Source organism: Uranotaenia lowii, chromosome 2 (genome assembly GCF_029784155.1).
Source record: "Uranotaenia lowii strain MFRU-FL chromosome 2, ASM2978415v1, whole genome shotgun sequence".
Lineage (NCBI taxonomy): Eukaryota > Metazoa > Arthropoda > Insecta > Diptera > Culicidae > Uranotaenia > Uranotaenia lowii.
Window position 1 is genome coordinate 81577183 of NC_073692.1, and position 144179 is coordinate 81721361.

Consider the following 144179-nt stretch of genomic DNA (forward strand, 5'->3'; position numbering starts at 1 on the left):
CACTTCTTAAGCTAGGTAATTATATAGCTACACTCTACACTAGCGATTGCTAGTTACACCAGCGATCGTCAATACGCGAATGGCCAATTGTGAGTTGAAATTATAGCTTTCACCGCAAGTTTCAGTGGAATAGAGTTAACTTTTTATTCACTACTTTAGTAAGGTCCTTACATAGCTACATTCCGCACTAGCGATTGCTAGATACCCCAGCGATTGTCAATAAGCGAATCGTCATTCGTGAGTTGAAATCAAAGATTTCACCGCATGTTTCTGTGGTTTTTTTTTTTATTTATTATAGAGACAGGACATGTTTCTGTGGTGGAATAACGTAATAGTAACGTACTTACATAACTACATTCTACACTAGCGATTGTTAGCTCCACCAGCGATCGCCGATATGCAAATTGTTAATCGTGAGTTGAAATTAAAGTTTCCACCGGAGGTCCCAGTGGAGGAATAGAGTTAATGCTTTATTCACTATTTTAGTAAGGTTCCATCAGCGATCGTCAATACGCGAGTTGTCAATCATGAGTTGAAATCAAAGATTTCACCGCAGGTTTCAGTGGTGGAATACAGAATCAATACTTTAGTAAGGTACACTACACAGCTACACTCTACACTAGCGATTGCTAGTGACACCAGCGATCGTCAATACGCAGATTGTCAATCGTGAGTTGAAATTATAGATATCTTCGCATGTTTCAGTGTTTGGAATAGGGTGAACTCTTTATTCACTACTTTAGTAAAGTCCTTACATAGCTTCACTCTACACCAGCGATTGTTAGTTCCACCAGCGATTGTTAGTTCCACCAGCGATCGCCAATACGCGAATTGTCAATCGTGAGTTGAAATCACAGATTTTACCGTAGGACCCAGTGGTGGAATCGAGTGAATTCTTTATTCAATACTTCAGTAAGGTCCTTACATAGTTACATTCTACACTAGCGATTACTAGTTCCATTAGCGATCATCAATACCCGAATTGTCAATCGTGAGTTGAAATTATAGATTCACCGCAGGTTTCAGTGTTTCGAATAGAGTGAAAATTGTATTCACTACTGAAGTAAGGTCCTTACAAAGCTACTTTCTACACTAGTGATTGATAGTAACACCAACTATCGTCAAGACGCGAATTGTCAATCTTGGGTTGAAATCAAAGACTTCATCGCAGGTTTCAGTGATGGAATAGAGTGAACTGTTTATTAGCTACACTCTACACTCTACACTAGCGATAGCTAGTTATACTAGCTATCGCCAATAGGCGAATTACCCAATCTTGGTTTTCAACAAATGTCAAATCCACGAAGTATCGTTTCTTTCAGAATTCGGTTTTGAAATTGTTTTTTTTTTCGATGAAAAATACTTGAAAATCGTTCGAGTTGTGTCGTAACCTTTTTCGAGTTTGTATTTAACCTAAAAAAAAACATTTTAACATAATAACTTTATCACTGTGTCCTGTCCGCAGAACTCTCCAATACACTTGAAGCAACCCCTTATTCTCACTCAGCAAAACAAAAAGCCGACAAATAAGCCCTTCTAACCGCGAATTTTATCCGCGATTATCCAACCTCTGCTTCGATGTCATAACAAGAGAACGGCGCTGTCTCGGCGCCATCCACAAGAGAGCTCTAGGGGGAGAAAAATTTCAACCCGCAACAGCAACCCATGCATGGGGTAGTCGGACCGGAACCCCGATGGGTTTTCTCCAAAAAAAAGTTACCGAACTCGGCTGACACATCGATGGTTGAACCATCACGGGACCACGTGAAAGCTTTTCGCAAATGGGCTACCAAAGAAGAGAGTGCCTTTAATTTACTCAACGTTTTTCGCGGAGAAAGTTTTCCACTTCACAACCGAAACGAGAGAGCCATTTGCGGGAGCAATTTTGGGGTGGCCAGCCAGCCTTTTCTTGCTCGAGGTCATTCGAAACGTCAGTCAGTCAGACTAAACGGGAGGCTCGCGCGAGACTAGTTAGTGGTTCTTCATCAGAAGGATTTCGCGAATTTGCGTTGGGACCCAACATTTCCGGCCCTTTCCGGTCATGTGTGCGTGTGTCCCTTCTGGTTCCTAAGATCCGTGGATGAATCGGTCATCGATTGCATAAATTCGGGAGTCGGAAGTCAATTTTTTCGGTCGCTCGAAACGTCTGTGGTGAAGTGGAAAAATCAGTCCCTTTAGTTTTTGTGTGTTGCCTAGTGCCCTTCTTTAAGTGGATATAGTGTTTTTTGATGGAGTGATGCACTGAAAGCCTGTTTTTTCTTTATTTTTCAAGCGGAACAACCCAGCAGTGGATTAACTGCGAGCTTCCAAGGCTGAAAAGTTTTGTCCTTCCTCAAGGCGAATCCTGCTAGGAGAAAAGAAAATTTCAATGTCGTATTTTTGGAGTAGATTGTATAGATTTTTCTTTGCTGGTTGAAATTGGAGAAAAATAAACCCATTACATTTCACTTCCAATCTTTTTTCCCTTCTCTTCTGCTTCTTCTCCTGCCGTTCTTTGGTTGTTCTTTTCTCTCGTTATTCTTCTAGTTAATTTAAAATTGCAGCTGTATGGGTGTTCGTGTGATTGTAGGTGTTTAAATGTGCATTTACCGTGGCCCTTTTTCACGGTCTCGAAATGATTTGTAAAGGTGAAAAATCGTATTTGCAGCGCCGTAATGACGAACGCTGCTAGAGTTGGAATGTCATCGGAAGTTCTGACCCAGATCAAGGATTTTCAATGTCTTCGAGGGACCGTCCGGAAGATATGGAGCGAAAAAATCTGTCTCGAAACAGCTGCTTCAGCGTCGCGACGATTCTGGCACTAGACGCCTCAAGCTAGGCAAAACCCGTCGAGATTTCATTGGTATAAAGTCATTAAAAAGCCTGTGTAGTGCTGTGAAAACGTGCGTGATCTAGTTTAATAGGCACATATAAATAGCTTTAAAAATATAATAAAAATATAGCAATCGATCGAGCAGTTGAACTGAAAACATGATAACCACAGCGATAACCACAACATTCCAGGAGGTAGGTGCCAATAGTCCCTGGGACTGAAAATTCCACATAACCAGATATATCACTTCCACGAGCATTGCTCATTTTGCGATACTCCGCCATAAAAAGGAACCTCCCCAACAAAGAACATAAAAAAAAGAACAGATCCCATTTTTAATGTGAAAACTTAGCTCTTATCCCCCTTTTCCAACGTTCAGCTGCCCAGAGGCTTTCCAGATTACAAATGATTGTTGGTTTTTCCACATCTTCTTCTTCAAAAAAAAAAGTACCACCATTCCTAGGTTCTGTTTGGATACCGGCCACCCATCTACATCTTCCCCTTCCCTGATGAACTCTCCTCTTTGTAACAACTGAAATAAAAAAAAATACCGTAATAACAAAAAAAAAACATACAAAACGGAAGGATGAAGTTTTATGCAATCGCTCGGGCTGCTCCTGTGAATTACATAACGAGCAGTTCGGTGGGAATAACTGTTGTGTAGTGCACTTCCGTTGCATTTCGTACCCGTTCAGCACTTCCAAATGGCGACCGTAAAACACAGAGAGAAAAAAAATACGGAAGAAAACAATTGGGACAACACATAACTCCCGGAATAGAGAACAAGAAACAGAAGAAAAAAATAATGGTAGCATAAGTGGTGCATTATGTTGTGGAGAGTTGTCATTCCGGAAGGGTGACACCAGGACGACGACGACGACGCCATACTGCACTCACACGGGCTGTCACTAAACGTTGCACGTTGCACTAGAGGAGCCTGCCCGTGTGTGTTAACATGCTGGTTCCGGTCTTCTAGGGTGATAGAATGCTTTTTTGCTATATGTTTCATTATTTCCTGGTTCCGGGTTGGGAAAGTCCTTTCGCGATGCGAAGATAACCGCAGAAGTTCGGTTTATTTATAGTAATACCTACATAAGAGTGACCCAAATGAACCGAGTTTTGAAACAGTTTTGCGCTGCAAAATTAAATTAATCTTAAGACTAGTACAAGGTTCCATGCCAAATTTGGGCCAGATCGGACCACTGGAAGAGGTCGCTCAACGAGCCTGAAATTTGCATGGGGTTTTGAAACATTTTGTACGGAAGTAGCATGGCCCCTTCAGTGGATTTCTTCTGAATACAGTTTTTTTCTAAAAGCTTAAATTATGACCAATATTTCATCCGAAGGCCTCAGTCCAATTTGATTTAAGATAAAAAAAAAGTTATAAGGCTTAAAAATAGGCTTACATTTTCATGAATGCTATTCATCACTGCACATTGGTGCAGAACATCAATCTAGCTGTACGAAATAAATGGTTTGCTATCTTCGAAACAAATTTGTAGCAAGCCAAGATCTACAATTATATCATACACTAAAATGATTTTAGAAGTTGCTGAAGCTCTATAGATAAGTAGCATTTAGTGTATTTTATTGGCGATTTTGTCCATAAAAAAGTGCTCATTTTCGCAACACCAACATTTTTGTGATTATTCTTGATGATAAGCGGTACCATTCCCTATTGAAATTAGCGGGGAAATCGGTGGAATTAGCAGAGTTTTGAATGATTAAAAATACTCTTTGTCTTGAAAAGTTACCTTTTTTACTTAAAGAAAAACTGTTTAAAAAAGAGCCTCAGTAACATCTAAAACCAGGTTAATGCATTAGATAATTGTAGGTCTTGGCTTGTTACAACTTTGTTTCGATGACAGCAAACCATTTTATACAATCCACAATGTGTCAGATTAAAAAAAAACTGTTTTTCAATGGATTTTTTTACTTTTAATGTAACTCCTGGGGGTGAAACTTTGATCTATTCGACAAATTTATGTATTTTGCCAGGTGAACAACTTTGCTGAAAACATTTAACCTCTAATTTGTATAACACAAAAGTTATCATTTTCATCTTTCTATCGGTGGACCTCGCGGCAATTTTGTTTATACCAGAATATACTCCATGTTAAATTAAACAAACGATAGACATCAAATGTCTATCTTTTCATTCTTGGGCGCAATTAATTTTCGTATAGCAAGATTGATGTTCTGCTTTACTGTGTGCACTGGTAATGATGCGTCAAAATGTTCGACCGACCCGCCAAAATACTAAATTTGAAATGCATGAAATAATTACAGATTTCGACCATTTTTGTTTTGTTCAAAGGTGAACTTCATAAACTCAGCAATGGATTCGCAAATTTTCTTTAAAGAAACTACTCTTCGGTTCTACGCCGTGAACTCGTGCGATGCATTGAACCACGTTCCAAATATTCTAAATGGTGTGACGGAATGTGGTGGACCGCTTAAAAAAGGACAAAATGCATACGATTTTCTTCAATAATAGGTCTGCCGTCTATTCAAGACTTCATGAGTTCAATTTAATTTCAGAAAGTTCGAATTAATTCCAAAATATTAGGGAAAGTCTGGTAAGACGGACACCCTAAGGTTGAATCGTAATAAAATATCAGATATTGCTTTTTTCATCACAGTTTTCGTGCAGAGGAGCAGTTCAGGTTGTTTGCTACCGCATTAACCATTAAAATTAACGAATTTCCTTCATCAAGACTGTTTTTATAGCAATCAAAAAAATACTTGCAAATCAAACTTTCCAGAAACGATTGGATAAAACGGACACTGCGTAGAAAAGGTACATTTTTCCGGAAAAAACTGCTGTTGAATTACATGTTTTTGTGAAAAAAAGTATTTAAGAACGTTGTTTGCGCCAAAATCAAGTAGCGCAACGCAACGCAATATCTATTTTTATATTGAATCATCTCCCAGCGACAACCAACCGCAATTGCCAAATTACACTGAGGTTTTTTTTTACGCGGTTTTTTTTTACACGGTTTTTTTTACGCGGCTTTTTTTACGCGGATTTTCGAATTAACGCGGTTTTTTTTTACGCGGATTTTCGAATTAACGCGGTTTTTGAGAGAAAATATTCTAAGACTTTTTCAAAGGAAAACACTTAGAATCTTTTTGTAGTTGGGAAATTCTTAGCTCTGAGACTAAGAACGTGATACATGATATCTGATACATGATATCTGAGACCTGAGACCTGAGACCTGAGACATGAGACATGAGACATGAGACATGAGACATGAGACCTGAGACATGAGACATGAGACCTGAGATATGAGACCTGATACATGGGACCTGAGACATGAGATATGAGACCTGAGACCTGAGACCTGAGACATGAGACATGAGACCTGAGACTTGAGACATGAGACATGAGACCTGAGATATGAGACATGAGACATGAGACCTGAGACCTGAGACATGAGACTTGAGACCTAAGACATGAGACCTGAGACATGATACATGAGACATGAGACATGAGACCTGAGACCTGAGACATGAGACATGAAACCTGAGACATGAGACATGAGACATGAGACATGAGACCTGAGATATGAGACCTGAGACATGAGACATGAGACATGAGACCTAAGACATGAGACCTGAGACAAAAGACATGAGACATGAGACCTGAGATATGAGACCTGAGACATGAGACATGAGACCTAAGATATGAGACCTGAGACATGAGACATGAGACCAGAGACATGAAACATGAGACCTGAGACCTGAGACATGAGACATGAGACATGAGACATGAGACCTGAGACATGAGACATGAGACCTGGGATATGAGACCTAAGACATGAGACATGAGACCTGAGACATGGAACATGAGACCTGAGACATGAGACATCAGACGATCTAATTGATTTTGTTTTTTATCTTAAAAATAAACTATCATTGTACGCAAATTTTTAAATAATCATGGTTCTTTCGTATTTTTTAGTAACGTGCTTTTTTGCTCGAATTTTTTAATTAAAATGGTTTTTTTACGTGGATTTTCGAAATTCGGGGGTTTTTTTACGCGGATTGTCGAATTAACGAGGTTTTTTTTTACGCGGATTTTCGAATTAACGCGGTTTTTTTTTACGCGGGTTTTTTTTTACGCGGGACGAAATACCGCGTAAAAAAAAACCTGAGTGTACTGCCTCACGCTTTTCTTTAACAACGACGAACAATGCGTGTGTGCAGCAGTATACCCAAAACGAATGACCAATATAGCCGATCGACTATCACAGGCTGCGCCTAATTGCCTGGTAGCGAAACAAAGGAGAAGTAATAAACCCGCCGTGTTGATCAGTCGCAGAAGAATATACAGTCCATTTGTTCGTTGCCATTGGTTGTATCGTTCGGTGTATCAATTAAATGATTTCCTTGTGAACATATCACTTGATTTAAGTGTTTTCAATATAAGTTCGAACCTCCAAACGTCTGGGAACTTCGCGGGAATTCCGAACCAGCGATATATTTGGGAATTGGCCCCAACAAACGTGTTTAAGCCAAAATGGAACCAATTGGTCCAAGCCCAGAAGCGAAACAGTGTGGTTTTCGGAAATCAGTATTTCAAAAGCACTGTCTTCACCAGGGATCCAGTTTTTACAGTTTATATGGCCTATTTTAAAACGCTGAGTGCTTTTCGACCGATAATTGCTCTTGTCGTGTGGTTTTTGCTGACCTCAGCAACTGTTTTTTAAACGGTTTTTGCCTCAGCCCTACAACTGAAATTCGCTGGTTTTCTTTCCAGATGGTTAAAGAGAAGCCTAATAAACACTCCATTTGAAAAAGGTTGAAATTTTCGAAAATGTGCGAGTTTTGAACTGTTTCCTGAGGCGAGAAAATTAATTCACATAGTGAGTCCTCAACTTTTTGTGTGTATCGTTTTTATCGTTGCTTGCTTGATGTAAATCAACAAAGGATCACTTTATTAAAAAAAAATACATAAAATTCATTCGACAGCTTTTCGGATGAATTTTTTCGAACTTTTTTTGTGATTCCACCCATCATTTTCTGCACAGTACTGCTGGTAGCCTCATTCGCCATCTTGTTCCACCATTTTTCCATTTGAGCGGGTGTTTTCATGGTTTTGCCTCATTTCTTCAGTTTGCTCTTCGCTATTGCCTAATATTTATCGATGGGACGAAAATCTGGACAGTTTGGTGGATTGACACTTTTTTCAACAAAATCGATCTTGTTCTCCTTATACCACTTAACGACATCCCGGCTGCCGTTAAGTGGTATAAGCCGGACCTTTGTGGGACCGAATGAATGGCAAAACCCTCTTCTGGAGACATTCTTCTTTGTAAACATTTCCATTCATTGTGTCCCCAGTGATGAAAATCTTAGTCTTCTTCCCACAACTACAGATCCCTCGCCAATTCATCAACTTACGATCAAATTTATCTGCGAAAACAAACTTGAATCTACTCGCAACATTCCCTTTACACTTCGCAAGGTAAAATTTGTTACCGGATATTTGTCTAAAATCCATTTTGACGTAAGTTTCGTCGTCCATCAAAATGCATCCGTTGTTCTTGGTCAACACTTTCTCGTACAACTTCCTTGCCCTGGATTTGGCAACCAGGTTTTCGCAGCTCCCGGTCATATGTTTCACCTTTACGCCTGGATTATTTTGCTTGATCCACCGTAAGGGTCTCCCGGTAACGTTGCAGCACCGAATTTACAGTCGATTTGGGATATTTCAGGAATTTCGCGATCTTTGCCCCTGACCACGTCGGTTTCTTTACGTGAGTGTGCAAAATTTTCTCTCGCCTTTCGCGTTCCATCGTCGATAACTTTTGACTGACTGCTTCAATCTTGATGAAATTTTCACCACTAAGTAAACAAACCATCCGAATCAAAACACTGTCAATAGATTTGACGATGTGACAACTAGGGGCGCTGCAGTAAATGAAAAGATGCGACCAGATTCTATGTGAAACAGACTTTATACCTACCAAAAGTGGAGGCGATATACGTACATGTTTTGATTATTTTCTGATTTACGACTTCGACAGCACCATATAGGATCGTATTACGATGTTTGATATACTTTGGTACTTTATGTTGCAATGATCGTTTGTTATACGTCACTTTAAACGAGTCGATCGCTACACATTTACGACTCCGAGCGGTTTGACATTGAAAATCACTGATTATACGATGTACCCTTGTACGATTTAAATCAATCCGACCAGATGCGACCAGATTCTATGTGAAACAGACTTTATACCTACCAAAAGTGGAGGCGATATACGTACATGTTTTGATTATTTTCTGATTTACGACTTCGACAGCACCATATAGGATCGTATTACGATGTTTGATATACTTTGGTACTTTATGTTGCAATGATCGTTTGTTATACGTCACTTTAAACGAGTCGATCGCTACACATTTACGACTCCGAGCGGTTTGACATTGAAAATCACTGATTATACGATGTACCCTTGTACGATTTAAATCAATCCGACGATCGATTGGCGATTTATATCACCCTTTATGCAAGGTGTATTGCAATCTTTTACGATGTTCAGAGATTTGAACATCGATTGACAACATAAGTCACAATTTATACGAGGTGTGTTGTCCTCTAGAACGATATGAAGTAATTTGACATTCGATAGACTTTTAAAGCGACACTTTATGCGAGCTGTTATGCAGTTTAATGCGATGTGAACCACGAAACGATTTTATGAACCTCTGTATGTAGCATTTTAAGCGTAATATCGTGATAGAGATGCGATCCTAATAAAAAACAAAAAATATTTTTATGATTTATATTCTCACAAATATTTTGATACACTGAAATGTGCCTTGTATGATTTACGATATAATTGGGCCATTTGAAACTCGTGTCGGAACCTGATCTTGTCCCGTTGGCCGTCATCACCACCACCTCCATTAGGGCTTCCTTCACCGTGTGCTTAACATGTTTTATGTCTTCTTCGTTGGATGCAGACCAATTAAAATTTTCATTTTTGTGCTGGGAAAACTATTTCCGGAGAGAAGCGAGTGCAGGGATCTCTACTTAACGATTGCCCAACTAACCATAAGCATTAAGCCATAACCCTTAATCAGCATAAAATCAACATTTCTAATGCAAGTTAGCATTATATCAACATTCAAAATGCTTTTTAGTTTTATATAAGCATTGTTAATGCAGAGAAGCAATAACAAAAATTCACACTAATGGTAGCACTATATGCACATATAGAGCTACTATATAAAGTTAACAAGCATTAAGACTGTAGCACTAGAACTTCCTGTAAATGCTTATATAAAGCTTTTATAAAGCGTAGAAACGTCAAACCCGCAAATGTAAACAAGAGTGATTTTCTCATTTGCTGCGTGTGAGTAAGCAAGACAGCAAACGAAAATAAACAGAGCGGGCAGTTGCAGTTGTCTTCTCCCAAAATTTTCCAATACATTTCCAAACCTTCTCATGCATAAATTGTCTATGAAATTGTGTGACCCGAACAGTACTTGAAGTACGGGTTTTTTCACCTACCTTATCAGCATCAAGAGTGGTCGAAATGATAAAGGTGCAAGGGAAGATAAAGGCTGCTGCGGGATCCTCGGTTCGAGACTCATCAAAAGTAATTCATAATTCAATTATAATCACTTCTCATTTCAAAGAACACTTCATTAAGCAAGCATAATCCTTCATTCAGCAGGTTGATTGATGTTTTAGATTATGATTTTATTTTTTAATTTTTGTTCATTTTAATCAATCATAGAATAATTTCCTATTTTAAATTTCAGTTTCACATCAATCATAATCAATCGAATAAAAAATTAAAAGGTGTTCTAAGTATGCATTTTTAATGCTTTTACACGGCTGGCGAAAAATGATGTTTTGATGGTGCTCTAATTCAGCATTTGTAATGCTTATTAAAGGCTATGTCGTGATAGCATTTATTCAGCCCGCTATTTCGCCTTTTTAGCATTAAATCTGCATTATATACGCATATAGTGCAACACAAGCATTAATTCAGAGTTATATATGGGAATATAGTGTTGATTAAGGGCTATGTTTTAGTGCTTACGGTTACTTAGGTGGTGCTTTTTAATAATTCCTGATGGTTGAAAGAAAATAGAAAAAAAGTTAGTTACATATATTCTCAACCATCAAAAAATGACAATTAATCAACAGCTAAACTGCTTGGGGACAAGCTGTCTGAAATGATCGTCGTTATAAGTATATTTTTTATAAAGTTAACTATTAAAACTGAACCAAGCATTCGTTTGAGTTGTCTAATTTCTTTTTAAACTTACCTTGACTTACACAGTTGTAAATTAAGATTTAGGCCGCGTAGAACGTATGGTTGAGCAGCAATCATTTGCGACTTCCGTTTGTTGAATTCGACCGAACCCTTCTTAGAGCTTTTGATGAGATTCCTCCGCTCTTCTCTGCCGCATTATCTTCCCTGAGCTTATCGAATTTTGCATGGAACTGCGAAGAAGTAGAAACATTTGAATTATGACAAGAACATCAATAGATGCTTCCATTAACTCACCTTTTTTTTCATTTTCCTTCAGCTCCACTTCCTTTTTCTAAACGCGGACCACAAGCAATTCCCTAATTTCGTCATCCTTAACTGCCATCTAATCTTGAAGTCGGTATAAATAGTCATGTGTAGGTAGGGGCGGATCAACATCTACCGCAACTTGACAAAATTGCAGCAATCAGCGGCCGTCATCATAATCACCAATGTCACTTCCTCTTTACTGACGTCCAGGGATTCCTCTGCCTCCATCATCAATCACTTTAACTAAAAAATAAATAAAATTCTGGGATTTGTGATAGGTAGTTGGTTTTTTCTTCAACCAACCAGATCAAATCCTTTTGAAAAACGCAATCCAAGCCCCAAGCAGGCAAATGAAATTCAAGTTTCGGAGAAGGTACGAATCCGACGTGCATCTTATATCAGGTTACTTTTTCACAAGCTGGGCACAAGTAGCTCGATTCTGGCAGTACCTATGAGAACAAATTTGGTTTTGGTATTGAGTTAAATCATTTAATTTGATTAACTCACCTGTTTCAATTTACTTCGTGGGAATTCAAAAATGAAGAATCTCCGGGAAAAACAAACCAACGTCGACATCCTAACCAACTGAATTGCTGGATTTCGTTTCAGCTCCCACCGATAAATCTGACCGGACTGATAGAACCTATTGGATGAAAATGAATTGTAAATCGGTGCAAATCATCGATCCACCGCCGCATAAACAAACGCCCGAAAAATAACAAACAAATTGTAATACGACGATGATTACACGGTCAAACGCTACTACTGATTATGATACACTGAATTATCCCTTTATGTGATGATCGTTTGCAGTGCACAAAAGTGATGATGCACGATGTTTATGTGAGATTCTTTACGATTCTGTCTGCTAGCAATTACAATTTCGTCACAAAACTTATTAATGTTCGAATAAAATGCGTCTTGAGAAATTTTATGCAATTGATATAAGATTTCATTTGACATCGGGAGTGCTAAATACGACTTCATGCAACACATCGTAATTAAGACATATTAGATTTGGTTTCAACATCTTCTACGATGAATATACGATGTGATCGTATGTTAAGTGTACACATTCACGATTCCGATTTGAGTTGCATCCATATACGAGTTTGGCGATGATTTCTTTTACGATACGATTTCATGTTGGCTGGGTACCTGGATACCGAGCAATTTAAAAATGTTTATTTGACTTTGAAGTGGATGGAGGCCGATTTGGAACACGATATATCAATGCTAATTATACCTTAAACCAGTTGTTTTAAAACTTTTTCGCTCACCACTCCCTGTCTCGATTTTGAAGAGCTTACCGCCCCCCTTGTGGTATTTAAGAACTAATTTGTTCCAAAATGCAACAAAAATTGGCCATTTAACTCTTCCACCACCCAATTGCAGGCTCTCAACGCCCCTCTGAGGGTGAAAGTGATCAATTTGAAATCCACTGTCTTAAATCATACTTTCTTTTGCACGTATCAGCACAACCGAGAATTTGTTAAATCTGTTTTAAAACTATGCAAATCTGAACCAATCAAAACATAATACAGGAAAGTTTTATAAAATTACTTGAAATTTTAATTTTACGTCAGGGGCGTTTAAATCGTATCTTTGGATTAAAAGACAATTGATATTCATTTTTAAACTACTCAAAGAGAACGTAAAAATTAAAACTTGTCAAAGAGAAATTAAGTTTTTTGTTTGATTTAGCAAATAATGTGTATTAACTCGGGTAAAGTTCAGGAAAGTTTTCAAAATATTTCAGCATCTTGTCCAGGGTTGATTTGTCTCGAATCAATTATGGACCCTATGGGCAGGTCCGGATATATCCAGATAATTCGGAATAAACGATGATCAAATTATAAAACGGTGATTGGTTATTGTGTATGTAGTTTTCCAACAATACTTGTGGATATTTTATAAATTTTTCACCATCATCCCAACATCCTAACTTAGCTCAACTGTCCGGTGAGCCGAATAATCCTAGGCTTCAGCCCTTTATCTTATTCTAGAGTATAATTAATATTACGAGCTATATGAATAATGAATATTTAAATTAAATTAACACTTACACACTCATTTTTTTTTTAAACGAACACACACATATAGGATCTCAGTGAAACTTCATGTTTCTTTCAAGAGATCTGAATTCTACTTAAGACTAAAGCGTACATCTTTCAAGGATATAATGGCTAGCATCTTACTAATGCTAACACCACCAGCCCACAGAAAGAGTACTATGTATGCCGTGACCGAGACTCGATCTCATGACCTCTGGCACTTCCTACTTCTAATATTTATTAGATCTCTGGCCATATTTAATTTGATAATATCATCGTTTGCATTATAAAGTGTCATTATTTGATACATCGGCTCATTTCTAGCATAATTTTGAATCCGATTAGCTATGGCCTTCCATCACCCATTGTGAGACTCTTGAGACAAACTCGAAAAATGAAAGTGTTAGAAAGCTGAAAAAATACATGAATTTTTAAGTCGTAAAAATGAATCAATTTTTCAATTTTGGAGAAGATCTGAAGACCCCCGGCGCAAATTGTCAGATAAAAAAAATCATCACATCTAAGTATATTTATTATTTCGATTTAGCAGTGGAACTCTATAAAAAGAATGTGATTTTTTCATATTCAGAATTCAAGAGGATGCAACTGAAATTCAACACTGTATGTTACTGTTACACTAAAAATTTGGGTATGGTTAAAGAATCTCGACGTAAGAGTTTTAATAATTGGTTCACGTTTCATCTGATAAATAGTGATAAATCTGCCTCCCTGCTTACCTTCAACGAGTTACGAATGTTTAACAAATGTCTACATTGATGCTGAATTGCATCGTGAACAATGTATAATACCGTCAGTGGGCGAACAACTCAATATCCTTATCATTAGCTCGTTAAACTCGTGGTGAACAACATTATGTTGGTAATTATTGTGTTTTAAGATACCTAATACCAAAGCATCGTCGTCTCGGTGAGTGTTTTTCCCAACGCAACTGGGTAGCTAAATACTAAATTGGCGAGGGGGTATGATTTATTAATTACACGCTCCATTGCTTCGGGCGGGCAAATTGTTACGGACCCTCCGCTGGCGATGGGAATTTTGAGAAGCTGTCTCCAGCAGCAGTAGCAACAAAGGTTGTAAAAGTTATGCTCAAATTGACAGCATAAACCCTAACAATGGTTGGAAATTAAGTCCTACCCTTGTTGTTTTGATTGTTTTTGTCATTTTTACCATGTGACCGGGGCAATTCCGGCTGTTGGCCTTTTTTTAGTTGAACGTGGTTTTATGTTCAGGTTATGTTAACAACGACTTCTAGGTTTCATAAGCATGATTGCACCAATTGTAAGACTCAGAAGGTTGTCGATATCATCAAGAAAGCAAGAGCAGAATATACTTCATCAGAGGAAAATCCTTCGAGGAAAACTTTTTCATTTCCTCAGAACATACAGATTGCAATAAATTATTCTTGCTCGGTTCAACGAACCTATCCCAATCTTGCGAAGAATAAATGTTTGACATAATTCCAATCCTCGCGTCTGGGAGCAAATCTGAACCTTCCGCACCGTTTACCGAATTGGCAAACGAAAAAAAACATCCCAAGAAAGCTCGCTTTGGAAGCGGACCAAACCCACACGAAACAATGACCGAAAACATAAGCTGAATAATTTATTCAGCAGGCTTGATGTGTTTTCGGTTTTGTTGTTGTTTTCGGGTCCAATTCGTTCGGATTGCCGGAAAAGTGGACCAAAAGTTAGCTTTGGCAGCAGCAAGCGCGTCAGACTGTCTGGACCAGCCTCCGTGCCAAGGGGAAGAATCGATCCACCCGACTGCCGCCACACCCTGTCTGGGCTCCTCCAGAAAATCCGGGATAACCGAAAACCGGTTCAAAGGGTTTGGAAGCTGGAAAAATTTGCGCTTTTGCTTTCTTGGTGTTGCTGTCAAATATTTGCGAAGGTCATGGAATAGTTTGGCGTCGTTATTCGTTCTTTTAAAGTCTACTTTGGATGTGCTCGATAAGATTTCAAAATCAGATTTAGGTCGATAAGTTTAACGTCACCTACCTGTAGGGGAGGAGCGGGCTATATGCGCCTATTAAGGAGAATACTGATTTTCTCAAATATTGCATCGAATATGTGTACAAAAACTATATACACATAAGCAAGCATCTGTTTTCTATACATTGGAGTAATTTTTATGTAGAAATTTCCTTCATTTTTTGAGAAATCGATTTTATCATGACTGTTGTCAAAATTGCCGAACCTCAAACCGTGCGGGCTAAATGCGCCTAATTATGTTTTAAGCAAAATTTCTGTTTTTTTTGGCAATATTTCCTTATAATTCCATTGGAAATGCTAGAAAATGTCAACTTTCATACGAAAAAGCTAAAGTTTTATAAAAATCTATTTTTTCTTATATTTTATAGAATAAAACAGAAGCTAGGGTTTCCATACTATGGAGGCAATGCATCCATAATAAAAACTTTATCAAATCTGTTTTGAGATCTTCAATTCTCTCTGAAGGTGTTAATAAGAGATTGAATTCGAAGTTTTAATGATAAAAATCATATGTTTATTCTATTTAATCTGTTATTTAAGGGTAGTGACATTTTACAAACATGATGGGGGCAACCACAAACACTCTCTTATTCCACTTAACAATCATTATGAAACCAGTATAATAGCTTAAATTCGTTTTATTTCTATGGTTCATTTGAATAAGAAACAAAAACAACCCAACTTTTAGTTTTGAGCTTCTTTACGTATAATTTTTAAAAGTAAATATGTTACATCAAAAGGTATCAAAACTTTGTATGAATTTTTAAATTTTTTTGAGTTGGTTTATTCATAAAATTCTTTCTTGCCTTATGTTCTAAGCGTATTACCCTCAAAATACATTGATTAGATATGTTGTCTTGTAAGCCATTTCGTCAAACGGCCGTAGGGTCATTTAACCCGATAGGCCCATTTAAGAAACCTTTCCCCTACCTATGCGAAATATTTCTATCGGACGAGTAAAAAGAGTTAAAAGGTGTTTTGCCCATGAATTGGTTAACTTGACCGATAGAGTGTAGCTAAGTAGAGGTTGAAATGAATTTAAAATCTTTATTTTTTATTAGATTGTTTATTTTATAAATTCAGCGCGATGTTCGCGAAAGCCGACAGCAGAGGGACACGGGTCAGTTGCGTTCGCGTTCGAGTTTTGCTATCCAACTCTAGTTAACCCCAATGATATGGTCCAGCGACGAGTAGTGATCAAATGTGACAGTTTTTTGTTGTTGTTGTTGCAATTTTCTATCGTTCCAACGAGCAAAATCACAAGCGTGAGAATTTTGACACATGACCACAGCTGCAAGTTCAATCACCCACACCGAGTTGCATCTCAAATGCAATGAATGACTTGATTATGCAACTAACATACATATCACTTCTTTGAGCTAATCTAAATGAGATCGGACGCTTCTAATCAGTGTTTAATTTCCTGTCCGAAGAATCCGCGCTGCTTAACAGACTGCATGAAAGTCGATCAACGATGTTGAATAAATTGTAAAAAAGGCTAGCGTCAGCACAGATTCCAAGCAAATTTTATCAGAAGGTCTCATTTCAACACAAAAAAAAATTGTTTTACTCGATTTTAAGGAAAACTGACACTCTCTGGTTGAGGAAATTTAATCAGCACATAGAGCTGACACCTTTGTATATCTACTCCCGGATGATTGCTTAATCGAATCTGTAGCAGTTTAAAAATTACCGGGAGCCGTTTCGCACATCAACGCCATCATCGTCATCGTCAACAACATCGGGGAGCTGCGCTGTAATCCAATTAGCGATGGTTTGCAGTTGTTATATGTAGGTATCATGTGCTGAAATCTTCAACCGTTAGCGATGATTTAGTGGGGCTCGCAGAGTGGCTTAACTTTGAGGTAACTTTGTGGAAAGGACAATTTTATGACGAAATATAAAGGGTTTTCGGATCAAAAAGTGGTCAATGTATAAAAGATAAAATAAATTTCAGTTAATATTCCAGTAGACCCACTCCAAATTGTCGAGTCTTTCACATTTCATGCCTGCCACAAGATTTTGTGCAGTCAGCTTCAGGAGAGTTCTTATACTTGGACTCAACCTGAATATTGTTAGCGGCATACCACTGCAATGCCTTTTTTCCATAATGTCAGGATGCCAAATCCGGCCAAAACAGCTCAGACAAGTCATGTTTCTTGAGGAAAGGCAGAAAACGCTTTTGATGACACTTTTTCACGTATATCTCCTGGCTAACGGTCCCGGTTGCAACGTAAATGTTGCTTTTCAAGTACAGAAAACTTGACAAATGAGGTATTTCTTGGCAACTTTGACAGTTTATTATTCTTGAAAATGGCTGCCATCTTCCCCCTCCCGGTTACTTTTACTATTACTTTTGTCCAGGAAGCTGCTTGAAATCTGCCTTGGCGTAGGTTTCGTAGGCACCACGCAATCAAACTTTTTTAACGATTTGAGTCACCACCTTCTTATAAGTCGATAGTCAGGATCGTTTTTTAGCTTCATGCACGATTGTAGACGATAATCCCAACTTATTTGCGACAGGAGAGGTTGTGGTTGCGCTTTAAAGCGCTAGCTTCTCTTCTGTTTTTCACTGTGGCTCCCGGCTTTCGATTTTCCTTTGATCCAGGCTTTCTAGTTGTCGGCTAACGTTCCCCGAACACTTCTATTACTTTGGTGATGGTTGATTTGGCTAAATTCAACGATTTAGCTATTTCTGCGAGCGTGTACTTTGGATTTTTACCACGCATGTACAAAATTTCGATTCGTTGCCCCTCTTGCTTGGACGCCACTGGAAAACTAAAGATCTCATGTCACAATCAGGTGGAATAAAGGACCGCTGCAAGCTTTGTAGGGAAATTTCAAATTCCTAAATTTTTTCACCTCCCATAACTTTTTTGTGTTGCCAGAAATACCAATAAAAGCGATCCAGCCCGTCCTGAATAAGCGAAACGAGTTTTCATTTTGTATGGGAAAACAAAAATTTTTGCCAAACAAATCGCCAGAGATATACTGAAAGTTCGAGAAAATGTAAAAAATGGATGAAAACTATTCCTTGAATCTTGCAGTACAATTCATGTGAACAAAGCACAAACCTATCTTGTAGGACTCCAGAAAAGATATTCGATGCTATACAATTTTTTTTTTCATAATAATTTTTTTCATTTTTTCTTTTTTGACTACTTATTTAAAAGCTGTGTAACAGTAGGAAGAAAATAAAAAGTCTTTAAAAACTGCTTTGCATTGCTAGAAAATTTATTGATTTATAAAACCTTTGCAAAAACATTTTATGAATTTATTAAAAGCTCTAGCGAGCAAAGTCTGCCATTTTCAAATACTTTTCAATGGATTCAGAATTTTTATTTTAAATTGTTATTACTTTTTTCATGAAATGCTTAGCTACTTGTCATATTCGCAAAAAGTGTAGCTTAAGAAAAGTCAAAACCAAAAATCAAAGACCAACTTCATTTCAAGTATATTTTAATTTTCTTTTTGATTTAATATGCAAAAAAAATTTCTATCATACAAATTTCCATACAACATTGAAACGCGTTGCGCAGACACAGGAATCAACCAAATCATCTCAAATTTTACACTAATGCTTGATGACCCAAAAGGCATTGCAAAAACATATGGGAGCAAACAGTCATTTTTTGATTCGGTCTACGGTATATCCTTTAATTTAACAAAAAATTTCACTCCATGGGATATTTTATCCAACAAAAGCAGGATTTCTATTGGCAGTCTAACTTTCTTATTTTTCTTTTAACATTTGTGACCGTTCTTTTATGCTAATCCTTAAAAAATCCAAATTTTTTCTTCAAAAAATTTTAGTTATTACAGATTAGTTTAGTTTAGTGATTACATACTATTTTCTACCTAATCTACGATCATTTCAATAGGTCCATTTCCAGTTTTCTCATATTTTTCTTAGATGTAGCTTTTGACAATTGCTCAAACAGTCAAACAGTGGCCATTAAAAAAAACGAACACACACATATAGGATCTCAGTGAAACTTCATGTTTCTTTGAAGAGATCTAAATTCTACTTAAGACTAAGCGTACATCTTTCAAGGATATAATGGCTAGCATTTTACTAATGCTAACACCATCAACCCACAGAAAGAGTACTGAAAACATTTTAATTTATTTAATACCTTCGTGGAAGACTGTAATTATCATTCCGGTTTGAAATATCTTTGAAATTCAATCAAATTACCGAACTTTCGTAAAACTGTAAAAAATCTAAAAGACTAATGTAATTTTTTCTTAGAAGTCAAAATTACTCGCAATCATCGAGAAAGTTGACCATTGATTTAAACGTTTTTAATCAAAATATTTGTAACATTTTACAGTTTTTTTTTATCTATAAAGTGTACTTATTTATTAAATGGGTTTTTACCTTCTTTCAAATGTTAGCCTTGAATCTCAAAAACGAGAGCTGAGATAATGAAATTTAATGCATATTTGAGTCAGTCAGTCAAAATAAGTTCTTAATTTTTTTGCGACTCAGAAAAATGTTATTTTTTTGCCTTGTGTTATCAAAAATTGATCCTTCATTTGATGTTTTTTTCTAATTTCACAAGGCAAAAAACTTTGCATTTTCGAAGGTGCAAAGAATATAAGAGCCAATTAAGAATAATTTTGGGGCACTCTGATTCCAAATATTAATTTTTTTCTATAAACTCATGTTTGTAACCAACTTTCGAATACAAGTATGATATATTCAAACAAATTTCGGCACTTTTTTCGGCAAAGTTGTTAAACATCACAAATATTTTGGAATCAATTTCTCCGACTGCGAGAGATTTTCTTTTGAAAAAATAAATTGTTGAAAGTTTTTTTTTGTTTTTTTTTTTACAGTCGTCAACCAAGCTGTTGATTGAATTTAAATCTTTAATATCAAATACTTGAGGGATTTCCTAAATGATATTAGAAAAAGTTGTTACCTAATATTTTCAAATTTCTGAAAATTTTAGAATATAATTTTTTTAATCAAGGTATCTCTGAAACAAAACTAACTAACTAACAAAACTAAAGATCTGAATACTTGATTGGATGATGCACAGTAAATTGATTTGAAATCAGCTTTCAGTTTTGCTAGAGGTGATAAGCAAAATCTGAACAATGTTTTGAATTCAGGGAAACCAAATCTTCCAAAATCAGTTTTTAAAGCCTAGATACAAAAATGTGATTCCTCTGTGTTATTTCTAAAAAATCGGGAGTAATGTATCCTTTAAAGAATAAAAAAAAATTTCTTTTAAACATTTTTTGTTGCAAATCTGTAACTTTTCGAAAAGAAAGGTTTTAAATTTCATTTAATTCGTTTCAGATTGAAAAAAAAGGGTTCAAAATCTAGAATGAGAGCTCGATATTCAAGAGCAAATCAAGCCTTAGAGTTCCCAAAGGGTCCAGAGTTTAGAATTCCAATTTCATAACTTTATTTAAGAATTCAACTTAGATTTACGAAATGTGCTAGACTTAAGTAATTCATTGTATAAAAAAAATCAAAAAGAGTGTGGCTCCTTCAAGCTTAAACGTATGAGCCGTTTCAAATAAAATAGTTTTTTATTATATTTCCGATTCACTATTCGGAAAAACATAACAGAATAGTCAAAAAATCATAATTTTAAAATCAGTTTCGAATTTATAGCAATTATTTGGTCAATAAGTTATCTCAAATCCAGAGACGAACCAGCCAAAGGCTGAAAGTCTCTTAAAATAAAGAAAAAAAATATCTCAAATATTTGGTTTTTCGAACGCAAATTGAAATAATCAAATTTCTTTGTGGTTACCTTACGGTACGCTGAAAAAATCTAGAAAAGAAATAGTTAAAACATTTCTTGAAATTTTCTGCTATCCCACAACAAGTGTGCTATTTTCGTTTTATCAATGAAATTTTAAACAAAAAGTTTTTTGAATGAGGTAATAGATCCATATTTTTTAACTCCTTGATATCGAAAATATGACAATCATCGTTTTATCAACATTGTTTCGCATAAAAAATATTATAGATTCGTAGATTGAAATTGTATCAAACGATATCGAAAAAAGTTTACGTAAAAAATCGGTTGAAAAAGTTTTAACTTCATCTTTTGATTTAGTTCAATGAGATTTAATTGGGAGAGAAGAAGCAGTTCTTTGTGGATTGTTAAATTTTGACAATTTTGGTTTATTTAGTATGGGAGCCTCGCCCCCTTTCTGGATTAGCAATGGTTTAAAAGAATCATAGGGACTATTTCAAATTATTAAATTTTAGAAACAGCGGCACACCAAATTTCATGTTGATCGGTTCAGCAATTTCCAAAAATTATTCGAATTCTGTCAAATTTTTCATTATTTTGTATGGGAGCCCCTTCTTTTTAAATTCAGAAATGTTTGTTGAAATGTTTTCTCGAAAATTGTTCAAATTGTGTCATAGTTTTATTGATTTTGTATGGGAGCCCCTCCTTTAAGTTGGAGTTTGGAGGTTTGAACGTGTCATAGAAACCATCTCCGACGCTTAAAACTCTTACATACCAAAATCGATTGGTTTAGTAGTTTTCGAAAATATATGGAACTGAGAGACGGACAAACAATCATTTTTATTGATATAGAGTGCCCTCATTATTTAAATGGAAAAAGTCTTTCAATACAACATATCATATACTTAGATCAAAACCTGTTTGCCAAATCAATAAATCATCTCATCGTGTGAAAACGTTTATGTTTATCAATTTTTGACAGTATTTGTTTGAAAACTGCTCGAATTTAGTAATATTTTTAGAATTTCGTATTGGAGCCCACTTTACAAAAACGGTAGACGTTTAGAAATCTTCAAATAATCTCATTAAATCAAGAATTTTATTATGTACCAAATTTGATCAAAATCGTTTGAAAATTAATAGAGTTCTGATATATTTTTTAATCAATATGTAATAAGCCCCCCTACCTCCCCCCCTTTCCGACAAAAATATTTGTAAGTATAATTTTTGGTACATATACATCAAAATCTGTCCACCACCATAATAAATTATTTAATTATGTCAATATGCGTTTGTGTGGAAAATTTGATGAAAATTACTAACAAATTGTATATAATATTTCATATTTTATGTAAATTTTGTATGGAAGCCCCCCCCCGCCCCATTAAGTTTGATGGTTTTGTAACTTTTGTAATTCGAAACATTCTTTCGACAATTTTGGAGAAAAAATTCAACAGTGTTTAAAGTCGCTACTATTACTATTACTTGAAATTCAAATTGGTTGATTGGCTTTTTATTAAAATTTATGTGAGAGTGTTTTCTTCTCGATCGGTTGCAAAATCTAGACATTATGGCAGAAACATGTACTATTTGTTTGTGTGCACGACTCTTTTGCTTGACCTTCACACTTAAATTGGTATCAATTAACTGCCTCCAACAAAATTATTGCACAAAAAACTGAACTTTCAATGAAACCCTCTTTTTCTGTCCCATGGCCCGAAATTCGATAATTGAAACCAATTTTACGTTCCTCAAAACTCCCTTGTGTCATTTTTTTCTTTTCAAATTATATGTAAAATTACGTCAGGAACTTGAAAACAGTGATCAGTGAATATAGACGCCCCTTTCGCCGACCCTTGACACGGAACATGCTACCTGGAGTCAATTGCTCATAATTTATAACCCTCATCTGAACATTTTCATCTCAATCCGATGCATGATCACGACAATATCGCAAAAACAGTGAGCAACTAACATGGACGGCCTTTTTTTTACCACGATTCAAAACTTGACACCTGAAATCAATTATCTTTTCTGTTAAACTCTCATGTGCCAATTTTCATTACAATTCTATGCTCCATCAAGAGAATATCGTAAAAACAGTGAACAGATAATAATCCCTTTTGCCGACCCCTGCGTCAAGATTTGAAACCTGAAAGCAAAAGAGCGTCCCTCAAATCCCTTTTGCCGACCCCTGAGTCAAGATTTGAAACCTGAAAGCAAAAGAGCGTCCCTCCTATTCGGAAATTTTCATCTCAATTCAATGTAGAATAACGTCAAAATCGCAAAAACATTAAAGTTGGGTATGGACGACTGATCCGCAATTCGAAACTTGAAATCGATTGCTCGTCTTTCAAAACACTCATGTGCAAATTTTCATTACAATCCAGTGTATAATAACACCAATATCGCAAAAACATTAATCAGTGAATATGGACGACCCCTTTGGCCGACCCCTGACCCTAAATTTGATAACTGTAATCGATTGCTCGTCTCTCAAAACACTCTTGTGCAAACTTTCATCACAATCCGGTGTATAATAACGCCAATATCGCAAAAACATTAATCAGTTGATATGGACGACCCCTTTGGCCGACCCCTGACCCTACATTTGATAACTGTAATCGTTTGCTCGTCTCTCAAAACACTCATGTGCAAATTTTCATCACAATCCGACGGAAAATAACGTCAATAACGTGAAAACAATATATGTTTTGTATGGACGACCCCCTTCAGAAGGGGTCGTCCAAAAATCTAAAAACATTTTTCATCATTCCTGGTCCTAATGAGCATCCATGCCAAATTTCAGATCTCTAGCTCTTAAGACGGCTGAGTCTATAGAGGACAAACAAACAAACAAACAAACAAACAAACAAACAAACATACAATTATCTGTATATATATAGATTATCATTTTTTAGAAAACGTGTCATATTAACGCTCTTTAAAGTCCGTTATAAAATCTGCGCTTATCAAATTAAATTATGAAATGCCCAAAATGCTGTTTAGTGTCAGAACGAACATTGCGTAACATATACCATTCAACAGTTGATTCCACTATCCATTCATTCTGAATCTGGCTGTCTTCCCTTTGATATGCTAGTTATTCAGCGAATAGCTCAGCTTGTAATCCGATTAAGCGAAAAATTGAACGAAGCAAATTTTATGTCTTTTGCCAGAATTTCAACATTGTACTATGACACAACTGGCTGTACAATCCCTACAATATCAAAACTAAGGCGATGCATAGACCGCGAATGGAATTTTAAAGAACCTCAAATAGATGACAGAATCAAACAACGTCTGAAAGCTGGGACATGCAGACACAAAGTTGTTCCGACTTTCAAAGCGTTTATATATGATAAATACCACGATTATAATATCATTTATACTGATGGATCTAAGACTAACGATGGAACAGGAGCAGCTCTGGTTGATGGAGAAACTGTAATGGAATTTCCACTTCCGGGTAGTTGTAGAATATTTTCGGCTGAAACATACGCACTTAAAAAGGCTGTAGCAGAAAGTTTACCAGATGGGAAAAATTTGATATTGAGCGACTCAGCAAGTTGCCTTGACGCTCTGAAAAGAGGGCGCTCCAAACACCCATGGATTCAGGAAATCGAAAAATTGATCCAGACCCGAAATGTGGTGTTCGCGTGGATACCAGGACACTCAGGAATATTTGGGAATGATAAAGCAGACTTCCATGCAAATGAGGCTCGTAAAATTCCTCCTCAAAATATCCCATTACTGTAGTATCGTAACTTATGTTCATATGGCATTTCATACCATATTGCCCTTTCTTATGTACATGCATGAGAATGTGTAGACAAGTATGCCATACAATCTTATGTAGCATGAGTCAGGAAGAAACATTCGTTGCTGGACAACCAACAGTAGTAGACGTCATGTGCATTAGCTCCGTGTACAACACTATATTGGCGACGAGGTTCCAAAATGGCGTTTGGTAAGTTAATTGAAATAAGATGAAAGAAATATCGCTTAAATGCGGATTGAATAGATTGTTGCTTAAATGCGGAAAAGGTTGTTCAGGACCTTAAATACTGATAGCTTAAATGCTGAGAGCTTAAATGCTGAGAGCTTAAATGCTGGTAGCTTAAATGCTGATAGTTTTAATCTTGAATGTAAAGCTGACGAGCTTGAAAAATGAAATTTTTAGGAACCAATTGCTCGAATGTGGTTCATGTGTATGTATTTTGCAAAATGGTGGAGATTGTAAGCTTCAATGCTGAGCGTTGAAGTAAAGTACAATCTAGTTGGTAAAGATGGAGGTAGCATAAAATTGACTTGGAGGAATTGTAGTGACTGAATGTTGAAGAAGATGACAAAGCGGATGACTAGCCTAGGATGGCAGGTGGAACTATGGGTGGTAGATAGACCGGAAATTGTGTTTAGTAATGTGTTTTTAGTGACGGATTTTTCTTCGGAATACTGTGGGAGTGGCGCTGATAGTTGAATGTTTTCGGTGCTAAGCTGAGGAGTGCTGGTGTGGGAGGAATAGGTGAGGAATGGAAGGTGCACACACGTAGATGTGCGGCTATACGCCTGCTTAGGTCTTTGAGACTGCTTTTTAATGTGGTGAGCGTTTGTACCAGAGAGCGCTGCATCCTAAAAGTATGGAATTGCAATGAATGTTTGGATGGAGATGATTTAGTTAGTATGCAGGTGAATTGTTCGGATATGGCTGAGCCTGGTGTGTCTAGTTCCAAGAGATTCAGTCGATTCCAGGTACAGTGGTTATGAAGCGTTTATGACGACGACGGCCACAAAGATGAGAAGTATTTATTTGGCACCAGAGATGGAATGTGAGATTTAAGGTGTTGTGTTTTCCTGGGGATCTGGGTGTAGCAAGGTGGCGAATCAACTAAGTACCGGTTGAAGGCCCACAGGATGCAAGTTGCTGGAATGGCAGCCAAAGATAACTCGATCTTTTGACTATGGTGGTTGACAATTTTTGTTGGTCGGAATGTGTGCTGCCGCCTTGACGTGTGATGTTTTATCAATAGGGTTATGCGGATGAAGTGGTTCGATCGAGGTCTAGAATGTTAGAAGTTGAACTTGTGATGTAATTTAGTCACTGTTTTTGTTCGTACCCGGTTTGTTTGTGAGAAATATTTTTGCATTGGATTAGTATATATTTAAACAGGCAACGTAAAAACATTGAATTGGCACACGCGTTTATATCATGTTAAGAATGTCCGTGAAAAAGTAAGATAGTGGAATGGAAGATTCTGAGAAAAACTAGGAATTTAAATGTTATCTTATCCGGAAGTAAAAATAGCGTTTGGGTTTTACCGATAAGATGTGCTCATAAGAACATCCACTTGAATATTTAAGGATGGATGGCTAAGAAAAGAGGATGTTTGGCAATGTTAAATTGAAAATTTAAGTCATATTTCTCATTGGAGTTGTTGAATATTATCTCTAAATTGAAGTTGTTGTGATACACGGAAGGAATACTCATGGGAAACGATTGAGTGATCGGAGTCGGTTTTTCTTGGTTTTGCTGTCAATTTTCATACCTGTGAAAGGTAATACAAAGTTTGTTCGGAAAAGGTTTGAACGATGCGATTCCCTAATGAAGCAGTAGAATGAAGGAATTAAATGGGAAAAATGTTCATTTCAGAGGAGACTGTCTGTAAGTCAGGCAACTTGAACAAGTTGGGAAACAGAGCTGCTATAAGTGCCGATATTCTCGAGAATTTAAGAAATTTAAGCAAACATGAAATGTTAGCTGATAGAAATGAAAAAAGGGAAAGGTGAAAAAAAAACGGATGTATTACGATGAGAAACTGTGCCAAACAGTAAACCATCAGAAGAGAAAATGCTTATAGTCTTATCACAAGAAAAAGAAGTTTTATTGGAAAAGAGGAACAAGCCTATACCAATTGATAAGGCCCTGAGATGTTCGAAATAAGAGGACAAGGGTGTGTTGATGCTCTGTGCATTAAAGAGACCGAGCCTTGGGCTGGAGCCTTCGGAAAACCCTCTTTGTTGTCGACAAAAAACCGAGAATTTGGCGAGCATGACAGCCGTTAATGCGCGCAGCATCACCATGTTGCTACTGAGTGTTTTTCCTCATTAGGGTGGTTCATGACCCTTTCGTTCCAGAACACTACGCTCTATGATTCAAACATGGTTGTGATATCCGTGGACAACCCATCAAGGAGTGGATGTGTAACCATGTAGAATAAATATAAAATAAGTTGAATGAAAAAAAAGGAAAGTAAATGTAGTATCGTAACTTATGTTCATATGGCATTTCATACCATATTGCCCTTTCTTATGTACATGCATGAGAATGTGTAGACAAGTATGCCATACAATCTTATGTAGCATGAGTCAGGAAGAAACATTCGTTGCTGGACAACCAACAGTAGTAGACGTCATGTGCATTAGCTCCGTGTACAACACTATAATTACCATCTCAGGATGCAGTCTTCGAAATAAGACGACAAATTTGGAATAAATGGACAACAACCTGGTGGCAATCGAGATGTTTTTTACGCATCAACAAACCTTACCCAACCAAATATGTTGATCGTAAATGCGCTTCCGAACAACGTGTTTTAACCAGGTTGCGTATTGGACACACTAGATTCACACATTCATATTTATTCGAACGCAACAGCCCGCCAACATGTTCTTTTTGCGGCGTCATAAGAACAGTTGAACACATCCTCATCGACTGTAAAGGCTACGAAGAACCCCGAAAAAAGTACAACATAACAGGGACGATCTTTGAGGTTTTGGCGAATGATGCAGACAAGGAAAACAATCTCATCAAATTTCTGAAAGAGGGTAAACTATTCGAACTTATTTAAGTAGGTTAAAATTAATTATAATTAGCAGTAGTTTAGTAGTTGTATTTTTTTAGTTTTTAATATTAATGTAATTTTTTAAAAGACACGAATACCCACACGAATAAAATGTCTATAATAAACCATAATAATAATAATAAAGTTGATTCCACTTATTCAAATCTAAAGCGGCAAATGACATGCGAAAAAAATTTGAGGAACCGTTGACAATGTTAATGTTGAATATGACTCTTCATCGGGAACCAGACCAACTCAGGATAAAAGGGACCCGGTGAAAAGTCGTTTCCTCGCGATTGTTGAACGACACGTTAGTGGAAAAGCTAATATTGATTTTGCTTCAACATTTTTCTCCATTTTCCATTTCATGTCAGGCTGTTTGGCCAAATGAGGAACATGGTCGCGTTTTGCTCTCGTCTGTGTTCGTACTCCCTGCTGAAAAGACTTTTAATCGAACACGGCGATTGTGCCATTTTTCTAGGGCATTGTAGCTTGGGCCGATCGGGTTTTTTTTGGGAATCCACTGTCATCAGTTGGTTTCGAATGACCCGAATCGTCACTGGATCGATTGCAACAACAAAGAAGTCCCATCTGGGAAATGCGAGTCCCCCGTGAGGCTGAAAATAAAACTATATGGAGCCCATTCGTGAATATATAATGTGACATAATTTAAAAGTGATATAAAAGAGCCGTACTCTCACTTTCGTTCAAACTTTGGCTCCGGTTCCAAAAAGGGCAGCAATTCAGTCTGTTTTTATATTGTCTTCTGTATTCTGCTAATAAGCAATGCAGAAGGTAACCTTTCACCTTTGAGTTTTGGCTGATGGGGCAACAACAACAAAAAAAATGCTACCAGCAACTGGGCAAATTGGCATCATAAAACGTCACCGACGAAATGTCTTTGTTATTCCAGTTGCGCTCCCTGAGCCGATTCGATTGTAGTAAGTGGTTTCGTTGAGGTAGAATTTTGCCCGAAATATAAAAACGAAATGGAAATAAATGGAGGTAGTTTTTTTCTTCTGCCAGTACCAACGAATTTTTAGGATCTTCCTGTGTCGTCTGGTGTCTGTCATTTGAGGTGCGACAACGAAAAGAAAAAGGCTTTCTCGAGGTTTGATGGAGCCTGTAATGTGCGCCATCTCCAGTAACGAACAGGCAAGATGCGTACAAGCCCTCGAAAGATGGAGGTAGTATAAGTACAAGAAATGATGCGTTAGACATTGAAGGTGCCATGATGTGTAGCTCTCTTTGGCAGAATATTGTTTCTTTTTTACAGTATTTGAGCAACTAACGAGGTGTGCTACCCGTGATTTATGCTAATAGGCACAATCAGCTAAGATGCTCAGTACTCAGTACAGATAAGATGAAATCCAAATTTTATGAAACCCCAAATAGCTGACTTAGAGAACACCTGTTTAGCTATTGCGTATCGCATTGTAACATTTTTAGTATTATTCTAAAAATAAAAATAAAAACTTAAAAAAATAGCGATTCTTTTAAGGAATTCCTGAGGGAAGTTATTTGAGACCAATGTCCGTCAGTATATACATCAATATTTTAGAACATTTTTTCCTGAAATGTTCAACAACCCATTGGCTCTTTTTTCGCGATCCCGTAATATTTTGTAATGCTCACGCCACTCAATAATTGCAAACCCTTCGAGCCGGCCTTAATCCTTCCAGAAAAAATAGGTCCAACTAGCCGGTCTCTTCACTCATGGTGTATCATCTTCCTGCAATCTCGACCACGTTTACCTGACCTCGTTTCGGCTTACAGCTTAATTTTCTTCAATCTAAAAACGTCTTTTCAATCGCCGTCCAAAGCCCCAGCATCTTGACCTGCTGCACAAATTTCCCATCACAAGCCATCATCGGCTCTGGATGAGGGTAGTTAAAATTACCTGTCTGCCTTCTTCACCTCTCGCACCGTCTCAAGAAGATGAAACACAGAATTTTGCGGCAGCAAAATTTATATCCCTCTCTCCTTCTGAGGAGGTAATCCTGGAAAAGTATTCCGGGCCGGGTACTGTACGTGTGTACTTACTTATGTTCTTGTTTACGTTGAATCTCGATCAAGGGATGATGCAGGGGGAAACTGTGCCGCAGGCTGTCAATATTCACCGAACCGAAAGGCTTATTTTGTCGAATTGGATTCGAGTTTCGCTCGGAAGGAATTTGGCCCGGTTTACCAGGAAAAAATATGGGAGATGCCCTATTTTAAGATATTTTCTGCCATGGTATTTTGAGAAAACGTGATTCAGATTCAATATTGATCCACGAGAAATGTAGGGTTTTGTACGCAAAAATGATCTTGAACAATTTTCTGCTTAAATATGGGAAATCATCAGAACCTTTTTAATTTATCTATCATCAGAATGGGGGTAGGCTTAATAGCGGCGTTATCCAAACATACGGGAAAATTGTGCCATGATTTTTATCTTCAAGATTCTCTCAAAGGATGTTAAAAAACTGCCTCACGCTGGAATAAATTTGAAACCCTTGTTTGTCACTATTGAAGCATAAAGGGGTGGGAGGGGTACGATAATAGTTCCACAAAAATATAAATTGGATTAGTTTGAACAAAACATTGTTATTGTATACAATCTGCATGGTAAAAAATCGAAAAAATCAGTTTTTAAAGATCGAGAATTTATTTTCATCTGGAATAAAAAAGAAGAGCTTCATATTTAAACATAATACCAATTTTTTTTAAACCAGGAGCGGGATTATGGAACTCGAAACAATCGAGTTTCGTTCGATTCGACCGATTTTGGCATTACCGATCTTGAACGAGCTCGATTCGAATGGAACGTTTCGAGATGATCTACTACCCGGTTTACTCGAAATGTAGTACGTTAAAATTAAGAACTCGAACGAGATACGTAATTCCGATTCTAACTCGATTCGAGTTAAACTCGAAACAAGTATCTCGAATCGAATAGGATTCATAATTTCACCCCAGGTGTATTTGTCTGAGGTAGTCCTATTTTCTATTGATAGTGTTCGTGGCATTATTCGGAGTTTTACTAAAACTTTTCTTTTTTGAGGAAAACAACCTCAAAATCGACCGTGTTATTTTCTCCAGTCTCATCCATATACGCCAAGCAATCGTTCGGAAGCAATGATAAAAATTATTGTATAAGTGTTTCTACAATGTTGATTTTTCCACTTAACACTAGAAGGACCGGCAAATTGAATATACCTACTTATTCGAACCCTGAACAGTTAAAATGACTGGTAAAGGGGAAATTTTTGATAACATAATATTTTTAACTTTTTCTTTTGATATTATTTTGTTACTTATTCGATAACATTTTTGTAAAATTTAAATATTTTTTCACCATGGGTGCACGGACTTACCTCATTTAGGTATAGTTGACGATTGCGTGTGTATTTAATATTTCAAATAAGGCCGGAACAAATATCACTTTCTTCTTTTGTCACCCACCAACCCCCCCCCCCCCCCCCCCTTCCCCCCTTCGAAATTTCCAAAAAACCCGAAGGGGGAAATAAATAAAGTTTGAAATTTCGGAAAATTTATCAAATATCAAAAAGATTACATGAGCAAAAACAAATTGTGGAAGTTAAGAGTTTTATGACCTTTTGTATGCTTGATTTTATTGAATTTTTCGACAAAAAATCACTTGAATTATGAGTTTTGTGAAATTATTTAGTATGTAGTTCTATTGCATGCAAGCTATTATGCAATTTATTCCAATTTATTAGTTTGTTGCTATATTTTTTATTGTCCCCCTCCCCCCCCCCCTTGCGATGAGCCAACTCCGAGTGACAAAAGAAGGATTTGAAATTTGTTCCGGCCTAATTGTCAAAAAAATAAAAAAAACATAACCAATCCTTTAGAAAATTAATGTTAAATAGTTATGAGTTTTGACCATGGGTGCACGGTTTCACTTCAATTTTATCGTAGTGGATATTTTCTAGCACCCTCCGCCCTGAAAATTTCCAACATGCTGCTTATAAATCATATCTTATATTGTAGGTTTTAAAGCATAATTTTTATTTCAAATAGAACAATTTACCATGGGTGCACGGTTACACTGCTAAATCTGCAAAATCAATTTTGCATGCTAAAGGTAAAAATAACAGCATTTATAGATTCGAAAGAATACTTGTGTTATATACATGGTTCTTCACTATGGGGGCACAAATTCGCCACATTTTCATCAAATATTGCATTTTTTTTAAAAGTATATTGACGAATCTTAACTATACCAAACTCAAAATGCGGTGAATCCGTGCACTCATTGTGAAGAACCATGTAAATAACACAAATTTTCTTTCTTATCAATTAATACCGTTATTTTTTAACTGAAGCATGCAAAAAAAGTTGATTTTGCATAAATGGCAGTAAAACCGTGCACCCATGGTACATTGCTTTTCTTATAAAAAAAGAAATAAAAATTGGAGAACGATTGAATTTTAGGGATTATGTTCGTCAAGATATATCGTGAGACGGATTACTATGAAAATAAAATAAAAACTATACCAAACTCAAAACCATGTCTCAACATGAATTTTAAAACAACAATTATTATTTATAGTTCCGTACTCATTTTTGGAAAAAAGGTTTCAATCATATCTTTTTTTTTTTTTTTTTTGTTTCGATTATAGTCGTTTTACCATATTTAGGGCATTCGCGACTTTATCAACGTAACAGTTGGCAGATAGTTATTGAAATACTTATCCGGTACAACTGTGTTCGATATTTACTCTTGGGCTCGAACTCACGGACATCGGCTCAGGAGACAACAGACTTGCCAACTGAGCTATATCACAAGCCTCAATCATATCTTGAAATAAGATATTTACTTATTTATTATTAAAATAGAGGTATTTCCAATCGTATATTTATTTGATAAGATGGTAATTCGATTAACATCAAAGGAATTGGAGAACGGATTTTTAAGGAGTTTTGTTCATCAAGTTATGTCGTGCGACGCAAAACTATGAAAACAAAAATAATGAATCAACATTGTTAAAATCATATGTTGATTTGTTTTTCCTTAAAAGTTTTTCAATTGGTTAATATTGCATTTCAAATACCTATTTGTAAGCAAATCAGATTTAGGACTGAACGAAAACCCCTGGTCACAATCATTCATCACATAGTATACAAACAAAACTTTTCTTAAGCATTTTAAAAACAATTTTTTAGTATTTTTTTGGTACTGTTCATTTCCGTGTACATCTAGTGGCATTTTAACTGATTTAAATATTCTCGTTTCCGAACCTCTCACTCAAAAATATTTTGTATTCTGAAGCAAGTTGAGAACTATATCATTCTATACAATTTACTACGGTGAATTTTCAGCCTTTTCGTGCACCCATGTTGAAATATCATTTAAATGATTCTGCTTCATAACTTATCACTAATCGTACTTCCACGGCCAGAACTTAAGTCTGAGTCCCAAAGAATAATAAAAGTATGTTATTATCCTTCTTGTCTTTGATTATGTTTTTCATAATTTTAACATAAAAACATTAAAATGATCAAAAATGGTTGGGCCTACCATGGAGCAGAGAACGCAAAGACATCTGGAACACAGGAACAGAAGAAACGTGGACCACCAGTACCATACGTTTCAAATGGGCAATATCGTTGGAAGCATGCTAAGAAATTGCTCCTTGATGAAGAAACCAAGTGTTATGTTAAACAGCTACTCTAATTACTAGGACTATCCTCTAGCGGCTGGAAGTGGTTTATTTTGTACACAGAAACCACAAAACTTGGATTGTTTTGGATTTCAGTGTACAATCATTTCTGGCCATCGACCAAGGATAAAGCGCCTTTACTCGCTCTTGAAAATAAAGAAGAGAAACAAAAACGTTAGTAGAACATAAAACCTTTCGAAGTCTGTTTAGAACTCGAAAGGTTTTTCAAACATTTACCCCAATAGCAGAATTTTGCTAACCTTAAAAGTTGTCCACCAATAATAAGCATTCATATTTTTTTATGTAATTGTACTTATTAAAATTTTTAACTCTTGATAATTGTAATCTGTATGTTTGCTTCTTTCTATAAATTTAAATTGGAATTGCAAGATATGATTAATAAAGTGCAGTTAACGTGATTATAATTTAGAAAAATCTAAGTCTGGATTTATAAGTAAAAGAGATTTACTTTAAAAAAAACCTAACCGCACGAATAAAAAATATTTTAAAAAAAATAGAATAACCGTAAAAATACGAAAGTAAATGAAAGAATACTTATCATTAAGCCATCATAAGGCTTCAGCAGTTTCTTGGCGGTCCGCAAATCAAAATGAAATAAACTTTTTCTATCGTAGCATGCCAAGATCACCACGGCTTTTGTCCGAATCGGAAAATCTACATTCATTACACTTGCATGAAACGACCATCCATTATCCAATCACAATCGAAACACCAATTTGAATTTTTATGCTTGAAATTGATTGTAGCAGTTCTTCATTTAAATAAATTCTCCTGCTCGTAATTCAATCAACACACGTTTATCACTAAATATTACAAGCTCAAGCCACAGCACACAGTTTTTGAAGTTAATTAACTTCCCTCCCTGATGCCACGAACTTCCTTTTATTTGCTCAAACCACCTGCTCACGGCAAATTTTGGTACACCTATAAGCCAGTTTGAAACTTATCCACTAGCCTATCCACAAGCCGGTTGAACACACCTCCGCCGATCAGTGTTTCTATGCACTTCCGGCAACTCGTTTAAGACATTCTCAGACAACTTATCACAAAAACTATTTTCAAAACAATTGAATAAAAAGTAATTTTCACGGACCACGGAAAGAACTCGAGTAGTTCTCTAGGTTCTGCTTCTTTTAAAAACCATCCTTTCCGGCAAAACATGTGATCATATCAACACTAAATTCACTTAACATCTTTTTAGGTTTATGAATTAACATGTTTCGGAAGTTAAACCGCATGAAAATTGATAATTTCGAAAAATTTTCGAGAACGTGACGGAAAAAAACGCGTGCTCTCCAAACCAGTCAAAGCCTGCTTCTGTTCAATAATTGATATTCTCATTATATAAAAGTCATGCATTAAAGGGTTAAAATTAATGAAGTTATAGTTCACTTGTACTGAAATTTATATGAGCACTAGCTGATCCCGTACGAATTCCGTTTCGCTTGATTTTTAAAATGAGATGAGGAGGTTGTGTTTGAAAAGTAATTCTAAATGATTCTGCTTCATAACTTATGTCTTTAAATATGAATAAATGAATACAAAATTATATACTATTTTACTCATACTACCTAGTTTAGTATAAACGATATTTATAACCAAAAGTTACTGAAATTACTCAAAGGGCATGTATTAAATCTAACATAACTTTTTCGGAGAAATTTCGCCAAATTTTGACAGAAAGTTTGATTATAGTTGAGCAACAAAACAGACCAATGAAATTGAAAGTTGAGTGCTTGTAGCACAACACAACGACTTCACTTCAAAAATCAATAATTTTATAACGAATGACACACTTCGGTTTACCACAAATCAACAAGGGATCATTGTTTTGATTGAAGATTTTGAATAAAACTAAAAAAAAACGAAAAAACATTATCATGTTTGAGTTCAAGGGTTATGAATCTTACCAGTCATTTTGACTGAGTCACGGTCCGAGTGATCATGGTTAAATTTATTTCGCTTATTAAAAGAGCTAGAGAAATAAAAAATACACTGATTTCACTGATTTACACTGATGAGATTCAAAATTCATGACAAGTCGTATTTTTTGCAAATTTTTTTAAACGAAGTAGTTAAAAGATATTCAACAGACAAAGTGTAAAACCAGTTATTTTGACTGGTGCGCTCTTTCTAGTGTTAAAAAATGAACACACACACAGTAAAGCTTCATGTTTCTTTGAAACGATTTAAATTACTTAGATGTACTTAGAACATCTTTCAAGGATAAGACGGCAAGAATCTTACAAATGTTAAAACCACCGACCCACAGAAAGGACCAGGATTCGATCTCATGATCTCTGACTTGGAATACTTTAACGCTCAATTTATGCACATTCATGTATTTTTCAACAAAAAAATATTACAAGGCGCAGAATTCAGCCCCTTTGTATATAGCTACTCAAATCAAAAGCATAGATAGCAATGTCAAACTACATTCTATGTGTCCGAAATTATCAGATAGGATTATATTTAAAAAGATCAAAACGTCTATACTGAGAAATATAAATAATGCATCAATGCGTTTCTAACGTTTCTTATTTCTAAAAATCGTATTTTGAGCAAATAGTTATAACTTATGTTCTCGCCTTAAAATGGATCAAAAATTTTTTGGCAATCCATTTTTCGCTTTCAGCTATCTTAGAACAAATCTGAAATCTTAAATAATACTTAATTTTAAAATGTGCACGAAAAAAGATATTTCTTGGCAAAATATGGAATTTGAACCAAATCGGAGTTTTTAAAAGATTCAAAAGTTTTCTAGATTCTTCAACCCAAAATTAAAGTCCTTATTGATTGATGTTCTATACCAATTACGACAGAACTGCTATTCAGCAATTATTCAGCTCACTCACGATGTATCGAAATCTGCAAACAAAAACTCCACAAAAGCCAATCCAATTCCGATACCGAATTGATTTGAAAACCTGGCAAAATCCGGGAGACATTAAATCCAAAAGATCGAAAGATCAACTCAATAATAAACCAATCTAATCGAATTTTTCCATACTAAAGAATCGATCCGAAAAATCGATCATCTGAGTTGTAAAGATCGATCTTCCAAAGATCAACCAATCTTAGTGTAGATTTCTGGTGACTCAACACCATTATTTGGTCGCACGATTTTCATTTGTCTCGTGTCTCAGCCATGACAAATGTGTTACGATTATAAAAAGTGTACTTTTTTATGTGATGATATTTCATTTTTTTTTTTTTAATTTTTTGGAAAGGCAATCTCAATATAAACAATGGAACATACCATCTCGATGATGGTCTGTAGACACATTCCGCGAGCTTATATCGCTCAAAAGTGATTTTTATCCGTTCGCGTATCAAAAAATTTCAAACTTGTCTATAATTCTGATAATTCAAATCACACAAAACCAACGGAAAAAAGAGAAAAAAAAATTCTGAACATGATTTATATGATTTTGAAAAACAAATTTTTTGTTGGAAAAAATGATTATTTTGTCAACTTTTCCAAAATAATTTATTAAATATATGGATTAACTTGTTTTGGAAAAAAAAAATTAATACGTTTTGAAGCCATAAAACATTGCTTCATTTGGTAAAAAAGAATTTGTTTAAATCCAATGTGGTTGTTTTTAAAAGTGAACAAAAACAGTCGCAAATGAGGGAATACACGTCACAAAAAAGGGAACTTTTTGAATTCACGACAAAACTTTGACATTTTCTGACATAAAAAAATGATAAGACAATTCTAAAACACTAAATTTTATAGAAATCGGTTGGAATCGAGATGAGTTACAACAGCGCGAATGAGTGAATTCACGTCACAAAATTAATTTTTTGTAAAATTTAATAAGAAGAATTTGCTCTGAAAGCTGTTTTGACCCTCCAGATGGTCGGATTTTTACAAATCGAACATAATTTCGATGATTTTTCAATAAACTCAATGTTTTCAAATAAAAATACCAAAAAAAATGAAAAAAAATAATTTGATTTTTTTTTGTGAATCTTCAAAAGGAGACTGTAAGAAACAGCAGTAGTTATAACGTTTTTTTTTTTTTTGTTCAGACTATAGTCTTTTACCATTTTTATGGTATTTGCGACTTTATATCAACTTTGCTGTTGGCAGACAGTTATTGAAAAACTTATCGGGTAGAATCGATTAAGGGTCATTTTTGAATTTCTAAAACCTTAGGGTCTTAAAAGCTTCGTATTGGTCCAAAACTCATTCATGATTTTTGCAGAAATTTTAAGTAACGTTTACATGAGTAAATTAAACTTTTAGGTTTGTATGGGAAAATTGAAAATTTTGTACTGAAAAATCAACATAATTTTTGTTTCTTCTATGGAACCAAGTCTGCTTATGGTTTTTATGCAAATTTACAAATAACCTGAAGGAAATTTTCCGCTGAACAAATTTGTCGAAGACCGTAACTTCGTATTTTATTAGACAAAAAAGTTATAAGGTGTTGAATGAGGGTATGTCTTTTGGCATTGATAAACAATAAATTCAATTGACATCACTGCTGGGTGCCTACACACAAAAAAAAAGCATAGTAAAATTACTAGATCCGTGGTTTAAATGAACAACACGCAACCATATTTTTGAGTCAATAATGTTTTGTTCTTGATATTACCATGCACATAGTAATTTTACTTTGTGTTTATTTTGGCTGCGCATAGTAATTTCGACTACGTTCATAGTAAAATTGTCAATGAAATCATGAGTATTTTTTACATCATGCATGGTAAAATTAATATGTTCAATTTTGAAAATAGTATGTGTTAAGATAGAAACAAGCATATTAACATGATCCATATAGTAAAATTACCATGCAGCATGGTATGAATATCTCGTAGCATAATCGATTTTACTAATTATTGTGATATTTTGAGCCCTTTAATTGAAAATGCAATTTTTTCATATTACTCTTTTATTTCATCAGTAGTGTTTCACTAACATAACTTTTCTTCGTGTGAAGCACAGTACGCCAGACCGAACCACATCTGATGATTAATTGGAATATTCTGAAAACAAATTTATAAAAATCAATTATTGAGCATATTGATATTAATTATTTCAACTTACGCTTAAACCGCTGAATCTCGATTTTTTTTTCATACCGATTTGGGATGTTTCGGAACTTCGTTTGGCCTTCGATGATAAACTTCCGGGGCGGGGGTCTGGGATTTGAGCAAGTGCCTCTTGAAATCGAAGTGCCAATGAATAAAATTCGGCCTCCGGCTCCAGCACTTCCAGTAGAATTTTTTAGCGGTTTGAGCCGGGACCGAGAGTTGGCCGGGTGGGAGACCAGCTTTATGATCACAAATTGATTGTTAAACTAAACACTTACAATTTTATCCGCGCCGAACAGCTTGTTCCCGTTCCTAATTCGCGACGAACGACCGAAAAGAAAACAAAACACATTCAAACGAAGCGCACAATGAAGAATTTACCATGGATATAGTATTTCCGACTTCACAAAAGACGATTACCATGCGCATAGTAATTGCAAGAACACAAATCGTTCAATATCTAAAAATCATGCGCATGGTAATTAAGACACGAGAAAATTACTATGAGCTGTCAAAGTTCGCATAGTAAAAATACTATGTTGTAGTACTTTAACCCAGATTTCTGGTAGAAAATACTAAATCGTGGTAGAAAGCACTAGATCGTGGACATAGTAAAATTATCATGATCCTGTATTTGGAAAACCCATGCAATTTTGTTCCGTGTAGCGAGATATTGCAAGACTACTTTTCATGCAGTTTTTCGCGGACTTGGCGAGGCTCCAGCAGTGATGTCAATTAAATTTATTGTTTATCAATGCCAAAAGATATATCCCTGTTAAACAGCTAACAACTTTCTTGCCTAATAAGATACGAAGTTACGGTCTAGGACAAAGTTGTTCATCGGAAAATTTCCCTAAGGAAACTTATAAATTGGCACAAATACCTTCAGCTGAAGAAACAAAAATGATGTTGATTTTTCAGTACAAAATTTTCAATTTTCCCATACAAATCTAAAAGTTCAAATTTACTCATGTAAACGTTACTTAAAAATTCTGTAAAAAGTCATAGATGAGTTTTGGACCAAAAGAAGCTTTCAAGACCCTAAGGTTTGAGAAATTCAAAACTGACCCCAAATCGACTCACCCAGCAAACATTTAAAAAGATGAATGTTGGTTAATCGCCGCGATATATTGTTGTTGAATTTAATCGACGTTTTTTGGCGAGTTTTACAAATTAAAAACTGTTTTTTACCAGTTGTCCAGACGTTTCGAGCTACTTTTGCGTTCGCTCCTCTTCAGTGGACAGTGGACTTGTGTGAAGGCCCTTTTTCACACAAAAAGAACACAGTTGTAGCACTAGTAGACAGAGCAATAAGACTCACACACACTGTTTACAGGGAAAAAACATTGAGTACAGTTAACAAAATTCTAAAACTTAATAACTATCCAACGAATTTAGTTTCTAATATTATAAAAGAAAGAACACATGAAATTTATAATAGCCTAAGTGTTACGAATAAGATTATGAATAATTTTGCAACCATCCCCTACTGTTCCGGCTTAGGAGAAAAACTAGCCAGATATCTAAGGCAATTTGATATTAATGTTGCTTTCCAGCCATTAGACAAAATAAAAAACGTAATTTTCACAAAAACAAAAGATAAAATTCCAAAAAATAAAAACATTAATGTGGTCTACGAAATAAAATGTGAAAAGTGTAAGAAATCATACGTTGGTGAAACTAGCCAGTTTTTAGAAAAACGAATCAAACAACATAAAACAAATGTATCAACGAAACAAATGAGCACTGGTTTAGCACAACACAGCTTAGAAACTGGTCATGTTTTTGATTTTGAAAACACCAACATTTTAGAAGGGTAGCAGGATACAACGCAAGAATAACTACAGAAACTTTTTACATAAAACTAAGAGGGGACAACAATGTTGTGAACAGACAACGAGATTCATGTAATTTTAAAACAGCATACGACCCCGTCATTTCCAAATTAACACAGACACTGACACACAAATGTAAACGAAAACCAAAACAAACTGAGCCAGAACAAATTAGTATGGACGAAAGCCAGTAATTTGTAAGTTTGAAATCAAAAATTGTAATTGTAGTATTAAATTGTAATTTAAAATATATTTTAGTGTCCACTGAAGAGGAGCGAACGCCAAAGTAGCTCGAAACGTCTGGACATCTGGTAAAAAACAGTTTTTAATTTGTAAATCTCGCCGAAAAACGTCGATTAAATTCAACAACAACATTTAAAAAGGTATATCGCAAAAACAACAGAATTATTCTAACAAATATACCAGCTGAAAAGATTGTATAAAACTTACCAAAATAGCATATAGCTACAAAAGTGGAGGCGATATATCTACAATGACAAGATTCCAACGATTCGATTTTCTCACCAAAAGCAAAATAAACGATTTTAAGTAATTTGAGTAAAATGAAAAAAAAATCCTCGCCCGAGATTTGAACTTCAGTCCTCCGAGTTGGTTATCCGATATCCTACCACGATGCCATTTCACCAGTTTATATGACCCACCCTATAACTCTATATGTGAGATTTTCTTTTTACGAACAGGCAGAAGGTAGAAAGGAAGAGACCGAGCAGAGTGTCAATTGAAGGACCGCCGATTTATCGTAAATCAGTTCACTATTAGATAGCTCAAATCGTTAATGTCGAATTAGCATATTTTCAGCTTTTTGGAGACATATTTACGAGTTGACTTATCTGCTATCCGATTTAAATTTTTTTTCGGCAAAGCTTGTCGTAAATGAATGATAGAAAATTACTCAATACGAACGTATTTACAATGGTTATTGAAAATGTCTTAATATTCGATTTGGATTATCATTTCTATTACGATTTCATGTTAGCTGGGCAGTCTAATATCACAAGCTGAATTTTTTATTCCTCAATATGTTGCTATTCAAGAAGTGCAAATCAGAATAAGGAAAAAGTTTGGTGAAGATACTGAAAATTTATAATTGAAAAAGTCGGATCAACAAAATATTTTTAAAAGTGCACATAAAATTTGAAGGTTCAGAATAACTTGGTTCGATCACAACAAAAACAACTTGAATTTTGTAAGGACCAAATTATATTCATTTTGAAGAAAATTAATTTGCGACCGATTGCTACATTTTGTTTCATTTTCAAGTAAGTTGGTAGACTTCTAGAATGATAACTGTTCAGAAAAGTTCGGAAAAGGGATTTCACGTTACGGTGGAATGTGTCTGCAGTATGTTATTCTGTCCAAGACAATTCGTTTTCAAAACAAGCAAAAAAAGCTACTTGGTCTGTGCAGTTTCTACCCAGGAACGCTATAGATTTGTTCATGTTCAGGAGTACGGGTAGAACATGTGCAAATCTCACTTTCAGAGTTCAATCTTTGTCAAGCTCACGAGAAACTCCCAAAAGACGCTGAAGATTTGCTGTTGTGCCTACCCGTTACTATTTCTGCTGAGTTCTTCATGTTTGACAATAAAACTTGCTTAGGCTGCTGCCTGTTTCCCAAAGCCGGGATCGAAGCAGGAGCACCAGCATTGTTTGGGGCGTTCCGAAGGCACAGTTCAATTCCAGCCTCCGAGGCGGTCATACAGTAAACAACAATGTGCTTGATCTTAGTTTTAGAATCGTTGAAATTAATTTTTTTCTAGAGGAAAAAAACCCATTTGATTGTTAGAAGAACATTGCGCGCGCTGATAGGCGTCAATCAATAATAGTACCTCCGCTCGGGTTTGATGGTTGTGACTTGTGAGAAGGCAAAGTTTTGTGTTGGATCATCTTCGGCCCCAAGCCAGGCTTTGTTGTTTTCGCTTACGAGCTGAAGATGCCCCAGTGAAAGTTCGGGGGGCTCGCGCTTTTATCAACAATCGCTGCACACTACACGGTTCTTTGTTTTGTTTCTCATGTTTTGAGTGCTGTTGCGGTGCCCCGTGTGTGTTTGGAGGCCAATAATAGATAGGTTGTTACGTTTGTTTTGAACTGGGCCGTCGGTTTCGGCAGAGTGGTTATTAAGTTATTACGAGAGGCTGTGTTGTTGGGTGTATTTTTTCTGTTACTGGATTAGTAGATCATTGATCACACAGCGTGTGATTTAGTTATTTTTTTGTTAACGGGGTTACGACGAGAGGACCGGAAAGATTTGGTTGGAATCAAAAGTCAAGCGCATCATGGAGCTGGCCATGGATAGAGGGTTGGTGGACGGGGAAGAGCCCAGTTTCAGATTTCACATTGATACCAACTCGTTTAGCGCCGACGATTTCGGTTTGTTTGTCAACGCACTCGAAAGAACCTACGCCAACGTGGGCAAACATTCGGCAATGATCGTTGAACAGCAGGAGTACGATGATGATTCGGACGACGACAGTATCTACGAGAAGCTGCGCTTCGGAAAAGCGACGGACAGTATAAGTGGCTACGAAGGATCCAGTTCGGGGGGAACTTCTTCGCGAGTATCTTCGGTGGAGTCACTCGTGCATCCGGACCCACCCTACAATTCCATGATCCACGAGCAGTCGATCATCAGCACCAGGCCAAGTTTGTTGGATATTTTCAAATACTTCGATCAAGAGATCGATTTCGAACAAGAGTCATTCACTGAAGAATCATTAGAGGAGGAAAAGTCCATTAATGTGAAATTTTCCCCAATTACACCGCACGGTACGAGTGAAGTACCATCGCTAAAGCAAGTGCCAATTTATAGGCCGCGATCGGCCAACAAAAACTCTCTAAATGATATGAACAAAAAACCATCAACAGCGCCTATAAATAAGCCGTCAAACGTTCCAGGCAAATTGAGTAAAAAACTGCTCAATATATTCGAAAGTGAAATTCCATCCCCAAACAATAGGAAAGTGGTGCTGAACTCGACGCCGAATCCACATCCGAAGCCGCCGCGGAAGGCTCCAATTATTCGCCGAAACGAAATTGAGCAGTCGGAAGAATTGCGGAAGAAAGTAGATAATAGCAGAGCAATCGAGCACGGTCCGACGAAAAGTGCAATGTTAGCCGAGGCCACCAAAGTTGCCCCGATGGCCGAACCACCCGTCAAGGTTTGCACAGTGAAGATCGTGAACGCCACGCGAAAGGTGGACTCGGTAAATCTGCTCGGAACCGATCCGAAAAGTTCCTTGGGTCGCGATAAGTGTTTCGTGCGCAATATTAACGACCTATTCCTACACTATCGGACCAAGCTGGAGCCAACCTTCGATCAGCAGCAGGTTCAGCAGGTCCTGAAGCAGCTGGAGAAACCTCCAACCCCGGATGTGCTGGCAACTCCTATGGAGGAGACACCTCATTTCGACCCGGCCAAAGCGACCCGCAAGAAAACTCCCGCCGAAACTGCTCAACAAATCCACTTCCGGCTCCAGAATCAAACCTACCGTTGCCAAATGCGATCGCTCATCGACAGCCAAAACTTTGTCCACATGAGCGCGGCCAATCGGAACCAGCTGTTCCACCTGGACAAAATCTTCAATCGGTCCAGCCTTAGCCTCATCCACATGGTCCTGTCGCTCATCAAGGAAAACGTCATCGTCGAGGAGGATCGGGTCTCGATCGACCTTCAAACGAACGATTACGATGGATTCGTCAAAACCATGTCCGCCGGATCGTACGTGATCGACGCCATGACCACCAGCACCATTCGCGAGAATTGTGTCTCGGTGGAAATTCTGGCCATCGACGAAACCATACCCGGCGGTTCCAAACCGGTCAAGATCGTCCTCTCTTTCGTGATTGAAACGAGCGACGAATCGCGAAAACGCCAAGCCACCACCGGTGACGTTGACCGTCCGGCACCGGCAGCCGAACCCGTTTCGGACTTTCAGATCACGGTCCGGATGCGATTTAAGGTAGGAATGTGATTGAGTCAATTGACGGTATTTGTTATTTCGCTACTTTAAATTGAGATGGTGTAATCGTGAAAGAAGATTGTCGGCTAGCGCGGTTCAACTCCTCTCAACGAGATCGAGTGAATTGGGTGATTTTGATTAATAATTGAGCGTCACTGATCCAATCGCGCACGGTTTTCGGTTCGAGTGCCCTTTTTTCTGTCCCGATTTAAGCTTGAAATGCTGCTTTATTCGATCAGCAGAAACTAAATGGATTTAGAAATGTGCGAAAATTGATGTGCTTCCATAACATAATCAATCGATTACAGGCATCAACATTCGGCAGATTAAGTCTCTCACCCTTATTTTACAAGAAAACTGAAAACTGATTTTGAATCAATTTGTTATCCTCCATTCAATCAAGGATTAAGATCATGCCGAAGGTGATTTTTTTTATATCTGACAATTTGCGCCGGGGAGCTTTAGATTTTCCAAAAAATTGAAAATTTGGTTCATTTTTATGACTTAAAAACACATGTATTTTCTCAAATGTCTAACATGTTTTTAGAGTTAGATTCGGTTAGATTTTTTTGTAAATGAAATTAAGCCATATTTCAAAGCTACATTACTTTGTCATTTTTCAACGGAAATCATGAAATAGCACATACAAACGCATTGAAATTTTATCAGCTTTCCAAATTTAATATTTAAAAAAAATGTGTCCTTTAACATGGGAAATTGTAAATAATCTTTAAATGGTGTCTAAAACTATCGTCTACATATTCTGCAAAAAATACCATGTATAGTCCAATCTTGATGCAACTTTCATCTGATATGGGTCAAAAACTCCTTTAAGAGTTATCAAAGAAATAATGACAAAAAATTTCTTTTTTGCATCGAAAATGGTCGAACAATTGCACTCACATATATGCAGGTAGCGCGCGCTTCTAACGACATAGGCACAAACGTACTCATCAAAGCAGGTAAAACACTATTTTTCGTGCTTTGTAGAATGCAGCAAATATGACTAAACTGAACTGAAACTCCAATATTCTAAGTATCATATTGATAACGTAATATCACCAATAACGAAACATTCGTCAGATTATGTCTATCATTTTAATTTTAAATGAAAACTAAAAGTTGATTTTAAATCAATTTATTATCTTCCAATCAATCAAGGATTCAGATCATGCCTAGGTATTCTTGTTTAAGAGATTCTACACTTTTGAAAAATTGAATTAAACAATTTTTAGAAATTCCTATAGATAAGATTACAACTAAGGAACACCGGGGCAAGTGCAAACATTCAACTTTTCTCTGTTACCAAAAATTTGAAAATATTTCCTCTTCCAGAAATTGTAGTTTAAGTCCAAACAAACAATTTTACATAGATAAACTCAACTTCATTCAAATTATTTACTAAAAACACTACACTGTTTGATTACAGAAGAATTCAAGTACGTACTAGACATGAAAAGTGTGTTTTCGTTTTGCATATTTTGGTTTCAAAAAATGGTATTCAAATCCGATTTTTTCGCTAGAATGTGGGTGTTTGGGACTGACATTTAAGTGAAAAGCTTGAAATTTATGTAAATTTTCAGTACACCTTGAAAGTTGAGAAAAAAAATTTCACTCTTGTTAACCCACACTGCGGGGCAAGTGCAAACGCATCCTTAAGCCATGTATCATCAGCCATTTCAGAATTTCATCATCAAAATTTCAGCATGGTCAGAAGAGGTATCCAAAGTGTTGAATCTGAAGCGAATATTCAAAATTCTGTAATGCCTTAGTTAATGAAAGTCATTTCCTTAAAACAACAGTCAGCAAAAATGAAGTCCCAAAAAGTAAGTAATATTGCAGGAAAACAGTAAATATATCAATAAAAGTTTTTAAAACAAACATGTATAAAATTCATTTTAGGACAAATACACTGACGAATCTGAGAATGAGTTTGGAAAAAGCATTACGTTCGCACTTGCCCCCCCCCCCCCCTCTCCTAAAAAATAGGGCAAGTGTAAACTTAGAAATTTTTTCACAAAAGTACTGTTGCTTTTTACCAACATTTTTTGATTTTTTCTCTTTCAACGGGAATTTGTTGAGGGAACTTATCCATCCATAAGTTATGCAACGATATTGCAATTGATATTTTTTAAGATATTTGTCTAGGACATGTGAAAGTTGAACTATGATGATATCCATTTGCCCTTGCCCCGGTGTACTTTGTATCGAATATTCCATATGAGTAAAGTTTCAAATAAAATAACGTCAAAGTTCCCGTATTTTTTAGAATACGGAAAAATGACAAAAAAAACTGCAATTACTTTTTCCTCAAAAATCAAAATTACTCGCGAGTTGATCAGTGAGTTTTATCCTTTTTTTTTCAAAATCTTTATAATGTTCTTGAGTGCACATTAGGGTGGTTCAAAATTGCCTTATGTCTGGAATTCTAGGGGCTCAAACCCCAAACGTAAGCTTAAGGTGTAAGAAACAAACTTTTTATGGCGGCGATTAAAAAAAAAAATATGTTAAGAGGTCGCACTGGGTCGATTTTTGAAAAAAGTCCTGTACTAAGAAAATTTTGATTCATAGCAATTCAGTATATGAGTTTTATAATTTTTGAATTTTGTTTAGATTACAAACTTTACATAAAAGATACAAAAGTTCATATTTCGTATCACAACTTTTTTTACATGTTTTTTTTTAATTTTTTTTTTTTGTGGATCGATTTTTATTTAAATTGTCCAGAAAGGGTACCTTACGTTATGCTTTTTGAAAACCAAAACCACCAAAAGATGCAAATTTTTGCATACAACAAATTTGCTTAAGAAAACATGTCGTTTATTGGTTCAAAAGTTATTGATGATTTAGTTTTTAGAAAAACATGTTTCTGCTTAATTCAGTAAATTATAATTTAATTACAAGCAAACTGAACAATAATGGTAAAAAGCAGGTAAACTAGTATTATTTTAAAACTAAGGAAGTAAACAATGATAGTCAAAAAATATTTGAAAAAAACTAACTTGTTAAATTGTTCAAAACCAATATTTTAAAGAATTTTTCTGATTTTTTTGGTTTTCTGCAACAATCATCAACACATTTTGTTTTTCAGTTCATTATATTCTCTTGCTATTCATAGGGCTCGTTTTGCTGAATCATTTATGATTGATAGACTCTGGCATTTAATTTTAGCAGCTTTGTAATCACTTCTCGACTCCCGAAATTTAGCTCTGTTTCCAAATGAAAATATATTTATTTAATGATTTTATTCCTAATTTCAAAAGATGAGATTTAAACAAGAGCTGATAGAAAAAATATAAACTAATTACAGAACTGAAATCAGCGCCCCTTTATTATTCAAACTTAGTAAGCATTCAAATATCACTCGGAAAATCCGGGAAAAATCGGGAATTGCAAGTCGTACCGGGAAAGTTTGGAAAATAGGAAATTCGGAACTTAAACCGGGATAAATAAAGAAGGAAATCAAAATTTATTATTTATTTCAATATCAGGGATTTCAACAGAAATTCGGAATTAAAAATTGTAATTTAATTTTTCAATTCAGAATTCAACAAATTAAACAAATTTTCGGAAGAAGAACTCAAAACTACTCTGTTTTTTTTCAATTAGCTCTTTATTGAAAAAAAAAACGAACATTTTATACCGGAACTTAGAGTTCAAAACTGTCTCTGGAAATAAGACTAAAATTCAAAAAGTCACTTAAAATTTTTGCATGTATCGTATATCATTACAATAATTTAAAAAAAGCTATCAATCATATGAAAAACTTTAAAACAAAGTTTAATTTTGAATTAAGAACTCTTAAAAACTTGGAAATGTTAAAAAAAGCTTCTATTATAATTTTCCACTGAGAGTGTTTAATTCAAGAGCTTAACACAGGACAATGAAGCAATTAAAAATAAATCTAAAAAGCATCTTTACGTACGGCACTGGGTCTTTTTTGTAGCTTCTAAACAACAAACAAGAAAATTTCTGTCACCAAACGAACTGTGAGCTGAGCTTTCGAAATGCACTTCGAATTTCAGCTTTCGAAATTCACTTTTTTTAATTCAAATAAGTGGTTTTCATTTATACTGAAAATTCTAAATTACAATTTTTAAAGCTTTAGTATGTTACGATTTAATTAAAAACTTACGAAAATTTAGAACACTACGAATTAATTAATATCTTACCTGATCCTTGGCAAAAAAATCGAAGAAAATTTAAAAAACTCAGGGAAAATTTACTCAAATAAGCAATTGATATTTTTAGCAACACTGTAAATCAATTTCAAGAGCTTTGTAATGAGGGTGTGTTTTTTTAGATTGAATGCAATGGTTTAAATCTTAAAAATTTTACAATTATTCAATAATGCATCGTATCTCCCTTACAAAATATATTAGTAAATATATAATAGTATATATAAAATATATAGTATTTTGGCATAAGCTATTACATGTACTTCAACGTGAAATCTAATAAGCTATACAGTTGACTTTTTCCAATCTCATCAGTTACTTTTTGCTTCTTCGGAAGATTTGCATAAAAATCCGAACATGATGTTATGAAAATTATAATTTTAATTAAAATTAAAATTGTAAACTTTTTGTAATTTTTCTACAATTTTTTAGTTAGGTTGTATATAAACATAACCACTACAAAAAATGTAGAATAATTTATTGAAAAACATTTTTTTGTTCAAAAATATTTGTATTTTATCTAGATTCACAAGTTTGCTGAAAAAATTAATCGAAAATTTTACAATGCTTTAGAAATTAGTACTTGACAATGTGTTATTTTTTCGAATAATTTCATAGTCATAAAGACTCTGCATTGAACTCTATGTAAAAAGATACGTATTGAAAGTCTTATTGAACATTTTCATGGTCGTGAACCTGTCTGATTACGTTTTCATGTCTTCAAGCAGAGATCATCAAGAAAAAAAAAAAAAAAGAAATTAAAATATAAAGAACTGGCTCTAATTCGTCCAATCACTGAATTTATGAAGTACGGACTTTTTTTCCATAAGCTCCCAGTAATAAAAGTATTTCTGTAATGCCAAATATTTATGTTTATCAACCGATCAATTGTTTTATCAATTGATTTTTCGTAATCATGTAGGAATTTTATTTAAATTTTGAAACCTCAAAATTATTTTCATACACTACATTTTACGTTTGAAAGCAGTATTATTTTTTTTGTGTAAAAATTCCAAAGCAGAAAGTAATTTTTGATGGGAGTGAAAAAAAATCTTTTTGATGGTTTATTTGTTCTCATGTGTACTTCAAAACTAACGAAAAGCGAGATCCACCAAACGATCTCGAAAATGTTTCACCGTGTTATGTTAATACATTGCGGACCAAATTCTAGAATTCTCGTTTTCTTGGTTGCTCCACCTGGAAGCAGAACTCGATTGTTAAAAATTCAATAATGAAACTATATTCACCAAAATTAAACACTACGCTTTAGGTAACTCAAAGAAACCTAAATTTGTAGAATTTGGTCCAGTGATTTTTGACATACAACATGGCAAAATTTGACATTTTTTGGGCTAAGATTTCATCGCGGTCCTTAATGTCTTACCAAGCAAAATAATAAAATTATTGCTTTTGAATTTATTGTTTTTACTTTTTTTTCTCTCACTCGATAACACTAGGAAAAATAAACTGTTTACTGTGTAGACAAGAGACTGAAGTGAGGGCACTGAATCCAAATATGCAACTTGTGTTTATTCTATCGTTTCTAGTTTTTGATAATCACGGGTTAACTTTTGAAAAAAGGGTAAAAATTAATCTAAAATTTTTGAGCAAACCTTTAGAACATAACTCAATTCGAATTTTTAGACCAATTATCAACTTTTTCGAAGACCACAAGTAGTTTTGACTTCTTAAAAAAACATACTGAGGTTTTCTGTTAGCTTATTCATCACAGTCCAGTAAAATATGATAGTTTTCAGGATATTTAGAAATAATTTTTTATAATAATGAGTCGTGGATCATATCTCCATAAGGCCGGAACAAATTTCAAATACTTCTTTTGTCACTCGGAGTTGGAACGTCGCAAGGGGGGGGGGACAATAAAAAATAATGTGAAAAACAAATAAATTGGAATAAATTGCACGAAAGCTTGTATGCAACAAAATTACAAACTATATCATTGCACAAAACCTATAAATCAAGTAATTTCTTATTGAATAATTCAATAAAATCAAGAATACAAGAGGTGAAAAAACTCCCACCTTCCAAAATTTGTATTTTGGTCTTTTAATCTTTCGGATATTTTAATTTGTTTTTCGAAATTTACGTCAAATACTTCAAACTTTATTTATTCCCCCCTTCGGGTTTTTGGAAATTCCGAAGGGGGGGGGGGGGGGGTTACAAAAGAAGAAATTGATATTTGTTCCAGCCTAACTCCATAACTCCATCATAAATTGTATGCGGTTTTTGGATAGAAAATCCGAGAAGAATGTACCACGCATGGGGAGGAGGGGTAAAAAATGATCAAAAATTTTGTTACGTATTACTTTAATGGCCTTTTTAGCTCTTAAATTAATTGAAATTAGAATTAGGCAAAATTAATCGAACTGTAAATGAATTGTAGAATCGATATTAGCAACTGTATTTTTTTTTCATTTTTAATTAATAAAGTTACATGGATTGAAACCGAAGTTTCAAAATCACTATCTTTACCACATTGTGCCACACTTTTCATGTGTAGTACGTACAGTATTTTTAGGGAATAATTCAAAATTAAGATTTACTCATGAAAATGTAATCTTAAAATAGTGCAAAAATTATTTATGAGTTGTGGATCAAAACGATTTTTTTTGATAACTTTTGAAAACCGTCTCAAATTGACTCAGTTTAATTGTCTATAGAATTTCAGAAAAAAGTTTTTTTTTTCAGACAAAATAAAAAATCTTCTCCGATTATATTACCAAGCAATATGCACTGTTATTGAGTAAATTTCACTAATTTGTCCATTTCTCCCTTCTCCCTCTTGACAGCCTCCGGAGAACGAGCTGCAGAAATCGCACGAAACCGGCACAAACCTGAGCGAGCACCAGCTGCGGGTGCAAGCCTCCCTGCAACGACTGAACATCCCGGACTGGTACAAGCAGTACTCGGGGAAGGATGGCAACAATCCGACCCTGGGCTCCCACCTCCAGGGCACCCCAGCCCCTCCAGGCGGAATCCTGCGGAAGCGTAACTCCGACGTGGGTCGCTGGACCGGACTGAGCTCGAAGACCACCTCCCTCAGCTCGCTGGGATCGCACCGGTCGGATCGAAGTCCGGTCATGTTGAGCCCTTCGGCCCACAGCCACCATGGGGGTCAGACCACGACCACTGCCGGTGTCACTCCGGGTGCCGGATTTTCCCGGTGGTCCACCTCCCATCTCAACTCGAACCAGACTTCACCGAGCGTGTCGACCCGGGGGTCATTCTCGCGGGGCGGTCTGAATGCCAGTGTCATTTCCGGCTACTCGACGGCGTCCACCACGGTCGGAGCGACGGCAACCGGGAACAGCGCAATCCGGAACTCGTTCCGGCAACCGTACCTGGGCTGGCGGAGTCAGGAGAAGTTGGCACAGCCCCGAACGCCGGCGGAGAGGTGAGTTGCTATTTAAATGTGTTTGTAGGCAACTGAAATCTAGGAAAGCTTCCTAAATCATGATATTGTATTTGAAATCTCGAGTCATTCCATGAGCTTCCATGATTGCCTAGATACCTAACTACATCATATTTTGATATTCTACACCTGACAATCAGTTCTGTATTTGTTTCGATTTTTACCTTGAGTTCCAGGTCTGAATTCAAAAACTAAAATGTAAATTCTCAATTTGGAATTTAAATCTGGTTTATCAGATCTGTCACACTCATAAGAAGGTTTAAATTATCCAAATATACCAGTTTTTTTTCATCGGTGTTTTCCTAATTTAAATGCCTGTTGGCTTTTGTTGGAATTTATATCATTACTTGAATCTTCGGAGTATTTTTTTACTCGTTAACCACAGGTCGTAAATTGCGGTTTACTGGTTGTATTCCAAGGTACGAGAAGTTACAGCGTCTTCCCAATTACAAATAGACAATAGACAAATAGACAAATTCCTCTGGGTCCATGAGTACAATCGGAAGACTCGTGATATACTCCGTTTAAACCTCCTACTCCCTAAACTGTACCTGGTGTCGCAGTCTTAGCTCCTACCACAAATTGTTTAACACAATATAAATTCTTCAATATTGGAGGTATATTCGTGCTAGTGCGCTTCAAAGCAATACTCATAAACGAGACTTCTTTCAGCAATACTTCTCATCATTACGACCCGAAGTCTGTACTCTCCTCTAAAGGTTTGACTTCCCTCATAAATTTCTCCTCTTCGCGACTCAAGGCTCTATCTCTCCTATAGCGACTCGAGATCTGACCTCTCCTCGTAATGACTCGAGGTAACTTATACCTCTCCTCTTGTTGATCAAAGGCCTGATATCTTCTCTTGAAACTCGAGATTCGACCCTTTTATCGTGAATTCGAGGCCTGACATCTCCTCGAACGACTCAACGCCCAACCTCTTATCCCCAGGATTCGAGGTTTGCCACGTTTATGCTCGTCGTGTGCCAATCGAGAGCAGCTTATCCTTGACTAGCGTCTGTCACAACACACAAGCTGGTCTTAACGCAACTACTCGGATGATTCCCGACGAAGAAGTTTTCTTACACCGACTCGAATGGCCAACCCTGCGGCGAGAGCCACTCTACCCGTGGGTATTCCCCGAACGTGGAATAACCCTTTCCCAACGATTTCCACTGCAAAGAAGGTGAAGTCTTATCCCCGCAGCTTCAATCGTTGGGACCTCACTACTCAGAAACTCCCCGAAGGTGAAGCATCCTACGCACGAACGCGGCGTACCCACGGCATCCGCTACGCAGAAGTTGTTGCCTTATCTGTTTAGCTTCAAACCATGGGACGCACTCTACTAGACAGCCCCCCATCAATGGGGTCAGTCTACTCCGACCGTTGTCCGTTCTTCTTGTACCCCTTTGGCTGACAAACCTAGAATTTTTGGCCCTCGGCTTTTTCTGCCCGTCGTGTGCCAGATCGAGAGCAACTTTCCCTGGACTCACGCCTGTCACGACACATATTCGGGACTTTGGACGTGTTGATACTCACGGTTTTTCGGATCCTCTAAATACTCATTCTCCTGGTTATCCTGAGATTCCGTTCCGGAACGCTCCTCCGTGGGGAAAAACCAAAACCACATTGGTTTGTTTATTTTAGTAATAGCCAAGCAGTCTTTATAATCCGAACATAGAAATTTATCATTTGTCCAACGTTTCGGTGATTGTTGGCACCATCTTCAGGGAAACTGTGTTATAAATGTTCTAAGTGTTGTTTGATCCTACTTACAATAACGTATCTGTCCTTTATTAATTTACTTAAGATAAGTCTATTGTCACATTGCTTGTCGATTGGTAGTTGGCACATGCTGTAACGTCGAGTTATATGGAAATATATTATGAAAGTTTGAATTTGAAAAAAACATAGATTGGTATCTAACAGGACGAGATTTGGGTCGTTTGTCTATGGCGGTCACAAGCTACTGGGATATGTTCGAAGTGTTTGTACAATTTGTCGAATATGGCAGCGTATGCAGTGTTGAGATTGTCAACATCTGTACGTTTGTTTACAGAATTTTTGGTCAAGTAGATGTGGCACATTTCCAAAAATTCTAGATTTCTATGGCGTAGTGTGCTACCAATTATTTTGGTGTTAGAGAGTTCGAATCTATGTTTACATTTCAAACAGTGTTCTGTAAGAGCGGTTTTTTGCATGAGTTTGTCTAACATGGGGGCTTTTTTTATTAGTCGTTAACCCAGGTGGTAAATCCAATTTACGGATTGCATTCCAAGGCACGGCGAGCCACCGCGTCCCCCCAGTTTGCTACTCTGGGTCCATGGGTGCAATTGGACGACTCATGATACAATGCTAAAGAACACTGTACCCCCTACGCCATAAAGTCCACCTGGGGCCATTGACCTTTGTTCCCACCTCGAACTGTTTGACACACTTTACTTCAATAGTGGGAGGTCATTTCGCGCTAGTGCGCTCCAAGGCAATACTCGTTTCCGAATCCTCTGTCAGCATAACCTCATTCTAACACAACTCGATGCGCAACCCCTCCTCTGACGAGTTAGGACCCGACATCTCATCGTGTGAATGAGGTCCCCACGCAGCGCAACTACTAACTTTGTGAATCCAGTCCAAGATCCAGAAACACAAAGCGAGTTGTCGATGACACTTTCTCTGTTCAAACACGCGGGTAGGGGGGGGTAAGCCCCCTAGGACACGTGTAGGACTCAGACTCCTCCGAACTCCCAAATAGTGTTGACTTAAGTCACCACTCAGCGCAACTACCCGATCTTCAAGTCGGGCGCTTGACCACCCGAAGCGAAGATCGGGCTATAGAACGCCCTCATCAGGTCACACTCACGGTTCGGGCGCATCAATTCCCGAAACGCGTGTCGAACCCTGACACCTCCGGCAGAATGTGCCTCTCGGACACTGACGTGTAAACACGTCCCTGAGTGATCGGCCCACCATTGGCCACCACTTTGCGCATCTACTCATTTTGCGAATCGGGTCTATACCCACCGAAGCGCAAAACGAGTTGGCGATCGCTCTCCCTCCGGCCACGTCCGCATATCAGGGCCATGATCCCCCGAAAGCGTGTTGGACCATCACGCACACACCCAAGTACTGGTACCTAAGTACCCGGGTGCACCACTTCTTCCGCGCGGGTTTGGCAGACCCGTCGACAGCCTCTAGTGGATTTGGTGTAGTTCTCTTGGCCGTACATCTGCAATACGCCGGACTTGCAGACACGTTTCCACTCTGCACCACGGGGAGGTGGAACTACTTCGCAGAGCATGGGGGCTGTGTTGGAGTATGTGTTAACTATCTTGTCTAACTGGTTCATTAGTGATCTGTGTCCTGATATTCTGTCGCTTAATCGGGTGAGGCCAATGTATTGGTGGTCGCAATCTTTGCATGGGATGGAGTAGATGAGCTTAGAGCGATCATCGTTTGGTACTGGATCTTTCATGTGTGTGTATATATTGCCTATGGAATTCGTTTGTTTACTGGCGATTTTGATAATAAGGTACAAATGCCATGGAAAAATATCTGAGTTGGCTGTTTTCTGTTGGAGTATCGTGGGACGGACAGGATGGCAATGGATTTGTTGGTGTTGCTGCGAGGATAACATGATAACATTGGTTTGTTTTGTGATTTCAAAGTAGTCGAAGATTCCTTTGAATTCAGCTACAGGTTTGTTTTGATTTCTCTTTCCCTTTTGTGCGGTCCATTCGCATGTTGAGAACAATAGCGTTATGATAGGATTTAGCGTTTCCGATAGGATATAAGAACTGATTCTGAGTTTGGGATCAGTTAGTTTTAAGCGACAAGATAATAATCGCTATAGAATTCAGTTATTGTATAAGGACTTGACGAAGGAAATAAATGAAGTTTAACTCAATTCCAACACAAACCTGCGTTGATTACTCATACTTCAACAGGTTATGGGCACAGATCCGTCTGGTTTGGAGAAAAGAGTTAGTGTGAGAGGGATACTGTCAAGTTTCAAATACTTTAACTTGTGGTTAGCAAGTTTGGAGCCTTCGAATAGTCGCAGAGATCAACCGAGATGTTCCAGGTGCCTAAGAAGGAGTCGAGGTTGGTCAAAAATCTCGAGGAGCCTGCAGCCAAGGTAGCCAGAGAATGGTCCGTTTCCGAGAGGGTTACGCTTGACGCCGCCAGTGACCGAGCCCGGAAATGGTCGTCTTCCGAGAGGGGTGCCGTCACTAATCACGCTGCGGCTAGCATGCGTGATTTTATTTTCGACGGCCGGGAGGAGCACTTCGCATCTTGGAAGTGGAGGATTGAGCGCAGATTAGTCGCCAAAAATCTGATACACATCTTGGTGCAAACTCCCGACGAAGACGACTGCGCCGTTCCGAGAAAGGAGCCGGCTGAGGAGGATCATCGAGTGGTAGCCCTCCGGAATAGGAAAAACAATGATTCCGAATCTCTGGACGAGATAATTATGGCCGTCAATAATGCCGTGCTTAATCGCATAATCAGGGTACGATATGCCAAAGAGGCCATGGACATTTTTATTCAAATCTTACCAGCGCATCGGAACATGTTCGTGGATAGTGATGCGCGACAGGCTCTTCGTCATTAAACACTAGAGGAATTTCAGATCGATCACTCAGCTTTTCGAGGAGTACAATCTGATAGTTCGGGATCTCGAGCGAATGGGGGCAAACATCGTGGCCAACGAGAAGGTGCACTCGTTGATCTCTGCAGTCCCATAAGAATTCAATTATGTGAAGGGAACTCTTCTACAACTTAGATGTTTCCCGAAAGAGACGACATCCTACAAGGACACGAAAGGCGGGTATTCCTCGACATTGTTTTGTTTTATTATCCACGCAGTTTCCCTCTTAGGAAGCGGCACTACTCAGAAACTTCACGGCTTCACACTTTCGCGGTGCATCCATGACCTCCACTACGCAGAAGGTGATACCTTATCTTTGTAGCTCCGACCATGGGACCGAACGCACACTACTCAGATGCTCACCGGCGATGGAGTCTCGTACAGAGTTTGCGGACGGCCGTTGAGGTCCAGCTCCTCTGCAGGGCAGTCACGATCCGGGTGAACCCATTGCTGACCGCACATCAAGTTTTGGAATCCGTGCACATCCTCTGCACCACGTTGTCTACTGTCGTGTCGGGCTCACAGACGGCAAGTATTTTGGTACGTACCGCCGCAAACCTCGGACACTGCGTGTTCGGGTGTCTCCTCTTCGTCGCCACAAGCTGGGCAATATGGCGATGCCACATGTCCAAACCGGTAGTGGTACTTCATGAAGCATCTACGACCAGTCAGGAACTGCGTCGTATGGAAGTCCACTTCGCCGTTTTTTTTTCCAATCCAACTTATCATCATCAAATACGCCACATTTGCTACATACAACAGTATGCGCTTATTGGACCTTGCTTTCTGTAATGATCCTCGTAATGTGATCATGCTCGAATCACCAGTTTCGATCATTCCTACCGACCGTCATCACAAGCCGTACGTATTATGCGTAGAAGTTCACTCCGATTTAACACCGAGCGATTGCACAGAAAGATTCGACTTCGTCTTAGACTACAGTAATGTAACTTCGACCTGATTGCTGCTGCGTTTGACTCTACAAACTGGGAATTAATCGGTGCTAAATACTGACAACGTCAATGCGGCAGTCGATGCATTCTACAGAAAACTGCATTCCATTTTAAAACAATACGTGCCATTGAAGCACGAGACCCCAGTCATTTAAACATGCATGGTGGAACTCTAATCTCAGATGATTACGCATCGACCCATCTAAAGGTACTGGACCATTGCGCTGTATCTTCAGCTGCACCGATTTGTCACCTGTTTAACCGCTCACTCAGAGAAAGTACATTCCCTAGCGCCTGGCGTATTGCGGCTATCACTCCGATCTACAAATCAGGAAAGGCACATTGTGTAGAAAAGTACAGACCGATTTCGATACTTAGTGCATTTCTAAAGTCTTCGAAGTTCTGTTTCATGGACGTATGTATACAGCCGTTAAACCCTTGATCTCCGAATCGCAACATGGTGTCTTTAGAAAAAAAAGGTCAACTGTCAACTCAATGTGCTACGTGAGCTCACTGAACAACAATCTGGATAAAGGATGTCAAGTAGATTCTGTTTACATCGACTTCGCGAAGACTTTCGACCGGGTCCCGCACAAAATAATGATAATGATGGATAGACTTGGCTTCCCATCCTGGTCAGGCGTACACAAAAATAAAAAAAATCACACTTGAGGAAATTTGCGATGCCGTCCGGAGTACCGCAAGGTAGTCACCTCAGACTTATTTATTATTTTTGTAAATGACTTGTGTGCAACGCTACAATCTGACACGCTCTTGGATTTTTGCGCCGAAACACGGCTGATTTCGACGATATTTATGCTCTTAAAGCCATCTACTGCTCTTCAGTGCGTAGCATCATGGAGTACGCTGTGCAGGTTTGAGCTCCTTCTTAGAACACCCAATCTTACCGCCTCGAACGAGTTCACCGAAGTTTCGTTAGATACCCTTTACGACAGCTTCTCTGGAATGATGCACATCAAATACCACCGTATGAACAAAATACAGCTTGATCAATTTAGCAACACTCGAAAAATGTCGAGCCGAGTTGCAGCAAACTTTGAATTTCGATACCCTAACCTGCCGAATAGATTCTTCATATATGTATTCTTCAACGTGTCAACATGTACGTCTCGACCCGAACACTTTGACAACGCCAGTTTCTCTGGATTCCCTATCACCGTACTGCATATGGCCGAAATCACCCGTTGGATAAATGTTGTGAACGTTTCAATTCAGTATACCATCAGTTCGATTTTAACATGTGTAAACGTAGTTTTTTTTTCAGTTGGTAACCACAGGTGGTAAATCCCGGTTTACGGATTCTATTCCAAGGCACGGCGAGCCACCGCGTCCCCCCAGTTTGCTACTCTGGGTCCATGGGTACAATGGGAAGACTCATGATATACTCCGTGTATACCCCCTACTCCCTAAACTGCACCTGGGGCCGCAGACCTGGTTCCCACCTCGAACTGTTTTGTACACTATGCTTCAATAGTGGGAGGTCTATTCGCGCTAATGCGCTCCAAGGGGGAGGATCATCTCGCCAGTGCGTGTCCGACGGATCCTCCGAACTTTTTCGCCGAGATCGGCGAGGTCCTCGTTCGTACGCATCTGTCGCAAGACATCTGCGTACGTGCCCTCAGGTGCTTTGACGACAATCGCCTCTCCCCTCTCCCTGACGCGACGTTTGCGTCGTTGGGGTCGGGGTTTGGCTTTTCCCGTCTCCGTACCTTTGGGCCCTCCCCTTTTGCACGATACCGTTTGCCTTCCGGTATTCAAGCTCGTCGGCTCACCTGCCTTTTCCGCAGGGCCTTCCGCCTGCTTGGAAGCGCTGGCCGCAGGATCCTGCCGGGCAGACGGATCCTTCGCTCTTTTTTTAGGGTCACCGGGTCTGAGTTCCCCGGGAGACCCTCTCTTACGTTTACTGTTGCCAGCAAACGCAAGACCGCCCTCAGTTTGGGCAAAGGCATTGACCTTCTTCGGGCGGATGGTGTCCGCCCTCAGAGGGGTCTCTGCCGGCCCTCGCTCCTTTGGTCTGGCCTCGGGCTCCGCAAGACGTTCCACCACAGCTTTGTTGGCTGCGATGAAAAGCTGCATCATCCTGGCTAGCTTCTCGCGTATTTCCTCGTGGATGTTGGACTTCCGCTTCACACATTCCACAAGGTCAGCCATGGTTCCAGCCATGGTCGTGTTCAACTCTACTGGAGCTCCCAGATCTTGGAGTTCCGGGGAGCTCAGTGGGTCCTCCAGCGCTTCCTGTACTTCATCGTACTGGTCCGCTCGAACCTCACTCGGTGTTTCCACTGACGTCGCCGTCGGGTCCACCGGGTCGGCAGATTGCCTAACCGGCGAACGCCTAAGGCTACTCCCGCCGAACGTATTCGGGCTCTCTCCTTTATCCGTTCCGTCCCTTTTTTCTTTATTGACATTTTTTCTCATCTTGAATCCCACGAGTAGCAAGGTAAAAAACGGTCCACTGCGCCAGTGACCTTCTTAGCGCAGCAAGGACTGGGATACTGTGGAGCGTTACTTAACGAACCGCCAGCCTTCCAGGTACATCGGCACGGTTAAGCTTCACACCTTCACCAAATGGAGTCGGTTTCCAAAGTGTTTCCATTGCCGTAATCAGTGTTCGATAGCGAGGGTCTTCATAAGGGAGGGGGGGGGGTGTAGTTCTCTCGGCCGTACATCTACATAAAGCAGACACGTTTCCACTCTGCACCACGGGGAGGTGGAACTACTTCGCAGAGCGTTTACAGAGTGTAAACGTAGTTTGAAAATAGCTATAAGTAGTCCTCCCTTATCTTAAGATACAAAGTCTGTAAGGTCCATTTTACCAAAGACAAATCAACAAACAGATCTCGTACGCTGGATGTGTATTTATTGTCGTAACGATAGACATGCTCCTCTAACAAAACGGAGCCACTGAAAACTCGCAGGTTCATCAGCCGCTGAACACTGCTAAGTCTCTGCAGGTTACTCTGTCTTCTCAGGGCCTGCCTCCAGGCCGCCGCTCCGTACCGCAAAATTGACGTGGTCACGCTTGACATTATCCTTCTCTTGCTAATTCGGATTGCCGAGGAGTTCAACATCATCCGGATGAGTGCGGCCGTGGACATTGCCACTCTCTTACACACTTAGACGACATGACTCGTGCAGCTGAATCTGTCATCGAACCCAAGGTACTTAATTGCGCGTTTGGACACGATATCACACGGTCCAACTGTAATGGTACCTGTTTGGAGTGAGATCAGGTTTGTGATCAGCACTATCTTACAGTGCACTCACCTGGATAGCTACTGTGGCTAGAAACTGAACCTCCGCTGTTCAGGAGCCTCTCGCCAAGAAGACTTCTTCATCCGCAAATCCCACGAGTTCAGCTCCCGATGAAAGACTCATTCGCAGAAGCTCGTCGTACGTGATCTTCCACAAGTACTGACCCCTTTGGCGCACCCACCGAGACCTCTTGTGTCCGTATACCCTCACCGGTAATATACTGTAGTTGGCGTTTGTGGAACTAGTTGTTCACAATCCTAAACAGATATACTGGAACCCTCAGTTGAATCAGTGACGCTAATCGCTGTCCAACTGACGCTGTTGAAGGCGTTCTTCACGTCCAGAGTGACAACCGCACGACAAAGCGGATCTCTCTCTTCTTCATTAGCCTAGCTCTGTCTCAATAACAAGGTTGATGGCGTCTCCTCTACGGAAACCAAACTATTTCTCCGAGAGGCCGCCCACACTTTCAGTGTACCTCTGGAGTCGGTTCTGAATCACCTTTTCCAGTGTCTTACCCGCTGTGTCCAGTAAACAGATCGGCCGGTACGCCGCTGGGTCTGCGGATCTTCGGAGTTTCAATTTAAAAATAAAGGTTTCCAACTATAATCTTAAGAATACGATCATCAAATATGAAGAGTTTCTGTTAATTCAATATAACTGATTCTCTCTAGAAACAATGGTGAAAATGTCATGATCTTATTTCAATAGCGATATGTATTTAACAGATCAGTCCAAAAACTGACCTTTTAAGATTTCAGCTCAATAGGGTTGATGTCGTATTGAGAATGAAAATCGAAAAAAAAATTGTATGTATGTATGTATGTATGTATGGTTCCCCCATCAGTAGCAAGGTCCAGCCTATGGCTGTGTGGCTTGGCCTTCGAATTGCTTTTCAGGCTTCCACGGCCGATGGTTCGTCGAGGGAAGGCATCCAACCTTCAGAGATCTACAATGGTTGGCAATCCACTCCGCTTGCAATAGTCTCTTCAGATTAACCCCAGATGCATTCCCTCTGAAATATTTAGTGCATTTAGTTATCTATACAATTAAACACACCTTACCTGTCGGCAACTTATGGGATTCGAACCCAAAAGTTTTCTTGCCGCTACCGGGAATCGAACCCAGTACGCCTGGGCTACCAGACTCGCACCAGCCTATCCACTAGACCACCTCAGCGCTTAAAAATCGAAAAAAAAATTATCGAGAAAATGATGCCAAAGGATTATGTGGATATGAAACGTCAAGATTATGTGTCATTCCTAAACAACTTTTTGACCGAAAATCGAAATTCAGGGACTAAATTTCTAAAAAAGGGGGGAATTTCATGAAATGTTTGAAAATATATCACAACTCGCTCCATACAACATGCTAACCATTCAGTTCAACAAGTTCATAAGGCATCGTGAACTTAATCTTTCATCGGCGTGTTCCATTTATATTTCACTTGCCTGTTCCGGACAGTTTAGGCATTTTTTGTATTCCAATGGATTAGGGAGCTTTCCGTACAAAAATCAACATGCAGTTCCTTCAACTTGTGGATATGATATAACTTAACTGATTTTAATAAATTCATTCAATTTTTCCAGGCTTGCATCGACGCTCCTATCGCAGCAGAAGGCCAAGGAACAGAGCCAACAACAGCATCAGCATCAGCAACAGCAACAGCAAAAAGTGGACCCGGTAGTGACGCCCGAGATCCAATCATCCATCAAGGAGGTCACCTCGGCGATCGTCCACTACGTCAACGACCAAACCAACCGACACTCACGCAGCAGATCCACTAGTCCAAGCCAAAGGTTTGCCTGAGACTCCTTCTCTCTTGTCCCGATTTTTGATGTTGATTTAAATTTTCTTATATTATTTTGTACAAACTTGTGTAGTAGTTTTTTTTTAATCTACTTATGTATGCATCTAGTTTAGCGTTTAGTGTTTAGGGGTAGATTGAGATTTGTCCGGAATTTTGAAAAAATCAGTGTTCGAAAAATTCACTTACTGGAGATAACTCGTTTTAGATGTTGGCTAGAAAGTTCGTTCGTCGGAACCCGTCCACTGGACTCGCCGCAGACGCCCATGATCGACAACAACAGCACCACCGGCAGCGGACTAGCGGGACAGCCGGGTCCCGGTGGTTCGATGATGGCCGGGGACCACTACCGGTACAATGCCGGCCGGATGAATGGCGTCGGTGAGTCGACACTGATCTAGAGCAGCACTCTTTAGAAAAAAAAAAGTCAACAACAACACAAAACATCATTTAGCTTTCCTTGAGCACTTTCTGACCGACCGGAAGTGACCGGAGACTATCACACGAACCTTACACCGACACCGACGTTCGAATACGGTAAACCTCGAATTGTACTCACACAGACATTCAGACCGAGACCTTAACGACAAACCACCGCCGTTTTGCATCGTTCCCGTTTCTATGTTGAAGGTTTTGATGCCTTCCCTTTTTTTTAATTTGACCTCATTTTGATTGCACATACACATAACTACACACGTGTTTTCCCCTTGTTAGTGTTACCGAAAAAAAGTAACGTTAAATTGTGAATCTTCAGTTTATTCGAATGTTCAAACATTTGATATTAGTTGACAAATCTATTGAAACAATGTTTGTTTCGGGTCAGAGGTTTGTTCTCCGTTTGATTTTCGTATCAGATATTTTTACGTTCGTTAATTTTTTCGGTTCAGCTTCTTTCGATTTGCTTTGTTTATAAACTGTTAACGGCGCTGAGCTGTTTTAAACCGAGTCGTATCGCGATCTTTTAAAAAAAACTTCAATGGTTTAAAAATTAAAATCAGTTTGATTATAAAAGAAACCGAAAAAAATTGCGTAATATCGATGCATTTCTGATTATTGACCATACCATGTAGGGTAATTTAGGGAAACAGGAAAAAAAGCCAACAGCACTTTTGTCAACCCAGAGAGAAGACATGCTAAGCGGAGAGCATTGTGAAAGTATACATTCGATTTTGTATAGCTGTTAGTAGACTATAATAGGCATTCATGTACGTACATTTTGATAAACACACGAAAAAAGCCGAATCATTTCATGAAAAAACTGTTCTCGATTTGTAAAAAAAATCATCATACTGCCATTCGAAAAACTTTAAACTTAACATCTGGATAACCGTTCAATCATCCTTCTAAAAGATTCCCAGGGAAACGAAATCAGATTGTGGACAAATTTACAATATTATTGAAAACGAACAAAAAGGAAAAATTCAATTTTTGAAAATCTAAAGGTCATTCGTATGAAAATTTCCTAAACAAATTGAATCGATAATCAACAGTAAGAATACTGAATAAAACGCCTGAATATATACCGCCAATATTTAACCGTAGATGTTCCATTTCCTATTATAAATCAAAATCGACCAACATTAAGCGCCTGTATATAGACAGAAAAATTGAAACTCAATTACATCGATTTTTTCAGAACTCGCAATGTTTGAATAAGACAATTATTTTAGAACACAAAGAGGAAAAACTGAAATCTGAATTGAAACAGGGTTCAAAAAAACTGAACTCAACCTTCCGTCTGAATTATAAAAAAGAGGAATAAACCCTTTAGGGTCCTATCGACCCGGATTGCGTTTTGGTTATAATATCAAAGTACTAAGTCGAATTTCATAAATTTGGATCATTTAGGAATCTTTATAATATCCGTTTTGTGTCTTTGAATGAGAAAATGCTTTGTGATATTAGTTGGGTTACCAGATTGAATTTATAAATTGGAATATTCAAAGTTCTTTTTTTATTGAGCTTAAAAAACTTAAAGTTTTAAGTTTTACAAACCGCATATTGAAAATGCAGCTCTGAAAATTGGTTTCAAATTTGCAGACTTCGAAGCGATTTCTAAATGGTACAATTCATAAAAATCTGGTCTATAATTTTTTATCTCTAAACAAAAATGGAGTTAGATTCTGTTCATATGAACCCTTAAAAAAGGAAGGTTAATCGGTTTTTGCTAACCCTAAAGTGGAAATTTTAAATGATTGAAAATAAAATTTCAATCAGTCATAAAAATTTGAATAAGGAACTATTTATGTACATCGAATTGCGGAATTAGAACTAACATAATTTGTTTAAAATTTGAATTTCGTTGTTCCTGGGAAACTACATTTCTTAAAAATCTTCTGCCTCAACTCTGTGTACTGCTGCTTATGTATAATCACATTCAACTCAGTGCTTCTCCACATGACCCCCAAATGCTGCCAATCACCTCCTCTTATTTAAATGACAAATTAAATTAAGGAGCGTTTTGATTCGTTAACATTTTCCCGTTTCCGTTTTCCCATCGTCATCCTAACCCAACATACAAAACATTTCGCATTTTTGACGCGAGTGATTATACAGATTTCCTAAAACAAAAATAAGCCTTCCTCAAAATTCATCCATCTTCCCAAGTTCTCACAAAGTTCCCAAAAGCAGAATCTCTACACGACACGACCGCAGCGATGGCCGAACTAAAACGAATAGTACAACTAGGCACCGCTACGGTGCGCTAACAGCGTTCTCGTGAGAGGTTGTTGTCTATACTGTGTAGAGTTCTCACATTTTATTCGAGACTCATACCGCAAAGTGCCTTCCCATCTAAAAAAGAAAGCTAATGTGCTCAAACAACCAGACCATATCCAATTTAAAGAAATGATTCAACTCAAAACATTTGAAAAAGATCGTGATGACCACCACCGGTGCCTTATTCCTGGAAAAATTTATATCTGCCAATGCCAATCGCTAGAAAGTATGGTGCTCTCTCCAGTCGGTGAAATATTTCCTCATGAAATCATAATTCAGGACCATTTACAAACATTCTACAAATTTTAAAAGTACGAACGAGACTTGAACGATTCTTCGATCGACCTGATTGTTTTTTTTTTTAAATAAAAACTGTATGTTGTTCTAACATTCGCGTGTAGAAAACGATTGAATTCACAATATACTACCTAGACTGTAGCTATCTATCAATGATCCATTTATAATCAAACATAAGAGATTCAGATATTATTTTGTCGTTAGAATAGTGCAAATGATAAAAAAAAAATTTCCACACTCAGAGTTAACCTTCCCCTTTTCCCAGTAGAGATGTGTAGTGTAAAATAAGTTGAAAAAATCCCAAGTTTAAAATGGAAGGACAGCAATCGTCGAATAAAAAAAAAATCAAATCAAAAGTTGGTTAAAATCCAAACCGTGCCTGAAACGATTTAGAAATTAAAAAATAACGCGAGAATCTGTGCTTGTTTTTTTTTTAGTTTTATCTTTTTGTAAGTAGCTTTACTACAACCTAAGTTAAGATGAGCTTGCGTATGCTACAATGATTTTTTTTGTGAGTGACTTCCCTCGAGATACTTTTAGTAACAGTAGCAAAAATGACAAAAATATAGATCATATATTTTCGCATGAGTTACTAAGTAAGAATGAACGAAAGCGTGAGTGATAGAGTTGGAAAATTAGACAGTTAAGCTATTAGAGCTAAGCAAAAAATATGACCGAAACTCTTCTAGAGAGATGGAGTGTTTTCGAACCTACAATTGTGACTAATTAGTGCCCCGTATGCAAAAGTAGCGATCATTACGGTTCGATTTGTACAGAATAAAAAAAAACAACAACAACCAGAGCAAGCTCTCATCATTGTCATTTTGATTTTTCTTCTTCCGTCTTATATCATCTGCAACGATTCATCCGTATTATTGTTTGCAATCTATTAGCTGTTAGTTTTCAACGTACGATAATCCCGATTTATCACAATCAATTCATGTGTAATATTTTACCTTTAATCTGTAATCTTTACTTTGTGCGCTAATCTAAATATTATAAGTTTTAATTGTGTAATTAGAGAAACGAACGGAGAGAAGAAGAGAAAAAAAACTCCCAAAAGGAAAAAGAGAAATATTCGAAACAAAAAAAAAACAATGTTACACTATTATTTAAACGACTACAACTATTGTAATTTGTATAAGTATTATTATTTAAATAAAATTGGACAATCGATTTATTATTACCAAATTGTTTTGCGTTTTCTTTTAGTGGCGATTTTTTTTTTTGGTTTTTTACGTTCCATATCCTTATTGTGTGGTCCCTATGATTTGCGCTTCTTAGTTCCTGTTTTTTTTTTCGTAGCAGCTGTCTTACCTCTTGGTTGTTCATGTTCCACGTTTTGGTTTCGTTTCAAGTTTAAAAAAAGGTTGGTGATTGAAAAAATAATTTATGTTCTCATTTTTAAGTGTTTTCATTTCATACAAAATCAAGCCATTCGGTAAATAAAAACGGTGATTATGAATGGGTAACTCACTAGAATCGATACGATTGAAATTAATCTCTGGGTTACCAAGAATCAGGGCCGTAGGAATAACATGGGGGTTTGGAAACAACTCAATAAACAAAAATTCTTGATCGAATCGTGCATCTAGCCAACTGCAAAAAAGATGTTTGAAGTGCCTGAATTTTGTCTTCTTTAAATGAACAACAAAAATCTTCGAAAACTCGGAATTGGCTTAAAAATCTTAAACAAATACAAAATAAGAGAATTTAAGCAGAATAACACACACAAACATCAAATAATTTAGAAAAATGTGCCAAATTGAACAAAACATCAATGATGTTATCTCAACAAGTTATAAAAAAAATATTTTTCGAGATATAGAACTTTGTTTGAAATTTAAAAAAAAAATTGATTTGAAGATCTTTTTTTATCACTTCAAAATGTTTCTCACGCAAAAAAATGGTGATAAAAATATTTATTCCGATATGTCAATCGTTAGAGTATAATATGAACTTCATGATGCGATATTTTAAAAGCAAAAGTAAACTCTATGTTTTTTAAGAAGAATTTTTCCAAATTGTATGTTATGGGTATAATTGATCCCTAGAGTCCAAAAAGTTATGTTTTTCTTCTGAAAGCATACTGATCATTGGTTATCACAAAATTATTTATATTTGTGGAATAACTAATGTTTATCCATGTACAGGGTGGCCACAGAACCGGGAAAACCGGGAAAACCGGGAAAAAACCGGGAATTCAAAATCGAACCGGGAAAACCGGGAAAAAACCTGGAGTTTAGATCCAAAACCGGGAAAAATGACAAAAGGAAACCGAAATTCAGTTTTGGTTCCAAGATCAGAGATTCAACCCAAAATTCAAAATTCAGAATTTAAATTTAAATTTCCAAGACAGAATTGAACAGTTAAAAATTTGTGAAAGAGGATTATAATAAGTTTTTAAATTTACTAACTACTCTGATCTCTCTTCAATTACCCCTCTAAATTGAAAAAAAAAAACAAATTTTACCGAAAAACACAGTTTAAAACTGCCTCGAAGAACGAGATGAGAAATTCAAAAAGTCTCCTAATTTTTTTTCAAGTATCGCACATTATCGCACAAATTTTTGTTTCAAATTTGGAAATTTTAAAAATATGCTAATATTCTTATTTTCGAGTGATAATGTTTATTTCGAAAGTTAAACACATGACAATCATCTTTACACACGGTACGGTGTTTTTTGTAGCGTAATAATAATAAATTTGACATTGCTGAGTTGAAAACCAGTTAGTTAGTTAGAAATGATCTTATATCGGACTGTTTAAAAAAATACTATCACGGGGTCAAATCAATTTTTTAAGTTGTGCTTTCAAAATAAACATTTTTCGAAAACTGGTAATAATTTATCCAGAAAATTTCGAACAACACCTCTTAAAGCTTGATTATGTTGAGATTCCTTTGAAAATTTGCGAGAATCGTGACAAAAATTGAAATAATATAGTCATATGAAATTTTAGTAACACTCTTCAGAATTTTTACGAGCTTTAAATATACATATTTGTGTTTCGAGTAAAGTATTTGAACAAAATATCAAAATATTGCGATAAAATTGATTATTTTTACTTTTTTTCTATTCGATGTTACAAGGCGACAAAAGTTACGTTTTTCCGTTTGAAGAGGGTTTAAGAGCTGATTTTTACCGATTTGAGGGCGACATATTCAAATATGCAGTTTGGCTTTTTTTCTGATAGCTCTAGTTTTTGAAATTCAAGGGTAAATTTTTATATTTTTTTAACAACATTTTAGAACTTTTCTCAGATACTTACATCGAAGGTTTCGAATCAATTATCAACTTTTTCGAAGTCCGCGAGTAGTTTAAAATTCTGAGAAAACTGTGGCGTCCTTAAAGTTTATTCATCACAGTATGGTAAAATATGAGAATTAAAAGATATTTTAGATTTTTTTTAAATCAAAATGAATCAAATATTTTTTTTCCAATGCATAAGTCAAAAAATTCGCCGTCTCCGATAAAATTGTTAATGAAATTTGAATCTTCGATCGATACCAAATGGTTATGAGTGTTCTTCAATGATGTCAAAACTAGTTATATTTTTTCTATTGGTTTTTAAGGGGGGAGTAGAGTCTAAAGGGAAAAAAACACCATTTTCACGAATTTTTTTAGAGCTATCGTTCAAACAAATGTAGTCAAGTTTTTTGCATTATACAAAGCATTGTTAAAATAACATTTAGTAATTTTTTCGTAGAAAAATATTGAAAAATGAGCCGGTGACGGAGCACTTTCGAGGATGCCTTTTAGAAAACAGGATTTGCGGTGGACATTATGTATCTCAGCACAGAATCATCTGAAGTAAAAAAATCAGAGCAAAATATTTTTAATAGATGTTTTTCTGGACCACAACGATTTTATTCAACTTAAAATTTTTTTTCAAGAAATATTTGTGGCTGTTTGAAGTAAAAACTGCGATTTTTTACGAAAAAATCCGCCATTTTTTATCTGTAAAATCTCCCCAAAATAAAAAAAAAGAACATCGTTGGGGTTTGGTATTTTATATGTAGAAAATATGTTCCAAATTTGAAAAGAATCGGATAAGTAGTTTTCAAATGACGATGTCCACGGACTTTAAAAATGTGCTTTCGAGAAAAACGCGTTTGAAGTTTCTGCTCTCTCACTCTCTTGCAGTATTAGATAAGAAGAGATAAAGACCTATAATTTCTACAGTTTTGCTTCGATTGACTTGAAAATTTGACACAACATTCTTGAAATGTTTTACTATAAGAAAATAAAATAAAAAAAAATCGATTTTTTGAAAGTGTTAGACCCTACTCCCCCCTTAAACACTTCAGGTTTTTTTTTCAAGTATTAATCATAAATATATTTTTTAATTATTTACAGAACTGAATCATGCTAAAAATATTTTTAAAAAAGTTTGCTACTACCAAAATTACATTGTCCCTTTTTAAATTTATTTCGAAATTTGCAGTTTCAATTATAAATCAAAATTTTATCTCGAACTTAAAATTCGTGGGTTCTAAAGTTAGTTTTTTTAAATAGTATAGCTAGTTTTATTCAAGTTTTAATCAATTTAAACTGCAAAATTTTAAACTACAATTTTACTACGCTATGAAAAAAACAATGGGCGAATCACAATTGAATAATTTTTCTTTATCTCAAACTTTGATATGCTGTTAAATAATCCCTAAAACTGTTAAATCAAAACGATGCAACTCAATGTCCATATTTCTTTAAAACTTTTTAAGTCAGAATTCCAAATAGAGATAATTTTTTTAGGTTTTATTTTTGACACTTTTCCAGCATTGTGGCGTTCGTGTCTAAAAATAGAGATCATGATTTTCATGTTCTGCATTCAGAACTTCGAAAAGATGCAAAAACAATGCTAAATGGTTTCTCATTAGTAATTTATTACAATGTGTTGCAAAAATTGATTTCCTTGTTTGATTGACTTACAAGAATTGCATCTTTACAAATAACCACATGTTGACGACCTTGCCAAACTAAAAATTTCTGATCAAGTAGATCGTGGACTGCAGGCAAAAAACAGTGAGTATCGATAATTATCGCTTTTCGATACAGTTTTCAGTGTCTGAAAGTTAACTGTGCTTAAACTCAATTGTATAAACAACAATTATAACAACGATTCAAAAATTCAATTAGTTTTTTTTTCCAATTATTGGCCTTTTCAATACAAATAATCTTTTTAAAACTTGGCTGAAAACAGAAGACAAGTTTTTCGGAAAACGGTAGGTAGGGTCAACTGAGGTGATTATGAAAAAAGGTTATTCTTTTTTGGTCATATCTGTTCCTAATTGTTAAGGGTGCACAATCGGAATAGCGCACGGCACCCAAATTAACGAATTTCAAATCAAAATCTGTTCCAAATTATTCAGATGAATTTGAGATAATAATGAACGATGTTAAGATTCTTGTTACGTAACAATTTTTAGTGTTGGCAATGTTTCTAGATAAATCTAAACACTGCGTCTAGATAGGATTGATAGTTATTCAATATTTACCCTTAATTAGTCATGGGCAATTTTTAGGATCACAAATTAACAGGGAATCATGTCCTACAATCTCATATTTACAGATTTTTAGAAACTGCTAAAGTTATGTATAAATATAACGGTTAATTTTCAAGATCCTTATGATTATTAAATATTTAAGCATTGAAGATAAGTTTAGATAATCAAACAATGCCTAAAACATAATCATCCTGTATTTAAAAAAAACATGGGGAAATTGTAAACAATCCTCTGTGAGATAAATCTTTAGTAAAAATTTATATAACACTTGAAGATGCATTCATTACTGAATGTAAAACCTCTGGAAACAACATTTTAACTGAATCTACTGTGACGAGAGAGTTACATGATTGAACGCCCTCAGAACAGTTTCGAATATTCTCAGAGAAAGTCCTGACACACCATTTTTGAATTTTTTTTGTAAACATGACTTAAAAACCCATAACGATTTTGTGTAGGATGTTTTTTTTTTAAATAATTTTTAAGTGTTCAATGATTTGAGTGTTATGAAACAACTAAGTCAATGAAATATGCTAAAAATTTGGCTATAATTCCATAGAAAATGGGCAGTCAAAGTCTGGAAAACCTTGATTTTTTAACCGGGAAAACCGGGAAAAAACCGGGAATTTCAAAATGAAAATGTTGTGGTCACCCTGCATGTAATTTTCTTTTAAAAACGACTCAAAATACTGTATTTATCAAAACACTAGAAAATTGCGCCTTAGAGTTTGCAATAACTTTAGGGTAGTGACAAACTTTTAGAATCCTTTTTGTCTGATATACTTACAAACTGTGAAATGAAAACTCATATAATGAAAAATAGTCAACGGACCTTTCATCTTTGGGTTTTAAACAATTTTTGTATAGGGTCAGCAGGTGAAAACCTCTATTATTAAATAAGATCTGAATTGTTTTCCAAGATTGCGTTTTTTGAAAAATCATGAAAAAAAATTTTTTTTTCGGAATTTTAATTATGAAATAAATTATTAATGATAAGTTTTTATTGTTAAAATAACTTAATACTTAATTTTCTTGCTAAGGAAAGTTATTTTGGAAATATATTTTATTGGTTTGGTGTTAAACATTATTTATATTGAAGATACTAAAAAAACCAAGATTCATACTCAAATCTTAATGTATCGAGTTTACAAGAGTTGAAAATAAATCTTATTCGAACCCCAAACCTAATCTTTTACGTTTATTCCTCAATATTTGATACATTTTTTCCAATGTTTTTCTTTCGAATGAGGTCTTCAAGATCCCTTATTTATTTTTTAAAGCTTAAATAAACTGGAAAGTAATGAATAACTTTTAAATAAATCAACTCAACCCGAAAAGTGAGATACTCTTAGTATTACATATTTTTATGTTTTTGTTTATGTATGCATTTTTCAAGCAAAAATGTTACTGGAAAAATTTGGTCACCAAAACCTCCTCCATGAGGCAGTTCATCCTACGGTCGTATCTTCAACTATAAGTCAAATCGGTTAACAGCATTCAGAAAAGTTGTAAAATAAATCATAACCTTCAATGTTAAAATGGAAAAAATAATTCAATGTATGGCAAGAAATAGTTTCAATTTTTTTAAATTACATTTTCCAAAAAAACTGGATTTTATTTTTTAAAGCATTTCATCTCTGATACTTAGAATAAATGAACCGAAATTTCTGAATGCTTGATAGAATGAAGGATAGTCGAAAGATTCCAAATCAATTTTTGTTTGTCATTGTAATTTGTAAGTTTATCAGTTATCAATGATTAATTTTACTCAAAAATGGTTTATTAGAAAATTTCTAAACGATAAATTACAAAAACTAGACGTTATAGACTAAATCTGGCAAATGATTGTAATTCTAGGCGCAAATATCTTTCAAAAACAGTTACTGAAACAAAGTCACCAAAAATGTATTTCCCCTGTTTGTTTGTTTTGTAATTTTATTTGTGTTTTTAAAGGCTTTTTACTCCGTGTCTTAGAGATTATCCAAAATGGAAGTAGACTATCCCTAGCTGGATTCAAAATCCAATGTGATTTTAAAGTCGCTAGTAAAATCATTAATTGGACGATATTGATTGATTCTAGTCGTAGCACCTGGTTTTGATGTTTACCATCTTTCAAACCTAACAAGTGTGGAAAAAAATGAATCAAATTGATGGACTTGAGATGATTTATCAAGTATTTTGTCTAAGCCTTGAGTTAACATATTGACTCTCGAATAGCTTTCGTTATTCAACATAATTTGATTGGAAATTTTAAATTGTTATATAGTTCAGTGGTTTTTGAACTTTTTCCACTTACCGTCCCCTTTTGCAAAATTCGCTCGAGCTCAACGCCCCCTTGAGCGAATTTTTAGAAAATCTTAAAAAACAAAATGAAGATCTGGACCGTTAAGAATTCATGAGCTTTTGGTATTATTTTGTTGGAAGAGAAAATGCTAAATTGATTCAAATTTTTATTTATCAAAAACTACAACTTGAAAAATAATTGGTTTGTTATGAAAATAAAATAAATATCCTAAATTTTCAAAAGAAAAATCTATATTTGTCATCATTAATAACTGTCAAGTCTGTAAATAGTAGTATTATTCATAAATTGCATAACTAAATATTCTTGAAACTTGAAATCATAGCTTGAATCCGGTTCAAAGTTAAACGCAATTCAAGGGCTTAAAACTTCAAAATATATTCCAATAAATACATTCCGGCAATGTTATTGATCAGAACCTATAATATTTATTCTCTTAAGTAAGAAGTCAGAATTTTTTCATTTTTTTCTTTCCAAGAAATTTATGACTAAATCACAGATGACACTTTTTTAAAGATCTGTTTCGAATGGTTTTTTTGGCTCAACAAATTTTTGAGACAATTAATTTTAAAGAATAACAAGCATTGTAATCAAAAATTAATAGTATAACTCAAAATCATCTTACAAACGACTATAATCGAAACAAAAAAAAAATCTTACAAAACCAGATCAACGTACATATAGAGCGTATACAGAATGTGGGACTTTTACAAAAAATGTTAGCAATTGGGATACATAAACAGATTTAACAGCTCTGTGAAATTATAGATATTTTTGTCTTAAACCTGGCATTAATTTTATGAATATTTCAGTGACGTAATGTTGTCATTTCAAATCTACGTTCTAAAATTATTAAATTTTAGAAAATTTGAATTTTAATATGACCTCACCGCTCCCTGGTGATATCACAGAAAAATCAGCAATTTCACAAAGTTTTGAGAAAACTTTCATCACAGAATCTGTGTCACAGATCACAGATTTTTGAAAAACCTTTAATTTTTTTTTGTTGGAGAAACTTTCAGCCTTTTGCTGGTCCGTAACCTCTTCTAAAACTTTAAATTTTGTATAAATCGGTTGAGAAACAAGAAAAATATAGCAGTTTTAGTGACGAGCGTCAAAAAGGCACTCTAAAATGATACTGAGTTAAAATTTCTTAGACGGATGAGGTTAAATTGTCCAAAGTTAGCCCCTGTCGAAAACTAAGTTCTTTACCCAAGTATATAATCAATTTAACAAAAAAAAAAGAATTTAAAGAACATTTTGATATTTTTTCCTCTATTTTACTTCAAAATATCTTGTAAATTCTAAACGCTTTTGTCAAGAACCCAAATTCAATTTTTGAAATGTAGATATTAGTTTTTTTTTATTCGAATGTCTTTTATCTATCTTCTCTACAAAACGAAATAATGAGTATGTGAAAAATAAGATTTTGGAATCAAGCATCATGTTTTCAGCTTTCACATCAAACGTAGAGAGGAATCTCATTGAATATTCGTATTCTTAAACAGAATTACAGAACTATTTCAATCTGATCAATATGGAAATTAAAATATTTTTAACTTAAGATAATTACAGAAAAAAATTAAAAATTACAGTAATATCATTGATTTCATTGAGTTCTTTGGACAATTCGACACATGATTGGATCAGAATGATTTGAATCAAACCCACCCATTAATTTCATTTGAAATTATCAAAAATTCAAAAATCGTTATCATTGATATCAATTCTAAACTCCAATGAACAGCTCAAATTCAATAAACAAAAGTGGATATTTGATTTTCTTATCTCAGTTGTTCTTCCTATAATGTGGTCTTATCTTAAAAACATCTTCGTTCTTCTACAAATTTCATCAAATGTTTTAAAAAAGTTTTATACAGTTTCACAAAGAATTTTAGACATTTTCTGTCGCAGCCCGTGGCATAGAGGATAGCCCTCAAGTCTTATAAGCCAACGCAAATGAGATCCAATCCCGGTCTCGGCAAACATAGTACATTTTCTGAGGGTTGCTGATTTTAGCATTTGTTCTGCAAGCCATCATATCATCAATAGATGTATGCTTAAGTAAATATAAGATAAGATATCCATTTATTTTTTTTTAACAAAAACATTATCTGTGCGGAGACACAGATCCTCTAACATGCCTGCAAACATTATTTCGGTTCCATTTCGTTTTTCGGATTCGATTGATATTCATTGCTTCCCAAACGTTGATTAAACATATATTTTTTTTTATTTTAAACTTTGTTTCTTTTACCAAGCTCTTGAAAAATAATTTAAACCAAGATTTCTAGATTGATTGGGTTGTTCGAGTCAATTTCTGAAGGCTCATTTATTTTTTAGCAATTTGGATTGAGCCAAATTATTTTGATTCCAAAACCAAATGTTGAGTTACAATAAAATTTAGAATAAATCATTTTTTCAAACTAGAATCAAATATAGAAATTCGAAATCATTAATTTTCATCTTGAATTGGAAATTAATTTTTTATATCCTCAAGATGTAAACTATTAAACACTTGAAATAAACAAATCTGAAGGTAATTTTCCGTGTACTATAACAGTAGAGCAGAAAACACAATCAGGAATTTGAATTCTAATGCAGAATCAACTGCGTGAATAAGTCGATAAAAATAAAGAAATATTTTTATATGTCTTTTAATTTCAGTTATATTTAGTTTTTTCATACTGATATGATAAAAAAAAATCGTATAAAGAATATATTACCACGAAATCGAACTATGTTTGTACAAAAAAAACTTGTGATATCTAAAATTTTGTCGAAATTTCAGCTTTGAGGTATGTTTATCATCAGCTCATCCACTGTCAATCAAAAAATACGAAAATATTGCCAATAGAACTGAAATATTTCTCAAATCATAAATATGCGCATTTAGTCCGCCTGGTTTTGAAAATAGGCTATTATGACTACTTTTATTATAAAATTCTTTTCCCAAAAACTGTAGGGGAGAATGAGGACACTTGATCCCTGGGGATACTTGATTCCTTCGCTATATCTCGAAACTGGAATGCCTTACAAAGATCAAATGTTAGAGAAAAATGTGCCAAAATAAGCAAAATAACAATGCTTGCAGTTTAAATTTTTTTAACAAAATAAATGTTTGAGTAATTGAACTTTGTTTGAAAAATTTCACAAAATGTAACTTGAAGATCTTTTTTCATCACTTTAAAATGTTCCTCACATGGGAAATTTATGAAAAAAAAATTGTTCCAATGTAATAATCGTTCGAGCGTAAAATGAACTTCATAGTGCCATGTTTTCAAAGCAAGGGAAAACTCTCCATTTTTTTCAGAAAAAGTTTTCTAAAATGTTGATTATGGGAACAATTGATCCCTTATCCATATTTATCCAAAAACTAATATTTATCAAACAATTGTCTGAAGAAAAGAGCAAATATAATTAATTTTCTGGGGCTTGTGATATAACTCAGTTGGCAAGTCTGTTGTCTCCTGAGCCGATGTCCGCGAGTTCGAGCCCAAGAGTAAATATCGAACACAGTTGTACCGGATAAGTTTTTCAATAACGATCCGCCAACTGTTACGTTGATAAAGTCGCGAATGCCATAAAGATGGAAAAACGACTATAATCGAAACAAAAAAAAAATTAATTTTCTCTTAATTTTAAAAAATAGCGCCTTTAAGTATGCAATGTTATTAGCGTTGAGACAAAGTTATAGAATTTTCTTCTTATGTCTGCTATAAATTGTGAAATGAGAACAAACATGACCAAAATAGTAAATTAACATTCTATCTTGAGGTTTTGATTGGTTTTTATACAAGGATTAGGGCTTCCTGAATAAAAGATCAAGTCTCCTTCAATAGGTGATCAAGTCTCCCCTAACTTCAGAAAAATCGCAATTTTTTTACTCCCATGAAAATGCTTCTAGTTCATCAACGGGTCCAAGAATCGTTCTAATTTTTGGAGCATAGAAGCTTTTTTTAAGTTACAAGCTGTCAGAAAATGTCAAAGACGGCGAGTTCCTATTTTTGTCCAAAAAGATATGGTGAAAATAAGAAAAGGGGATCAAGTATCCCCACTCTCCCCTAAAAGATTTTTACATAAAAATTGCTGCAATGTAAAGAAAACAGACGTCTGCTCATAAGCATATAGTTTTCAGACAGCTATGTATTGTAATATTGGAGAAAATATGAATTATCCTTAGTATGCGCATTTAGCCCGCCTCTCCCCTAAGCAAATTCGGGCAAACAGTTAAAAGTCTCCCTGACCAAGCTTCATACTTTTAGAAATTTCTCAATTCCATATAAAATTTAAGGTAGAGTAATCCTCATACATCTTCAATAGCATAAAATTTGTAATTTTATTGAATTACCCATTTGGAATATAAGAAGCACTGATTTGAGTTTTATAAATTTCATACAATTTTCATCAATTATTAGTACCAAAAACTTGCCATAAATAAGTCGCAAGGATTTTGAATAAACAATATTCAAAACCTGTCACCTCATAAAATAAACCACTTCACTTTTAGACCATTTTTCTATGTACTTATTATGTTATTTTCTTAAGTTTTTAATCATCATTTGCTTGAATTGTCGTATTTTAGCCAAAAAAAAAACCTACCAACATCATGATTTATCACTTAAAAACAATTATCTACAGAATACCCTTGTTAGTGAAAGTCTGATTACTCTAGTTCATGATTGTTTTTGTCTGTATCTTTTTTGTCCACCCCACCGCAAAAACCTGTCACCAATATCAACCAAATCAACAAAATCAACCGATCAACGATTTTTGGTTTATCGTAAAAAAAAAACCCCATCCACAAACGAATGGATTTCTCGAAAAACTTTTTATAAAAATCGATAAAAATATTCAAAACCATAACAAAATCAGAAGCGGCCACCACGACGATGACGACGACGACGATGCCCAGCTTCTCACTTCCGCCGGATCAGCAGTCGCCCGGATCGGCCACCCTCGAAGATGTCCTCGCGTCGCTCCTCGGGCTGCCGGCCGAATCGCACAGGTCCTCAGGTATGAACCTGTAAGTTTTACTTCAACTATCAATGGACATGCCCCAGACCCTCGACACCCCCGACCCAATTCAATCGACCTCTCTGTCTAACGCTGTTTCTGTAATCTTCGTTTTGGTCACAATCAATTGTGAGAATGAATTTCGTTGCATCCCGTTTGATTACAGCTGGATTGAGAAAAAAAAACATTCAAACTTCTTACAGTAGAATAGCTTGAAAGTGTTTCTTTCTATTCCGTAGTCAGTGTTGTGTTACATGTTGTAACTTATAGTTTTCTAGTATTAAATACCAAACAGAAACAAAAAAAAAAACAATGTATTGCTATCGACCAATGTTAGTCTAGAATATAAAAATTGAATTTCAAAAAAAATAACATAAGAATAAGAAATAAAAGTTAAAAAATAATATCTAAACACTACGCAAAAGACTTACGAAAATGAATGTCAATCTTTGTACCCTTTGAGCGCCTGTTATCCTCTGATTGAGTAGATCTAGAACATGTTTTGGATTGAAACTTTCTTCCTGTTACTTACCTTAAGTCAAAACAACAGCTAGTTTTACCAGATATCACCCCAAAGTTTTTCTATTTTATTACCATCAATATCTATAGGTCTTCGTTTGGCTTGTGGTTATGTTTTTTGTTCTATTTGCACGCAAATATTTTTTTTTCAGTTAAGTTATTCGAATTCCATAACACATATGCAAAAAAGAATCTTGTAGAAAATTTTAAATGAAAAAATAATTCAGGGATATCTAAAACCATGTTTAAAAACCAGTTCCACTCTACCGAAAATTTAGCAATTTGTGAATTGTGGTTAGGAAAATTAATTGGCTTCTAAAATTTGTGCCATAGATAATTCTCAAAGTAGCAAAGTTGATGGGACGTAGTCCGAGATAATATTAATTTCTCATGAGAAGGGAACACGTGACACACAAATTTCAAAAAGGGAAAATCTAATGGAAACCAAAAAAGTCCTCACTTCTAGAATTCAATCGCTGGTTTTCATGGACTTTGGTGTCTTCTCTTGAAAATAATCTTTAAAGGTATGAGATTTGTAACAGCGAATATTCAATTCTTTTGCTTTCAAGTGAGTTAAAAATTGTGTAAGACGGACACCCAAATTTTTAGGATTCTAATATTCCGATTATTCTTATAGCTGTTTTCGTGAAAATAGAAAGTTTTGGTTTCATGCATTCTTTCTTCTCATAAGCATTGGTAAATTTCCATCGTTATGTGTATTTTTTTTTCATATTCTAAATGATTTCAAATTTCAGAGTTTTTATAGCTCGGATGAAACGAACGCTTGGGGTGGGGAAGACGGACACTGCACAGTGGTCCAGGACGGAAATTTATTGTGACATAATACTATAAGAGATATATAAACGGTGTGTTCAGCAAAAATACTCAACGGACTATGCGCTTCGATAATCTTTAATTTAATGTAAGGACGAGTCATTTTTGCATGATTTACACAGAAAAACTTTTTGAGAAAGCGAATAGAGGAGGGGAGGGGTGCTGTTGTAAATTCAATATTTGCTGTACCCTGCTTCTCCCCCTCCCTTGAAATTCATGCATTTCAAAATCAGAGGTTTTATTTCTGAAATATATGAAATAAGAGAAGAATAGAAGACATTTTAACAAATTTTCTTCAAATTTCAACAGTTTGCGTATCTATGATATGCACAGCAAAAAAAAATATAGATAAAATTATATTTTTTGTAATTCGTTTATGTGATGATTTAAAAATAAGCACTTTATGAACTCTTGGATTTTTGATGTTGATGACATTTTTCGAATGAAAATGATACACACATTTTCGGAGAAGAAAATATGGAGAAAAAAAAATTTAAGTTACCCACAATATTTTTCCTGAGCTTTTCCATACGAGCGCTAGGCTCACAACAAAATGTTAATGCTCCTTACTATGCAACTACACATTTGAAAACCCAAACATTTAAGAAATGTGTTTGGTGAAAATAGCTATGAATTCGAAACTGATTGTAAAATTCTGGCAGTTTTTTATTTTCAAATGCTTTTTGCTGAATGATGCAATTCTAAATATAGTTTTGTTATTATCAATTCTGATTTCGATTCTAATTAAAATTAGAATTAAAATAATGATTTGAAAATTTCTTAATGTAATTTTTTTGAATTTCATAACTAATTTTTAATTATGGTAAATTAAGGGTAAAAGAAATTCGTGCATAAGAAATAGAACTTTTATTCAAACCTTATTTATTATTTTTCAATCTATTCAGGAAATTTAAATTTCAGTTTGGATACTCAATTAGAAGATCTTATTTTTTTTAAATTTTATATTCGAAGGTAATATTATTTTATTTTCCCTCGAATTTGAACATATCGTGAAATACACAAAATATCGTAATAGAGAACCTCATGTTCCTCGAAAATATATTCAAAAATGGATATCAAAACGACATTAACATTTTCTTCACATGATGATTGAAAGCATATTGTGAATTGTATAGTAAAACTATATTTTCATAATTATATTGTATTTTGGTCTCAGAACAACTTCCACATTACTAATTTTTTCCATGATATTATTTGCCGATTATAAAAATAAGCTCGATTTTACAACCTTCTTAATTTAAAAAAAAAAATTGTCATCTTTCTAGAATTTAAAAAAAAATGAAAAATTTGGAACTTTGGAACTTTGGAAGTTTGGAAGCATACAGTAGATAAATAAACAATAAGTGAACTCTAAACTCTGAATGACACAGCAAAAGAAATTTGATGAAATTCGGCCCAAGATTTGCTAACTTTAGCTATAGAAATTCGAGCAAAAACCGAAACCGGAAACTTATTTTGAAGGGGTTTTTTGACCCCCCTCCCTCTCAGGATCGCGCATGCATGTTTTCGAAGCATTTGTATGAAATCCACATTTTTCTGTCGGAGAACAAATTTGTATCTGGAGGTGTTCTTTAGTCATAAGGAATTTTTTTGAGCAAAAACTTGTACTTTTTATACTGTCATATCTCGGATTGGTGCAAATCAGAAACATAATTTTCGGCATAATTTAGTTCAAATATCGTATATTTGATTGTGAAATCATGAAAGATATGTTATTTATTAAGCTCGAGAAAAAAAAACATAAATTTGATTAATTTTCAATACAAATTCAAACATTTAAAGACCGTTTGAATAAGGGACATCCTAATTTTTCGTGCAATAGTCAAAAGACAATAACAAAACGTTGAAAATTCGACTTTTGCCAGAGAAATGGGGATGTGTGAATTTGTGTTGAAAATTAACAAATTTTAGAAATTTTCTGTCATTTTACAAAAATAACCTTTCTTCCCATAACTAAATTATGCCGTCGTTAAACTTTTTTTTGCACCAATCGGAGATATGACAGTGTAAAAAGTAAAATTAGGTAATCCCTTATAAATACCGAACACTTCAAGATACATGTTTGCTTTCTGAGAGAAAAATGTGCATATTCGAACTTCATACAAATGCTTTGGAAACATTTTTCCAGAATTCATTTAAGAATCTTAGGGCCAGAATACTGGTTTTTTTGAAACACCCTATCTTTTTAATATTAAAAAAAATCATTTCTCGCTCACGAATTGTCATATGTATGCCCGGTAGTTTTGCTTAAAAAACCGTTGGCTACAACTTTGTAGAAGACAATTTTGCTTTATCTGTTTAATCATGAAAATATAGCACGTCCCAATATAAAATTTACCTAAGATAATTGAAGCGCGAGGTTTGATGAGCAATTTCGCTGAAAGCACCATATGTCTATCTCTTATAGTATCTTCGTAATTAATTTTGTCACGATAAAGTTCCGTCCTGGACCACTGTGCTCTGCTTGAATGAGAAAATAATTACATGGGAAATTTATGACCATGAGCCCATTTTTGTGCATTTTCGTTTAGAGAATATTGAGGACACATGGAGAAAAAGTCCGGAAATTAAATTCAATTTGGTTTAATTAAAAAATCGTTTTTATTTTCGAACTCGAGAAAAAGTGAATTCTCAAATGACGAATTCTTTTAGTATATGCCCAGCATTGGAATAAACTCAAAAATTGATATAAAATTGATGTAGGGGAGGATGAGGATCATTAATCCCCGGGGATACTTGATTTTTTTCGCTAAATTTCGAAACCAGAATGTCTTACAAAGATCGAATTTTCTAGAGAAATGTGCTTATCAGAACAAAACAATAATGCTGTTATCTCAACAAATTTTCAAAAATTTAACTATTGAGTAATTAAACTTAATTTGAAAAATTGAACAAAATGTGACTTGAAGATCTTTTTGGATGACTTAAAAATGTTCCCCACATGAAAAATTTATAACTTAAATGTTTGTTCCAATTAGACAATCGTTAAAAGATAATATGAACTTCACAATCCCAAATTTTCAACGACATGGTCAACCCTAAATTTTTGTTAAGAAAAAGTTTTCCAAAAATTATGATATGGGTTCAACTTTTCCATAGAGTCCAAAAGATATGTTTTCCTGAATATATCTTGTTCATTTCTTAGCACGAAATTACTTCTATTTATCCAACAGCTAAAATTAATCCTGTAGCTAACTGATAAAAAGGACTCAAAAAGTGCTTTTATCTTAAACTCAGTAGAAGAAAAACATTTAGAATACTCTTTGTCTGACAATTACGAAGTGTGAAACGAAAACTCATGGTAAAAAATAGTCAATAGTTCAAGTATCTTTGGATTTTGCTTGATTTTTGACAAGCGTTAGCACTCCTTGAATAAAGGATCAAGCTTCCTTCAGTAAATGATCAAGTCTCGTTTTACTTAAAATATATCACCATTTTTTTCGTCTCACGAAAATGCTTCTAGTTCATTGATGAGTTCATTTATCGTTCTAATTTTTGGAGCATGTAAACTTCAGACTTCACGCTGTCACAAAATGCAAAAGACGGCGAGTTGATATTTTTTTTCCAAAAAGATATGATGAAAATAAGAAAAGGGAATCAAGTATCCCCATTCTCACCTAACATTTACGCAAGATCTTAGAAAAATGCTCCTTCAAGTATGCAATGGCCATCAGGTAGAAGTCAATGATATTTGAATTTTGTTTGTCTGACAATTACATGTGAAATAAGAACTTATGGTTAAAAATAGTCAACGAACATTTTATATTCGAATTTTGCTTGATGTTTGCCAAGGCTTTGGGCTCCTTGACTAAAGGATCAAGTCTCCTTAAACTTAAAAAATATCACTTTTTTTTCGTCTCCCAAAAATGCTTCTAGTTTATCGGTGGGTTCATTTTTCGTTCTAACTTTTGGAGCATGTAAACTTGAGACTTCACGCTGTCACAAAATGTAAAAGACGACGGAATTAAGTATCCCCCTTCTCACCTTATATTTTCAACAAGATCTACACTAATTTTTGAGATAAAATTTCTACTGATAGTCAACTGTTAAAGAAAGAGCTAGAAAATCTTACTGTTTCGGAAAAATTAATGATCCTACATTATGATTTTTTTGTTCCAATCCTGGAGATTTTAACGCAATAACTGTTTTTATTGTCCAAAATAATGCAAGAAACACCTAACATTTTCGAATGATCATTGTCAAGATTTAAATTAAAATTGAGTTAAAGTTCAGAGCTGGTAACTTAAAATTTCAGTTTTAACTCAAACAGAAATTTAAAATTCAACTTTAGAACACATAAACAAGAAATTTCAATAATAACATAAATTGAAATTTCACATTCTGGGCTCTACACAAGGCAAAAAAAGCTTTTTTAAGTATTAGGGAAACATTTTAAAATTTTCATAAGTTAAATCCATGAAATCAAAATTGAAAGTTCTGAATTTGAAACCAAGTGAACGGTATTCAAAACCTTTCAATCTATAATCTTTTTTAAATCTCAATTCCTAGCTTTGGATTTTAATACAGAGCTTAATTTTATAAATTCAAAGAAGTTCATCTATCTACGGAGCCCAGCTTAAATTAATAAAGCTATCATGTGACAAACAAAAATTAGGTTTTGCTAGATTTGTGAGGTCTATATTTGATAAATAATTAAATTTTGACATGGTTATGGCTTTTGTACTGATTGCATTTCAAAAGTTCTTTCCTTTTTCTAGAATTTACTTTGCATGAACTGTTGCACATTAATTCTAACAATAATTTAACACTTGCTTCATATTTAGCACCGTTTTTTTGTTAGGTTCTTATGAAATCATTAAAAAAAAAATTAATCATCAAATGACCCTTGTTTTATTTTTTGGTTAAGAACTAAGAAACTGAAAGGTAACCGCAAACACAAAGGTTTTCGTGTCAACTTTTTTATGTACTTACGTGTAAAATCAAAGGTTTATAAGAGAGATAATTTCATAAATGATATTAAGCATTTTCCGTATGAATTTCTGATCAAATATTGAAGTTTTTAAAATTCAAGAATGCTAGTTCTAGAACATAACATATTTTTCTGTGTTTGAAAACAACAAAAAAGCCTTTGAAACTTTGGAAGTTGATTAATGTTAATATTATTTGAATGCAGTTTTCATAGTCTGTCATCCATTTTAAGTGTATTTCATTCCTGCGTTTAGCTATGGTGTTTTTCTTCTTTTTAATAAAACAGATTATTCACAATCAGATTCAAGTGGTTAATCAAGTTCATTTTTCAAAGAAAAATACTACCAGTTAAAAAAAAACATGAACCATGAAGTTTGCATATCCCAAATAATATATCTTAGGAAAAATCATAATTCATTGATTAAGGTTCAGTTATCTTTGTGCATATCTCAGAGTTAATTTAATATTAGCTTCAGTAAGATACAATAAGATCAGAATGATTCAATGAATGCAGAAACACTGTGATGATACGCTTATTAAAATTTACTGTTCGTGTAGGTTAGCATCGATAGAAATCGAAAAAAAAGATCCAATTGTTATCACCACACACCCATAAACATAGAAACTTAACAAAACTATGCTGAAAGAGCTGTTGAGACATAAAAAAGGCGCAATAATAATCCAATATACATAGTTTGTAGTAGCTTAAATAATGAAAATGTCAATAAACCGAAATGCATAATAATAATCAAACTAATACATTTTAAATTATTTATTACGAAGTTTCAATTGATGTTTTAATTCGTTAATTAGCTTACCTATTTTATTTTTTCTTAAATCTGTGTTTTATTAATCAAATTCAATGCTGCTTACTCTTTTGACGTTTTAAAAAATATAACATGATTTAGTTGTTCCGGCGTTGAAATTTTTTTTCAAAATAAATAAGTTAACTATTATTTTATGTTTCCAAATGCTTGTTGATGTTTTAGCTTGTTATGATGACATTTATGTTTTAAGGTTTCCACTTGAATTGAATATTTGTGTTTAGAGTGCGACACAATAAAAGAAACAAATGTAGTAATTTCTTTCGGATCTTGTTTTGAACGTTTTGAAGCCATAATTTCAGCATTTTTAGGATCAGTTATTTCAACAGCACATATCAGATATCTAGTTCAAAACAAACTTTCTTCAACATCATATTGCTGAACGTGTGTTCTGTAGAGAATTTTAACAAGTGTTCACTCAAAATGGGAATATTTGTTTTCCTGTGAAAAAAATAAAGAATGTAAATATTTTCTCACTAACAATTCGTAAATTAATTTTTTTGGTGATGCATCAGCGGATCGATTGGTTTGGTAGATGTCAAATATCTTTCCAAGACATACAGTTTGTTTATATAAAATATCATTTTACGAACGTACCGTAAGATATTTGATCTCTGAATTCCTTCTTCTGATTTTTGTCATGATCTTCTCCGTACGACCACTATTGGTCTATCGCTATACGTTTCAGGATGCCAGGGTACGATAAACAGAGGTTACAAGAACGTAGTCCTTCAGGAAGTAGCCTACTTTAAACTCTTTCTGAAAACCGTAAAACGACAGTTCTTGTTGCTTCGACGCCATCTTTGATCAAACTGACAGCACCCGAGCAAAAAGTGACTCACGATCAGCTTTGCCACTTTCAAATCTGTATTTTCGAGGCAAAAAATCTTTTTAATAATTATAAAATGTCAAAAGTCTGTATTGAAATCATGGAAAGAAAAGAAATTATTCACATTTTTAGTAAACACCAGTTAATCGTTTTATTATTTGTTGTTTCTTATTTGTCAATACGCGAATGTTTGTTCCATTTTTCAAATTTCATTGAAGTGAAAGCTTCAAACTTTATCCCAAATTTTGCGATTTCATAGTCTTGATCTTGTTTAAAACATTTGGTTGCCTTTTTTAATTTTTCTCAACTTCTTCTCCAGTTTATCGCATTCAGTTTCTTTGCATATGCTTTTAATAATTTTAATAATTTTTATCTCTATCTCTGTCTTTGCGTGATACTCTGTTGTTTTGTGCTATTCGTTGATATTGTTCCGAAATTCCCGTTTTGATGTTTATTCCCTAAATTTTTGTAATCGTTCACCTGAATGCACAACTCCTCCATTGTTGACCATGATTCTCGTAACCAACTCTTGCGACCCCCGCACACTGGATCTAGCTAATTCCCATTTTTGCACCAACAGTTTCCAGTAACCATACGCTTCAGATCGAACCAGTCCAGACGAGAAGGCGCAGTGAGGGTGATGCCGGTAGACGGCGCAACGATAGTGGCGGTTCCGGTGCGATTAGCAGTGGTGCCAGCAGCAGCAAGGACGCCCACAGCCGTCGAGTTTCGCTGGACTCGTGCGATACCGGACACACCAAGAGCCACCAGGGAACGGCAGGAGGAGGAGGAGGAGCCGGCAGCGGCGGAGGTGATTCGTTGAAGTGCCGCTATCCCAAGTGCGACTCCACAGCTACCATCGCCGAGGCTAAGAAATCGTACAAAAGCTGCCACAACTGTTCACATTTGTACTGTTCGCGAGAGTGCCGCAGGGCTCACTGGGAGAAACATCGTAAGGCTTGCCTGCATTCGAGGATTTCTGCGCTGTGCCGACTTGTGTTGTCCACCTGCAAGGACGATGCGGACACTTTGCGTCACCTCAGTGTGCTGGCCAGGCGTGGCTACTTGGCGCAAGGACGGGGTGTTGTTAGAATACTATTTCGTAGTCCGGAGAATGCGGACGCATTTATCAAACAGGGTTTTCAGTGTTTAGGTGAGGTATCGTACGTTCGCTGGCCGGATCTACTCCCGTCAGAAATGGGCCCAGAACTGTATTCGGAGCTGCTCAAATTGAGCACCGAGTACAAGCCCGATTCCAAAATGTTGATTTATGTGGCCATTTGTGTCGTTTCGGAAGCTCCGGGTAATGCTACCGCTCCAGTGAAATGGGAACGCCAGCTGGTGTCACGATGCGCCAAGCTCAAACTTTGCCGGTCCGTAATCCACGAAATCAGTAATACTCCAAAGGAACGTCAAGTTCCCAAGAAGGACAACGTGACCGATGTACTGATTCTGTCGTTCAATATCATGTCCAAGACAACGCAGAAGAGTCGGGAGCTGGTGTCTCTGAACATTCAGAACGTGTTGCGTCAGCGAGGCGTCATCCTGCGGAAGCATTACCCCGAAGTCTTCCAGCGACTGTCCACCTTTGTCGAGGGTTCAACCGATCGATTCTTGCCGGTAACGATGCATCCGAGAGATAGTGTCTCGGGTCGTCCCTTCGTTTGCATCATAATGCCTAACTACAACGACACGGACAAACTGCCGATCTCGGAAAACAACGACGACGACCGAGTCGTGACCATGGACGTTGGGACGGATCAGCTCATCGGAATCACCAGCACCGTCATGGAAGATTCCGAGAGCAATCAGTAGACAGTAATTGAGTGAATAGATTTTTAACAGAAATTCCTCCGATCTTTTCCACGGTTTAGGTTTGGGTTGTGAAGAACGTACACGGTTGAAACAACGCACCTGATTGGTGTTAAATTGCACCCAAAAGTGAGTTGTTGTTTAATCGCACACCAGCATCACGCGACCCACAAAAGCTTCCGAAGTGAGAATCAATAAAATAAACAGGACAAAGATCAGGTAAGTTTTGATGGTAAACAATTAACGAAAAGTCAACTGACAAACAGAAGGGTAATAAATCGAAAATTAAATAACGCCAAATTTTTTATACACGGTAGACTAGAATACATCAAACCCGAGTCCAGATTCAATCAACCTTTACCCCTCTGTGAAGGAGAAAAAATCTTTTGAAATCTTTCCTCGCTATCTAAAACTAAAAAAAAACAAAAGAGCTTGTAAATTTCCACTGTCAGCTGACGGGTAATGTAAATAGAAACGCGTTTACTCATTGTTTCCTTTAGAGCAGTAAAACATTTCCTATCCCCTTTTCGGACATCTTTCCTTTTCCCTACAAGTTTCGGATAGAAGTTATCACAGAATTAGGATTAGCCTAAAAAAAGTTTTATGAACCAAAAAAACAAAAGAAACCAATTTGGAACTAGTTCACTTGTTGTTATTGAATCAAATTAGTACGTTAGTCAAAAACAAAAAAAGAAGGTAAAAAGTAGTATACGGAGGGGATATTGAATATGTAGATAACGGTTTTATTTTCGTTGATAATTGGGAATAGCTAAAATCTACTGCTAGCAATAATCAATCAAATACACAAGTCGTGGATACTGTGCCATATCGGAAATTATTTACCTTTTCCCAAAAACAACAGCGACCAATGGTGAGGAACTAAAGTGATCGGTGGCTTAATACGAGAGAAGTGCGAAGATTGAAATTATGTAAAACGACTAATTCTATTACCTACTGTTCTGTGACTCTGCCAAATGTTATTTTGATATTTTATGACAAACAAAACGAGTGTAATAACAATCTAAATGCAAAGCTGAAAAGAAAAAGCCTACTTACATCACACAATATGAATTTCTATCTCATAAATTCGATGGAATTTTCAACAATAGGGATAACAAATCAAAAAATTATATGTTTTTTAAGTTTTAGCTTGAAAAATACATAAAAGAGCATCCTTGAATTATGTTGCGTTGCAACTTATTTTGATTTGATTTTCTTGGCCATCTCTAGGTAGCATCTAGCATCTAGCCCTGTTGAGACGGATTGAACTTCACGATCCGACATCAAGAGGGCTACCGAAAGTAAAGATGGCAAGTCGACGTAACGTCCATTTCAACCGTTAAGAAGAAATGCTTGAATTTCGCGCGCGATCTACAAGCATTGTCTTGGCAAAAACCCGAAGCGAACCTCATAGGGGGAGGCAATCGGGAAGCCTTCTTGCTAACTGGTGACCCGGGGGTCGCTCTCTTAGACTCCAGACGCTGATCGGAAAAGTCGCTTGTTGAAATCGAAATATCGTATTTTTCGAAACTCGTAGTCGTTGTTGAAGTGGAAGTTGTGTGGCCGTATCGGAAAACCCAAAAGCCGTTGAGGCTGGCAATCTCCGACGCTGTTGTTCCGCGCATTCGGTTCGGTCTAAACGGGGAGTCGGTTAGTGGAAATGCTTACTGGTTGTCGAACCTGGTCCTTGGAGGCCAGTTGAAGGTCCGCGCTAAGACGCTGAACGTAAGGAATCGGCGCGTCGTCGGTAAGTCAATTTTGCTTTTAAATTTCATTTGTTACATTTTGATTTTTTTCCCTTGAAATTGCCAAAAATTCAACACGAGATTCGCGCAAATTTAAATTGTCCCCCCCCCTGAGGTAAGAGTACGGGCTAATTAAATAGATGACCGTTGGCACATCTACACATCGCTTGGCGCTTAAGTGCCGACGGTAAAGTTTGCGCCTTTTAATCTCGCCAGTTAATTACCGATACGTAGCAATTTTTATGGCCAAAACCGCTTATTTTGGATTTATGCTTGTCCCATCACAGCAGACGGACTCAGAACTTAACGCTGCGACTCGGATGATCCTCCAGTAGAACACCCTTTCTTTAAAGATACATGTCCATACAGCGAATAAACTTCAAACGTAACTTTTGAAGCTTCAAACGCACTCTTCTTAGATGCTCCCTGTGGAATCCCGGACGGCCTGTTTTAGGGTTCATCTGGAGATTGGCGCAAAACTGACGAGGTTGCTAGCTAGATGCTAGAAGTCAGTTGTCAGTTGTGCTAGCGATTACTCATCATCGCTTGTCTCTCAATATGGCTCTCATGGTGAAAGAGCAAAGAAGGCATACTCGAGGATACCACACTCCCATAAGGTGGATTACCGTTCTCGGCTTTCTGCAGAATTCAACTCCGCATTTTTGACGTCCTCGCATTCCCTCTGCACCGGGTTCTTGGCTGCCTGAAGGGTCTATAAACGGCAAATATGTTGGCACCAGCCTTTCGAACCATTGACAATTGAACTGATCAACTGGCGGTACTTTCTGGAGCAGCCGTGATCGCGTGATCCGAGGAATTGCGTGATGTAGTCTTCTTCAACAATTTTCCTGTCTATCCAATTCAGGTCGTTCGGAATGTGACAATCGTGACAATGAATCCATCCATATATCTCAGAACAGTGTCACAGTGTACTGTACCCGCAAGAAAAGCTGCCCTCTATTTACAAAGCCAAGGTGGACAACATGACGCCCGCTATGTGAAGGTCCCCTCTGACGAGATGGTTTGGCATCTGCGTATACCCCGCAGATTCATCAGCTAACACGCACACTACTGAATCTTTGTAGGTTATATTGTTTATGCAGGGCTCTTTTCAAGACCATTTCTTTATATTAAAACACCTCTTGTATAACCAGCTGAGTTAGTAAACCCGTCTCAAGCCTCAGGGTTGGCACATTCGTAATGGATAAAATTAGAACTGTATTCCTCCCGAAACTTCTACGCAACACACTAGGGGCTTAAAATAACCCACCCTTTTTGGGAATGGTTGGTGATCCTTAATTTAAGGTTTGGCTAACACGGTAGGTACTTCGCAAAGCGGGTTCCGTTGCTTGGTGATTGTGCTGTTGGGTTCAGCGCAGATAGTTAGTTGCATCATAATGGTCGCACACACGCTGTGGATAATTGGGAGAATCGAAGCGATCGACTGATGAGATTGATGAGCTAGCACAGCGAAGATGTCGGGAGCGGTACTTGCGTCACGCTTTGTGCACAGGGAAGGCCGATTATAGGAACCTACCTTCGGTCTGTAGTTATTGACGCCAAAGCAAGTCAGCAACACACGAGGGTGGCCAACGGACTACGGTGAGATTGACCTGTAAGATATCCTTACCACTTCCACCGACGTTTATGGGACTCCCTTTGTTCGGCATCAGAGCGGCACGCTTACAACACCAAAGTCGCAGGAAATGCCACTACATCCATAGAAAAAAAAACCCCAAAAATTTCACTTCTCAATACTGAGTACATTTCTATTTGCACACACCTCCCTTACTCCCACGTTCTTAAAACTAGGCCAAACCTGGAGGGCAATGCCCTGGTGTTGCTGCTAAGCTGAAGGCTGTTGGCTTCTTCGAAGGTAGTAGGTCCGCCGGGTTGGAAGCTTGTGGACCACGGGCTTGTAGGACGTCTGCTGCTTCAACGGGGAGGCTGTCGATCCGATGGGTTCGGGAATCGGAATCGACCAAACACCTTCGTCCGTATTGTTTCCGCGGCCACGTAGCAGTTCCGGAATTCTTGCCGAAAACCAAGTGGTCCTATGATGGAACAATAGATTCATAAGCGGGCATATCCTGGCGATGACCAAAATGGCGGTGCGGCGGCTTCTTGGCTTACCTGGCGTCTGGCTTTTTACACTAAGTAATACACTGGGTTCTTAGCTAAGTATAGCGTTTTAGCTTTCCACCCGTCTGTGGTTGGGGCTTGTGATATAGCTCAGTTGGTAAGTCAGTTGCTTCCTGAGCAGATGTCCGTGAGTTCGAGCCCAAGAGTAAACATCGAACACAGTTGTACCGGACAAGTTTTTCAATGACTGTCCGCCAACTGCATCGTTGATATTAGTCGCGAATGACATGAAGATGTTAAAACGACTATAATCGAAACAAAAAAAAAACCGTCTGTGGTTAATACAGAAGTGAGCCAGCACCAGGAAGCCGCCTTTGACCGGCCTTGATCCGAGCAGTCAGGTCGTTGCTATCTTCGCGCTCGTCTTTGCGTCGGGGCGTCGCTGTCGTTCGCTTGGTTTCCAACAGCATCGGCTACTACGGTTGGCCCTCTGCTGTTGTGAAGTGCTGAAGCTTGATGTGTGCGGAGGCTTGTGGCGCTGTCGGCGCTTTTTTTTGGGGAAAAACTATGCACATAGTTCACAGTCACTGCGATATAATGCTTAACCCTACTTCTATTCGCGACATATCTCAGAAACCTCGATGGAAGTGTTATCTGACGCTTACAGACCTGAGACTATTAATCAGCAACTCCCGGATTATTTTAGCTTAGTCGCAGAAGACCCTTTGATTAATCTCAGGGTCGGCCTACGGCTGGATAATCGGAGGGGAGCGCGGACAAAATTTAGAAGACAAACTGTGGGTTTTCTACAATCACAATTTATGGTCGAGGAAATTACTTCTATTTAAAATCAAGATAAACTTTGGTTTTGAATTTTAAGCTTTGTTAAGCACGCTACTGTGTGGTGTGTTTGTATAGGGTGTGGATTGGACGGTGGTCGATGACCGTTGCGGTACGTACCGGATGCTCGATGGCTTCGTTGGTGAGCGCTCACGGGTTACCTTTACCGGGGTGTTGGGTTCAACAATGGCGGATTGTTGATGGCGAATCAGGAACTGGAATGTGTCCTGATGTGATTGCCAAAATGGTGGCAGTTCGTCTGACGTTGACGAACGGGTAGGATACGGCGTCTTCCTTCGTTGACGTAATCAGCGGACCACGGCAAGACCGTATTGGCCGCAATAGCTCTCCTTGAGAATTAGAGACTTTGAGATACCCAAGTCCCGAGAGATAGGCATCCTTTGCAATTACCTGCTGCCAGCCAAGGTTTTCGTCAACTGTGTTCGTGGACTGCGCCGCCACGAGACTCTGGGCCTATTCGGTGTTGGATGATGGTAGAATATCATAGGAACTATAGTATATCAGAGGAAATCTCCGGTATGGGGTCCAATGTGACAGCTATCTGGAAGTTCAAGTTATTCCTACTTAGCTTCTTTGACCTTCCATAGACGTATTAACGGGTATGAACGTTAAAATCCAAAAGAGACTACGTTAACTTACGGTTTTGACACCGTACGCAGCTCACTTGCTGTAACTTCCTCAGTGGAAACCATTTTCATAAAATGTCAATCCATGTAAATTTGTGTTTTATCTGCGCGATATATTGTTGAGATATTTAATCAACATTTTCATCGAGTTTAGAGCCCCCCAACCGTCTCGGATTAGCGGGGTTTTACTGTAATCCAGCTTGAACAATGTCTGTCACAAACCTTTATGTACTATCTCAACTCTTTTACAAAGCACTACCTGTGTTCTGTTCGGTATTGCTGTTTGGCTCCAACGCTAAACAATACGACTTCAATATCCAAGTTTTGAAGTTCCATCTGCCTGGGTCTAAGATAGAAAACGCTCGATTTCGAAGATTACAGCTTTTTTTTTACAAGATTTAACTTGGTCTTTAAACCATAACAGTTGGGTGTTTTTACTGCCGTGAGTGGGTTAAACCTACTAAAATCACCTTGGGCTTTGTATGCTTGATGTGCCCCTTGGTTTCACCCTAGGCTACTGCATCAAGAGATAGGCTGTGCTCTGGCACTTATACATCGCACCTTTTTCAAGATGTGCTCTTCAACTTCAGTCCAGGGAATCTAAAATCGTTAACTTTCGACAGAATTTGTCGATCAGAACATCCATCGAGAGACATTTCCATCCTCAAGCAAACTAGACCAGCACTTAACAATTTCAATTTTGTTCTCGATAAATTGTGCATTCCGATTCAAATTTAGATTCTCTTTTAAGATAAATTCTTGCTCACGGACAATAGAAAATTTATCATTACTTTGCATGAAGCCAGAAGCATGGGGAGTAAGGACGGACGCAAAAATATGGAAAAAAAATTGCTTCCCTGCTTCAGACTGGTACGGATGACCCCAAGACGTGTGCCGATTAGGTAACTGTATCTAATAGAGTTTTATACACTTTCAAAGGGGGTCTAAATTAGACTTACCGGCAGACTCGTCCTCAGGGGCTCCTACGCTCGATGGACTTCTGGGGTTAAATTTGCTGGTCTGGAGGTTTTCGGGGAGCGGCTTTTATTGGCCACTGGGGAAGTGACAACATTACATAATTTCTTTCGGGCGTTCAACTCCTGGTCTAGGGGCCAATTGGCTAGGCCACCCGGGCTTAAGCACACTTCACGGTACGACATTTGGGATTACGACTACTACTGATCCGCGCACTGGACGGAATATACAACGGGTATCAAAACGTTTCCGACGGAATAGCGATACTTGACCTGTTGATCTGTGCTCTGGAGATCGAACACGCACGTCTGTCTCGTTTGACGATAGGCAGGCAAGAGAGCGTTCAACCCTCTTTCTCGCTGTTTCCGGGGTTTTCCTTTATTTTGGAGTTCGCAAACTCCACAGCGAACGCAAACTCTCCGATATTGCGCAGCGGCATTACTCCAAAGTGGTTTCCAACTTTTGTTCACTGCCCCTTTTCTTTCCATTAGCCCATCTACGCTCCTTACCATTTTTAATTTTATTTGAATTTATTTAATGGGACACATTTATATGTTACATAACAACAGCCTCTTCCGTAGGATTTCCAACCACCAAGGCATGGCCGATTGGGAAACCACCAAGCTACAATTCCGCCACGACGTGAAACCTTTGAAGCCTCTCCACACATTTTTGGGTTATACCGCGCCCTAAGATCGCGTTGCTTTGGATTGGTGGTGTCATACGAGACCCAAGATTTTCCTTTTGCTTTTAAACACGTTTGTTGCCATGGGACCTGGGAGGCCCCGTCACATCAAAAACGTGTGACGCTTCCTTACTCAAGGAATCCGCTTAGTTTAGCCACAAGTAGGAACTTTTGGAGTTCTCCCTCCTAACTTTTTCGCTCCGAGAATTTGTTTGAGCCCGGCTAGTAAAACTATCGAAATGAACGTGGTGACTAACCTTTTAAGTTAGGTTGACGAACTCTTTCTCTCCGTTCATGTCAATTGAGCATTGACGCTGCCCGTTGAGCTTCACGCACTCCTCTAACAGCTCTTGCTACGCAACACACTTCCAAGCAAACATGAAACCGTATCAAAAATGATAACTTAAGTCGTTTACAATGGTGTTGCGAATCGCAATTCCAACTGCATATAAGATCGTATAAAATGTCGTATGTAGTCAGTTTTAATCGGGAATGATAAAAAGTCCGCCATGTTTGTAAATTTGGAAATGATTTTGCATCCGCGAGGGCTTCATGTGTAAAAATCATCGTCATGTTCTTTCCGCAACAGCAGTGCATCTAGATGGCTAAAAACCAGTTGGAAATTGAGTAATATTGACCAATAAGAGAACAGGGAAGTATTGTCGCTGGCAACGATTTGAAGGCTATGAGAGCAAAATCTTGCGTGCGCTCATTTGCATTCTTTTGATAGGTACAAATAAGGTGCGGCAGAACGCCAAATTGGTGTAGTTTTCGTCGCTTTAGAAAGAAATAAAATTTATGTACGTATATTGCCTCCACTTTGGTAGGTAAGTGCTGTTTTTTCAACTTTCATAGCTTCAAAAAGGTTTGTTGGGTTTATCCTCAACCAGAGTGATGTCAAAAGGAGTCATGCCCGCAATGACAAAAGCTGCATCTGTCTAGATAGTTCTGAATGCACAGCTAACTAAGGCTGTCAGCCGATGAGCTGTGCTCCGTAATAAGGATATGATTCGCTCTACTTCTAGGGCAGAGCTCCAGGCCACCCCTCCGTATTGTACTTTCAATTGGGGAAACGCTCTCATGGAGCCGTTTCTAGCTACTTTTTGACCCATGGCAGTTGGCATAATCCAGGCCAACAAGTCGATGACTTTCGACGCTTTATCACAACAGTAGTTGACATGCGCACAAAAACTTAAGCGATTATCGACCATTACTTCGAGGTTTTTCAGCTGCGGTGTCGTAGATGTGCTGTAACTTTAAACAGCTATTTTCATGTGCGGCCAAATTCTTCTGTAAGTCACGAGAAGTACTTCCGTTTTATGGTGGGTTATCTGAAGTCTTTCTATAGAAACCGTTGAAATGTCTTCTACCTCCTCGATTGTTTAGGCGATGATCATGAGCATGATTTCGTCCACAAATCCGAGTATTTGCGCGCCTGTAGGTAGTTGTAGCATAAACCCCTCATAATACGTGGTATTACAGAGTATAGGCCAAAGTATGGAATCCTGTGGAAAAACCGCCGTTAGGGCAGTAGATCGTAACCCAGTTTCGGATTCGCTGGTCGAAACTCGATTTTTAAAAAACCTTTCTATCATCCTGCATCCTGCAGCGTTGTTGAAGGCAGTTTTAACGTCGATCGTCACAGGGGCGTAATGACAAGCACCTGTCCTTTTCTTTTGCGCGTTACTCAGTCACCATCCGGCTTCCACAGTGGATCTCCCTTTCCGAAAACCAAACTATCTGTTCGACTGTCCACTTTCACCCTCTGTGCAGATGGTTGGTCTGTTGAAGATTATCCTCTCTAATAGTTTACCAAGGATATCCACCAAACAGATATGTCTGTACAATGTTGGATGTTCTGAGTGTTTTCCTGGTTTTGGTAGCAAAACCAGCTTCGCCGTTTTCCACAGGTTGGGGGGAAGATCGCTCGTAGAAACATGTCTTTAACATCGCTTTGAAAGTATCCGGAATGGTCTGTACTGACACCTTCATCACTAAATCCGGGGTTCCATCAGGGCCTGGAGCCTAATTCACCGCAAGTTTCTAAGAGATAGCCACTAATTCCTCGTTCATCTCTTTCACTTACAGCTAAACCTGTTCTATTCCTCTTGAGTGTCAATATGACAGTATTGGAAGTTTGGTGGCTTGTAATTTTATTCGGGTGCATCCAAATAAAACAATTTCTTCGGGGACCCTCAATGAATGCTTGAAATTTTTAATTTTGCATCATTACTTTTTTATGTACGCACCCTGAAAGCTCAGAAAAAAAACTGCCTAATCAGACCTTGAGTGTCAATTTGACACTTCTCGCTTAAAACCGGAATATCTCTCATGTTTCTCAGCCGAAATTCATAGTTTTGGAAACCTCTTAATGTAACTCAAATTTTTTTCAGACAATATTCAGCTACAACTAATATAAACAACAACTAATATTAAAAAAACTGTAGATGAGCTCTGGAATTCTGAAAAAAAAATCACTTTTTTAAAATGAACACACACATACTTCATGTTTTTTTGAAGAGATCTAAATTCAACTAAATTGCACATTTTTCAAGGGTTTGATGGCTAGCATCTTACTAATGCTTACACCACCAGCCCACAGAAAGAGTACTATGTATGCCGTGTCCGAGATTCGATCTCATGACCTCTGGCTAAGAAGACTTAAACGCTATCCTCTACGCCACGGTCGGTGGCTGGAAAGCTGAAGTTGGATACTATTCGTTGCACATCTGGGAATAATTTTTATGAAATTTTCAAGATCATGACCACAAAAAATGTAAAAAAAGTGGTGTAAAAACCGCACTTTTCAATCAAGAACCATTAAAATTGTTTTAGTCACACCAGATGCATTTAAAAAAAAAAAAATATTGAAAAGTTAACGTGATTTGGCTCATTTTGGCTTTGTTAGATTGTGAAAATACGAAACACAGAAGTTTTGACGAATTTTCAAAGATAGCTGTTTATCGAACTTTTCATAAATTTCCATTTTCTTCATACTTTCTTGCACTAAAATACAACTTTGCACTGGATTTGAGTATATAAATTGATAAAAAGTTCTAAAAACAGCTACCATTAAAATTCGTCAAAAATTCAGTGCTTCGTATTTTGACAATCAAAAAATGGCTTAATCTGCTAAAATACGTCAATTTAAAAAAAATCAACATTCATGTGGTGTGACTTAAACAATTTTGACGGTTCATTGATTGAAAAGTGCGGTTTATCCACCACTCTATAAATTTTTTGTGGTCATGATCTTGAAAATTAAAAAAAAAATCCTGATGAGCAACGTTTAGTATCCAACTTCAGCTTTCTTGGACATTAAGTGATTTTTTTTTATAATAACGGAAATCTGAAGTGTTTCAGCCGAATATTGTCTGAGAAACATATTTAAGTTAAATTACGAGGGTTTGAAAACTATAAATTTCATAAAATTCATCGATTCAGAAATATTAGTTTTGGTCAGGAGTGTCAAATTGACATTCCAGGGACTGTAGGGGGTAAAAATTTAAGGTGGGATGAGGGTTAATCCATAGTCGATTCCCACCTTCTCTTGATAGTCAGCCTAAAGGAGGGTTTCCGATTATACAGGAGAGTTTTTAAGTATATACATTCAGCGGGCACTCCCTGAAAACATTTTTGCGAGTTAACGAGGTTCGTAAACCATTTTCTTCATCCTCAAAAAAACCTTATTTGCAAACTCTTGGCCAGGGCAGACAAAAGCAGCCTTCTGACAACAGCAATACTGAAGATCCCTTATTGAATCCTGAAGATGACCCTTTAGAACCATGGAACTTAAGCTATCACCAAAACTTAAAAAATTATCACCAAAACTTAAAAAATGAGGTTGAATATAAATTTTATTTTTCAATTGGAAAAAAAAAACTTATGACTTATGGCCTGTTGAGAGCATTTAGGTGCTATGTATATTTGGCAAAGGAATCAAAAACTTCGAAGAAAAATTTGAAAAAACTTTTAAGCTTACGTTTTAGGCAAGTTCCTTTGCAATTGAGAATAATTATCCTATTTGAAATAGAAGACCAATTTCGATTCTCTTGAAAAGTTGGCGACCTCCCGAACAATATTCAAAATGACGCCAAACAAGTTCAATCCCACCTGTTGACGAATTATTCATCGGGGATCAGCCTGTGCTCGAGGCCCTCGAGGATCCCAAAAAATTCTCATGTTTCTCGAATTAAATCCAAAGAGGATTGCCTGGGAAAAAGGTCAACAAACAACTGTTGAACATGTGTTTGTAAACCTACAATTTTTCCCTTCAGCAACGCAACACGTGTGTATGTTCACCTCCATACATGAAGCTTAGAGATAGGATGTTGCTGTTGATAGCTAGTCCTAGATATGTGTATGACTCCGGTTTCAAATTTGTTTGTCTTTCTCGAAACAAGGATGAAAAGGATGATGATGGTGCCTACCTACAGGGGCTGCAGGGGAAATGTTGAACTTGTTTGCATTTCAAATTATGAGGACTTTTGATGCCGAGGCGGCCGGATGATGGATTGCAAATTGGGTAAAAAGATTCATATATAGCGCTAGTCCCTTGTCCTTGTCACGAATGGTAGGAAGGGGTTTTACTGACTGACCGAGTGTCTGTTCGTGGAAAATTTTAATAGAGACTTTTCAGTTCATTTCCACACAGTTCACAGTAATAAGCCTTTTAAATTGGTTTTGATTATGATAGTAACTTTTTAGACTCTGATATGGAATATTAAAGAAACGAATTTCCAACCATTTTTATAAGTTAGGAGTTTGAATTGCAGCGGTAAATTTAAGTCGCTGTAGTACATGGTTGAAGATAATTTCAACATTATCAACTCCAAGCACGAAACACCATTCGCGATTAACTTTTCTCCCTCTATTTCTAATTCCTACAGCTCTCAAGTTTTCGGAAACAAAGGTTGAAAGTTTTCTCATCCATGTGTCTCCCCCGGGTACACAATTAAAAGATCAAACTTTCTTCATCATCAGAGAATTCTAGCTGGATAGCAACTTTTCGACCCCATCTTGCACCAACTGGTGACACCAAACAAAATTGAGAACTCAGCGCTACTTGTGTACTTGTCGCGAAACGCCATACTGTCAGATTGTTTTTTTTTTTGTGGGAAAGTTCACAACAATTGCTATTTTAAATGGAAAGTTTGAGAAGTTGCTGTAGTTGATGACACTGATATTGTGAGATTTTTATGTTGTTAGAAAACCTTTTCTCCACTCTTTTTATTTGTTTTAACATCAGATCAATCATTTCTTTAAAAAAGTTGACCAATCGAGCCATCGGATTGCTGATTAACGATCGTAATCACACATAGAATCACCCTTAATTTCACGAAATGCTATTCCAACAACACTTTCATTCACGGCGTTTCAAGCTAGACCATTTCCTAGTGTGTATTTCCCAATCAACTTCCGTCTGTCCACCTGAGGAATGACATTCACCTTTAGAATTCATTGTAACAAAAATTTAAGCGAATTTTTGAACACAAAAAATGAACCCGTCCATATTTGGAACTCCAGGAAAGAGAAAAAGCGTACGAACATAAAAGTCTTATTCAACTTTTCACGGCTCTTTCGGGAAAACAAAACAAAACATCCGAAAATATTGAAGGTTCAGCAAAACATTTTCGACAATTTGATTTGATTAGCAGAAACAAAAAAAAACCGACAAAGTTATTTCAGGCTCCCCAAGGTAATATCAAATCGGCTGCGGAACCTCAGCGAAAGACAAATGATGGCAAAAAAATTGGCGGGAAAATTTTATGGCCGTTTTTGGGGAGCCAGCTTCTCGCCAATTTGTTGACGAGACTCGAAACTTTTCCGAGCAATCCGACGTTCCTTGCAGATGGGTAGACACACGAGACAGACGAGAGAGCTCAGCGCACATCCTGGCAAGGGAAATATTGATAAACAAAAGCGAAAAATTGAGATGCCTCGAAAGGTTGAAAAACGGGAGAGGACGAAATAGTTTTTTTAAATGTTTAATGAGCTTCTCACATGTTTAAAAATATGCTATGTTTCGTTATTTGAAAAAAAAAAGAAATGTCTTGATTTTCTTTTCAGGAAAAAGAGTTAAAACTGTATGCAACGGATGATTAACGATGAAGCTTATACTTTTCATAAAAAATTAAAAATATTAAATTCCTCGAATTCATAATGATTCAATAGAAAACTTTAGAAGCAAACTTTAGATATCAGAAAATCTACTTCCCAAACCTCTTGAAATTAGTTTTGAGAATTTCTGGCAACACTGTAGAAAGCAATAATGAAGATTTATGACGTTGGAGTAAATGGAGAATGGCTAATCGAAATCAACTAGGGTAAATGATCTTGAATCATTTACTTTTCCTAACCTAAGATCTATGAAATGATTATTTATGAATCTTATCGAAGTGTTGAAAAAAAAAACTGTTTTAAGATCTTTTCATACAAGCTGTGTTGAAAATTATTGCTAAAATTTATGAAATGAAATAATGTTATTAGAAGCTTTAAAATCATACGCCTTTTCTACTGCAATTTGCACAACTCTATGCTGAGTTTGAACGTCAATTTATGTAACTCTTGGCCGATATAAACTGATTCTTAATTCTGATTATAAAAGTAAAATATGATTTTAAAAGTAAAATATGATCTTGAGTGGATCCATCTTTGATCATGAGCGGAACTACTAGCTTTCAAAATAAACAGCTAGGTGCACTGCCTCATGCCTTATGTCCAAGGTTGCCGATAAAATTCTGTAATGGTTTTCTGTGACGATATTTCCTTATGTTTCATCGAAAATTTATGAAAAATTGGGTTTTTTTTACATTTTACTTGAGAAAAATCGATTCACCTTTCTAATCGTACCATATTTATTTTTCCAATCTTATCTTAGAATGTTATGTTGACATCAAAAATTAAAATTTTTAAAATTCGTGCAAAATTTAAAAAATCTGTGAAATCTGTGAACATTACCAAAATTCTGTGTTCTGTGACTCAGATTCTGTGATGAAAATTCGCTCAAAATTCTGTGAAATTACAGATTTTTCTGTGATTTCGGCAACCTTGCTTATGACTCACACGCGGTTTTTACTCCTGAATATATGCAGCACCTTTGTATTTTTCTTATTATATCAGCTTTAGGGACAGAAAAGATATAAAATTAAGTTCCAATAGAACCTAAAATTACTTTAATTGATGTCACAGCGTAGCACAGGCACACAAAGAGTTCCAATGTTAGTATATGTCCAGCCGAAGCTAGGACGCACAAAGAGTTAATTTTTTTTGGGATACAAGTTTTTTTATTCTTTCTTTCAGAGGGACGATGGGAAGGAGGACGAAAGCTTTCATGCATATTTTTTTATATAATTCGTGAGCTTATGAAGCCAATTAAGTTAAGTAATTATTTCAGAATAAGAATCAATCTTCATTGCCATTACTTTTCGAACTTCAAGAAGTAGCTTTCAATTTAAAAGGTTGTTCTTGATGTTGAAATTGCAATTGAAAACGATATACTAATAAACAAAAATTCAAATTATTTTTAACACAAATTTCTACAAAGTGTAGCTATGCACACCGGGTTAGCTGTTTTATATTACTTAACGATTCAATTTGTGACCTGGTATTGGAAACCTTTCCGATTCCCTAGTGTTAGATGCTTACACTTGAGCTCGAACTCATTGAAATCAATTTGGGAAATAATTGTTTTATCAATTGAGCTAAATACTTAATGTTTATTTTAATATTTTTTTAATATAAATAAATTTTATCGTTATTTATTAGAAACTGGAATTTATTATAAACTTTATTCTATGAATGAGTTGTTTAGAGCAAGTTTGCCGAAATCATAGAAAAATCTGTAATTTTGAAGAACTTAAAGCAAATTTTTATCACAGAGTGTGTATGGTAGAACACAGAATTTTAAAATATTCACAGCTTTCAAAGGGTTTTTTGAAATCTGAATGGATTTTCAAAATTTTAATATTTTTGGTCAATATAAAATTTTGGGCTCTTAATTTGAATTAGAAAAGTTTGAGAAGATTTTCAAAGTTAACTGAATTTTTCCCAACTAAAATATAAAAAAGACCCAATTTATCATGAATATTCAATGAAATTGAAAGAATTAGCACCACAAAAATCAATCAAAGAATTATTGGGTAAATCATAAAAAAAAATTTTTTTTCTCGAAAACACCTTGATTTAGAGAATTGTACAGTTTTTTTTACAAAATCTGTAATTAATTCATCTTCTTTTGTATTTCTGACTTGGTTGTTATCTTCAGAAGTTGTTAGGGGCAATATGACCCTAAACTCGCGCATTCAAATAGTCAATCGAATATACTTACGAATTTAATTTTATAGATAAAAACAAAACTTAAATAAGAGTTTAGAGAATCGATTCTTTCATAATAAGATGCAGGGACTCAAAATGAAAATTGAATATCTTTTTTTTGGTGGAAATAAATTTGAAGGGATATTTTGAGAATAACTTTGGAAGGCTAAGTTTCTGTTAGTTTTAGTTACGCAATTTATGAACATTACAAGTCTTAAAGATGAAATTTAATTGAAGCTTCCACAGTTACACAAAGATTAGGAATGATACCTATTAAAGATGTTTACAGTACAAAATGGTTCCGGTCAAGATCATATTTTTTTGTTCCTCTCAAGATCAGAATTTTTCTTCAGTAAAACAGCTCTCTAGTTATTAGAATGAACTTTAAAATATTCTACAAATCATCATTACAAAGCAGAAATCCGCTGAACTATAAAAATTGGTTCGGATATAACCCCTATCCACACCGCTTGATCAACTGTTCCGAGTTGCATCGAATTGAGCCATTTAGTTCCGCTCAAGTCCATTTACCCTATTTAAAGTCTTCAACTGGTAACACTAAATCTTCTATATTTTGCAGTCTGAAATTTCTTTTTTTAAATAAACACTTTTAAATAATTCAATAAGACAGCTTTTAGTCCTGATATATTTTAGAACGCATTCTTTGCATTTACAGAATATATACTTGTCAAATTCGTGACCGAACCCCTAACATGTTGAACTCGGTAATCCATTCGGTAATTGTTTTTAATGGCAAAGATCTGATAGCTGTCAAATATTTTGAACCTTTTTCGGCGAAAAATAACTGAAACTTGGCTGAAATCATCTGTCAAAAACCTGACAGTTGTCAAAATGACAGCATGTTGTATTACCGAACAAGTTGGTAGTGTTTACCGAAATACCAGTACTTTTTTTACCGAAAGACCGGTAATGTTCAACCGAGAAACTAAAGGTTCGGTAATTTTGACCGCACAATCGGTAAAGTTTACCAAAAAAACCTGTAATTATTATCGAGAAACTTTTACCGACCTCCTGTCATTATTTTTGAGATATCTGTAATTTTACCGAAATTCCGTTGCTTTTTTGACAGGAACGCTTAAAAGTTCGGAAATATTTGCCAAATAACCGCTTGATATAATTACCGAAAACCGGTAAATTATATCAATATTTAGGAATTTTTCCGAAAAACTGTTAAAGTTTCAGAAATTTCCACCAAATCACCTTTAGTTGTTTTATATCCGTTTTTGATTTTTTATCTTAATACCGGTGTCTTAAAAAATTTCTTTTTCCAGTGAATTTTTAGGATTTTCTCACCACAACAAAATTACAAAAATACATATATTGGTTCTCTTGGCCATTTTTGATTTCTATTTTGTTTACCGAAACTCGGCTGAAATCATCTGTTAAAATAATGACAGTTGACAACGTGATAGCACGATGTATTACTGAACAACCCGGTAGTGTTTACCGAAATACCCATATTTATAAACGATCACCGGTAATGTTCAACCTAAAATTTAAATAAAAGGTAATTTATACTGCACGACTGGTAAAGTTTACCGTAAAACCTATAATTATTACCGTGAAATTTGTATTTTTACTGAAATACCTGTAAATATTACCGAGATATTTGTAGTTTTCGCCGAAATACTGCGGATTTTTTTTTGGAAAGCTGTAAAAGTTGGGTAATATTAACCGAACAACCGATAGATTTTTCCGAAATGCTTTTAATAATTATCGAGATACCGGTAAATAATATCGGTGTTTGGGAATTTTTCAACCGAAAAACTGTTAAATTTTCAATAATTTTCACTGAATCACCGGTAGTTGGTTCTTGGCCTTTAACTTTTAGCGCAATAACCGTTTTTTGAAAGGATTTGTTTCTCCAACGAATTTTGAGGATTTTCTCACCTAAAAAAAATAACACAAACATATTTATGTGGTAAGAAAATAGTGTTAGTTGCCATACTTTGGACCCTTTACGCGGTGGTTTTTAAATATGTAATCATGTTTTTCCCATGAATGGACGGGAGGTTTATATCTTTAAGGAAATTTATTGTTCACGATCTTATCTGCACATTTCAATGAGAGTTTTCAATATAGATTTCGCTGTTATTGAGAGATTGCCAAAGATATAGATGATTAAATTTACCAACTTTTGACCTACTGTTCCTATTTTGGTACTAAACCGGTACCTTTCATTGGATCTAGAACCAAAATTGCTATAAAAAGTATAATTTTTCGAAAATAAATAAACAAATTCATTAAAAAGTAAAAAACCTTATAATCATAGTTGTAAAAAACAAAAAATTTATTAAAACGTAATCGTAAAGTTAAACATAAAATATAACAGCTTTATAACGATTAAATCCATATAAATTTCTGTTATGAAGATCTCAAACAGTTTCACCCCCTCTCTGCTTTATCAGCAGAACAAAAGCTGTAACTTTTTTGTGTTTACTAACTTGTAGTTTATTTGCGTAATGCTGACGAAAAATGTTCAAAATTTTCAATATTGGTTCTAAATTATGCCCCAATTAAAAATTCGCACCTTTGTTGAATTGTTTATATTGAAACAATGTTTTGGTTTATGTCAGGTCTAAGAAGGGAACATTAAAGTCGAAAGCACAGACAAAAGTGTCGTAAGTCCTATTTTTGGACCCTTTTCAAATTTTCCAGATTTTCCATTGATTTTCATTTATTTTAGGAAAAATTGGTGGTACTGTTAATGTTCTTCAGAATGAAAGTAATTTCCTTCAGAACTTTGGCTTGGACAGTAAAAAAACGTGATTTTTTCTAATTCACTTTAATTTCTCAAACGCGCTCTACTTATTAAGCTGTCTTATTTACCACTGATGAGGAGGTACATTTTTAAAAACGTTGAAACGTTTATCAGAAAGACATTTTATGGCAAAAAATGGTATCGTAAGATTCAGGAAGAACAAGAGCTCATTGTGTGCATAGGAATATCTTTATACTATGCTAACCATTTTTTTTTTTGTTTCGATTATAGTCGTTTTACCATCTTTATGGAATTCGCGACTTTATCAACGTTGCAGTTGGCGGATCGTTATTGACAAACTATCCGGTACAACTGTGTTCGATGTTTACTCTTGGGCTCGAACTCACGGACATCGGCTTAGGAGACAACAGACTTGCCAACTGAGCTATGCTAACAAAATGAATAATTTACAATTTTCGGCTTTTTAGGACTAAAGTAGGCTCTAGGCCCAAAGTAGGAACACCAACCCTACTTTACAAACTTTTCATGATTTTAACCGAGTAGCTCACAGCATGAAGATTTTGGACAAACAAATGAAAGATTTTTGTTAAGTTAAGAACCGATGATCGAAGTTCACTAGAAAAAGACGTTATGTTCATAAATCACTATTTTTTTTAATTTACGGGATGAAAACGGTTAAAAAACTACCGAATTCGGTAATTTTCGTTCATTGTGTAGTAATAATTTAAAATATTTCTCTCAAGAGTTTCATCTTGCCAAACATGCCAAAATTCTTTGAATCATATTAAACGTGGCGATCAAAATCTTCTAAAAAATACTTTTGAACAAATTTTTAAGAACGCTAAACAGACCTTCTTATATGAGCACATCGAGCACCTTTCAAAACGTTGATAAAATATTCTTAACAAATTCGTTTAAAAACATTTATAAATTGTTGTTTCAAATCATGATAAGTTTTGTAATCACCTTCAGAGATAAATTTAAGTTTCTAGTCAAGCGCTGAAGGTCAGTTCCAGAAGCGCCTTCGAAGCATTAAAAAATGCTTTATCTAATTCTTTTACAGTACAAAAAGAGAGGTCCTCTATAACATTCCGATAATTCATATATCGGTTTATATTAAGGTAGCAAGATTGACAAGTTTTTATCCGGGTTAGCCCGGATATTTAATATAAAATTTGGGAAAAGTCCGTTCCAGATATGGTTACCCGAACTTCATCAAAAAAGCCCGGATTCTCGTTCTCATTCTAAAATCAAACAAAAAAAAGCAAATTGTTGTGATTTGACAACTCAAAACAAATGTTTTGAGCAAGTTTCATAACATTAATCATGAATGGTTTATGAAAGCCTGAAATTTATCTATTTTTCAAGTTTTCTATTCTTGAATTTTGTTGAGTACCAATTCTTTGGTTTTAACTAAATTCTTCCAGATATTGCCTGGAGTTTTGCTTGACAATTTTGTAATCAAATTTTTATATTAGTTTATATTGAGTACAGCTTGTAAATCTCCAAAATATTATAAGCGCCTCCGAAACGTTTAAAGAATGGATTAATTCAAATCTATTAGAATACGAAAGTTCCATGAAGTAGTGCTAAGTTTTAACAGTTTTAACCTGTGTGTTGATAAAACGGTTTTATTCATATTTTATAGCACTAAAGTATTATAAGTGCTATAAGCGCCATCAAAGCCTTTATAATATGGGATTTTTTTTTATAAGCGAGCCAGGTTTCAGAAACACTTTGGAAAGTATTGTCTTTCAAAAATGTCCTTAGAGAGCAAATAGTCCTTCCATGATAGACTTCCTTTCAATTTTTATAAATGTACTTTTTTTTCTTGAGAATATTTAATGAGAACACCGAAAATTTAAATTAAAAAATACCAAAGAAGTCCAAGCGAGATACAATGTTTTACAATCACTTATGAATATTTGAAACACTAAAGTCAATGACAAGCCATAAGTTTGGCACAAAAAGACACAATTTTAACTTGAAAATCCCTTTTTTCAATTATTACAAAATCTGCTGTCCAAAATTGTTCAATCGATCGAAAAAATTAGCTCTTGGATAATCCAAGTTGGATTATCGAGGACGAAGATTGTCTCTTTAGGTCTTTAAAAGTGTATCTTTTTGGAAGACATTTGATTCGTTTTAAAATACAAATCCTTCTAAATTATTCATTTGACCCAATAGTAAGGTTGCCAGAATTTTTTTAGCTCGTATCAGCTGGACAAATCCGGGCAATTTTGTCTTAAAACCTGGCAAAATCCGGTCATATTTAAGAAACACTATTTGGTTCTTTTTTAAGTTTGATTCAAGAATGAAAATGCAATTTAGCATCCGGGCAAACCCGTAAAAAACCTGACAATCTGGCAACCTTTCACAATAGCTTTCATAGGATCTTCCAGACCAGGATGAGTACAGCTACAGGTGTTAGCGGTTTGAGAAAAAGTAGGCAAGGGTTTCCAAAAGTTTCTCAGTGGTGGAAGGGTGGTGATGTAGCGCTAAATTTTGTCAGTCATTTGCCTATCAGCCTTCGCTGGTTGATGCCTCTTTTTTTTAAACATTTCGATTACCTGTTACAAGATGGTCGATTCCGTGTTTTGGTATCTTAACACACCCGTAGCTATACCCATCATGTCCCAGACTAATTTGTCTAGTAAAAGTTTATCAAAAGTTAGTTGATATTATTCTAGTCGGTTTTATCTTTTTAAATTCTTCAAACCTGTTTCGGGAATGAATTTTAGCATTCAAATTAGAAAAAAAACTATCCCAGAATTTAGAACGCGATGAAGTTTTGTTTTTTTTTTTCAAAAAGCTGCCAGGCATGCTGAGAACTGATGAGTCCAAGACCAGCAGGCTGAATTTGAGTTTTTTGGTGTGTGGCGGGTCATTAAGACAATTATAAAAAATGATTTTCTACAGTGTTGCCAGAAAAATTTATACTTGTTGCAATGCAATTTTTACTATTTTTAAACAATCGTTACAACCAACTTCATGGACGTTAAAATTTGTCTAGCAGTTGGAAGCATCATTTAAAGTGTTAGAGATTCTTAAAGTAAAATTAGTTAAAACATATTAAAAATTTAAATAAAAAAATGGGAAAAGTTGGAAAGAAATCCTACCAAGGTTATTTGAAATATGGATTGAAGTTTGAAACTATAGTTTATTTGGATTGGAAAATTTAAGAGCTTCGAAAGTATATTCATCGATTAAGAATATCATTTCATAATTGAAAGTGCATATAAAATCTCATCAGCAAAGAAAAATTATTTCGTATCCTCTCCTGTTGGCAAACCAAACCCTCCGGAAGAAACATACGAGAAAGAGAAAACCAAATCCTGTGAATTGTTTGACGAGCAATATTTATTATGTTTACACAAATCGAAACGGCTATGGCAGACAACGTTTACATTTGCGTTCGAGATGAGCAATCAAAAGAATAGAAAGAAAAATCTTAATTTCCGGTTCGATATAAACTCATCCGGTTGAGTTTTATTTTCCACGATTAGTTAGACAATGTGTTGTACCAACCGATCGATACTGAGTAGTAGAATTAGTTAGCTGATTTCCACAAACCATATCAATGAACAGCATCAATGTTTGTTAATGAATTCAAAAATTCGTAACGCGAACGTCTAGTTGAAATGTATTTAGACAATAATAGTCAGGTTATGAAAACTGCAAAAAATAAATAAAAACTAACAAAAATTATATATTTAGTGCAATATGGGTAAAGTAATTTGCAAAAACAAAAACTACAGAAATAAATTATTTTGAGTGTCACGGAAACAGAAGCTACATATATGTTGCTTGAGGGAAACTACAGAATGGTACAACAGAAAGAAAATCAAAACGGCCGAACAAAACAACATCCTACTAAATATTTTTCCTTCTAGCACACTCAAGCTACTAAACGAAAAATGCTGCGCCCAAACGTATTTGCAAGTTCTTCCACGACAAGAAAATTTAGAAACGTTGAAGATAATGAAGTAAATTAAAAATTCCTCTTACTATCGCACACAGAATGAGAGCTTTGCGCCTGAACAAACATATAGAAAGGATTAAAAATACTGCAAAAGGCAAGTGAGACTTTTATATGGTGGATTCGATAAGAACCTTGAACCAAACCAAAAAAAAAATATCCACCTATTCTATTTTTTCCTTCTGAACAAAAAAAACGTTTACACATTCACACAAAAGAAACCCTAGCAGTAAGTGTAAAAATTTTGCAATCAGAAACGACAAACAAAATCTACTAAATGTATGTGTGTGATGAATTCAAATTGAAAAAAAAAATATCGTAACTCGAAGTATAACAAGAATCATTCCATGAATCGTTCCATTAAATTTGTCAGACGTAACTTCAACCAGTGCAGTGATGAAATTTAAAAAAAAAAACAGATTAAAAAATATTCCACATATTTGCTTCTTTGTGTGTTTTTGTGATAATAAGATCGGATAGCGTAAATGTTGCCTTCCTTTTCTTGAAAAAGAAAATCATACTGTAAAATATTATTAAAGTAAAAAAAAGCCTTCGATAAGCTATGTTTATTCTTGCTAGGTTAGCAGTTTAGTTCTGTACATTACACACTGGTGCTGCCTTTTGTTAAATGTCTGTATTGTTGAAAAAAAATTATTTCAATGTGCTTTCCTATCTTAAAATAACTACTACATTTGAATTAACATTCCACATTTTCACTCTTACACTCTCTACTAAAAAATCAAACAAACTAGTTCCGCTTTTGAATCGCTTCACTGAATCATTACAATTCCTACGCATTTATATTGATAGATGAAGTAAACAGAACTCAAAGCTAAAAAAATTCCCTTACACCGAAAGCCGTAATCACATGGTGATTCCGGACCTAAGGTAGTGGAAACAAAAAATAAAAGGATAACAACAGTCTCATACTATAAGCATGCAGCAAAGAGCAAACAACAGATCGAGAAGAGAAATATGTAAAACTACACACAATACCCATTCAAGGCATAACGCATATAAAAAGTATATATTTTAGGATATTCCAATTTTATTATAAACAACAACAATATAAAAAAAGACAACAAGAACAACAACAACAAAAACTGCAAGGAAAACCAAACAATGATATATTTAGACATATTGTATTTTATTATTATTTAAAAAATAATGGAAAAAATATAATACTTGTTGAAAAATTGCCAAATCGTAGCTGTGTTTTTGTTTCGTAGAAGATGATATCACATACCAAATTTTCATTAGCTCTTTATTCTGTATTCAGAATTATCTTTTCGGTAATCCCTTTTATCCAACGCAAATACAAAAAGTTCTCTAAAATATTTATCTTCGCCTCAATTTTATTTCATTACATACCGTAAACTTGGGGAACTTTGATCACTGTTTTCATCCATTTTTGAATATTTTGGAAAGGATTACTTTTTCGTAATACCCAAAAGTTTTAAAACACTTACTGAGGTGAGGAGTATTAAACATGATCATTGATTGCAGTTAATTCAAACGACATTGGTGGTTATAAATAAATGTTTGTAACAAAACCAGATTTCGAGTTTCGGGGTAACTTTGATCACTATGGTTTTTGCGTACCTCAACATCTTCAAAATTATTGCTATGCCATTTAGCATAGAAGGCATAAACATTAATAACAGTAATCCAAAAATTAACACCAAATGAACATAAAAATACCACTTAAATTAACTAAACCTAATCAAAGAAAAACGTTGAATTTTCACATTAAACAACCCATTTGTTCCTAAATATTTTACTGACATTTGATTGATTTATTACATCATCTGACAACTTATGGTCTCCATGACAATTATTAATATCTACTACTATTTAACTAACCTAAGTCTATACAATGCAAATAAGCTAGACATGACACATAAATTTAAAAGTCTATAGTGAACGATTTAAAAACAGGTTGATACTACTCTGCAGTTCGGAAGATTTTTTGATTTTGTGTTAGAAGGTTTCAGTGGACATCTGGAAGTCGTAGAGAGAGTAGAACCAATTAAATAATTTGGACATAATTCTAATTAGTTCGTTCTGCCCGTAGCACGTTTTGCTAAAGTCGATGCGAAGGAACTCATGTTCTCGAAGTATACGCGGCCTGACGTTGAAGTTCACATGGGATAGAAGACGTGGGGCATCAGATTCACCGTCGATTAATTTTTTCATGAAAACAGCGCGAGCGATGAAGCGTCTTTCCAGAAGTGTGTTTATATCCAGCAATTGGCAGCAATATTTGTAATCGGTGAGCTCCTGGTAATTCCTCCAAGGGAGGCAACAAAGGGCAAACTTAACCAAGCGTGCCTGAACGGCTTCAATCTTTATCGACCAATAAACTGCGTGGGGGCACCAGATAACGGAAGCGGTTTCAAGGATCGACCGAACCAACGAAAAGTAAAGAGCTCGTATACAATATGGATCCCTGAATTCTTTGGCAGTCCTCATGATAAACCCAAGGTTTCGATTTGCTTAGGCTAGAATGTAGCAGTAGTGGTCTCTGAAGGTCAGTTTCTCGTCGAGTAGAACACCAAGGTCCTTGATGACTGAAACTCGCAACAGCGGAGTGTCAGATATTTGAGTTCCATCTAGTTCCATCTAGTCGGAGAGGATTTTCTGCCGAACGAAATTACCGCGCATTTTGGAATACTTATGGTCATATGATTCAGACTACACCAGTCTGCAAATTGGTCAACATAACGATGGAGGGTTAGGCAGTCGTTTTCATGTTTAATTTTTGCAAACAGCTTTAGATCATCGGCGTAGACAATTCTGCAATCCTCGGGAAGAACCGCTAGAACATCGTTGATGAACAGAGAGAACAATAAGGGACAAAGGACCTTGAGGGACCCCCGAAGGACTATTGAACTCCATTGATTCACAGGAACCTATTTAGTTGAACTGACATCCGCCTGTTTGACAGGTTAGAGCCAAACCAGGAAACAAGTGTCGAGCACACACCCAGGTGTTTCAGCTTTGCAAGGAGATGTCGATGATTTAACACGATCGAATGCAGCTTTCAGATCAGTATATATGGCATCAATCTGAAAGCCATCCTCAATGGCTTTGATGCAATAGGAGGTGAATTGTGTCAGATTAGTGTTTATCGATCTTCCCGGAAAGAAGCCGTGTTGATCTACTGATAGGTATGATTTAGCTTTAATCAGGAGGCTCTTTGAAATAAGTATTTCAGTCAGCTTTGATCCTACGCACAGGGACGTCACACCACGATAGTTTTGAATATCTTGTTTGTTTCCTTTTTTAAAAGCATGGAACATTACCGACTTCTTTCAACTTGTTGGGAAGGTAGCAAACGATAGCGAACGATTAATAATCGTAGTCAAGGGTTTACAAAGATTCTCAGCACATTTCACGAAAACAATCGGGGCAATTCCATCAGGACCCGGGGAAGCTGATGGTTTGAACTTATTGATGGCGTGTTTGATTTCTGTTTCACTGTAAATTGGTACATTTACATTCATCGCGTTCTTCGTCTTAAGTAGCGAGTTTATAGTGCACGGTTGTAACGTCGGTAAGCATTGCTGGCGGATGTGAAAGCTGCCTTAAGTGTCGGATTCCGGTGATAGCTCCAGGATTTTAAGGCAGATGCTCTCATACGTTTGAAGCGTCGTAACTGAGGATTTGACCATGGCGGTTTTGGCACAGGACGCTTCAGAGGTACGGTTCGCTGAAGAAAGCTGTTAACAGTGGACGAAAAATGTGCTACTGTGGACATTCGATCAACCAAAACAGTACTCGATGATGTAAACGTAGAAGTGGATGAAGGGTCAGGATAGCAAAATCCGTTGTCATGCATTTTTCAATTCAGTTGGGGTTGGTTATAATCTCCAAAGATTATAAGCTCATCATGACATTGCATTGGTTCAATTATAGCACTGAAAGCATCTAGATTTCTGCCGATAACAGATTCGGAAGTCTTTATATCAGGGCTGAGATTAACGGCACCGATATTTATTTATTTATTTATTATCTTGATATCATCTGTCAAAGGTGGGTGTCTGAATGAATAAAACTTAAATCTAGGTTTATATGTAAAGGGAGTGTTGTGAAAATGCTATTTTTACACAAATGTGCTCCAGATCATTATTTGTCAGAGGAATAGATTCCGAGCTTAATCTTTTGGCAATGGCTATAAGCACACCTCCATTAGATTTTTTACCACTCGTTAGCGGGTCTCTATCTTTACGGTATATGGCGTAATGTTGTCCAAAGAGCTGCAGTGAGTTGATTTCTTCGTTAAGCCACGTCTCCGTGAGAACGATGACGTCATGGAAGTCAGTGTGAAGAGCAGTGAAGAAGTCATCTATTTTGGTTCGTAAGCCTCGCACATTTTGGTAAAAAACGTTCAACTGAGTGGGTTCTTTTTCGACCTGGATGTGTGCTGCTACATCATTGGGTTGTTGAACAGCTGATCGGGTCTGACTCGGTGTGAGGTGCAAATTATGTGATTGTGTTGTCTGGAATTTTGGCTCATTTACTTGGTGTGGAATATCTGAGGAGGCTTCGGTAGAACATATACTAAGGCTTTTACCTGAGAGAGCAGGAGATTCCACTGACTCTGAAAAGTTCCGGGGTGGTAGTGGTGAGCTAAAAATGTGTACGTTGCTACGTCTGACGTCGTGTGTACATTGAAGAGCGGGTAATTCCAATCGCTTTCCATTATACGTCTGGGTGCCTGGGTAGCGATCGGATGATCGCTCGGCCTGAGAGTGGCGAACCAAGTCACGACGCCCTCAAGTAGGATTTAGCTGGCCGTCCACGTTCTAGATGAAAGCTGTGATCGGCGTTCAGGTTAGCTGCCTCAGGAACCAATACCGGAACTCAAGGGTAAAATACGGGGTCCTGGTGATAGAGGGAACAAAATGGCGGAAAGGCGTTAGTTCAGGTACACGAATGGTGTTCCGGATCTTGGGTTACCTGGTAGATCCCTTCCACAAACAAACGAGCTTGTAGTTCTCTGTCCCGTAGCTGACCGTAGTTTGCGTCGGGCTTCTTTCACGGGTTTTGCACTATTTTTACAATGCGGCGAATCGTACTCGGACGATTTGGCTTGCTGTAGTACGCACTCAGAGATACAACTTAATAATAACCATTTTGTTTAAGGTCGATGGCGTTCCGTACCCAGCCGTTACCCTTCTTGCCCCTCTATCCCTTTCTCCGGCGTCCCCTCAGCAACTCAGTCTCCATGCTCTGCTGGCGTGTTCGACCCTGATTCCTCATGCGGGACAGGTGCTGCCATCTGGTTCTGTGTGCCAATATCGTTGGGCGCATATGTTGATTGGCTGCGTTCGAGGCTTTTTCGGGTTCAAAGGCAGGTCCGCTCCACTCTACACTTAATCACTAGCACTCCTCGACATTTACATTTACGCGAATCTTGACAATCTTGGCTAGAAACTTTCCCTTGGTTACAACTGGGCAGTCGGAACTCCATGCGCTGTGAAAGACGTCGTAAAAGGCTTATTCATCGGTTCTTCGTGTATTGGCGATCATACAGTTTCCACATTTTTGAATGCTCGAGGAGCATTCATTGAGGCTATGGTTCTCGGAGCATTTTGCGCAGCAGTGAGGTTTAGTGCATGTATTGGTGATGTGTCCAAACTCAGAACACCTGAAGCATCTGCGTACGTTTATCTGTTCAGTGACGCGGCAGCGGTTCCATCCAAGGTTTACCCTACCGATGCAAAGAAGTTGGCCGAAAGTTTGTGCGTCAGGCTCGATAATGGCAAACATGTCTTTTCCTTCGGATTTTGTTGATCTGACGATTTTTAAAACTGCAGATTCAGGTATGTTGTTCTGATGTCTGAGCAAAGGTATAATATTATCGGCATCAATATCTTCAGAAAGGCCCGAGATCTTGATACGTAATTTCAATGGGGCTTTGATTTCGGTCTCATATCGGTTGGGTAGTATGCGATTCACGGTGTCGGAAAGCTGCAGAGCTGAAGATGCCGAAGCGCACCTCACCAATACATCACCAGTCGGCAAAGAGCGAAAGTCTATAACTTCAAGCTCTACTGGGTTCAGGTTTGACTGGATTTCATCTCTCGTTACGCATGCATCTTGGTTCTGGAGCGGTTTTATGATGACGGTTTGTTCCATCTGAGTTAGATGTCTAGGTTTGCGCTTTAAAGCAGTCACGTTTGTTTGTGAAGGGGTTGAGGTTGACTTAGGTGGCTTGGTGATGGGACGGGAAAGTCGAACTACAGGTTTTAGAGTAGGTCGTTTGGTCGTTAGTGGTACAGTTAGTTGGGTCTAACACTTTCAAAAAATCGATTTTTTTATTTTTTTATTTTATTATTGTAAAACATTTCAAAAATGTTGTGTCAAATTTTCAAGTCATTTGAAGCAAAACTGTAGAAATTATAGGCCTTTATTTCTTCCTATCTAAAACTGCAAGAAAGCAAGAGCAGAAACTTCAAGCGCGTTTTTCTCGAAAGCACATTTTAAAAGTCCGTGAACATCGTCATTTGAAAACTTCTTATCCGATTCTTTTCAAATTTGGAACATATTTTCTACATGTAATATACCAGACCCCAACGTTTTTCTTTTTTGTTTTTTTTTACTTTGGGGAGATTTTACAGGTGAAAAATGGTGGATTTTTCGTGAAAAATCGTAGTTTACTTCAAACAGCCACAAAAATTTCATAAAATTTTTTTCAAATTAAATAAAAACGTTGGGGTCCAGAAAAACATCTATTAAAAATATTTGGCTCTGATTTTTTGACTTCAGATGATTCTGTGCTGAGATACAGTGTCCACTAGACTGCCCCAAATTTGTATGGGAAATTCAAAACCTGTGAAATGTTATGCGCTGCAGGTTAAAATTGATCCTAGGCCTAGTAAAAGATCTCATGCCAAATTTGGGCCATATCGGATCACGTTTAGGGGTCGCTCAACGAGCCTGAAGTTTGTATGGGATTTTGAGACATTTTGTTCGGGAGAAACATGAAAAACCAGTATTTCATCAATAACATTGGTTCTCGTCGGCCGATTTCTTTCAAAAACGAGTTTTCCTAAAGCCTAAATTATGAAAAATATTTCATCCGAAGACTGCATTTCAATTAGAGTTAAGATAAGAAAGTTATAAGACTTCAAAAATGGGTTAACTTTTTTCAGGATGGTATTCATCACTGTTAATAAGTCGAGGCGGTCGAACATATTGACGCCTCATTAACAGTGCTGAATACCACCGTTAAAAAAGTTAACCCATTTTTGAAGCCTTATAACTTTCTTATCTTAACTCTAATTGAAATGCAGTCTTCGGATGAAATATTTTTCATAATTTAGGCTTTAGGAAAACCCGTTTTTGAAAGAAATCGAAGACGGGAACCAAAGTTATTGATGAAAAACTAGTTTTTCATGTTTCTCCCGAACAAAATGTCTCAAAATCCCATACAAACTTCAGGCTCGTTGAGCGACCCCTAAACGTGATCCGATCTGGCCCAAATTTGGTATGAGATCTTGTACTAGGCCAAGGATCAATTTTAGCCAGCAGCGTATAACTTTTTCAAAAGTCGGGTCATTTGGGGCACTTTAGTGTCCACCGCAAATCCTGTTTTCTAAAAGGCATCCTCGAACGTGCTCCATCACCGACTCATTTTTCAATATTTTTCTACGAAAAAAAATACAAAATGTTCTTTTAACAATGCTTTGTATAATGCAAAAAATTTGAATACATTTGTTTGAACGATAGCTCTAGAAAAAAATCGTGAAAATGGTGTGTTTTTTATACCCGTTAGACCCTACCCCCCCTTAAGCACAGTAAAAAATGGGAAAAATCACAGAGCGATATAATAGGGTAGAGGCGCCTAAGACAACGGCTTAAGGAAGCTTTTTTCTTTACTTCAATAGAATTGCCTTCCATGTTGGTTTAAAACTGTCATTCATTCATTGAACTATAATTTTAATCTTGTGTTATAAAATTATGCAGGAAATAGATCAATCCATTGCGTATTTTTGAGTCAATTTATGATTTATTTTCTTCATTCCAGTTCCTCCATTGTCGTACCAGGTCCCTAATTCCGTCGTACAAGGAGACCGAAATTGTCTCAATTTATTCCACCCTCTTCAGAAATACATTTAAAATTTTGCGGTTGCGGTTCATCCAATTGGCATTAGCTTACTTCAAACGAATCAACCGCGCAGGATAATAGCAAACTTTCGCTCAAGTAACCAGTCGCAATAAGTTATGAAACTAGGATAGCTTTATTGTAAAATGGTCTACCATTGCTTGACTAATGCATCTGCAGGCAGCAAAATATCATACCTTTCATTAAATGCTACCGAAATCGTCTCAAACTATTGAGGGATAGTTTTAAAATTTTGCGGCTGCGGTTCATTCAAATGCTATCATTTACTTCGCACCGATCAACCGCGCGGGACAACTGCAAAGTTCGGATTAGATCAAGGTCGCAATAATATGGTCTCCCCATGAAACTAGAAAGCAGATCAAAGGTAGCTTTATTGTAGCTAGGTACCATTGCTTGGCTGGGGCAATTACAGTCAGCACAATATTAGACCTTACAAATTGAATCCACCCTGCAAGTGTTTTTTATACCAAACACTCTCAAACGGACAGGGCTGCCATGAGGCAGGATTTGTCGGTAAAATAAGATTTTTTAACGATCATGCTGACATTTTTCACAAATAACTTTGCACAAATCTACACAGAAACCGCACATATTTAAAAAACATCAACATTTAAAAAAGAACTATATGTTTTTCTACATAATGACACTGAATAGTAAGAGATTGGAGAAGAGGCAGAATCACTCATGCGTTTTGTTAACATTTGTATTCTTATTCATGTGGGAACCCTGGCGCAGGATATCGAAACAAAGCACCGCAACGTTGATGCGTGAAATGCATATTAGACTGGTTCAGCTCATCTATTCGAGTTTTTTTTACGAACGATAAAAGTTTTTGCAAGAAAGTTTTTTTTCTCGGAAATTCACGCTCCGTTATTCTAACATTGTGTTGTTGTCATTTTGTTTTGTTGTATAAATCAGCTAAAAGTTTTTGGGTTCAAATTTTTGGGAGTTGACGTACAGTAATTCAACCAAAATTAGACTTTTTGACAATTTTCATTCAAACTGTAATATGTCAAAAACGACGAACCACATTTTGTTGGAAATTCACTGAGAATTTACAAAAATTAACCAAACATGAGTCAAGTTTTAAAACTTATATGGGAGGAATCAGAATATGAGCGGGTTCGATTTTGTAGAATTTTTAACGAGTTTATGTACAAAAAGTCAACCGAATTCGACTTTTTATTGAAACTTGTATTGAGATCCAAACCAGAGACACATGTATTCTGGTCAGTAGTTAGAGTAGTTATAGATTCCCATTCAGAGAATCTTTGAAAACTGGAGAAGTTTTAGATTTAGTTTTCAAGGATCTCTCAGTGACCATTCTGTAGAGCAAAGCGTTTGGTCGTATGTGAGATATTGCAGTTGAAAAAGTTCAAAAAGTTTAATTTTCATAGAATTTATGTGTCACATGTTTCAAATACTTAAGAAAATGTTTAATGTTATCAGATAATAGAATCAAAAATAATCAAATCTTAAAATATTAAATTTTGAAGAAACAATGTCATTGGAGGTGAACGTTAGATATGTGTAAAGTTGGAGATATTCTTGCGTGCACCCCAACTTCTGTTAAATTATGCACGGTACTGTAAGTAAATAATTTGCCAAACACCAACCACAAAGCTAGATCATTTAAAACCACGCATTATAAGCAATGTTGAATACATTCGAGTAATTTATAAATATAAATAGACTTTTTGCACTTATCTCCCAGCGCATTAAGTCCCTAGCTTCAATGAGGTCAAAATAATCAAAATTACTTTTAAATCAATTATGTTCATTCTCTATGAGTCCAACTGTGGTCAGCAAAAAAATAGTAAAAATGAACCGGTCTAATCCCAATTATTGCAAAACGGTTTCCTATTCTTGTCGCAAAATTACGACGAATTATGGGGGCCGAGCGATTGGATTTCAATCGAAAATTGATAAATTTCTACAAATCAGACTAGTTTGAAATAATTTTTCTAATTTTATTTCGACATTTTTCTGTTGAATTTTATGATTTTGATCGTTACATGCATTGACAGGAAGCATTAAAGCAAAGAAACACGTTGGGGGATCACTAAGTTCGTCTTTCAATATGGCGGAGTGCGCCAATTATTAATTTCACTTCGCGATTTCAGGATCAAATATCTCAAAAAATAGTTTGAAAAGTGACAAATTTGTGATAGAGAATAAATTCACAGGCGTAAGTTTATCATGTGACGTAGCCAACTAAAGTGGAAAGTGATTTTTCGGCTCTCAAACATGCATTCATGAATTAAGACGAATCAGAGGGATACGACGGAGGTAGGTACTCCTACCCTATGTAAACAGAACGCGCCTTGTTGCCAGTTATGCTTCTGAAATTATAACATAAAAAAAAAACCCGCTAATAGCTTGTATTTCTTGCTGTAATCATGTTCAAACAAACTTATCCATGAAATGAATACAATGAGATTAAAAAAATATTTGAACATGGTAAATTTTATAGATTAAATTTTTAAATACAAGCCTTTAAATAAAATATTTGTTTTTAAATTATTTTGAAAAAATTACGGTCCTTTATTAAAATTTCCACTTCAAAGAATGTTACTAAAAAATATAAATCGAAACCAATATTCACATAAAATCCCACAAAAGAGACTTTCATCTGAATTACAAAATTAAATAAATCAAAATATGTACTAGTACAAGGTCACATGCAAAATTTTGGCCAGATTATACTACGGAAAGAGGTCGTGCAACATATCTAGAGTTTGTTTGAAATTATGTCGATTTTCGTCGGAATGAACAAAAAAAAATTATTCAACCCCTCAAATTTCGCTTCGTGAGAAACTATAATAAAAAAAATTGGCCGAAAGAGACTTAAGAAATTTGTACAAAATAGGGTTTTCATGTTTTCATGTTAACAAAAAATGTTTTCGCATAATTTCATACAAATTTTAGGCTCATTACGCCATCTCTTTCCGTGGTCCGATACCCCAAAATTTAGCATTGGACTTTGTGCAAGGCCTAGGATCATGTTTAGCAATAAAATTTCCATAGGTCGGCTGATTTGGGCACTCTAATGTCCATTAAAAAGCTTTCTGTAGATCGAAGGTTTTTGCATTTATTTTGCCTTTCTTTTACAACTAAATATTACAAAGATTCAGAAACACATTTATACGCATTTTAGAAAAAGTTTTACCTATTATTGGTTTTTTTAAAAAATAATATTCACTTGATCGCACAAATAACTTTCGAATTATATTGATGTGCGAATTTTTGTAAGACTGATTTGCTTATATGAGCCTTTTTGGATTCAATTCACTTAATGTGTTGGGTAGAAATGAATCATCACAAATGTTTCATCACAAAATCACATTCTTTGTTGAGTTTTTAAGCTTGTTTTAGTAGGGGAAAGCGGGATATAATAGGCTTCTTTTTTTTATTTGCTTTATAACTTCTTTCATTTAAAAGAAAAAAAAAGAAAAAAATTAATTGAAAGGTTTTCTACATTTTTAAAGTATCATTAGGTATTTTTTAATTTTTTAAATAAATTAATTTCCCGAGTTCTGACAGTTAAAAAAAAGTATTTTTTTTATTTTGAAAAACTTTGGGGAAACGTGAGCCATCATACCCAAATTGACTAGTCAACGTGCAAAGTTTATGAGTTGACTCAAAACTGAAATTTCATAATTCGTTTAGTGATTTTAAATTTCAGAAGATGAATTAAAAAGGGAGATGTGTTTGATCGAATGGTTCCTTATTCCTGGCTCGCGAACATTTCGGCAACATTCATTCTATAGGATTTATATTCGTCTCTATCGCAGAATATTGCCCCTAATAAAAGCATTAATTTTGAGATTAGAATTTTTATTATAACTATAATTTATTTTAATTTTTATTTTTCTCTTGTAGCTAAAAATAACATTTGGTCTCGTCACAACTGCAAAACGACACGAAACTTAATTGCTCTAGAATAAATAGAAATCAAAATTAAAAAAAAAAATGTTGGTTGTAATAATTGTATAATTTTCTGAAAGTTTGATAAAGTTTGATCGAATAGAAGAGTAGAAAAGTGCGAATTTGAAAAAAAAATAAGAAAAGTGGAAAAAGTGGCGCGTGGTGACGTCACGATTTCTATTGCATGTATGTTATGTTTTGGAACTCCTTAGAACATTTTGAGGATTTTTTCAGGAAAAAAACAGTTGAGAGTTTACCATAGCTGAGAAAATATGTCAAGATGAACATTTAATGTTAGTAAGACATTCTAGTTTCGAGATATAGCTGAGGAATCAAGTCACCCCAGTGATCAAATCTCTTCATTTTTCTTTACTGATTGTACTTCAATATTTGTTTTCTTTTTTCTAACTCAAACCTTTTTCTCAAATATTGTTTTTAAAATGGGAGATTTTTAATCAAAACTCTCAAAAGTCTTTTTTTGTTTTCGCTGATATGAATTAATAATCACATATATTAGCGTTCAAATTTTCATTCCTGAAATTTTCACACAACCTTCTTAGCTCAACTATCCAACTTACGATCTACTAAATTGAAGACAATTACCTACTGGAACAAAAGATACAACTATTCAAGTAAAAATGAAGAAAATTGAGATTACTTCAAAAAATTCGCATCATCTTTGACAATTTTCTTGGGAAAAAATTAAAATTTTGTCAAAATATGTGAAAATATTTGAGCTAGTACCTGATCAAGTTTCATAAACGATTGCGCGATTAAAAATAGTTCGGTACTAAAATGTGGTTCGTTATCGCATAAAAGACGATTTCATTCGTTTTTGAACAGATATTTGTATGGAACATATTGCAATGAATGTTTTTTTTACTATCTTCCATAAAATTTTACACTTTATATGACGCTAATTGATAGAAACTTTATTCTTCGTCTTGAGCAAATATAATACTCACTTGAAGTTTGATAACAAAATTTTTTACTGTGTTTGCAGCAATTGGCAGCTCATTTTTGAATCGCTGTCCTTTGTATTTTTAACTCTGTTGAAACATTTTCTGTTTCTAAACATTGTAGAAATTAATTTTCACCAATTTTTGGATTTGTGGTGTAAAATTTTGATTTTCCCGTAAATCGTAAATTTTGATCCCGTAAATCGTATTTGATGAAACATTTACATTGCGGTCCAAAGTTTTTTCCACCGGACGAAGTTTTAGTTCAGATTTTTTCGTCTACTTTCGTCTCCATCAGAAAAGGGGTAGGGTAAATGATCTTGAGCGGAACCAAATGGCTCAATTCGACGCAACTCGAAACAGTTGATCAAGCGGTATGGCTGTGGGTTATAACCGAACAAAAAAATTTTTAGTTCAGTGGATAGATCTTGGTTTCTGCTTTCTAATGATGATTTTTAGAATATTTTAGAGTAAATCCTAATAACTCTAGAGCTGTTTTACTGGAGTAAGAATTCTGATCTTGAGCGGAACCACGCTGATCTTGAGCGGAACTAAAATATGATCTTGAGCGGAACCATTTTCTTCTGTCAACATCTTTATTAGCTCTCATTCCTAATACTTGTGTAACTGTGACACTTCAATTAAATTTCATCATTGAAGATTTTAAAGTTAAAAAATTAATGTTTTTACGTAAAAAAAAGAAACTTAGCTTTCCAAAGTTGTTCTCAAAATATTCGTTCAAATTTATTGCTTGCTTAACCTTCCAAAGCTGTTCGCAAAATGTTGACCGATTTTTATGATATTGGATTCATTGTGTAGGTTATTTTTTCTAGTTTCTAAATATTTTAAAAGGAAGTGAATTTGTTCTACTAGGTTGTCTGTAGTTGGCTCCGAATGAAAAAAGTCCCAAAAAACAATTTTATTTTTAAATTGCTTATAATTTCTGACAACTTTGCAGTATTTGGGTACTTTTTTAATTTCTGGAATTGTTAAGAATACATCTACTCGACGATGTATAAATATGTGGGGGTCCAATGAATTTTTTGACCGCTATTCTGGATTTTCCGGTAGTAAAAAAATCTAACTCAAAACAAAGACATCCAGTTTTGTCTTTGCATCACTGTATCTCATTTCTTAATGAATTGATATTTCAAACTTCAATTTTAGTTCTTTCTCGTTAATTTGATTAACATTTTCATAGAATATATTTGGTCTCTCAAAAATGTCAGTTCCTCAGTATATTGTAATTATGATTAAGATGCTTTGAATCTGCGCTTCGGGTCATATTGACCCGAACGACTTTTGAAAGTAACGACAGAGTCAGAAATACATAAGAAGATGCCTTAAATTACAAATTTTGCAAAAAAAAACTGTACATTGCTCTTAATCAATGTTTTTGAGAAAAAAAATCTGATTTTTTGTCATTTCTCATTCCCTTAATTCCTTTAATTTCATTGGAAACTCATGATAAAATGGGTCATTTTTAAATTTTAATTGGAAAAAATCAGTTTACGTTGAAAATCTTTTCATACTTTTCTAATTCAAAGTAAGAAACCTAAATTAAATACTGACCAAAAAAAATATAATTATGGAAATCCGATCAAAATAAAAAAATTCTGTGAAATCTGTGATGAAAGTTTCCTCAAAATTCTGTGAAAAAACAGATTTATCTGTGATTTCGGCAATCTTGCTCTAAGCAACTCATTCATTGAATAAAGTTTATTGTAAATTCCAGTTTCTTATGAATCAAGATAAAATTTATTTATATTTAAAATTTATGGAAACATTAATTCTTTAGCTCAATTGATAAAACAATCATTTCTCAAACCGACTTCCAGTTCGAGCTCAAGTGTAAAATCAAACACAAGGGAATTGGATAGAGTTTCAATACCGGGCCACCAATTGAATTGTTGAGTATTATAAAACAGCTAACCCGGTGTGCTTTGCTACACTTTGTAAAACTGAAGGAATCTGTGTTAAAAACAATTTAAATTTTGGGTTATTAGGTAGTATATCGTTTTCAATTGGAATTTGAACATATAAAACAACCTCTTTAAATGAAAGCTAGTTCTTAAAGTACGAATAGTAACGGCAATGAAGATTGATTCTTATTCTGAAATAATGACTTAACTTTATTGGCTTCATTAGTTCTCGAATTATGCCAAAATATGTATGAAAGCCTTCCTCCTCCTTCCCGTCGACCCTCTCAAAGAAAGAATCAAAAACACGTACCCCAAAAACTTAAACTTTTTGTGTGCCTAGCTTGGTACGCTATGACACCAATTAATTATTTTTTGTTCTTTTCGAATTTAATTTTACATCTTTTCTTTCCCTAAAGCTGATATAATAAGGAAATAAAAGGTGCTGCATATATTCAGGGGTAAAAATCACGTGTGAGACATTAGGCATAAGACAGCGCACCTAGCGGTTTATTTCGGAAGCTAGTAGTTCCGCTTAAGATCGAAGATGGTTCCACTCAAGATCATATTTTACTTTTAAAAACTACGCGATTTATTGATATTTTGTTGGAAAACTTGTTACAAAAACCCGAATAATGCTTCTTTAAGAATTTTTCTACCATTTTAGGCATTGAGAATCAGTTTATAACGGTCAAGGGTTACATAAATTGACGTTCAAAGACAGCTTAGATTGATGAAAATTGCAGCAGAAATGCGTATGTTTTTAAATCTTCTAATAACATTATTTCAGTTAATAGACCTTAGCAAAAATATTAATGCTTGTATGAAAAGATTTTGAAAAAGTGTTTTATCAACATTTTGATAAGATTCATAAACAATCATTGCCTTTATCTTAGGAAAAATAAATGGTTCCGCTCAAGATCAGATTTCAACTAGTTCCGCTCAAGATCATTTACCCTAGGCTTAAAGCGGCACGTTATCCAAACTAACGGGAAAATTGTACCTATCATCCCTAATACACCATTTGTCACGTTATTTTTGCGCTTTCCCAGGAAAACCAATCTAATTTTTACGAAAATTCTGAAAACTGGAGCTCAAGGTACACAGATTTTTAAGTTGAATTGTGAACAACAACAAACAGCATAAATCAGTTGTTTAGACGTCATCCGAAATGACCCCGCTTATCAAAATCGTGATTGGACAAAATTGGGCTTCCTAAAGTACAGGGGTGAGCAACCTTTTGAGCTAACGGGCCAATTTGGGTTCCAAATTTTGGTCGGCGGGCCGCATTTGAAATAACACTGCAGATAATCAGCAGTTCGTAAGAACAAAAAACCATTTATTTTCATAACTACAAATATCTGGAGAAAAAAATAAAAATATAAAAATCAAAAGAATGCATTTAACATCATTTAACAAATTTAAACAGGCAATATCAGCCGGAATTTATTAGTTAAATTACTAAATAAAAGTCAGTTTTTGTAATCATTAAAAAAAAATTATTTATTTTTTAAAATAGGCTGTTCGCACGAAAACCCGGTCATTGCAAACCCTGATAAAACACAATCCATTCATACCGCATATCAAACCTATTAGCCAGTTGATCTCTCCCTCTCAAAATTAGCTAGCCAAATCTGGCGCACTTTACAGCATCCCATAGCGCACAGCAGATCCAGTACAATAGCTTCAGTACCTAGACTTGCAATAAACGGACAGCAGATCACACGCGTCTTTTGTGTTCTGTCCTGTGTCGTCCCGTACTACCTAAGCAAGCAATAAAGTTTTTTCTACTGATCCGAACCGTCGCGCTGTACTTTAATTCGTTCGATGTTAATAAATTCATGTTCGTCTTGCCCAGTATAATCGTGCGTTATTAATTGCCCCGGAAAGTCCACATCCGTGAAAAAACATTGGTCCTTCGATAGCCGGATGTCGGGACTTTTAAAGCCGCCGCGGAACAAGTGATCGTTTTGGATACCGTGTGCTGCGACAAAGTGCTGGGCAAGCGTTTGGTGTTCGGTCGTTGACCTTTTGTGTGTGTTATTTGTGCACAAAAAGGACTGCCGCGTGACCAGTGCGTCGGTCAACAAGATCGAAAAAAGAAAATTACTTTGTCCTGTGGCTGGTTGGCGGATGAAATTTTGGCGCTTAAAGAAGCGTGTGCCACTTGGGGGAAATCAAAAAATGATATCAACCTACTGTGTTGAAAAAAAAAAGTGAGCCAAATTGGTAAAAATTCGGAAAGCTGTTTCTGTTTCTGTTGCTGTTTGCTGCTGGTAATTCGGTGGGAGCCGAATTAACAAATTTTGGCCATTTGATCACCCGTGCTGATATTTAGGATCCCGTTGCTGGTGTGTGCGACTTTGGACTAGTCGCTGCGGATGCTGTTCTCCCTCGCACAGCGTTCTGGAGGATCTTCGAGGCCAACAGGAAGTCAGGGAAGTACTATTTTGCTTTATTAAGGGCTGTGGTGATCGAGAATATATAATCGGATCCCACGCGATAGGCTTGTGTTAAGAATTTTGGACTTCTCGTTGAGTGTTGGTCGAGAAGAATAACTAAAATAACGCTGGTTGGATTAGAATCCGGATCAGAGTTGAATTTGGCTGATTTTGATTAACAGCTAGGCTGAGACACTTTTGGCTGATTTTTGCGATACATCAGCTCCGGAGTTGCTGTCAATCCTTCGCGCGAGACGTTGAGTCGATCGGTCGGGTGTAAATTCGGTGATTCAGTGAAGACGAAATCAGTGAATACAGTGATCCCTTGCTTGTGACAATGCCTAGTGAATTGCGTGAGCTAATTAAGCAGGAGCGAAACCTGCGAAGGACACTAGACTCGGTGCGTCAGTTTGCTTCAAGAGGAAGCAATAACAGTGAACTGATAAGTGTGCGGTTAGAACTCCTTGAAGACACGTTCAGACAGTTTAAAAAAGTGAGAACGGAAATAGAACTGCAAACTGACCACCTGAGCAACACCACGGACGAGTTTAGTGATCAAGAGGCATTGGACCAAGCAAGGGAAGACGAGAATGTGGGCATCCTGGTGGAGTTCGAGGAGGACTACTGTGTTGTGAAGAGTGAACTCCTGCGCCTGTCGTCAACGATTCGAGGATCATCAAACGCAACTCCAGCTCAAAATGCAGCAGTATCTTCTGGTCCTCCCTCAACTCTGGCAAGGGTGAAGTTGCCGGAAATCAACCTGCCGTTCTTTAGTGGGAAAACCAAAGAATGGGTCACTTTTCGAGACTCGTTTAAAAGCTTGATCCATTCCAGCAGTCAACTTAACGATACCGACAAGTTTTGCTACCTTCGTTCGGCCGTGACGGGTGAAGCTTTACAAGCGATTGCTTCAGTGGACATCACCGCCGCAAATTACGATATCGCGTGGTCTACCCTCGAAAAGCGATACGAGAACCGGAAGCTGCTGGTAAAATCCTACCTGGAATCACTGTTTTCCATTGAGCCGATGAGAAAGGAGAGTTACGATTCTCTCAACAAGTTGCTTAGCGAATTCGAGCGGAACCTCCAGATGCTGCAAAAAGTAGGCGAGAACCCAGACCAGTGGAGCACGCTCCTGGTTCACATGCTGTGTTCTCGCCTGGATCAATCCACCCTGCGCCAGTGGGAAACCCACCACAGTTCCAAAGAGGTACCGCTGTACGACGACGTGATGAGTTTCCTGCGTAATCATTGTTCGGTGTTGGAGTCCATCGCTCATCGGAGACCAGAGCGACCAGAAAACAGTGAGAAAGGTGTTAAGTTCGGTGTAAGCAACCCAGCAGTTCCCTCCGTGATGAAGTGTCCGTTTTGTGGTGATGTGTTTCACATAGCTTTCCGGTGTACCAAATTCCTGAAACAAACTGTCGGTGCAAGAAGTGAATCAGTGAAGCGAGCTAGATTGTGTTATAATTGTTTGTCCTCCGGTCATCTAGCTCGTGATTGTGTGAAAGGTTCCTGTCACCATTGCGAAATGCGCCATCACTCGCTTTTACACCCCATATCCTCCGTCTCGCAGCAATCAACTCGTCCTACACCTTCAGTGTCTCAGCCTCGTCACCAGTCTTCATCATCATCACACACCTCACCGATATCCAACCAGCCAACCCCAAGCCACCCTCCCAACACTCAACCCTCGACCTCGTATCCAGTTACACAGCCCATTCTCACCACAGACCCTCAGCAAGCCATAGCACTTCCCTCCCACACACCGAACCTCACGAAACAAGTCCTGTTGTCCACAGCCATTGTTCGAATCCAAGACACTCTTGGAAATACCCGTCTAGCCCGAGCCTTGCTCGATTCGTGCTCCCAGTTTTGCTTTATGACCACTCGCTTCAGCCAACATCTAAAACTGCGACACGTTCCAGAAAACCTCACCGTTCAAGGCATCGGTGGATCACGAGCTGTGTCACGCAAACTGGTGGAAGCTTCCGTTAGTGCTCGATCCTCGCAGATTTCAGAATTCAACACTGCCATGAATTTCTTCGTTTTGCCCGAGCTGACAGCCACACTTCCTGCAACACGAGTCAAGTACGAAAGTTGGTGTTTACCTCGAGAAGATCAGCTTGCTGATCCCAGCTTTTCGGAACCAGGAGAGATCGACATCATTATTGGCGCCGAGTACTTCTTCGATCTGCTTCTGGAAGGCAGATTTAGAGTGGCGAAGGATGGCCCTAGTCTGCAAAATTCCGTACTTGGGTGGGTCATCGCAGGTACCATTCCGGAGAAATCTGCAAGCTATTCGTTTTCCACTGTTTCATGTCCAGTAACAGCGAGTAAAAAATCCGTTGAAAGGTCGACTAGCGAGAAGTTTTCCGTTGAAACCAACATCCGTGACTGCGATAGAGAAGGTGTCTTTTTGCCGAAATATGACCACGTAATTCGGCAACTGGGGGAGTCGCGTAACGCAGCATCGAAACGGTCTTCCAGCGTAGAGAAGCAGCTTAAGTCCAACAGCGAAAAGAAGCTAGCAGAAAGTGGGGAGGAATCGTATCCTGAAGCAGCAAATAGTCTACAATACGGAACGCATGTCAATCATTCATTCACTGTAGCGAATTCAGTCGACATTGCGGAGAAGTTAGAAAAAATGATGATTGAGTTTGCAGCAGCAGGTTGTTTTTTGTTGAAGAAATTCAACTCAAATTCAGCCGACGTACTGTCTGCATTACCGGATCACAGTATAGACGAGCGCGCTTCCTTAAACGTGGTTTCTACGACTGCAGCTGAGAAGACCTTGAGTTTAGTGTGGAAAGATAATCCGTATGCAGCCTTCCTTCGAGTCGATCGTCAACCAGAAAGTTTCCCGATAGAATACGACGTTCTCCAGAGAGGCCGACCGCTGAAGCCGTCATTCCCGATCCTGATCTTATACACTGTGTTTGTCGTTGGCATAATTCGCGTTGGCGGCCGGCTAGTGCACGCACCGATTAGCGAATATTCCCATGCGAAAATGAAATTCGAGCAACATCACCACTGGTTTATCCGTGTCGATCCTCAGCTTCTTTTGTCCTACGTGCGCAGGGGATTGCGAGAATTGAAAGAGCTTCGTCAGCGTTTTCGAAACGAACGGCTTCAGAGACATGTGATTCATTCGGCCGTAGAAGACGAACCCGAATCCAAATTCATCCCCCCCAGAACGCTGAACTTTGATAGACTGTGGGAGGACGCAACCAATTCGTTCAAAAATCTCCAGAAAATCCACCTTGGCCCCAATTACAACATCCGAGTCGTTGACGTGAAACCTGAAAGGTCCCAGAGAGGAATCCAGACCATTTGTGTCCATTTTATTAAGGACAACATTGAAGATCCCGTCCAGCAGGAGAACTAAATTCACCACCACCCACTCCAGTTTACAACATTATCAGCAAGCGAGATCTTCAGCAAGTTTGGCCAACTTTACCTGGCGGTCATCGTGAGCTGACAGTAACCCTTCATCATCGTCGTAGCCTTGCATCGCAGTCAGTCATCGTCATCAGCGCCTGGGGCGCTCGCGGAGGCCAGGAGGCCTCCGCTCCAGGGAAGTTTTTGTAAAGTGTGATTAAAAAGATAAAAAAGCACCCTCTCATCTTATTAGGTCGAATCGGTCCGGTGGACCACATCCAGTCATCCATTCAACTAGTCATCAAGCCATCTAGTCAACCAGTTGTTCCGTTCTCCTGTCGTCACGTCGTCCAGTCACCACATCGTCCGTTCAACAGCCATCCGTACTACAAGCGATATGTGTTTCCGTGTCCTGTCGTTTGTACATCGTTGGTAGATATCGTCCAGTCTCCGTATCTTTGGTGGTAAAGATCGTCCAGTCCCCGTAGTTGCAGAAGCGCAACCAGACGCAGCCTGTCTGAGCAGGATTCCAGCCCTAAAGCCATGGGGGGTGACGCGGTCGCGATCGGACGGGTCGGACCTGTCACCCCAACCCCACCCAACGTTAAGTACCCTGCGTTACTTTCATCCTTTAAGGAACTTACTTGTTCTCCCTCACAGGGTCGGCTTTGCGTTGGAGGTCCTGGGCTGTGAATCACCGTAACCTGTATCGTCATTGTAGTTTTGGTCATCGTAGTCTTCGTCATCGTAGTCTTCGTTACCAATTCGTCGTTAGTTAAGATAAAATAAGCATTGTTAGTCATAGTAATTTTGCGTATGGGATGCAACAAAGTAGGGAACCATCGTTCAAAGATTATTTGAAATAGTTAGGTAGTATTTCAAGGCGGCCGGTATGTTCGCACGAAAACCCGGTCATTGCAAACCCTGATAAAACACAATCCATTCATACCGCATATCAAACCTATTAGCCAGTTGATCTCTCCCTCTCAAAATTAGCTAGCCAAATCTGGCGCACTTTACAGCATCCCATAGCGCACAGCAGATCCAGTACAATAGCTTCAGTACCTAGACTTGCAATAAACGGACAGCAGATCACACGCGTCTTTTGTGTTCTGTCCTGTGTCGTCCCGTACTACCTAAGCAAGCAATAAAGTTTTTTCTACTGATCCGAACCGTCGCGCTGTACTTTAATTCGTTCGATGTTAATAAATTCATGTTCGTCTTGCCCAGTATAATCGTGCGTTATTAATTGCCCCGGAAAGTCCACATCCGTGAAAAAACATAGGCAATTTGTTTTTTTTCATACCATCGTCTATTTGAACATAGATATCATTTGATTTGCTATTTTTTTTTTTCCTCAAAAACGGATTTTTTCCAAGGTTATTTTTTCTTTCGTTACCGCTGTCTTTTTAGAGTTGGACGTTGATTCGTTGTTTAAAAAATAAAAATTGCGATCTAGGCCCTGATTTTTTTTTCATTAAACGGCGAAAGAAATATTTTTTGGTAAATTCCAATCAATTTGGAATTGGAGCTAAAATAACATAATTTATAATTATTAAGTTTTATTAGTGACTCGTGTCATAAAATAACACAATGGTTAGTAAAAAAAATTGGATCATGTTTTCATAAGTCAAGCTAGGTATATTTCCATTAAAACATAATTTTTATTTGTAGTTATTGTTTGGAAATTGTTACGAAAACGAAAAACTTTCTTCAAAATAATATGAGTATGAAATATGAGTATTTAATATCTTGAAAGTTTTTTTTTTTTTGTAACTTCTTTATTTGAAACGGCTCGTACCTTTAGGTTTTAAGGAGCCAAACTCCTTTTTTGTTTTTTTACAATGGATTGCTTAACTTATCACTTTTCCATAGAAAAAAGAAAGATAGAAAGGGAAACATGAAAATAAAGAGAATTATAGTCGGAGGTCAATAGTTTTAAGGAAAAGGTATATTTCGAACATGTAGTCCAAGTCCATCACGGCCAATACATCCCTCACTGGAACGTTGGGTGGCTTTCCTCGGGCCCTAAGGGAGTCAATAAAATTCGTTCTGGCGACAAGATGGTCCTCACAAGACCAAACAATATGCTCTATGTCATGGTAACCTTTGCCACAGCCACATAGATTGCTGCCAGCAAGATTAATACGATAGAGTACCGCGTCTAAGGAATAATGATTGGACATGAGACGAGAAAATATACGAATAAAATCCCGACTCAGGTCCAACCTATTAAACCAGGGTTTAAGGCTTACCTTTGGGATAATCGAGTGGAGCCACCGACCCTTGTCATCCTCATCCCATTTTCGCTGCCAGTTGACAAGAGAGTTTCTTCGAACCAGGAAGTAAAACTCGTCGAAGACGATTTCACGCTGATACGTGTCGCCTTCCGTAGCACCGACCTTTGCCAGAGAGTCAGCCTTCTCATTGCCCATAATCGAACAATGTGAAGGGACCCAAACAAAGGTGATGGAAAAGCAACGTCTTGATAAAGCACTCAAAAGAACTCGTATTTTCTCGAGGAAGTACGGTGAGTGCTTTCCATGTCTTAATGAACGGATTGCTTCAATAGAGCTGAGACTATCCGTTACAATATAATAGTGTTCAACTGATCTTGAGGCGACGCTGTCCAAAGCCCAATGAATAGCTGCTAACTCTGCAATATATACAGAACACGGTGACTGAAGATTGTAAGAGGCGCTTGAGATTTCGTTGAACACTCCAAATCCCGTTGATCCATCTATGAGTGACCCATCGGTAAAGTACAATTTATCAGCATCGACGTGCCTATATTTATCATAAAAAATTCTCGGGATTAAAAGTGGGCGATGCGTTTCCGAAATTCCACAAATTTCCTGCTGCATAGACAAGTCAAACTTCACAAAAGAATTGCCGTAATCTGGGTTGCAAACACGAGTTGGATAGTACGAGGAAGGATTTACCTCCATGGATGTAAAGACATGATATATAGACATAAATCTTGTTTGAACATTTTGCTCAAGTAACCTTTCAAAATTTACAATCACCAATGGGTTCATGACCTCACACCTGATGAGGAACCGAAGTGATAGTAGATTGAATCGATCTTTCAAAGGGAGTATTCCTGCCAAAACTTCAAGACTCATGGTATGCGTTGAGGGCATACATCCCAAAGCGATACACAGGCAACGATATTGGATACGCTCGAGTTTTATGAGGTGAGTTTTGGCAGCTGACTGGAAACAGAAGCTACCATATTCCATCACTGAAAGAATAGTTGTTCGGTAAAGTTTTATAAGATCTTCTGGATGGGCTCCCCACCAAGTACCAGTGATTGAACGGAGAAAATTTATTCTTTGTTGGCATTTTCCTTTCAGATACTCAATATGAGCCCTCCAGGTACACTTGGAATCAAACCAAACCCCAAGATACTTGAAACACCTCGATTGAGTGATCGTTCTGCCTAGGAGTTGAAGCTTAGGTTGAGCAGGTCTACGTTTCTTAGAAAAAACAACCATCTCCGTTTTCTGTGGAGGAAACTCAATCCCAAGCCCCAAAGCCCAGGAAGACAATCTGTCTAAAGTATCTTGTAAAGGTCTGTGCAGATGAGACTCAGTAGATCCTGTGACAGACACCACGCCGTCATCTGCAAGTTGTCTTAGAGTGCAGCCTTCAGAGAGACAACTGTCGATGTCACTCACGTAAAAGTTGTACAAAAGTGGACTCAAACATGAACCCTGAGGGAGGCCCATGTAAGAGGTTCTCCTAACTGCAATATCTCCGTGAGCAAAGTTCAAATGTTTCTCACAAAGCAAGCTGTATAAGATGTTGTTCAATAGAGGAGGCAGACCTCGGGAGTGCAACTTGTCTGACAACACCTCTATTGAGACTGCATCAAAAGCTCCCTTTATGTCAAGAAACACTGAAGCCATTTGCTCACGTTTAGCGTATGCCATTTGTATCTCTGAAGACAGCAAGGCAAGACAATCGTTTGTCCCTTTGCCCCTTCGAAACCCAAATTGAGTATCTGAAAGGAGACCATTTGTTTCTACCCATTTATCCAAACGAAACAAGATCATTTTCTCCATCAATTTGCGTATACAAGACAACATCGCTATTGGACGATACGAATTCGGATCGGACGCTGGTTTTCCGGGCTTTTGGATAGCAATGACTCTCACTTGTCTCCACTCTTGGGGAACAATGTTGTGTTCCAATAATTGATTGAATAAATTTAATAAGCGAAATTTAGCGACATCGGGAAGATTTTTCAACAAGTCAAATTTGATTTTATCAATTCCCGGAGCTGAATTGTTGCATGAGAGGAGGGCAAGAGAGAATTCTACCATAGAGAATTTGGAATCAAGATCGCATCTATTAGACGGCACTTCACGAATAATTTTTTGCGCCGGTGTGGAATCTGGACAAATTTTTCTTGCAAACTTGAAGATCCATCCATGTGAATGTTCTTCACTTTCATTCGTTGATGATCGATTCCGCATAGTTCTTGCCGTCTTCCATAAGGTACTTAGGGAAGTTTCGCGTGACAAACCTCCCACAAAATTTCGCCAATACGCCTTTTTCTTCCCCTTGATCAATTTTTTAAATTGATTTTCGAGGGAAACATAAGCATTAAAACTGTCGATGGAGCCGTCTTTGCGGAAGGATTTGAACGCGTTCGATTTATTCGTATAAAGCTCAGAGCACTGGTTGTCCCACCATGGATTGGGAGGCCTTCGGCGAACAGATGAACTTGGTATGGGCTTCGTTTGAGAGCGAACAGCACAATCGTAAATCGCATCTGCAAGAAAGTTATATTCCTCCAAGGGAGGTAGAAAGTCGACAGAATCCATGGCTGTTATTATCGCTTCCGAATATTTTTTCCAATCGATGTGTCTCGTAAGATCATATGTTAAATTTACTGGATTTGAAGTGTTGACCCCATTGGTGATTGTAATTTCTATAGGCAAATGATCACTACCATTGGGATCCAATATTACCTTCCACTGGCAATCCAATGATAGTGAATTTGAGCAGAGTGAGAGATCAATAGCACTTTGTCTTGCCGGAGGTTTAGGGACCCTTGTTTTTTCACCCGTGTTTAAAATTGTTAGATTGAAACTGTCACAAATGTCATAGATAAAAGTAGAACGACTATCGTCAACTTGTCCTCCCCAGACAGTTCCATGCGAATTGAAATCCCCCAGGATCAACCTTGGCTCAGGCAAAACTGAACAAAGGTTCTCTAGGTGACTTCGATCCACTGCAACCCTCTGAGGCCAGTACAAACTGACAACACATAAGTCCTTACCTCTTATAGTTGTATGACAAGCAACAGCCTCAATCCCTCCTGACAAAGGAAGGGGGACTCTATAAAAGGAGTGGTGTTTATTGATCCCCAAAAGCACCCCTCCATAAGAATCGTCCCGATCCAAACGGATAATATTGAAGTCGTGGAATGAGATGTTAGATTGTGAAGAGAGCCAAGTTTCGGACAACGCAAAAATATCACAACCAAATTTATGAAGCAAATAATTGAGAGATTCTATTTTGGGCAAAAGACTACGACAATTCCACTGTAAAACAGTGATATCTCTGGCTTCTGTTGAATTAGCCATCGAGAGAGATAAACACTGAAAGGAGGGGCCAAGTTTGCAGCAATTGCTGAAAAAGTGTCTTTACAATAGGCAGCATTGAGGTAACAATGCTTCTTACGGACTCAGAAACATCAAAACACGAAAATATTCCGTTCAAAATATCAGACAACTTAAAGAGTCCCGATTGAGTAGTTGGTGTTGATGAAACTATCTTGGATGCTGAGGCTTTCGATGATCCTGCGATTGTTGGGTCATTTGGATGTGAAGTTGTTGCACGAAATCCCGGAGGAACTTGTGTTTCTTTTTCTATTACAGTCGATCTGTTTATAAAGTTGAACGGAGATATAACCGGAGAGCTTTTTCTTTTTATCTTTGAGGATGATGCTTTAGCACGCTTTCTGGAGTTCTCAATCATGACAAATGGTCGCCCTTCATCAGCTGAGTCGGTATCACCTACATCAATTGGAAGTGCAGCAAACACGTTGTTGGATTGGGCCGGTGCACAGTGGTCCAAAATGCGAAAAACGTGATCGTTGCTTATAACTTTTTTAGGTCACATTTTAGCATATCGGTGTCTTCAGAGAAGTTTGTCAGTAAAATTAGTTCTATAATAAAAAACTATTATTTTTCTGATTAATCCCCCTACAAGTGAGATAAAATTTCTAACTTCTCTGTTATAGGTTTTAGCTCTTTGATGTCTTTTACAAACTTGTTAAAAGTCAAATTTTCTACAACTTCGTCTCAGATGTCAAGTTTCTAAAATAATTATTATCCGAGATATCGGCCAAATAAGAAACTTAACCTCTAAAAATCAGTTTTTTAATAATAACTTTTTTCAGTAAATTTTAAGTTTAATAGAATGTTCCACAAAGTTGTTTGTCTTACTAAAATACACCACTTTGTTGAACATTTCAAGTTTGTAAAATGTGATACTGCAGAGCTATGTTAAAAAGATTACCGAAAATAGGGCTTTTTCACGCCTTATTTTACAAACACCGGGCAACATCGGGCAGCCCGCTTTAGATGCAAAATAAAGTCGAAGATTTCGTCTACAAGATGCAGGTACAATCGTCAGTATCCACCTGTATCCAAGCGAGATACATCAATTTTACTTTTCCATGTTTGCATTAAAAACAACGATTTCTATGAAAGCACATGCAGCGCATTCTACTAACTAGGTACGTGTGTTTTCTTCTAGCTTTTCCCTGCGCGATGTCAGAAGCAAAGGTTTGGATGCGCATTTGTATTATTAGTACAGGTTATTGTGTGTTCAATTGAAATAGATCCTCTACAAGCTGGAGATGCTAATAATACAAATGCGCATCCAAACCTTTGCTTCTGACATCGCGCAGGGAAAAGCTAGAAGAAAACACACGTACCTAGTTAGTAGAATGCGCTGCATGTGCTTTCATAGAAATCGTTGTTTTTAATGCAAACATGGAAAAGTAAAATTGATGTATCTCGCTTGGATACAGGTGGATACTGACGATTGTACCTGCATCTTGTAGACGAAATCTTCGACTTTATTTTGCATCTAAAGCGGGCTGCCCGATGTTGCCCGGTGTTTGTAAAATAAGGCGTGAAAAAGCCCTATTTTCGGTAATCTTTTTAACATAGCTCTGCAGTATCACATTTTACAAACTTGAAATGTTCAACAAAGTGGTGTATTTTAGTAAGACAAACAACTTTGTGGAACATTCTATTAAACTTAAAATTTACTGAAAAAAGTTATTATTAAAAAACTGATTTTAGAGGTTAAGTTTCTTATTTGGCCGATATCTCGGATAATAATCATTTTAGAAACTTGACATCTGAGACGAAGTTGTAGAAAATTTGACTTTTAACAAGTTTGTAAAAGACATCAAAGAGCTAAAACCTATAACAGAGAAGTTAGAAATTTTATCTCACTTGTAGGGGGATTAATCAGAAAAATAATAGTTTTTTATTATAGAGCTAATTTTACTGACAAACTTCTCCGAAGACACCGATATGCTAAAATGTGACCTAAAAAAGTTATAAGCAACGATCACGTTTTTCGCATTTTGGACCACTGTGCGGTGGGGAGGCGCTCTTAAGAATTGCAGCGTAAGAACGTTTTGAACGTTCTTGAAGAGAACGCCTTTGTTTCTCCCAGCGATTGTTGAAAGCTTGACAAGTAGATATTTCATGAGGGGTGCCTCCACAATAAACGCATTTTTCCTCAGTAGCTTGACAAGCTCCCTCCTCATGAGTTTGTCTACAACTAGAGCAGCGCGATTTATTGCCACAATGTGATGCTGTATGTCCTAGTGTCTTACAATTGGTACAATTCATCGGACGTGGAACAAAAAGTCGAACCGGTAACCTCAACATTCCGTCAATCAAGACGTAGTGAGGGAGGGCGGTACCTTCAAAGGTAACACAGAATGAAGCTGACGGAGAATACTTTTTAATACCATTAACAGAGCTGGAAGTTCTGAGTTGGCGGCAATCCAGGATTTTGACCGAAGTCGTATCGAGGCTCTTGAACTTTCCAACTCCATTGGTCTTAATGTATTCTTCCGACAGACTCATGTCCGTGATCACGCCCTCAATCTCTACGTTTTGAGACGGAATGTAGACCCGGTACTCTAAAATAAAATGTTTGCTGGCAGCAATCTCGTTAGCAGCCTGCAAACTAGTTACCATAACCCACAATTTGTTCGGCGTAATCTTTGTGATATTGGTCACGGAGGGCCATCTCACCAGATCCTTTGTTATCTGCACAACATTTAAAACTTTTCCATTCGGCTTGGGCCGAAAGAAAATCACCCACGGACCAGAGAAAGATGGATTCTCCGGATAAACCCGAACCCGGGGGGCCACACGAGTTTTTGTAGATGACTGCGGTGAATCATCCACTGGAATATCATTAGCGCCGGAATGACCCGGTTCCTCTTCTGAAACCATTTTCTCTGGAACAAACAGATCATTCAGGCGCCCCACATTTCCGTGGATGACTCGCCCATCATCACCAAAGACCGGTGGGACTAATCCCCCGGCTTCGTTCATATTCAATTACGGGGACAAGAATGTCTTCCGCATTTAAATATGAACGAAGTACAATTATCTCAATTAAGCAAAAAAAGTGAAAATATAGAAACTCAAATAGAAACGAGATTAGAGAGGAAAAAAAGGGAAAAAAAGAAAAATCAAACTTATTTTTATTCTGCTAATTTTCCGATGTGATACAATCCAGCGGCTACGTTTTGTGGCCGTCCTTCACACGCTTTTGAATCGGCACCAGGATCCAGCCGATATGCGGAGACGACCTTCAAGGTCCGCGGTACGCGGTACCACGCGGTACGGAGCCAAACAACGACTTCTATTGTTCTCCACAACAGCACTTGCAAAAAAACCACCGAGATGGAAAAAAAGTTCACAATTTCACAGCACAAACCAAAACCCACTATTGTTGGATGGGGAAAAAATGTCTGCACTAGATCTAACTAACCGGTCACGGTACACACAAACCGAACTTATCCGATAATCGGCACTACGGTGTTTTCACCCGGATGTATAGCCGAACAAAAGAACGCACTATTGTTTCGCGAACTAGCAACGATGTAAAGCACGTTCGCACTAGCCAACAGCTACGACTCGAATGAATCTTGAAAGTTCATGTTCTTAAAATCAATACTATGAAATTTTGATACAATTATGTTATTCAATGAGTTTTCCAAAGTGTGGTTCTTAACTGACCAATATTCTTATTGATTACCCAGTGATTCAAATTAAAACATCTTTTCACTTGTCAGTCACAGCATAGAATTTTCAACATAAATAGTTAAGTATTTTAAGAAAGTTGTCTCACACAAAATCAAATATTTCTTGATTGAAAACTGATAAAACTTGTCTTTTCAAAAAAGTAGATTTATTTCTCACAAGCCAAATATCAATATAACTTTCTGTAAAATTACCATTTTCATTTTCTAAAAGCACTTGTTTTATAAGTTTTGATATTTCGCAATTTATGTCTATGTATTATTGGATTCAAATCTTAGGCTTAAAATAATATCTCATAAAAAAAATTAAGTTGTTTAAGAAATTTTTTAAGTTTGACAGTCATTACCGTTAATTCTAAAAATTCATGATGTTTGTTTAGCTCTGCCTCGAGCTAGATGAATTTTTGATGATTCTGTTCGTTGTCAGTATGATAATGTACAAAAGATTATTATGTACATTATAAAAAAAATCAATCAAAATCTGATGGGATGATTTGAACTTGAACATTTCGTTTAGCCTTTTTTTAAGTAACTGGTGTATAATAACATTTTGTTTAGGTAGTACTTTTGAGCTTCATACCATAAATAGCGTATGGTATTAGAAGATTTTTATGGCAAGAATAATTTTGGCTTCGAACTCTAAGTGCACACTTGCAAGGTAACTTTTCAATTTTGTTACAAGATATGTTGTAGCAGTCGAATCAAAATTTTCAATTGGGAATTTCGGATTTGAGTGTTTTATTCGTGAGGTATGATTAATTGATAGCCTCTAGTCACAGCCAGGTAAGACAAATAAAATTCGTAATGGAATTTTTAGCTTCTCCAGTAATTTTAAAGGATGTTTTTGGAGAACATAAGCGTGTAGGTTTAGAAATAAGAAATAATAAGCTAGAATATCGTTTGTTGAGAAAATGCGAGAGGCATAAGAAAACAGGTTTAAATTCTAGATCACACTAGTCAAAAGTGTCTCCTGATCATATCCTTTCACCAAAACCTCCAAACCAAAATTGTTTTGCTAGGATGCAGAGGTAACCTCGGTCCTAAAGCACAAAATTGCAAAATTGTTCTTTTATTCTTTTTTTCTCTTTTTCATCCTATCTATTGACTACTAGGACGTGGCCGGCGCCGTTATTGATGATATAAAGAGAGAGCATCAGTTCTGTGCACTGAGAATAGTCTGCTAATCCCAAGCATCATTCTTTTGACCTTTGAACAGAATTGATGGCCTCGCTCAATCACGGAGTAGCAACCATTGGCGATGTGGAATTTATTCTACTGAGCCACGCCTGCGATCATGGGGTTCGAAATGCCTTAACAATAACGATATGATTCCAGATTAGATCACATAATACGTTCAATTTAAAAAGTAGGATCCATATAAAAAAATGAGAGTCTATCCCTCAAAACTAATAATGAAGCATTTCGGATTCAATGGTTAAAGGTGGATGTGAGTAGTCAATCAAGCTAAGCTAAGCTAAGCTAAACGGCGAAAGAAATATTTTTTGTCATAAAATTCGTAATACGATGATGAGCAAAAGCTGTCGATATCGGAGAAAGCCTAAAATTTCACAGAATATGGAACAAATTTTGTCAAAAAACCTTGGTTACAGTTTACATTCTTGATTGGTTAATTGTTTCTAAAGATTCGAAAAGATTTTCTAAGCTAAATTTTCACACTACTGAGAAATACATAGGATGAAGAATTCTGATTTTTTTTAAAATGTTGGCTCTCAACTCTGAATATCCGGCACTGAAATTATGCACAAAAGAATAAATTGACAACGGTTGGAGATTGGATTGGAAAATGCAAAATTTAAGACTGAAAAACTGTAGAATGAACTGCAAAATCTAGAGATTTTAGAACCGATTGAAAACAAAAGCAGAAGAAAATATATTTAGTTTTATAGAATATACTTTTATACACAGTTTAAAATGTGGTCGGCTCAAAATGATAAAGTAACAAGAGACTTTGTGTTTTATTATGTAGAAAAAATACCGCGAGAGGATTTGTATTGCTAATTCATCAGAATCTTTTGAATTTGTAATTTTCAAAGTGAAAAAAAAATCAATTTTTCGTAACAAACATATTTCACTTATTAAGTATTCATTTTTTTTCCAGAATTTTAGTGTCACGAAATAAGCGGCACCTAATTTGACTTGAAAAAATTATATTTTTGAACAAAATGTTTGTTGAGCAGATTTATCATACAGTTTAATGTTTGACAGAAGTGGAAAAAATAATAATCATCGGCATGTGCTTGTTAGCAGTCTTTAGATTTTTATTTATTTACTTTTGCTTTTTTGGAAGTTCAGTCAAAACTATTGTTAATATTAGTCAAAACTATTGACTGAAATTTTATGTTAACTGACAATCTTTAGTAAAATAATTGGAGAAATAAATTATATTAGAGATAAGCTTCGCAGGCCGCACAAGAGCCGCGGGTCGTGGGTTGCTCATCCCTGCTATAGTATGTGATATAAGTGGCTCCAGAGAGCTAAACTAATGAATCGCAACGACCAAAATGTTAGAGCTTGTTTTAACTTTTTTTGACTTCTAATGAACAACAATTATGAACAACTCCAATAAGCATCGTAGGTATCTCAAGGTATTGAGATGTGCCACATCCAGAGCACTTTAAATACAACGAATACCCACAAACTCATGATCAATGAGCGCCGTAGAAGTGCTCCTTCGGACAATATCGCCAACAGTAGAGTGCGTCTACATCGTTTAAACTTTGAATAAAAAAAATGTTAACACTTTTATGCTTGATTAATTTGAGTTCTGAGATATTCAACAAATATATATTCAAAAAATCGAAATACGGTCAAAATTTGACGTAAAAGGCCTTGTGCAGGTGGTTCCCAAGAACAAGAACCCTCCCAACACGCCAGAGCTCCGCCCAATTGAGAAATACTGGGCAACTGTCAAGCGGAACCCAAAGAAGACCAAAAAAACTGCTAAGGACGACCAGCAGTTCAAGGCAAACTGGCTTTCTGTGGCGAATAAAGTGGACAAGGTGGCTGTATAAAATCTGATGGCAGGGGTTAAGCGTAAGGCCCGGCAATCGGATTTGGAAAAGCGGAAGCCTAACTGAATATTTTTCCTGAATTTTATACTAATTAAACTTGAAAAATAAATTTAATTTGATTTTTTAAATAAACAATTTCACCGATTTACAAGCGTTTTCCCTTGACCAAATTTTGACCGTATCACCCTTTATACTGGTTCAAAATTTGAAAAAAGCAAAACGAAAGTTATAGTTATATATTTCGAAAAAAAAATTCTGACAGGACGAAATTTTCAAAATGCGGTATGAAATCGGTAGGTTTTGCCAGAAATCGATATTCGGTATATACCGAATCTTGAATAACAATTTGTTCAAAAATCGGTATGAATACCGAAAAATCGGCAGGTGCTGTCAGTCTATGCTGTGAACAGCAACAAACAGCAGTAATCAGCTGCTTAGACGCTATCCGAAATGAGCGGGGTTGTGTCAAAATCGTGCTTAGACATAATGAGACACCCTAGAAGATGTGAGTTAAATGGCTCCAGAGAGCCTAACTAAGAATCGTAACGATCGAAAGCGCTCATCGTCGGCAGTTGGTGGGTATCATGAAAAAATTAACAAAACCCGCAGGAAACAGT

At 36.6% G+C, this 144179-nt stretch overlaps 1 protein-coding gene across 3 annotated transcripts; it reads left to right on the forward strand.

Annotated features, from left to right (window-relative positions):
* Positions 1–1940: 1940 nt before the first annotated feature.
* Positions 1941–111654, forward strand: LOC129747452 (uncharacterized). 3 transcript variants are annotated; one of them, XM_055741687.1, is made up of 6 exons: positions 1941–3006; positions 51528–52132; positions 62614–62823; positions 63040–63212; positions 78530–78670; positions 87207–111654. In XM_055741687.1, exons 1-6 carry the CDS (start codon positions 2971–2973, stop codon positions 88439–88441), a joined length of 2400 nt encoding a protein of 799 aa, XP_055597662.1. In that variant the 5' UTR covers positions 1941–2970; the 3' UTR covers positions 88442–111654. The 3 variants fall into 3 exon arrangements, with proteins under 3 accessions (XP_055597662.1, XP_055597660.1, XP_055597661.1); XM_055741685.1 differs by lacking the exon at positions 1941–3006 and adding an exon at positions 42253–44542; XM_055741686.1 differs by lacking the exons at positions 1941–3006; positions 78530–78670 and adding an exon at positions 42253–44542.
* Positions 111655–144179: the final 32525 nt, after the last annotated feature.

Bases quoted from the DNA above. Each gene is read 5' to 3' on its own strand.
- LOC129747452 (XM_055741685.1), top strand. From the start codon at position 42,860: ATGGAGCTGGCCATGGATAGAGGGTTGGTGGACGGGGAAGAGCCCAGT. The intron at 62,824-63,039 runs GTTTGCCTGAGA...AACTCGTTTTAG, and splicing joins TCCACTAGTCCAAGCCAAAG to ATGTTGGCTAGAAAGTTCGT. The intron at 63,213-78,529 runs GTGAGTCGACAC...TAACAAAATCAG, and splicing joins CGGCCGGATGAATGGCGTCG to AAGCGGCCACCACGACGATG.